The sequence below is a fragment of the Tasmannia lanceolata genome, unplaced genomic scaffold (assembly GCF_043159265.1).
Source record: "Tasmannia lanceolata isolate RefF3 unplaced genomic scaffold, GAP_Taslan_0.1 ptg000015l, whole genome shotgun sequence".
Lineage (NCBI taxonomy): Eukaryota > Viridiplantae > Streptophyta > Magnoliopsida > Canellales > Winteraceae > Tasmannia > Tasmannia lanceolata.
In genome coordinates this window covers 38,358,372-38,502,550 of record NW_027518692.1, presented here as the reverse complement: position 1 = coordinate 38,502,550, position 144,179 = coordinate 38,358,372, and the positions used below count along the sequence as shown (strand labels likewise).

Here is a 144,179-nt window from a genome sequence, read left to right as displayed (position 1 = left end):
ATCATGTTTTATCTGATTAGACAGACTTCATATCAATTGAATTGATTGTCACTACTTATTTGTCCTTCGCTGTTGCTCGTCTTTGTATTGTTGATGCTCTGTTTGTTTCCTCTAATGGCACTTGTTAAAGCTAAAAGTACTTATGGTGTGATGAATGCTAAGTAATAATTGATCCTAACCGTTCATTTCATAGGCCTTGCTTTGGATCATCTATGACCCAAAATTCACATCAATCTCCGATCTGAACATCCAATGATCTGTACCTTTTTCATTGAACATGGAAGTTTAAGAATTACATAGGTAGAACCCAGCCTGGTATTGGACATGTTTAAAGTCCTAACGTAATTGTTATATACTTGTGGGTATGGTTTCATTAGGTACTCGTGGGTTTCGGGCTACATGAATAAAAGAGGTGAAAGCTGCCAGAGAGTAGGCCACTAGGACAATGTATGCCAAGCATGGTGAAATATTACAGTCTTGAGTAGGGTCTGTGGCGTCTGCCTAGTTATAAAACTAGGTGGGACCGGGCTTGGTATGGGTAAGATTTAAAGGGCCTAGCCTAAGGCCTTCAATTAGCCGTGGAGCTTTTGGCGTATTCGGTAGGTACCCAAAACTGTACCGAATTGCTAATTTTGGGTGTCTGTATAAAAGTTGATGCATTTGAATCTTACCCCATGCCATACAGGGGAATGAAATGGCTGAGCTTTGGGTGAGGGGGATTAAGCTTGTGATCGAGTGGCTTTTGGGTTTGATGGGGAATTGAAGAGTGAGAAAAGAAAAGGGTTTGATGGGGAATTGAAGAGTGAAGAAAATAGCCGGGGGGGGGGGGTGTTAATTACAAGTTAGGGTGTAAAGACAATTTGGGAGTTCGTGAGTACTTCATCTCGAAGTATTTTTAGTGTTGTTTTCATTTTTTTTGTTTCTGCTTTTTATGTAAAGTTTTTGTTTTCTTCTTTTTTGAATTGTCAAGAGGTGTAAAATCTTAGCTTAAGGGAGTTAGGGTATGTTTGGCTACTTTGAAAAGAAGAAGAAAAAAAAAATCCTAATGCATTCTTTTTCTGTGAGAATATAATTTTATGAAGATTGTGAATTCATTTTTTGGGTAAAAGATTTTTAGAGTAACATAGGCAAAGGTATTAAGAGATGCTTTTGCCAAGAGTATGTAAGGGCCCGTTTGGATACCTCCCATTTTTATTTGGATTTGGTATTGAGTTTTGAATACAAATTGAATAGATCCGGCAGCTCATGGAGAGGGAGACAGGATGGAAGGGGGTACTTCCTAGTGGAGGGCAGAGGTTGAGGAGCAAAGAGGGTCAAGGAAACTGCCACATCTGTGGATTTCCAATTTCTTATTTCCACAACAAATTTAGAAATATGATTTTTTTCACTGTCAGCTGCTGAATTAGAAATCCAAGAATTTGATCCGATCCAAATTACAATGCAAAAAGGAATGAGAAATCCAAATCAAAATCTTCTCGGCATCCAAACGGGCCCAAAGTGAATTTTTAAATCATAAAATTATAAAAAAATTATGGAATCTTCATATATCAATGTGGATCCAATTTGATTACTGAAGATCGAAAGATAAAAATTCCACTCACATCTATTCATTTGGAATGCTGAGCTCTACAATGGTTTAGGTGGTTCATTATAATACAAGGCCGTGTGAGTTGGAGAGAGCTTGTGGATGCCTTGAGTACAAGATTTAGCTCCAATGCTATCGATAACTACTAGCTCCTTGACACAACTAAAATAAACCACTTGGGTGAAGGAATATCAGGAGAGATTTGAAGATTTAGTAGCAAGAACCACTGGGTTAACCGTAGATCGAGTTCTTTGCTGTTAGCCTTACTACTTATTAGTGGGGTCAAAGAAGAAATTTGGATTGCGGCGCAGAAGTTGAAGCCAACTATGATCAACAAGGCTCGGCCTTGCTTGACTATAGGAGGAGAATGTGGAAGCAATAGTGAAATGCAACAGGTGCAGCACCATGAAATAAGAGTTGACCACACATGGAAAGTCGCACGTTGCACTTGGGTTTATTAATCCAAATTAAAGTTTCAAAATCAAGATTGGGCTAAGGCTTTAAGGTGGCTTTTCATATTCCTTCGTACTCCAAAAGTCATGCACAAGAGCACAAAAGAGTGGGCCTTTCTTAGTGACTCTTTGTATTCCATTCATAGTGGCTCTTTGGTTTTCTCATGTTTAGTTGAATGTTTTTAGTTCTCTCATTAAGGGTGATTACATAAAATGAAGAGACTCTTGGCTAGCTTCTAATAAGAGAGAAAAAAGAGAAGGAAAATGTTCTACACCATTGTTGTGGTGTGTGAAAGGAAAGCCAACCAAAGGTGTGTCCCATATTTTTGGTGTGAGATTAAGATCTACACAAGAAGCCTCAAAGTGTTTTGTAGAGCCCGATTGCTTAACTAGAGAGACTCGAAGCTTTGCCTTTAAAGTGTTTGGTAGGTGCACACCAACACTTAGTTGCTGCTCCTGGAGACGGTTCGGTCGTCAGATCCTTGCACCGGAATAGGGCCGAATAACGTCTTAAGGGAAGCGTTCGAAGACGTACAACAGCTCTACATATATTGAGAATCATTTATATTCGGTTTGGTCTTTTCCATCTTTGTTAAAGTTCCTATTTTTGCAGTTTTCATTTTATAATTTCCCCTATTTGCACCAACAGAACCCCTCATCCTCAGACGATGGTGGTCGGAAGTTTCCATGGAAAAAATGAATCTTACATCTGAATGCCAGGACTCCCTTTACAATTATGGAATACGAAAGGAATCATCAAAATAGCTAGTGGAATAGGCCGCCCGATGTATATGGAGTCCCAAACCACATAGGCTTTGAGGCTAAACTATGCCCGTTTGTGTGTAGAAATAAAAAAGTCAAGTGCGCCTCCCAGAATCCATAACCGACTCCAAACGGACTGGTGAATCAAATGATAGAATACGAATGGCGACCTTCTCAGTGTAGAGCATGTAAGAACTTCAGCCATTCATCGGAAGCTTGTCCAAAGTGGCAAAGTGAAGGTCGAGCACAGAACGAAAGACATGAACGGAGGCCCAAATCCCACAGCACAAAACATGAAAACCACCCAGAGATGAAAGATCAGGAAGAAGGTGCCAATGATCAAGAAAAGGAAGCGGAACAAATATCTCTCCCAATCAGAATTCCTCTGCAGAATTGCTTCTATATCCAGCTTCAGGTTTAGAGAATGCTCAATCCGTTCCCAGTCGCACTCTGCCTGAAGAACTCATTCTCTGCCCTTGGCCACACACAAGACGAACACTCCGACAGTGATAAAGTACATATGAAGAAGAGGAATCGGGCTCAGATGACCATGTTAGCCAAGCTGTTGGAAGTTCAGTTCCAAATATCAGCCATGGAGATAATCAATCCCAAAGACCAACCATTGAGGAAAAACCCAACTGCGAAGAGGCGGGTCAGACCAGCCATGGAGAATGCCAACCATTACTGCCTACTACTCCTCTTCAAACTATAGCAACCCGGACGATACCACATGGCAGGAGGTTAGAAGAAAGAAACACTCACCCACTCCCCTTGGTAGAACAAACAGAGGGGAAGGTCCTTGAGGGTAGTAAGGCCCATCCTTAGAAAAATTGTTTTGTATGGTTTAGGTGGGAGTTCTCCTCCTCCTTTTTTGTTTCCCCTTCCTTTGGCTTTGTTCCTTGGAGAAGGGTGGTTTTATACTATCTTTTCTTATTCAATTAATCCGTAGGGATCCCCGCCAGACCCCAATTTACCCATGAACAAAAAAAGCTGACAGAGATTTAGGTCACTACACCCTTTGTCTTTTCCCTATATTTTTCACGGCCACAGTCTCTTCGACTCATATAATTTTCTTCTCCCACTTTATTTTCTTCATCACTTAGGCAACCTGGGTTCCATCCTTGGCTCCCAACTTATTGTCGGAGGCCACTCTGCTACACGGTTTTAGGCTATGTGAATGGCTCTCAATGTAAAAAATAAGCGTGAATCCGTTGATGGTTCTCTTTCCAAACCATCTTAATTTTATCCTTGTTTCTCTTTCCGGGGAAGATGCAATAGCATGGACCTGTCTTGAACTGATAATTAATTTGTACAGATATTGTGGCCAATGTTTGAACTGATCTTCAAAATCATTTTTCTCAACAAAATGTGCCTCTTATTTTCTAGATCAGACGGGCTATTGAATTACTTCACCACGAGACTACCACCATTGCTGTTTGTTTCACAAAGTTGAGGGTATGGGGCTAGCTAGCTCTCATCATATACCTCGTTCCCTTCATGTTCGTGCAGTGCTCTCAAACACCTTACTAATTTTCATTAACAAGAATGTATCGTGCAAGCTCATGACTCACATTCTGCAAAATTCACATCCTCCAAATGGATACATTACCATCCACCAATATAGCTTATTCATTGATGTTGCTAGAAGGGAGGGCGAGCCTTGGCACAACGGTAAGGTTGCTTCATTAAGACCTGGTGGTCAATGATAAGGCTGTGTACATCTAGCTCTCCCCAAGCCTCGTGCATTGGGCTGCCCTTTATTTGTTGGTTCTGATTTTCCATTTATTTGTTGTATTATTTTTGGCCTAGACTATCTCTGTTGTGTGCCTTCTCTTTTTCTCTTTTAATAAATTTCCGTCATTAAAAATATTAATGAAATGCAAATAGATTAGACCAAATGTGCGTGAATCGAGCCGAGAGTGGAAAACCTGCGTGTGTAATATTGTGCGCACATGCCTAATGAGACATTTTATATGACTTAACGAGGTCTTCAAAACGGAAGGGTGCCCTTGTAGAAATGGGGTGGAAGAGCGCTCCCATCATCTGCAAAGAGCACTCATGGGCGCCCTTTCATTCCAGTTCTACAAGGGCGCCCTTCAGTTTAGAATAACTCTTTTTAGAATGTCGAGTGGCCGCTTTTTAAGATGTTCCAAACCATTTATTTGATTTGATGAGTCACAACAGCCCCACTGTAAGTTACCCTCAAAATTACTGGACTTCACGGCGCACACATCATTTATATAAAATCTCCGCACGAGAGTTATGGATGAAGATTAGGATATTTTATATGATATATGCACATGAAGTCAAGAATTTTGCAGAAAGTACAGTGGGGCCCACCACAAGTATGATCCAAACCATTCATTTGATATGTCACAACATAACTGGGCCTCACCCTGCAAATCATCTCCATGAGATGAACCTAACCCTCAAATCTGTAGAGGTTTCTATAATGTGGAGTGCCTTTTTAGATTGGAGGGTTAGGATCATGCCATTGAGATGATTTACTTTGCACGTTATGACCCTTGAAATGAACGTTTTGGATCATAGTAAGAAGTGGGCTCCACTTTACTTTCTAAAAAATACTAGACCCCACACGCACTCATCATATAAAATATTGAGAAGGAGATTTTATATGATGTCAAATATTTTTCAGAAAGTCAGTGGGGCCCACTTCTTATTATGATCCAAACCGTTCATTTGATAGTCCGGAAAGTAAATAGTCCGTACCATGGTTTCAAATTAGTATTTTATTCCGAAATTTCGGTTAAATATTAAATAATTAACAAAAATCGAAATTTTTAGTGAATTTCCTGAAATTTCGGTCTAAATTTCGGAAAAAGCGAAATTTCGGTCGAAATAATGCAACGTTTTGGGTATCCCTAATTTCGGTTTTGGGGTTGGCCGAAACCCGAAATTTCGTTCAGAGACCCGAAATTTCGGTGAGAGAGAGAGAGAGAGAGAGAGAGAGAGAGAGAGAGCACTTTGCAAAGCTTTATTAAGCTCAATACATGAAGGTCATTTTATAATAAAACTTTAGTAGGACCTCCTCATAAATTATGGCAGACAAGAATTCACATGCTTTTTTCAGCTTTCTTAAGGGCACTTCACCCTTCCATCTTGTCCCGGATAGTTGTAATTGGTACACGTGGATGGCCCAGATGGCACCGGCCCCCCTCGTTGAGACACCCTGTCCGTCCGTGGTGGTTCCAACTTCCCCAGTCGGATGGCCAACACAGGGAGGAAGATGAGAGTGTAGCATAGCGCGAGTATCAGTAGCAATCTGAAGGAACCCATAATTTGTGTACAGAAGGAGATTTGATAGGTGTTTTTAGTACGGTTAATGCAGAAGTTCGGAAGTGCTGTGGGTTTTTTTTATAAGACGTAAAGGGCGGAGAGAGACCGAGAGTAGCATCTAATCCTAAGGGGAAGCCCCTTTTTTTGACTTTGAAAGGAGAAGAATAAAAACGGGAAATGATATATTAGCTCAACCTTATCTTGATATTTTCACTAAATCATCCTGTCTTTTAGTGTTTAAAGAGCTATCAAATATTTATTACAGTTCCCAAAAAGCTCTCCCAGGCCAATTTAAAAAAGAAAAGATAAGCTGGGTTTGTGTAATTATTTAAAACATGGTTGTGCTGATATCATTTCCGACAAAAAAATTCGAAGAAAAATATGGTTGACTAACCCTAACATAACAATGGTCTTGAAGATCAACAGCTAGGCAAGGTGATCTATGCCGTCTATTGCCCTTTGACCTTTTTTTATGAAGGGGTGAGATTAATCCTGGCGACCCACTTAATGCTCAGGGAATAATCTCACCGAAATAAAAAAATGCGTGAGGGAATCGTATATATGGCCCTTTATGATGTTACAATGACCATAATGGTGGTTGCCAAATGATATTCTATAAGGCTCTGTTCACTTGCGTTCTTGGGAAATCGAATCCCGGGAAAACACCCTTTTTTTTCCCCATAAAGCTAAAATGAGGGTGTTCACTTGTTTTCCTGGGAAAATAACATAGTCTAGGTGGAAAATGAAATAAATGGCAAATAATGACGTGGATATCTCTCTTTTCCCACAAGAGTGGGAAACCAAATCCCACTAATTTGGTGCGATTTGGTTTCCCAGGAAAAGAAACTCGTGTGTTGTGAAACAATAAGGCGAGAGAAAAAAAAAAATAACGGGCAAGAGGGACTCCTCCTGGCTCGTTTCAACGTGGGTTTTTTCCTCCTCGACCAGCGTGGGTTTCTTCCTCCTCGAGAAAAAAAAACTCGTGCCTCTTCTTCCTCGACCAGCGTGGGTTTCCTCCGCAGAATATCAAGTATGGGTTTCTTCTTCGTTTTTTTAATTAATATGAGTTAGGGTTCTTGGGGTTTTTTGGGTGGAAGAAGAAGATAATAGTGGGTTTAGAAATGGGTTTCTTGGCTGGAAAAAGAAGACAATAGTTGGGGTTTAGAAATGGGTTTCTTGGCTGAAAGAAGAAGATAATGGTTAGGGTTTAGAAATGGGTTTCATGGCTGGAAGAACAAGATCATGGGTTTGATTTCAGCTTTTTAGGGTTATTGTCTTTTGCCTTATTCTTAGCAAAGATGGCAGAAGGGAAGCCCAAAAAAAAATCTATGATTTCAGCTTATTCTCCATCGTAATGTAGCTAAGATGGCAGAAGGGAAGCCAAAAAATATAGAAGAGGAAGAAGACGATGGAGATTTCAGCTTTTTTTTTGCCCTTCTATTCTGCTATCACAAATAATTTTCATGGTAGATGGAGGTTTTGATTTCGATTGGCTCTGTGAAGAAGGTTATAAACCCAACCAATCGACACTGTAATTTGCTCTGTGAAGGAGGGTTTGATAAAACCCTCCTCAATCGACACTGTAATTTGTGGAGTAAACACTGATTCTTTGAAAACCTGTACAACAATTTTTTTGAATGGCATAAAGCTCAATTTTTTAAGGTGATTTAGCATAAAGCCCAATTTTTTTTGAATGGCATAAAGCCCAGTTTGTTCACATTACTGTAATGTTGTGAATGAAAAACTTATTACTGAAACCATTTTCCAATTAATTTGTCTGTACACAAAAAGGGTCAATTGATTCAGGAATTTTAAGATATGTACCTCTATTCGGGAATTTGTCTGTTGCCTTGGCATCCGTAAGATGACAGACATCAACCATTCTAAAATGGCCAAATTGGGATGGAGAACCATGACTCAGAGCTCGAACCTTTGGGCACAAGTTCTACAAAGTAAATAGTATGGTATAACAAGAGATATGTACCTCTGTTCAATGACCATTTAACCCTCTCATTGATCAGTTGTGGTTACCCATGTTTTACTATCCTCACTTTTGTTGGGATGGGGACGACTCATCCCCCACATGTATTACTTCAATCTAGCTCCACCCCATACAAACATGTAAAACACACACCAATCCAGGGTATCTGCCAATGTTTATGTTTATGTTTAAAATGATTTTTTATGTTTGTGTTTCCCACCAATGTTTAATTGGCAAGTGAACAGGCGCGGGAAACCATTTCCTGCACAGTTTTCCGAAATTTCCTGCGCAAGTGAACAGGCACGGGAAACCTTTTCCTGCACAGTTTCTCGGGATTTCTTTTCCTTTTGCCACATCAGATTCTCGGGAAACCTTTTCTTTTCCTTTTCCGGAAAAACAAGTGAACGGAGCCTAAGATCAAAGGTTTTGAGTGTATGGCCCAAAATTATCGTTTATTAAAAGTAACTTTCTGCCAAGTTGGTTTTCTAATACATGTGACAGTAGGATTGGACGATCTGGATTGCCTGTTATGATGGGCCCAAATGATCAGCAACAGATTTTTATACACATTTGATGATCTCGCCCGTCTGATTGATAGCCTTCAATCCAATATTTAAGATTTTCTAGTGTATGTTTTTATAAAGAAGGTTTTTCATAGGATCAACTACTATCTTTCACACGTAATTAATCATCTTTCTCTGAATTTTGATACCCATAACACTGAGAAGGGGGATTTGCTAGGGACCATGGCAGAAAGGCATTTCGCGGCCGGACTGTTGCATGCGAGAGCAGCCACGTAGGCTCAGGTTTTGTCTTATTCATTTAATTCATCTGAGGTGGCTGCACTCTCATGCAACAGCTGATCCGTAAAATGCCTTCTGGTACCTAGCAAATCCCGACTCAGAAATTATATGATGAAAGGGCATACAAACTCGTTCTCATCATCCCATTCTTGATATTTGATCCAACCGCAACTCACTTTCAGAAATCAGAGAACCTCTTGTCGGATCATATATCATGGGTGGCACTTATATCATACCACCTTTACACGTTTGCACGCATATTTGTCATATAATTTCTCCCATAATACTGTATTTTGATAATGGCACTGCAGTATATTTTTAAAATATTCTTATTTTAAAATATAAAAAATATGAAAAGGCAATTTAACTCGAAAGACAGTTGTCTTATGAAAATGTATTTTGATTATTCAAAAGACAATTATTTTAAATGGCAGGGTTACTTGTTTTTTTATATATATAAAAAGTGGCTTAGGGTCTCGTTTCGAATCAATCTTTTGAGGGTTTTCTAGCATCTTCCAGAATTTGGTTATACTGATTTTCATTTTCTTTTTTATGTTATATCTTGATTTTCTTTCACTAATTTTTATTGGATCTTTAATTGTGTAAAGCCATAAAAACTTAATAAAAAAGCATAGGATAAAGTGGGTAGTGCCATTATCTAAATTTTGCAGTCGGATATCACTCCCCATATAAAAGTTAGGGGAGTGATAAATCGACTCCCCATGTGTCTTTCTCTCTCCTCTAGGTTAGAGAGAGAAAGAGGAGAGAGATAGACACATGGGGAGTCAATTTATCCATTTGGGGAGTCGATTTATCACTGCCCAAAAGTTATTGTTTAGCTTTACATCCCAACGCATCCTTATAAAAAAAAAATATGGGTGATCTAAATTATTCGTTTGTTTGTCGTGCCCTAAAAATCCTCTACTTGAAGGCTCCAATAGTTTTTTTGGTAGGTAAGCTGGGATCGAACCTGCAACCTCAAGGTTGAGATACAAATCCTCAACCATTGAGCTCCCAACCACAAAATAAGAACACACGCCCGGTGGGGACTCCAACACACAATCGCCTGATTAGAAGTCAGAGGCCTTATCACCAATAGAATATTTACTCACAAAAAGAAAATAAAAAATAAAATAAAAACCATTGGTGTGCGTGGGGGTATATGTCTTTCAAATAAGTGGGAAAATGTGGCATGCGTTGGAATTTGAGAATTACTAGGGGTGAAACTCAGGTCGGGTTGGGTCGGGTTGAAGCCAACCCGAACCCAACCCAAAACTCTAAACTGACAACTAGAACCCGACCCGACTCTCAACCAGATGAAGATGAAGGCTAACCCGACCCAACCCAAAAAATTAATATCTCAATTCGAACCCAGCCAAATTTACCAATTTGGGTCGGGTTGACCCGATTATGGTGATATCTTACCTCTTTAGGTTTTTATGTTCTAAAAAACAAAACAATAAATTGTTTTTTTTCTTTTTTTGGTACAAATGTCAAGGTTTTGATGTGGTTGACCCGACCCGCAACTCGAACGTGACCCGACTCGTGTTCAACTTCCTCAACCAGAGCCCGAACCCGAGCCCACTCAAACACAACCTGACCCATGGTTTTTTCAGGTTAAACCTGACCTGGGTTGCACCCCTAAGAATCACAACTCTCTCTCTCTCTCTCTCACAAACACACACACACAGTCAATACTCAATAATAGATTAGAATTAGGACCAGTTTGGCAATAAATGAACAGTGGGGGAACGGAGTTTCTTCAAAGATCCAATAAACCAGCCGTAGATGGGGTCTCTCTTCCTCCCCGCAGTCTGAGCAAAGGTTGAACAAACCCGTCCTAATGGGGCTCTTAAGCTGGATTGAATCTACAGCACTCTCTCTTATGAACATTGCATTTATACTCCCGTAAAAGGAACATTTGCATTTTACGATTCGGCTCAATCCTCGGAAAAACAGCAAATTTCCACGTCACATTATTCGTTGTATTTGGAGAACTTTTGATCAGATTTGCTTGCCAGCTCATATGATAATCATTACAATCACTTGGGAATATGATGCGCTGACGTACAAAGGATTTGCTAAAATCTTCCCCGTACGGGTCCCGCGTCAAAAGTGGGCCGGACAGGGTGGACCCGCGGGTGCTCATAAAAACCCGTCCAGCCTCACATAAGAATTTAAAAAAAAATGAGAACTACTATGTGGATCGGAAGTCGCTTTTTACAATTAGCACGTAAGTTAAAAGATAACTTTTTAAGTATTCCAACGTAAAGTTGCAACTTGGGTTAGTTTTTACTCGACCCCGACCCGAAAATACCCTAACTCGGGTTTAGAAACATAGGTCTTGGGTCGGGTCGGTTTTCAGGTTGAAAATCCTGACCCAATCTTGGATTGGGTCGGGTTAGCAATGACTTTGCCCGATCTTGTGCTCCACAGAAAGAAATGGTTGAGAGAAAGCAAATATATTCTCTTGAGAAAGGTATTAAGTGCCAAATATCGCTTGATTATCATAAAATATCTTTGCTTTTTTTATGCTGATAGTATCTTGAGTATTATAAATTGACCCAACCTTGGACTCGGACATGGGGTACACAGGTTGGGCTTATGAATATTTTAGATCGCATTAAGCTAGGCCCTTTAAACCTGCCTCATAACAGGTCGAGTCCCACCTAGACAAGCCCACTGTTAGCTAGAACCATAACGGAATCTTGAGTTTTTTTTTTTTTCTATGAGAAAATGCAACCCAGCCAAGATAGGTTCCCTGGTAGGATAGGTTTCTGAAAAACATGGCCTGTCAGACCCGAGTTGCAACCCTACTCCAAGGGTCATAGGAGGGCATATATTTAGGGCCTGTTTGTTTTAGATTATGACGACTGATTGTGGAGCCCCCAACTAATTATTGGACTAAAATTTAGTGCAATTTTCGATCCAATAATCGGTTGGGGGATCCACAATCGGTTGTCATAATGTAATACCAACAGGGCCTTAAAATCAAGACTGTTAATCTTATAGAACATAATCAGATGACTTACATGGTCTTGGTCTCAAACCAAAAAACGATATCTCATGCAAAAAATCAAGGTCTACAAAAATCAACGGTTTAACATTTTTTTTACCAAAACCCTAAACGAGATCTGAACCAACCTTATTCAAGGGGTTATACTTATAAAATTAACGCGTTCTCTCAACTTTATTTGGCCAGTCTTATGATTGCTGTTTGGATCAACGAATCTAAATGAGAAGGTGGGCCGGCGGCTGAATTTCTTTAGTATTGCATGAATTTTCTAAATAAGTTTGGAAAGGTGAAATATTTCAAAAGGGAAATGATTTCGCTCCAATGTTTTGATAAATATGCGCCCGCTTGTTTGTCGTGTAGCATTTAAAGGGCTTTAAGAGCCTTTTGAGAACCGTAATATCCTCTGACATCCCTTTAAATACTACACGACAGACAAGTGAAGCGCATGTTTATCAAAACACTTGAGCGCAGAAATCATTTCCCATTTCTGAAATATACTACTATTTTTGCACAAAAAAATATATCTTGAACAAACTCTATTAAATTTTGCGTCCTTTGATTTATGATAAAATCCCTCTAAATTAAATATAAAAGAATCATTCCTCTCTAAATTGGAAGAAGAAAAAAATTTCTTTAAGAAAGATTTTCCATCAGAAATGTTTTTCCTTCAATCAAAACAGGGCCTTACTAAGAAGCATCGAGACTTCCATTATCCTTAATTTCCAAAAGGCACGTGAAACAAAAGTTAGAGGAAGAGGGGATGTATGGGAAAATGTAGTGGAGAGAGGGATAGATGCCAAAATTGTAGTGGAGACGGGATATATGCGTTTGGGATTGAAAATTCCAAAGGCTCTTCCTTTTGGCAGCTTTTACAAGTCTCTTTGAATGGTTCTCTCTCTCTCTCGTACAACCATAGAATTAGGAGAGTTGCTTACAAGCCTAAAACCCTGTTTTTTCCTACAAAAGTAGGCGTAGGGTTCGGTCGGGTTGAGGCAAACCCATACCTGACACGAGGAACCATTTAGTCAACCCGAACCTGACCCAACGATGTTCAACATGATCCAACCCGAGAAACCTTTTTTCCAACCTGAAGCCGACCTGATCCCACCTGAGTTTTTAAGCTTACAAAAATATTGATAAAAAATGTTGGGTTTCACTCGGGTCGGGTTGCCCAAGGCCCCAACCCGAACCCGATCCGATCTCAACCCAAGTTGGAAAAACTCAACCCCAACTCGAACTCACCCCAACCTGACTCGACTCTTTTTCGGGTTGAACACGAACCGAGTTGCACCCCTATACAAAAGACGAAGCTTGAGATTAAGGACGGGCGCAACAAGAGAAAATAAATTATGGTTTTATGAAAATTATGAAAATACCCCCATAGCAGACATAAATTATGGGATTTGCTACGCAATTTTGCGGAAAGTCATTTTTTGCGGCTGACTTTAGCATGAGAGAACAGCCACATATGTTCACTTTTTAACAGGCTTTGTCTTACTCATTTAATTTATCTGATGTGGCTGTCCTCATGCAAAAGTTAGCCGCGAAATGGCTTTCTGCAAAATTACCTAGCAAATCCTTAGAATTTTAGCCGAGTAGCTACCTAATTTGTCACGTCCGGAACCAAGGCCTAACTCAGAGACACACATCCACGAACGTCAGTCTACAGACATGGAAGGCATTCCAACAACTATGCCATTGAGGACTACAAATTCCTAGGGAAACGATCAAGATAAGGGAAAGAAACAACAATAAGGGAAAGAAACAACAAAATGGATTGAAAAAGGAAGAAACATCTCAAGAGGTTGAAGTTGATATTGACAAAGTCAATGAAAGGCGGAATTTTTGGGCATAAGAGATACCGATCGATTGAATATACAAAATGAAAAAGGTGGTAAAGATTTAGCAGCAATCGAAAGAGGAAAACTCATAATAGCTGGTAACTTAGAAACCAACGAAAATGAAAATGAGAAAAAGCTTGTACAGGAAGAAGGTAATATCTCCTAATTAGATTGGAATACCACCATAGGAAAAGAAAACATTGTAGAGGAATAAGGGAATATCTTCCAATACCAACCAAGGATGGTGGGGTAAAGTCAGTAGGGGAGCGATGCTCAACATAGTAGCCATACACCTGGGTTGCGTCGATATCCTTTTCTTACTAGGATAGTGGGAATGCACCTTCAGTTTTTTCTTAATTATTCTCTTTGGACTATAGCTTGATTAAGTGACAGATTTATTTATGTTTACCACTTTTTTTCATTCTTTTCTCACTTGAGCTTTGAATATCATAAGGTAGGAAATATGTCTGAGATTTGATTATGGACTAACGCATCTGATTTGCACACTTTCTTAAGTAGGAAATATGTCTGAGAACCCTATGTAGTGCATGATATCTGAAGATTTTTACTGAATTTCAAGTTTTCTCCTCGTCATCCGTTTTTGCTTCCTTTCCCAATCATACATGAATATATGCATTGCTCTCGTGTATAAACTATTCACCTTTACTATAGTTTTATGCTTGGTGTTTGATATTTGGGCTATATGGCCCTATGGACCATCGATTATACACTGAGATTCTGTGTAAATTTATAGGCATCAGGACAATTCGTCATCTTAATTTATTTATTGTACTAAATTTCACTATCATGTTTTATCTGATTAGACAGACTTCATATCAATTGAATTGATTGTCACTACTTATTTGTCCTTCCCTGTTGCTCGTCTTTGTATTGTTGTTGCTCTGTTTGTTTCCTCTAATGGCACTTGTTAAAGCTAAAAGTACTTATGGTGTGATGATTGCTAAGTAATAATTGATCCCAACCGTTCATTTCATAGGCCTTGCTTTGGATCATCTATGACCCAAAATTCACATCAATCTCCGATCTGAACATCCAAGGACCTGTACCTTTTTCATTGAACATGGAAGTTTAAGAATTACATAAGTAGAACCCAGCCTGGTATTGGACATGTTTAAAGTCCTAATGTAATTGTTATATACTTGTGGGTATGGTTTCATTTGGTCCTCGTGGGTTTCGGGCTACATGAATAAAAGAGGTGAAAGCTGCCAGCGAGTAGGCCACTAGGACAATGTATACCGAGCATGGTGAAATATTACAGTCTTGAGTAGGGTCTGCGGCGTCTGCCTAGGTATAGAACTAGGTGGGACCCGGCTTGGTATGGGTCAGATTTAAAGGGCCTAGCCTAAGGCCTTCAATTAGCCGTGGAGCTTTTGGCGTATTCGGTAGGTACCCAAAACTGTACCGAATTGCTAATTTTGGGTGTCTGTATAAAAGTTGATGCATTTGAATCTTACCCCATGCCATACAGGGGAATGAAATGGCTGAGCTTTGGGTGAGGGGGATTAAGCTTGTGATCGAGTGGCTTTTGGGTTTGATGGGGAATTGAAGAGTGAGAAAAGAAAAGGGTTTGATGGGGAATTGAAGAGTGAAGAAAATAGAGGGGGGGGGGGGGGGGGGGGGGTGGGGGTGTTAATTACAAGTTAGGGTGTAAAGACAATTTGGGAGTTCGTGAGTACTTCATCTCGAAGTATTTTTAGTGTTGTTTTCATTTTTTTTGTTTCTGCTTTTTATGTAAAGTTTTTGTTTTCTTCTTTTTTGAATTGTCAAGAGGTGTAAAATCTTAGCTTAAGGGAGTTAGGGTATGTTTGGCTACTTTGAAAAGAAGAAAAAAAAAAAAATCCTAATGCATTCTTTTTCTGTGAGAATATAATTTTAAGAAGATTGTGAATTCATTTTTTGGGTAAAAGGTTTTTAGAGTAACATAGGCAAAGGTATTAAGAGATGCTTTTGCCAAGAGTATGTAAGGGCCCGTTTGGATACCTCCCATTTTTATTTGGATTTGGTATTGAGCTTTGAATACAAATTGAATAGATTTGGCAGCTCATGCAGAGGGAGACAGGATGGAAGGGGGTACTTCCTAGTGGAGGGCAGAGGTTGAGGAGCAAAGAGGGTCAAGGAAACTTCCACATCTGTGGATTTCCAATTTCTTATTTCCACAGCAAATTTAGAAATATGATTTTTTTCACTGTTAGCTGCTGAATTAGAAATCCAAGAATTTGATCCGATCCAAATTACAATGCAAAAAGGAATGAGAAATCCAAATCAAAATCTTCTCGGCATCCAAACGGGCCCAAAGTGAATTTTTAAATCATAAAATTATAAAAAGATTATGGAATCTTCATATATCAATGTGGAAGAATGTGGATCCAATTTGATTACTGAAGAACAAAAGATAAAAATTCCACTCACATCTATTCATTTGGAATGCTGAGCTCTACAATGGTTTAGGTGGTTCACTATAATACAAGGCCGTGTGGGACAGAGCTTGTGGAAGCCTTGAGTACAAGATTTAGCTCCAATGCTTTCGATAACTACTAGCTCCTTGACACAACTAAAATAAACCACTTGGGTGAAGGAATATCAGGAGAGATTTGAAGATTTAGTAGCAAGAACCACTGGGTTAACCGTAGATCGAGTTCTTTGCTGTTAGCCTTACTACTTATTAGTGGGGTCAAAGAAGAAATTTGGATTGCGGCGCAGAAGTTGAAGCGAACTATGATCAACAAGGCTCGGCCTTGCTTGACTATAGGAGGAGAATGTGGGAGCAATAGTAAAATACAACAGGTGTAGCACCATGAAATAAGAGTTGACCACACATGGAAAGTCGCACGTTGCACTTGGGTTTATTAATCCAAATTAAAGTTTCAAAATCAAGATTGGGCTAAGGCTTTAAGGTGGCTTTTCATATTCCTTCGTACTCCAAAAGTCATGCACAAAAAGACAAAAGAGTGGGCCTTTCTTGGTGACTCTTTGTAATCCATTCATAGTGGCTCTTCGGTTTTCTCATGTTTAGTTGAATGTTTTTAGTTCTCTCATTAAGGGTGATTACATAAAATGAAGAGACTCTTGGCTAGCTTCTAATAAGAGAGAAAAAAGAGAAGGAAAAGGTTCTACACCATTGTTGTGGGGTGTGAAAGGAAAGCCAACCAAAGGTGTGTCCCATATTTTTGGTGTGAGATTAAGATCTACACAAGAAGCCTCAAAGTGTTTTGTAGAGCCCGATTTGCTTAACTAGAGAGACTCGAAGCTTTGCCTTTAAAGTATTTGATAGGTGCACACCAACACTTAGTTACTGCTCCTGGAGACGGTTCGGTCGTCAGATCCTTGCACCGGAATAGGGCCGAATAACGTCTTAAGGGAAGCGTTCGAAGACGTACAACAGCTCTACATATATTGAGAATCATTTATATTCGGTTTGGTCTTTTCCATCTTTCTTAAAGTTCCTATTTTTGCAGTTTTCATTTTATAATTTCCCCTATTTGCACCAACAATATTTGCACCAACAGAACCCACATAAAGGAAATCAAAATTTTCTTACCTCTTCTTATTCAAGTTCAGTTGCCCAGAGGGTTGTGCTCAAGTCCTAGAAGCAAATAGCCACTCCTATGGAGGAGGACCCCTCATCCTCAGACGATGGTGGTCGGAAGTTTCCATGGAAAAAATGAATCTTACATCTGAATGCCAGGACTCACTTTACAATTATGGAATACGAAAGGAATCATCAAAATAGCAAGTGGAATAGGCCGCCCGATGTATATGGAGTCCCAAACCACATAGGCTTTGAGGCTAAACTATGCCCGTTTGTGTGTAGAAATAAAAAAGTCAAGTGCGCCTCCCAGAATCCATAACTGACTCCAAACGGACTGGTGAATCAAATGATAGAATACGAATGGCGACCTTCTCAGTGTAGAGCATGTAAGAACTTCAGCCATTCATCGGAAGCTTGTCCAAAGTGGCAAAGTGAAGGTGGAGCACAGAAAACCAAAGACATGAACGGAGGCCCAAATCCCACAGCACAAAACATGAAAACCACCCAGAGATGAAAGATCAGGAAGAAGGTGCCAATGATCAAGAAAAGGAAGCGGAACAAATATCTCTCCCAATCAGAATTCCTCTGCAGAATTGCTTCTATATCCAGCTTCAGGTTTAGAGAATGCTCAATCCGTTCCCAGTCGCACTCCGCCTGAAGAACTCATTCTCTGCCCTTGGCCACACACAAGACGAACACTCCGACAGTGATAAAGAAAGTACATATGAAGAAGTAGAATCGGGCTCAGATGACCATGTTAGCCAAGCTGTTGGAAGTTCAGTTCCAAATATCAGCCATGGAGATAATCAATCCCAAAGACCAACCATTGAGGAAAAACCCAACTGCGAAGAGGCGGGTCAGACCAGCCATGGAGAATGCCAACCATTACTGCCTACTACTCCTCTTCAAACTATAGCAACCCGGACGATACCACATGGCAGGAGGTTAGAAGAAAGAAACACTCCCCCACTCCCCTTGGTAGAACAAACAGAGGGGAAGGTCCTTGAGGGTAGTAAGGCCCATCCTTAGAAAAATTGTTTTGTATGGTTTAGGTGGGAGTTCTCCTCCTCCTTTTTTGTTTCCCCTTCCTTTGGCTTTGTTCCTTGGAGAAGGGTGGTTTTATACTATCTGTTCTTATTCAATTAATCCGTAGGGTGGTTATATATTTGTCTTCTCCCACTTTATTTTCTTCATCACTTGGGCAACCTGGGTTCCATCCTTGTCTCCCAACTTCTTGTTGGAGGCCACTCTGCTACATGGTTTTAGGCTATGTGAATGGCTCTCAATGTAAAAAATAAGCGTGAATCCGTTGATGGTTCTCTTTCCAAACCATCTTAATTTTATCCTTCTTTCTCTTTCCGGGGAAGATGCAATAGCATGGACCTGTCTTGAACTGATAATTAATTTGTACAGATATTGTGGCCAATGTTTGAACTGATCTTCAAGATCATTTTTCTCAACAAAATGTACCTCTTATTTTCTAGATCAGACGGGCTATTGAATTACTTCACCACGAGACTACCACCATTGCTGTTTGTTTCACAAAGGTGAGGGTATGGGGCTAGCTAGCTCTCATCATATACCTCGTTCCCTTCATGTTCGTGCAGTGCTCTCAAACACCTTACTAATTTTCATTAACAAGAATGTATCGTGAAGCTCATGACTCACATTCTGCAAAATTCACATCCTCCAAATGGATACATTACCATCCACCAATATAGCTTATTCATTGATCTTGCTAGAAGGGAGAGCGAGCCTTGGCACAACGGTAAGGTTGCTTCATTAAGACCTGGTGGTCAAAGAATCAGCCTCTCTGCAAAGCAAAGCAGGAATAAGGCTGTGTACATCTAGCTCTCCCCAAGCCTCGTGCATTGGGCTGCGCTTTATTTGTTGGTTCTGATTTTCCATTTATTTGTTGTATTATTTTTGGCCTAGACTATCTCTGTTGTGAGCCTTCTCTTTTTCTCTTTTAATAAATTTCCGTCATTAAAAATATTAATGAAATGCAAATAGATTCGACCAAATGTGCGTGAATCGAGCCGAGAGTGGAAAACCTGCGTGTGTAATATTGTGCGCACATGCCTAATGAGACATTTTATATGACTTAACGAGGACTTCAAAACGGAAGGGTGCCCTTGTAGAAATGGGGTGGAAGGGCGCTCCCATCATCTGCAAAGAGCACTCATGGGCTCCCTTTCATTCCAGTTCTACAAGGGCGCCCTTCAGTTTAGAATAACTCTTTTTAGAATGTCGAGTGGCCGCTTTTTAAGATGTTCTAAACCATTCATTTGATTTGATGAGTCACAACGGTCCCACTGTAAGTTATCCTCAAAATTACTGGACTTCACGGCGCACACATCATTTATATAAAATCTCCGCACGAGAGTTATGGATGAATATTAGGATATTTTATATGATATATGCACATGAAGTCAAGAATTTTGCAGAAAGTGCAGTGGGGCCCACCACAAGTATGATCCAAACCATTCATTTGATATGTCACAACATAAATGGGCCTCACCCTGCAAATCATCTCCATGGGATGAACCTAACCCTCCAATCTGTAGAGGTTTCTATAATGTGGAGTGCTTTTTTAGACTGGAGGGTTAGGATCATGCATGGAGATGATTTGCTGAGCATGTTATGACCCATTAAATGAATGTTTTGGATTATCGTAAGAAGTGGGCTCCACTTTACTTTCTAAAAAATACTACACCCCACACACACTTCATCATATAAAATATTGAGAAGGAGATTTTATATGATGTCCAATATTTTACAGAAAGTACAATGGGCCCCACTTCTTAGTATGATCCAAATCGTTCATTTGATAGTCCGGAAAGTAATAGGTAGTAGTCATGGTTTCAAATTTCGGCTTTGGAATGCGTTTCAGTCCTCACCAAAACTGAAGTTTCGGCCGAAATTATGAAATTCCGGTCGAAATCCGACGAAAACAATAAATTAGTATTTTATTCGGTAAATTTGGGTAATTTCGGTTCGGTTAAATATTAAATAATTAACAAAAATCAATTTTTTTGGTGAATTTCCTGAAATATTGGTCCAAACTTCGGAAAAAGCGAAATTTCGGTTGAAATAATGCAACGTTTTGGGTATCCTAATTTCGGTTTCGGGGTTGGCAGAAACCCGAAATTTCGGGGGGAGAGAGAGAGAGAGAGAGAGAGAGAGAGAGAGAGAGCTTATTGCACCATCTTTACCCAGCGCAACAAAGGAAGGTCATTTAGCCATTCAGGAAAAAAACAAAAACAAATGACCTCCTCATAAATTATGGCAGACATGATGAGTTCACATGCGTTTTTCAGCTTTCTTAAGGGCACTTCACCCTTGGATCTTGTCCCGGATAGTGGTCATGGGTACACGTGGATGGCCCAGATGGCACCACCCCCCCTCGTTCGGACACCATGTCCTTCCAAGGTGGTTCCAACTTCCCCATTCGGATGGCCAACACAGGGAAGAAGATGAGAGTGCAGCATAGCGCGAGTATCAGTAGCAATTTGAAAGAACCCATAATTTGTGTTAATGGAGATTGATAGGTCTTTTTAGTACGGTTTATGCAGAAGTTAGGGAGGGCTATCGGTTTTTTTTTTATATAAGACGTAAAGGGCTGAGATTAATCCTGGCTACCCTCTCAGTGCTAACCGAATAATCTCCCAAAAAAGAAGGGGTGAAATCTAAGTATGAGGGAACAGTATATATTCGAAAAGGGAGTTTAATAAAAGCAAAGGGCATCACCAAGGGAATCTAAACCGTTGATTTTGTTTTAATCTATTATCTTAGGCAGATGACCGTTTACGATGTTATAATGACCATAATGGGTTGTTGACTCATGATATTCTATAAGATCAATGGTTTTGAGTGTAGGGCCCAAAAATTACTAAAAAAAACATTTTGCCTAGTTGGTTTTTTAATACATGTGATCATAGGATTGGACGATCTGGATTGTTTGTTATGATGGTCCCAAAGGATCAGTCACAGTAAAAGTAACATACACATTCGATGATCTTGGCCGTCTGATTGATAGCCTTTAATCTAGTAACAGTGCCAAAGTGCCATTACCTAAATTATTCATATGTAGGTCGTGCACTAAAAATCCTCTCGTTAGGATGACCATTACGCGATGTTATTCTACAAGATCAATTGTCATGATTTGACATGTATTCCCCCGTAGCACCTGAAATTACTTGGAAGGCTACAATGGAAGGCCAAACCCCAGCTTACCTATATAAAAAATAGGAATATTTACTCACAAAAAGAATAAAAAAAGGAGTAATGGTAGGGAGACCGAGAGTAGGAACAAACAGATACCCTTTTAGCCACTCCATTACAAAGGACGTAACCCATCCCTTTTTTTTTTTGAAATGGCAATAATTATATATAGCAAATTTAGGAGGCCGAGATGGATCACCCATATATACAATAGGAAGCAAGAAAGAAACATGAACGAAGAAAAAACAAAATACAGAGAAAACCCCTTATCAGGGAGGAAGGTGGTCGAACTACATAATAGAACTACCGGAGACACCACGCTTAGCTAGCGCATCCGCCTTATCATTTACCGATCTTCTAACATGTTGAAAGCCGATAGCGGACCCCGCAGTTAAGTCCTCAATCTCATAAAAAATGGAAAGAAATCTCCACGGAGGAGTCACCCCACCTTTCAGCCAACGAATCACATTTAACGAATCTCCCTTAACAATTGTCTGATCCATCAACCTTCTATCAATATTCAAAATGCCAAAATGTGCCGCCCTCACTTCCGCATCTGAGGAATCAGACACACCAATAGAGCCGTAGTATGCCCACATAACATCCCCCTTATCATTGTGACAAACCCTCCCACTCATGTCGGACCCGGATTGCCGGAAGTCGCACCATCGAAATTAACCTTATACATGTTTTGAGCAGGGGGCTTCCACCTATGCAAAATAAGATCTCTGCGCTCAACACTAAAGCACACCTCCCGCCAACATTCCCAAAGATCAAAAGTCGATACAAACTGGAAGGATGGGAGGCATCTCACCCAAGATATAACCAAGGTGATGATCTTCAAGTAAATCCAATGAGGATTCATGGCTTTCCCCTCAAAGACTCTAGAGTTCCTCTCCTTCCATATAGACCACCACGTAGCAAGTAAACAAAAATTCCACAAGGTTTTTCCTTTTTCCTTCCAAGGAACCCCTCCCCATTGGTGCAATAGCGACGGAATAGATTTTGGAAAAACCCAACAAATTCCAAATCTCATAAAGATGAATTGCCATATGATCCTAGTGAACGAACAATGCATAAACAAGTGATCCACAAGTTCCCCATCATGCAGACATAGTGGGCAATGATCAATAAGCCACATACCACGGTTTCTCAGAAAATTAATAGTTTGTATTCTATCACGACAAACCGCCCAACCAAAGATACAAACTCTAGGTGGGCAATGAAATTTCCATACCTTTGCCGAACATGAATGGTTAGAAATGGGCATAATACTTTTATAGAAAGATTTAATCGAGAAAGTCCCAGAAGGTTCCTCAATCCAAAGCCTTTTATCCTCCCCATTCCTTTTAATGTAACAACCCTCAAGAAGGGCCCGCAGGCTAGAGACCAATTCCACCTCCCACTCAAAAAATGATCTTCTAAACCCAGGGTTCCACACAAGAACACCCTCATTCCACTCAAAGCAATCGCTAACAAAGGCCTCCCTATTTGAAGCCATATTGAATAATCTCGGAAATCGACACTTAAAGGACACATCCTCACACCACACATCCTGCCAGAAAGATATTCTATCACCCCTATACACTCTAAATCTAACCTTTAACTTGAAAAGAGAAGATATTTTTAGAATGTCTCTCCAAACCGACAACCCTTTTTTTTGCAAACAATGCCAAGGATTCCCATCTCCCCATATCACATCTATACTTACTTCTAATGACCTTGACCCACCAACGATCATGCTCATCCCCAAATCTCCATAACCATTTACCCAAGAGCGCATGATTAAAATCTCTGATTCTCCTGATACCCAAACCACCCAACTTGATGGGGACGCAAACCTCCTCCCATTTGACCAAAGCAATTCCTCTCTTATCCTCATTCCCACCCCACAAAAATCTCCTCTGGATCTGTTCAATCCTAAGGGAGACACTAACAGGGCATTTAAATAAAGACATGAAGTATATAGGTATATTGGACAATACCGCCTTAACCAGCACAAGCCTACCACCACGAGAAACAAGATTTCTTTTCCATGTACGTAATCTTCTCTTGATCCTCTCAACAATAGGAACCCACAGATCTTTATTCGGTCTACCAACCCCTAACAGAAGGCCCAAATATGAGGAAGGCAACACGTCCAGCTGACATCCCAGAATCACAGCAATTTCGAGAGCCCTCTCCTCAGGAATATTCAAAGCAAAAATTTTAGACTTGTGGAAATTAGATTTTTGGCCTGAAATGAGCTCATAGCATCTCAAAATGGCTTTTAAGTTTCTCACTTGCCCAATCTCCGGTTCACAAAATAATAATGTATCATCAGCAAATTGCAAGTGGGAGACCTCCACCTCCTCCAAGCCGATCCTCTAAAAAGATCAAGGCCGCTTCCCATCTCCAGTAACCTACTAAGGATTTCCGCCACAATGATAAACAAGAAAGGGGATAAAGGATCCCCTTGTCTAAGCCCTCTAGACGACTTGAAGAAACCATTTGGATAAAGGATTGACACTTAAAGGACACATCCCCACACCACAATGTCTAAGCCCGCTTCCCATCGCCAGTATCCTCTAGACGACGTAACCCATCCCTTAGGTTTCGGAAAATAGTAAAAAATAATTTTTTTTTTGCACACATGACACTTTCTCATTGTTGGGGTCTCCCACTAGTCATACTCTTGGTCTCCATATCATTTTCCTATGGGATTTGCTACTGTCCATCGCACAAGAAATTTTGCTGATGGTCTGTTGCATGTTAGAGCAACCACCAAGGCTCACTTTTCAGCATATTTTGTCTTCATTCATGAGGTGGCTGCTCTGATATGCAACAGACCATCCGCTAAATGCCTTCTGCGATGGACACTAGCAAATCCCGTAAATAAAATAAAATTAATCCACTGGTGTGTGTGTGTGTGTGTGTTGGGGCTGTGGGCCCCTTAGTAAGTAGTCACTTTTCTTTTTTTTGCTTTTTTTTTCTTATTTTTTTCACTCCAACAAGTCAGTTGCAAGGCGCTCAAGACTTGTTTGGATGTGAGCTGAGCTTCCTAGACTGATTGGAAGGAGCATGACAAGTGCCATCTAATTGCATGGAATTTGGTTTGCAAACCAAAGAGAGGAGGTCTAGTGGGGAAGAAATTGAAGGAGATAAAGCATGTTCTATGTAAATGGCTTTGGAGGTTTGGGGAGGAGTTGAGTTTACGGAGAGAAGTTATGAACTACAGGTTTGAAATAAGCAGATGATTTCCATGAAAGCTAGAGAGTTGAAGGATCATGAAAATGGAGTTTGGAATAAATGGGAAAAATGTGGCATGCGTTGGAATTCATATGTAGCTCTCTCTCTCTCTCTCTCTCTCTCTCTCTCTGAACAATAGATTGGACATGGAACGAGATTGGTTTACATGGGCTCTCTCTTCCTCCACGCTCTCTGTGCGAAGATCAAACAAACTCGTCCTAGTGGGGTTCTTAAGCTGGATTGAAACTATGACCTCAAGGTTGGAGCACAAAGCCTTAACCAAGTCAGCTAGAGGCTCAATTCTCTGGTGGGTCTCTCTCCCTCTCCCTCTCCCTCTCCCTCATTCCGTCTTTTGACATCATATGTATTTATACTCCCGTAGAAAGGCTCAATCATCAGAAAAAGCAAATTTGCACGTCAACACACGAAATACTAGCAAAACAGTGAAATTGGCCAAAACCACGGTCATTTGGACTGTTGTCTTTGGGTTTTGCTAATGAGGGGGCCATTTGGATAAGTTTTAAAGATTATGACGAATCAGACGCTCATTTAGGAATATCGGCTGACGTAGATTAGACATGGTGCCAATACCGTAAGCAAGTGGCCCTAAATGGGGTAGGGATACCCTACGTCATAAAAAACAAATAATAATAAGCAAGTGGGTTTTGCTAACGAGGGCCCATTTGGAATAACTTTTGAAGAGTATGACGTATCAGAATCAGACATTAATTTGGGAATATGGTGAGCTCACATAAAAAATTAGAAATGATTTGCCCCTCTTTGACATAGGATGATCCTAACCCTCCCATTTGTCAAGGTTTAAAATGGACGGCACACCATAAGAAACCTCGATGGATCCGTTGGTTAGGATAGTCCTATGGTCAAGAATTTCTAGGCAAACATGTCAGGGCCCAACAAACGAATGGTTTATATCATCCAAACAATGCGGGGCCCATTGTATTTTGGGATTGCAAACTCATGGTCATCCACCATATAAATTATCAACAGCCATACTTTTTATAAGGTTTCATTGAAAGAGGAAAGTGTTCCTGAGCTAGAGCTCATATAAAAACACGTGTGGCCCACATTTTTTGGAGCATCCAAAGCATTCATTTGGCCTTCCATGGATAGGGTGTGTAACAAAAATCAGATTGATAAGATCATCCTAACCCAATCAAAGTTGGACGGGAAAATGGACAGACACTGTGTGTCCATGTTTTTGCCCATTTCCCCCCCTCCACAAATGGCAGGGTTAGGTTGATCCTATATGGCTGATTTTTTGTACACACCCTATCCATGGAAGGGTCTCCCAAATGAGTTCTTTGGATCACCCCAAAAATGTGGGGCCACATGTGTTTTTGAGCTCTAGCTCAGATAAGCTCAGGAACACTTTTCTCTCATTGAATTAGCCATAACAATATGTATACGAAAAGAGACTTGCTAGGCAATTTCCCACAAAGCAATTTCACGGCTCACTTTAGTCAGGAGTAGGGTTGCAACTAGGGTCGGGTTGGAGCTACAGGGTTGAGGCCATGCCCTAACGTAACTCGAAATAGCATTCCCTCAACCCTAACCCATCCCAACCCGAGCCTCGGGCTGAGGATGGTCAAACATAACCCAACCCGCCCCTAAATTTCTCGGGTTGAGGATGGTCAAACATAACCCAACCCGCCTCTAAATTTCTCAACCCTAAGTTAAATCGAGTTGGCTTTTCCCAACCCGACCCGAAGAAATGCCGACCCAACCCGTACAAAAATCGGGTTGAACCAACCCAAGTTGCACCCCTAGTCAGGAGAGAACAGCCACCTTAGATGAATTAAATGAATAAGACAAAATCTGCTACCAGATGTTGTTCTCTCCTGAAAAAGGTGAGCCATAAAATGGCTTTCTGCCAAATTGCCCAGCTACAGTACCCATATGGATATGAAAATTATATTTTAGGTGTAAATCCTGGCGAATGCGTCATTAGCTTAAAGTGTTATGGATATATAAGGATATATATTTGGATGATCTAAACCATTCAGTTTTTTTATTTTACTGTATATCAGCCCTAACATTTAATAGTGAATTTGGAATTGTAACCAAGCATCCTCCATTGGTTCTATACCTGGTTCATTACAAAGAAAAAATAAAAAATGGGACCCATCATATGTGGGATTATAGATGGAATCTTACTTCTAAGCAATACCAATCCCTTGTTCATGTTCTCTCTTTGCGGCCCTCACTATCTCGGTTATCGGTTGGGGGCTCTTTATCTAATAGAATCTCAAAAAAGAAAAAGAAAAAGAAAAAGAAAAAGGAAAATCAGCCCTGGACCAAAAATCTTCCATTTATCCTTACTTTCCAGAAGGCACGTGAAATAAAAGTTAATGGAAGAGGGGATCATTGGGAAAATGTAGTGGAGAGAGGGATAGATGCCAAAATTGTAGTGGAGACGGGATATATGCGTTTGGGATTGAAAATTCCAAAGGCACTTTCTTCTGGCAGCCTTTACAAGTCTCTTTGTATGGCTCTCTCTCTCTCTCTCTCTCTCTCTCTCTCGTACAACCATAGATTAGGAGAGTTGCTTAGAAGACGAAAACCCGATTTTTTTCCTACAAAAGTAAGGTTAGGATTGGTTCAGGATGAGGCCAACCCAAACCTAACCCGAGGAACCATTTACTCGACCCGACCCGACCCGAGGAACCCTTTTTTTCCAACCTGAACCCGACCCGAGTTTCAGCCCTATACAAAAGACGGGGGGCTTGAGATTAAGCACGGGCGCAACAAGAGAAATAAACTATGCTTTTATGAAAATCACGAAAATACCCACACAGCAGACCTAAATTATGGGATTTGCTATGCGATTTCGTGGTAAGGCATTTTGCGGCTGTCTTTTGAATGAGAGAAGAGCCACATATGTTCACTTTTTAACAACTTTTGTCTTACTAATTTAATTCAACTGATGTGGCTGTTCTAATGCAAAATTAAGCCACAAAATGGCTTTCCGCTAAATTGCCTAGCAAATCCCTAAAATTTTAGCGGAGTAGCTACCTAATTTGTCACGCCTCGAACCAGAACTTAACGTAGCGCTACGCGTCCATGAACCTCAATACATAGACATGCAAGGCATTCCAACAACTATGCAATATACAGAGCAGAACTAAATGAAATAATTTCACACATATACCTGTGTAAACATTCATAAATGGGAATCTGGAGTCTCTAAATAACTCAAAACATAAGTTCTAGAGTCCATCTTTCTCACTCCCTGATCCTACGAGATAAAATCTCCCACTGTTCGAGGAAGATGTCATCAAAGCAGTTGAACCGTTCAAATATTTATTGGTGGCAATCTGCTCTTATGGACATGTTAGTGATTAAAAAGTATATTAAGAAAACGATGTGAGTGTCATGGATCAGAGACATTTATTGTTGAGATTCACCAATGAAAGCGACTTCCTGAAAGTATGGATGATGGATCATATGTACATCAATGAATACTAGTTCAGATTCACAAAGTCGAATCCTATGCTCAAGATCGAACACGAATCCTTGCTCTATCCATGCTGAATTAACTTACTAGGTATTCCCTTAGGGCGCGTTTGGATACCTCTTGGATTTGGATTTGGATTTTTCATGATATTGGGGAATTCTAGTCATTTTACCCTGTATGAGGTTATTTTGATCATTTTTATGTCATAGGGGTATTTTAGTAATTTTGCATGACTCGGGGTATTTTGTCATTTTTACTTGGTATAAGGGTATTTCGGTCATTTTGCCTGACTCGGGGCTTTTCTAGTCATTATACCTAATACGATGTATTTTGATAAGTTTTTAATGTCATGTGGGTACTTAAGTCATTTAACACTTTTTTGGTATATTTTGGTCATTTTAACCCCTTACGGGTCAAATTTAGATTTATAAATAACCTCTCGCAGAAAGGATTTATAAATCCAAAAAATTACACTAACAAGAGGAATTTGTAAATCTTGTGGATTTCACCCAAATCCAAATCCAGATGTCATAAAGGCTTGCCAAACGCCGAATTTGGATTTAAAAATCCAAATTCACCTCCAAATCCAAATCCAAGGGGTATCCAAATGGGCCCTTAATTTTTTATAATTCTGATTTACTTTTTTCAATAGGAAGATGATATGAACTCCGTTTAGAGATCTGAAGCTCACACCCAAAACAGAGTATCAGAAAAGAGAAATGGAGAGAAAATGGAAGAAGAAGAAGTGAGAGAAAGAATATTGTTTGTTATTATCTGCCCTCATTGGCTGTGACCCCACCTTTAAAAGGGCTGTCACAGACCGTTTAAGTACAGCTGCCGATTTCTTATAACAACTACAAACATTCTCTTTTCATATGTAGAGACAAAAGATGGAAAATTAACTAAGTCAGACTGGAGTAATCCTAATTACGCATGTAATCCTTCAACCACTTGGGTTTATTGGTAATCCTCCTTTCTCTCACTTGTTGTCCCTGTTTCTGCTGGCTTCCCTCATTCACTTTCCCTTCCTGTACACGTGCTTCATTTCCCTCTTGTGTCTGTGTGCTATCAGAAGAATGCTTGAAAATGTTTTAAAAATGTCCAATCCTTCGATTCATGGAATTAGAGTAGATGGAGCTAGATTATGTATCGAAATAAACTTGCTAGAAAAACATCCTGATCGAATTTGGCTTGTTATATCTAAGGAGTATAGCATAGCATATGGCAGAAAATAATCTATGAAAATATGCCAAGACTTGTCACAAACTTGGTCATGACATTAAGGACTACAAATTCCTGGGGAAACGATCGACAATGGTGGCCAAAATCAAAGAAAGGGAAAGTTAGAAGAAATAATCAAGGGAAAGAAACAACAAAATGGATTAAAAAATGATCTGCTTCCAAGTAAGAAACGTCTCAAGAGGCTGAAGTTGATATTGACAAAGTCAATCAAGGCATGGCAACTACGTATCAATTGTGAGAGTAAAATCACCTTAGGATACTTTTTAAACCCCAATGCTTATGAGGAAAAGAATATCTCCCAATCAGATTTCTGGAATTAAGGTTCTTTAGGCAACTGTTCAAAACCTAGTGCCTTTGTGGAAACCTCAAACTCGGTTGGGAAAGAAAACAATAACATAGCGAATTTATTATGGAAAATAATCATTCGAAATCAACTCAAAACCAGCAAAATGGAGTAATTATGGGCAACATATACATGCATTCGTTTGGGGAGAGTACCAGTTCCAACCAACGATGCTGGGGTAAAGTCAATAGGGGAGCGATGCTCAACATAGTATCCATACACCTGGGTTGCGTCGATATCCTTTTCTTACTAGGGTAGTGGGAATGCACCTTAGCCTCTCGTTGGAAAATTTTGTTTGACTATGGCTGCTAATGCTATTGGGGTACCCCTATGTAAGTCCACAGCCATCGTGAATACTTTTGGATAAAAATGGATCCTCAAACTGTGACGGAAGAATGTAACGAGCAATCCAGTAGACAAGTAATCTACGATGTTCTATCACAGTACCATTCTCTTAAAGTGTCGTGAGTGGAGAAGTCCCACTCGAGCGTTGATTAATCTAATGGTAAAAGAAAAAAAAACAGGGAATATGACGGTGGGTGCATTAAAAGAAATGAAGCAACTAAGGTCCATGCTATTAAAACCAATCAACCTCTTGTTGTTGAGGAAGAGGAAGGCTAAAAAACGAGTGGGAATGAAAATAAAGAAATCACTAAAGAGAAAAAAAGGGAGTTCTTTTTTGGAAACAAAGACAAACAACCAAGAACTAAATCTCCCAACAAACAAGAATAGCTCTAAAAAGTTAATTAACAATCATAGTATATAAATTGGGGACATCATATTAAAAAAATAAAATGGAAAACTTAAAAGATTTGCTACAACGGAATACAAAATTCTAAGAGAATTAATGGACATGGAAGAATCGAACAAGGAATCGGAAAAAGTGATAAAGACCTTAGTAACCAAAGATGAAAATGCTAAATTGGTTAGCGAAGTTAAAACCCGCTCCGGTAGAGTCGTTAGAAATAAAAACTTGGGACTAATTATGAATGGTCTAATCTGAAATCCTAGAGGAATCAAGAAGGAGCCAACTGTTACGTGCCTAATTGGCCGTAACACAAATAAACAAGAAAAAGATAGAAATAGAGAAGGGAAAGAGGTTGATTCGAGGCAACCGGACCTCCTAGCGGCTTGATTCGAGAGGAACTGTGACTCTCCAAAACAAAGTCTCCTTTGCTGTTGTAAAAATCTTCTCTTCTTATCATTGAATTGCTACTACATAAATACAAGGAAGAGGGAGTGCCACATCACAATCACATTTACCCACTAACAAGACACATCATAAGTAACTAACTCCCACCACCCTAAACACATTAGCCACAACTAATGGCCATTACACCAAAACACATACCCACTACTATGCACTAACTAACCCCACATACATCCTAAGAAAATACACATAACACCAACCCCTCCTCGTACATTAAAAAAGATGATTAAAATGCATATCTCTGTTTTGTAGCAATCATGGAACCTTTTGCTAACCCTAATGAATTAACTAATTTCTCTTGTAAATTAGGTTTGGAAAACAGTCTAGTGAATGAAAATTTCCCTAGAATTTGGATTTTCTATAAAAATTCCCTTAAAATTAACCACTTGAGGTCTTGCAATCAGGTAATAACTTTCACTATTAATTATATTAATTTAACCTTCTCTGCTATGTTACTATTGTTTATGCTAGTTGCTCTATTGTTGAAAGGAGAACATTGTGGACATATCTTGAGGATAATAACAACTAAAGTGATTTACCTAGATTAGTTGGTGGGGATTTCAATACTATATCGATACAGCCTCTATGATTTTTATCTTCTTACCTGTGTCCTTGGTATTGTCTATTTTCGCCCCCTGGGTATGCCAGTTTTCCATGTTTTCTACAACCTTCATTTTAATTGTGTTTTCTATTTCTGAACCCATTTCTGTTTGACTTGGGATGAACTTAGCACAGAGAAATTTGGGGTGGTTGGACATCTATTCGAAGAGTGGCTGAAATCTTTGCATCTCATGCGTGGGGAGGGCTTCCAGTCATATTCCACGCTTTGGTAGACAAGGCTAGCTGAGGTTTGGATCCGAACACTACTTGGAAGGTTTTTGTCTGCATTTACCTCAACACAAACCATGGCATAACTCAATCTTGTCGTTTGTATAGTTGGGGAGTCCATATAGAGAGGTCGTCCAAGTAGGCTAGCAATCTTGCTAAGGCATTTGGAACTCCAGAGAATCTTACCAATATCAGAATCGTAGAGAGTTTCAATCTGAAATTCTATGAGGCCCTAGATGGCAACCCATGAGGGGGGTGAATTGGGTTTTCAAAAACTTGTGCCCTTGTTCAATCCAATTTTAAAAACAAGAACAAAATAACAAACTTACAAAGCAACGGAAGCTAAAAACCACAAGCATACACTAGAGAGAGAGAGAGAGAGAGAGAGAGAGAGAACAAACTTACAAAGCAACGGAAGCTAAAAACCACAAGCATACACGAGAGAGAGAGAGAGAGAGAGAGAGAGAGAGAGAGAGAGAGCACCGTATATTTTTTAGTCGTTCGGTCCAAGTATCCTTCCCAAGGTCTACTCCACTCCCCCGAGATCTTCTAAGGCTTCACTACCCAATTCCCTTTACAGTGGAATCAAACCAAAGTTACAATCCCAGATAGCTCCGCGTCTCACACTCACTCTATGGAGATGGCTCGCCCTTTTACAATGATGAAAGAAAGAAAGGAAAATCCCTCACAAGGGTTTACAATGAACAAGAAAGATATACAATGAAAATCCAATGTCTAAATCTCACTTTTGAGTTCAAAGTGGCAGTAATAGGATTTACAACTTAAAAGAGTGTTCAAATTAGCTTAGGAGTGATTTGGATAAGTTTAAATGAGTATTAAAACTCCTGTACTTAGTGGGGATCAAAACTAGCCGTTTGAGAGCATAAGCGTAATTTTCAAGCCCAAAAACCAACTAGACGTTATACACACAAAGATTATATTTTGCTGAACCAGATGTAGGGATGCAACTCGAGTCGGGTTTTACCCGACCTGCAACCACCCGACCCGAAAATAGCCTGGGTTGGGTTCAGGTTTCATGGGTTTCGGGTCGAGCCGGGTTGAGCATTCAAAAGCCCGCATGAATGTCGGGTTGAGCCGGGTTTGAAGGGGCCCGACGCGACCCGACCAGAGTTACATAAGTTATAGTATGTACATTTTTTTCTATTGTTAGTTAAAGGTTAAAAGTGAAAACCCACGCACCTACTGTTACTTTATGTGAGTCTAATTTCTGCTTCTATGAGTTGAGTTGATTCAAGTGTTTGATTCAGCATTGTTTGATTGTAACTACAACATTGTTTAATTACAACATTGTTTGATTTAAGTGTGATGTGAGTGTAATTACATCATTGTTTGATTCAAGTGTAATGTGAGTGTAATTTCTGCTTCTATGAGTTGAGTTGCCTTGCCAAACAAGAATTTTCCTTAAAAAATTGTGTCAACGTGAAAAAACCCGAACCGACCCGAGATTTATCATGGGTAGGGCCGGGTTTGGGAATCGTGGGTTTTCCGAAAAAAAACCCGACCCGAGATATTTCTCGAGTAGGGTTGGGTTCTCCAAAACCCGACCCGCCCGACCCGAGTTGCAGCCCAAACCAGATGTCTGGTTCGGACCAGAAGCCATCTGGCATTCCAGATGATTGATCAGACGTTTGGCCCATCATCTGAGGTCTTATTTCTTCCATACTTTTTGGCATTTTGTGCATAGTCTATATATCCTATTTGGGACCTATTTTGGGGTGTCTTTGAGTGCCTTTTATGCTCTGTATGGTTGCCAGGTTTTTTTTGTTCCCGGGAGTTATGTGGGAGAAAAAAATACCCTGGGAGATAGGTGGTAAAAAAAAAGTCCTGGAAGTATCCTGGTAAAATAAAAATCCCATGTTTGGTTATGTGGGAGAAAAAAATACCCTGGGAGATATGGTGGGAAAAAAAAAAACCTTTGTTTGGTTGCTTGAACTGTTGGGTAGAAAAAAATTCTTCTCAACGTTATTTTTGGTTCTTGAGTTTATTTTTGTTCCTGGGGTTATCTTGGGATAGGATGAAAAGGCAATCATTACAAAAGTGGGATTAAAAAATTCACCCTACAAGTAATCATTACAAGAGTAGGATTAAAATAAACCTAGTGCTAAAAGGCAACCAAACATGGGATGGGACCAAAATTTAACTTACTCTCCCACAAAACTCCCAGGAACAAAAAAAACCCGGCAACCAAACAGAGCATTAAGAATCCTAGGTGAGATTTGGACTTATACAATCTAATATGAGCTTGAAATATACTAAGTCTTCAAATGATCTTCAAGCATTCAAGTCCACTTGACTCCATGGATCATTCCTCCAAACCTTTGGCTCCCATAAGATCTTCATGGATGGTTCAAGCCTTCATCTACTTTTTGGCTTCACAAGATCTCCACGCTAGGTTCAAGCCATGGTCCATGCTTTCCTTGACTTTCACCAACAAAGATAAAGTCTACAACTTGGAATAATCAAACACATTAGATACAAAAACCACTTAAAACCACTTGTGTTTGGAATCATCAAAACAAGATGGGAATAAACCAAGGTGTGGACCATTGGGCTTACACAATCTTTCCAAGGCACATTCAGGGAACCATTTTTTGAGGAGAAGTGGTCTGCCTCCGTCCAAATTTGATGTGGATTCAGCAACTTGAAGGAGAAGAAGCCATTAGCAAGAGCATACCTTTGAAAATCCCTTCTTAGGAAGTAGGGTTTCTTCCTAATGAGGTATCCAACCAAGCGGTGAGACCATTTTTTCATTTGATTCTTCCATATCTTCATCTGCAATGAGGGCAGCGGCTTCTTCCTCTTCTAGGATTTTTGGTTCGTACAAGTCTAAATGGGTAGTCTGTTTGGAAAAAAGCTTGCTCTAGTTTCCCAAACCCGTCTGGTTTTCTTCTTTTGGTGGGTCAGCTTTGCGGAGAAGGACAAGATTGAAGCTTGGTTTGGAGGGTCTTGATTTTCAAGGGATACCAGAGAGGTTTGGACTAACCGGAAGGGATGGGAATTCCTCAGCCCTAGCCGGGGGGTCCATCCAGATCAGTGAGGCATTTCCTCAAACAGTTGGGAGGCTGTCTTGCTGCACTATTCCAATTAGCTTTTCTCAGGTTGATTGCAAAAGCTAAAAAGATTGGTATAGAAAGGAAGCCGTTCAGATTGCAAAAGCTACTACAAAGGATTTCTTTGAAGAAGAGTCTGCCTTCAACATATAGATAGGGATATGCCCTCTCCTTCGACTTAAGTTCAGCTTTTATATGCCTGTCCTCTTTTAGGATGGGCAATTCGAAGCTTAGGTCTTGGGTATGACTAATTCCATGGATGGATGCATTATTATCGGAACATCAATGATTTACCAATCTTGCTATTGTCTACCACTACCCTCTTATTTGTTTATTATCACATACAATTTTATTTCTATAGTCATCTTTATTTTTCTTTTAGTTTCCTTAACATTTAAAATTACTTTTACCCCGGGTTATCCCACTAGTTAACAATATATTAAGGGAAATGTTATCTGCACTACCGTATTTTGATGAGGACGCTCCTCACTTTATTAAAAGTACGGTATAGCCCGCACCATAGGATAATCCAAACCGTCCATTAGATGGGCCACAGCGTAAATAGGTTGTGCCCAAAAAGCATTTCCATAGGTTAATCCTAACCCTCCGATCAGAATGTTAGAGGGTTGATCCTAACCCTCTATAGATCAGAGGGTTAGGATTAACCTATGGAAATGATTTTTGGGGCACAACCTATTTAGGCTGTGGCCCATCTAATGGAAGGTTTGGATCATCCTATGGTGCGGGCCATACCGTACTTTTAATTAAGTGAGGAGCGCCCTCATAAAAAATAATCAATCGTCAATATAACCAAATGGTTGAGGTCCCTTAAATTGGATGGCTAGGATTGTTTGATCAGTGTGGCCTCTGTTTGATGGCCTATCACAATTGGGCCCACTACAATACAATCCCATCTAATATAGTGTTGCTCCACATTTGAGTTATATGGGGCTACGTATGCTGGGCCCTACTGTAGATGGGTCCTAATTTATTAATTAAATGGCTAACATTGTGTATTCCTTGTCTTTTTTATGATTATAAGTGTAGCATCTACTGCTCTAAGTTTCTTAGGTTTTTCTGTAATATCTACGGAGCTCGGGGTTAATTTTGGAGCAGGTCATATAATGTAGTGGGCCCACGCGTCCCGCTTCGGGGATGGCGGGGAATCCCCGCCCCCATCCCGATGGGAATATCTAATCCTCATCCCCGCCCCATCCTCTATTTGTTTTGGATTTTGAGAACCGATTGTGTGTCCAAAACAAAACAGATTATTGGACTTAAATTATAAAAGAGGATTCACTAGCCTAAAGAAATGTTTACTGTTCAAAAAAACAAACAATAAAATAGTACTAAAATAAGATGGTACTCAATATAATGGCTTTGCATATTGAAACAGGGCGGGGCGGGGCCAGCTCCATTCCCTTCACTGCTCCGGGGAATTTTTTAAATCTCCACCACTGTTCCCGCCCTGGGGTGGGGTGGGGGCGAATCCCCGTCTTCTCGGGTAAAATTTCCAAAATCTCAAACCATCAGATCGATACACGGTATTATGGTATGATCCTTGTTTACCGAAGGCATTGGCCATAGTAACTCATGGCCACCGTCATCATTGTGTGGCATCCGATAATTTGATATGAGCAGCAAAATACATTTGGCAAATGCACAATTATAGAAAAATCCCAATGCAATAGACCACAAATCCCACACAAAAGAAACAAAGAAAAATAAAAACAAGAAACCCAGTAAAATACGTATATCAGAGAGGTGGGCTCCTTTTGAAGCCCACTCAATCTTTTTTTAGCTAAAGACATGATGGTCTTTTTATTCTAAAATTTTAAAAAGACTCCTCTCATACATACATCCCCTTGCTCCACGGAGTATATTTGTATAAAATTTTGAACACTCATGGTTGTGAAGGATTCACGTACGTTTTTGAGACTTTTGGAGGGCACTTCACCCTTCCATCATGTCCCGGATAGTTGTAATTGGTACACGTGGATGGCCCAGATGGTGCCACTGCCCCTCTCGGTTGAGAAATCCCGTCCGTCGATGGCGGTTCGACCGACAGGATGGCAGTTCGAGACATCCTGTCCGTGGATGGCGGTTGAGACATCCTGTCCGTCGTTGGTGGTTCGAGCTTCCCCAATCGGAGGGCCAACACAGGGAAGAAGATGAGAGTGAAGCATATCATTAGCAATTTGAAGGAAACCATCTTTTGTGGAGACAAGTATTTGATAGGTAATATGGTCTATATGGCGAAGGTGGGGATTACGGGCCAGAGAGCCTATTTATAGACTTAAAAAGATCCATTTGCTAGGAACTTTTGCATAAAGATATTTCGCGGCTGGCTGTTGCATTTGAAAGCAGCCACATAGGCTCACTTCTCAGCTGATATTGTTTTATTCATTCAATTCATTGCATGTTCTAGAAGATCAAGCCGAGATTAATCTCATCAATTTTTTTTTTTTCATTTCAGTCCGCGTGATATTAACGCCAGAGTTTTCTAACAAGGCTTGCAATTAACGCGGACTGAAGAAGAGAATATAGCAAGAGTTTTAATATGGTGTCGCTGTGTAGGACCCACAAGAGAATCTAAACCGTTGATATTTTCATCTATTATCTTAGGCAAGGGATGTCCCTTGCCTCATGATATTCTGTAAGATAAACGCTTTGGCGTGTAGCGCCCAAAAATTGTCATTTTCCATTGATTGTATAAAGTAACTCTCTGCTTAGTTGGTTCTCTTATACTGATTTATTATATGCTGTAAGCCCTTACAGTCCCGTATTTTTCAAAAAACATACTGTACGGACCACATCATTGGATGATCCAAACCGTCCATAAGATGGAACACAACGTAAATAGGTTGTTCCCCAAAAATCATTTACATAGGATAATCCCAGCCCTCCGAATGGGGTTATCAAACTCTCAAAAGGGGGTTATCAACCCTCTTTAACAATTTTTCGTAAGTGTGTCCCCCGTTTGGCAATTCTCGTATTTTCATGTCCCCCACCGGCAATTTTTCCATATTAAAAAACAAGAAGGATTACTATAAGTATCAAAACATGGTTGTGGAACTTGTGTTGATATCATTTCCCTTTGGGTGTTCGAAAGAGTTTCTTTCACTTAATTTTTATTGGGTATTTACTTGTGTAGAGGCACCATAAAAAGTAATTAAAAAAGTGTATATAAAGTGAGTAGTGGCATTATCAAATTTTGGCAACTCGGATATCAATCCTCATATGAAAAGGGGAGTGATAAATCGACTCCCCAAATTGATAAATCGACTCTGCATGTGTCTTTCTCTCTCCTCTAGGTTAGAGAGAGAGAAAGAGGATAGAGATGGACACATGGGGAGTCGATTTATCCATTTGGGGAGTCAATTTATCACTGGCCTATGAAAATTATTGTTTTGGTTTATATCCCAAAGCATCGTTAAAAGAAACGAAAAATGGGATAGTCCGTGATTGGCCGTGCCATAAAAATCATCTCCGTAGGATGACCCTTACATAGTAATTTTCTACAAGATCAACCGTCTTGATTTTACATATATTCTCCCTGTAGGACCCTAAATTGCTTCTAAGCTCCAATAGAACATTTACTCACAGAAAAAATAAAAATGACATAAAAATCATCTAGGAAGAAAAAATGATAACTACTATCCAGAAGCCACTTTTAACGATTACTTAATTAGTAGTAAAAGGTAATTTTGGGGTTGGGCCAGTTGCTCATTGAGGCTTTGTTTCTCAACCTTGAGGTCACAGGTTTGATCCCAACTTATCTACCAAAATGGATAATTTTAGAGCGGCGTGCATAAAAGATCATAACAATTGATCTTGTAGAACATCATGAGATGACCCGTATGTGATTGGTCGCACAAAAGACAGGATGACTTGGGGGTTTTGCTTGCAATTTGGGTGTAACATTAGCAAAACTCCTTGTTTGGTTGCCAAGATAGCATTGAAATCCTTAGACTCTCGGGGAGGTCTTCTGCTGAGATGACACCCTAACCCTAACCCAACCCATCTAACCCGAAATCGAGTCAGGTTGGGTTTGGGTTCACCTAGGGCCAAATAGAAAACACAGTAACTCAGATAAAATCAAGATGAAATTAGAGGATAGATGTCAGGTTCGTGTCGGGTCCGGTTGCCAAGGCATCAGTCCTAACCCAACCCAAAATTAAATTGGGTTGACTTTTCCCAACCCAACCCAAAGCAAAGAAATGCCAACCCAACCGGGTCGAGCACGGCCAAGTTTCTCACCCCTAGTAGTGTAGTGGGTGTATGCGTTTGTAATAAATGAAAAAAAAGACAAGGCTCTCTATCTCTCTCTCTCTCTCTCTCTCTCTGGAATTCGAGAATAACAAGCTCTCTCTCTCTCTCTTACAAGGCAAACGAACGCTGGTAAAAAAAAAAGGGAGTTTCCACCCCCAAAAAGATGAAAGAATCCTGCATGCCGTGGATTGATTCTCACTTCCTCCCGTTGTCTCTACAAAGATCCAGGAAACCAGTCTTAGTGGGGTTCTCTCTCTTACTCCCGCTTCAAAGATGTTTTGTTTTATAGGGAAGAAGATCAAACGAATAACTCTTGAAGAGATAGGATAGAATAATAAAGGAAGGAGAATAAAGCTACAGTCTCGGAATTTTCTAACAAGTGGTTGTTTCGAATCAGCTTTAAGCCTTTTGTGAATGCGGCTTAGATTTCTCCAAGAAACTTGTTTTTTAATATCAGTCGTTCACAAAAAAAAAAGTGAAAGGCATATTTTCCGTCCAGGGGGGGTCCCAATAAAGCCCCTGATTCAATACCCGATTTACATGAGGCGTCATAATTCTTTTCTTTTATGATCTTTCTTTTTTTTAAGAAAAAGACTGTGGCCAACTGTTTCCAGAAAACAAAGAAGAGAGAATTCGAATCGAAAGCCATGAAAAGTCAAAAGGCACTTTGATAATGACTAAATCATTATCAATTACACATTTGATTACTTGGGACACCCAGGGCCATTGTGCCTTGGCAAGCAGCCCCATTAAATTCTTCTGAGAAGAAGTACATCAGCCCCTTGCAGTCATTGATACACTGCTGCTGGGTGTCCCTAGTAATTCGAAAGGGGTTGATATATCACTTCCCTTTTTTATTTTTTTTGGGGAAAAATACACTTAGTCCCCGTGTGGTTTCTGACACATTTAACTTAACCCCTAATGTGGGCCCATACCCGAATCCAAACACTACAAAAAACACAGTGGGCCCACATTGTTTGGTGGTCCAAAGCGTTCATTTAATGGGCCTTGACATAGATAGGGTGTGCCTAAAAAATCAGCTCCATCAGATCACCCTAACCCTTCAATATGTGGACGAACCGTCAACTGAGGGGGTATACCTTACACAAATTGAAACCGCAGGGGGTCTACTTGTAGCTTTTTAAACATCAGGGGTTAAGTTGAATGTGTCAGAAACCACATGGGTACTTTTATACACCCATGCATAGCATGGCCCAAGAATGTTGATGATTTTAACAAGATGTTATATGTTGTTTGTACGTGAAGTCATTAAGTTCGTTTGGAGTAGACACATTCCGACTAAATTGAGCTTCTTTGCATGGAAGCTAATTCATGAAGGCATCTCAGTGGACGCCTTTATTCAGAAAATTGGAATTCTGCTTGCCAGCCGCTGCTCTTGCAGCATTAATAAAAAAAAGTGCAAGCTTTAATCACCCTTTTGTGGAGAACAATCCGGCTCGTGACATTTAGAACGTCTTTGAAAGTTTTTTCAATATCAGTGGGATGCAATTGGAATCTATCCATTCCAGAATATTCAGATGGTTTAGATCAGGGAGGAAAAAGACTCAAACCCATGAAACCATCGTCTTTCTTCCTTACGTTGTATCGTGGGAAATTTGGCTAGAGTAAGTCCAATATTTTTTAAAAAAAACTAGAGGGCCTACTTCATAGGATGGTCCAAACTGTTCATTTGTTGGGTCACAGCATAAATGGGTTCAAACATCTAAATATCTCCATAGGATGATCCTAAGTCTCCGATCTATAGAGGTTTCTATAACGAGCAATCACATTGTAGATTGAAGGGATAGAATCATCCCATGGAGATGATTTATGGCAAATGAACAATTTGGATCATCCCATAAAGTGGGCCCGCAATACTTTTTGAAAAATACTGGACTTTAGGCGCACCCAGCATACAAAATCTCCTAATTACTTATGTGGGATTTGCTAGCCAACTTCAGTGTTAGCCGTTTCTCAGCTGACTTTTGCATGAGAGAACAGCCACCTCAAATGAATAAATGAATGAGACAAAATCTGCTAAAAAGTTAGCTCATGCAAAAGTCACCCGCGAAATGGCTTTTAGCGAAATTGCCAAACAAATCCCTACTTATGTAGCTGCTTATTTGGAATTTGGTTTTGGGAAAACTACTAAAACCCCCTAAATCAATACTTAACTACCAATAGCATCGTTTTGTGCCATATTTAGCTTTTAATTTTTCTCTCTCCCCATTTGACCCTTAATTATATTATGCTTGGTTAAACGATACGTACAAATCTCTCTCTCTCACACACACACACAAAACCATGATTGCTGTTTGGATCAACGAATCTAATTCTAATAAGTAAATGAGACAGAGGTGAGGCTTGCAAAGTTTCTTTTATAAAGAAGTGTAGCGGACTTCCATTTCATCTCAACTTTCCAAAAGATGCGTGAAATTAAAGCTAATGGAAGAGGGGATATATGCGTTTGGCATAGATGCCAAATTGTAATGGAGACGGGGACAGACCACATCACATATGCGTTTGGTATTGAAATTTTCAAAGGCTCTTCCTTTACGTCACTTCCTTTACGTCACTTCCTTTACTTCACTTGAGAACCAGTTCTCCTTGTGCAACCATAGAATAGGAACAAAAAGACAAGGAAGAGAGCCTGAATCACCATGAAATACCAAAATCACTTTGATTTTTTTTGAAATGGCAAAATTATATATAGCAAATTTAGGAGGCCGAGATGGACCACCCATATCTACAATAGGAAGCAAGAAAGAAACAGGAACGAAGAAAAAACAAAATACAGAGAAAACCCCTTCTCAGGGAGGAAGGTGATCGAACCACATAATAGAACCACCGGAGACACCACGCTTAGCTAGCGCATCCGCCTTATCATTTGCCGATCTTCTAACATGTTGAAACCCGATAGCGGACCCCGTAGTTAAGTCCTCAATCTCATCAAAAATGGAAAGAAATCTCCACGGAGGAGCCACCCCACCTTTCAGCCAACGAATCACATTTAACGAATCTCCCTCAACAATTGTCTGATCCATCAACCTTCTATCAATATTCAAAATACCAAAATGTGCCGCCCTCACTTCCGCATCTGAGGAATCAGACACACCAATAGAGCCGTAGTATGCCCACATAACATCCCCCTTATCATTGTGACAAACCCCTCCCACTCCTGCCGGACCCGGATTGCCGGAACTCGCACTATCAAAATTAACTTTATACATGTTTTGAGCAGGGGGCTTCCACCTTTGCAAAATAAGATCTCTGCGCTCAACACTAAAGCACACCTCCCGCCAACCTTCCCAAAGATCAAAAGCCAATACAAACCGGAAGGATGGGAGGCATCTCACCCAAAATATAACCAAGGTGATGATCTTCAAGTAAATCCAATGAGGATTCATGGCTTTCCCATCAAAGACTCTAGAGTTCCTCTCCTTCCATATAGACCACCACGTAGCTAGTAAACAAAAATTCCACAAGGTTTTTCCTTTTTCCTTTCAGGGAACCCCTCTCCATTGGTGCAATAGCGACGGAATAGATACACATACCACGGTTTCTCAGAAAATTAATAGTTTGTATTCTATCATGACAAACCGCCCAACCAAAGATACAAACTCTAGGTGGGCAATGAAATTTTCATACCTTTGCCGAACATGAAGGGTTAGAAATGGGCATAATACTTTTATAGAAAGATTTAACCGAGAAAGTCCCATAAGGTTTCTCAATCCAAAGCCTTTTATCCTCCCCATTCCTTTTAATGTAACAACCCTCAAGAAGGGCCCGCAGGCTAGAGACCAATTCCACCTCCCACTCAAAAAATGTTCTTCTAAACCCAGGGTTCCACACAAGAACACCCTCATTCCACTCAAAGCAATCGCTAACAAAGGCATCCCTATTTGAAGCCATATTGAATAATCTCGGAAATCGACACTTAATGCTATGTTCTCTCGTCGGGAAAGGAAAGGAAAGAGAAGTGAAGGGAAGGAAACTAATGTGGCAGAAAGAAAAGTGAAGGAAAAGAAACTTGACAGAAACCTGTCAGATGAGCGTTTCGTTGCACAGAAACCTGACACCAACCTCAGAGAAACTAACAGAAACTACAGAAATATGCGTTTCGTTGCAGGAAAACTCAATAGAAACCTATTAAATAGAAACTGTGACAAACTGATATGCAGAATGATGCCAACATAGAATCTAGTCTAAAATAAGTGGGTCTAACCCTCTGAAGTCAATCAAAATAAGAAAACCATGACAAACAGAAGTTGAACAATAACAATGCCAATCAAATTGTCACAAATATAGAGCTGCCAAGATATAAATCAGGCAACCAACATAGACTTGACAAAAAAATGTCACAAATATAGAGTTGCCAAGAAGAAGCAGACCGTAATATCGCATAACAAAAAGACCAAGCCAAGTCCTTACATCTATAAGTCCAAGCCAACTAACAAAAATAGTACATAAACATGTTCACCAAAAAGAACAGACAAGCCAACCAGAAAAAAGATCATGTCCAAATGAAGTCCACATCCAGAACCATCCAACAACCACATGTTTATGTACGTCCACATCCACATCCACATCCACATCCACATCCACAATCACTCAGAATTCAAGGTTTTCCATCTTTCTCCACATGTAGCGCTCCCTCCTTTCTACTGTGTACTTCATAAAAGCACTAACCTCCGTAGGGTTACGGTTTCGATACTCATAAGCCCTCTCCAAGATTTCCTCCTCGAATCCTTTAAAACTGCAGGGCACAAAAGTAACCAAAAAATAAATGTGTAAATCAACAGCAAATGTATTCCTGCAAAGATCTAAAGCTCATATAGAGCTTTTTTGAACCAAAGATATGTGGATCTACAGAGGAGAAACAAAAATCCGAAACCCTAACCCAGTAATAGAATACCAAAATAGAATGGGAAAAAAACAAAAAATGAAATCCTAACCCAGTAAATCCAAATCCCTACCCAAACCCCTTATCCGAAACCCTATCCAAACCCCATAAATCCAGCAAAAAAAAAATCAAACAGATATTAGAGATAGAGATAGAGAGAGAGAGAGAGGGAGACTTACAGGAAGGTGATAGTCGTCGACAATGGATGTCTTGCGAGGGAGAGAGAGAGAGAGAGAGAGTCGTCGAGAATGGAGGTCTTGAGAGAGAGTCTGAGCGAGAAAAGAGAGAGAGAGAGTGTCGATCGTCGGGTGAAAGTCTCGGAAAAGAGGGGCTTTCCGATATATGAGGTAGGAAAAGGGCTTTCCGTGAAATCGCGGAAACCCCTTTTCCCCGTAATTTTTTATAAATTTCCACGTCAGGGAAAAAAGTTTCCGCAGAAACTAAAAGAACACGCTTTCTACGGTTTTCCACAGAAACAGAGCGGACTTTCCGCAGAAAAGAGGGGGAAGGAAACTAAAAGAACACATCATAAAGGACACATCCCCACACCACACATCCTGCCAGAATGATATTCTGTCACCCCTATACACTCTAAATCTAACCTTTAACTTGAAAAGATAAGACATTTTTAGAATGTCTCTCCAAACCGACAACCCTTTTTTTGCAAACAAGTCCAAGGATTCCCATCTCCCCATATCACATCCATACTTACTTCTACTGACCTTGACCCACCAACGATCATGCTCATCCCCAAATCTCCATAACCATTTACCCAAGAGCGCATGATTAAAATCTCTAATTCTCTACCAAAATCACTTTGATTCGCTTTTGTCTTCATGGAAAACACTTTTAAGAAAATAACGAAGATGGTGAGATTGACGATGATTTGGTCAATCTCAAATAGAACTTTGGCTTTTGTAGGGATTCATGCCCCCTTCTTTATCTCTTGTGACTCTGTCAAGAGAAAAGCTCTCGTCAAAGACACTACAACTAAAAAAGGTTTTTACCGGCGGTTTACTAACAGCTTGTGTTAGTATTACGATAGAACGCATCTAAATATGTAGTAGCTGAATGTTTTAGTGGCGGTCCTTATCGCCCCTACTTAAACCGCCTCTATATATTATCCTACACCAGCGGTCATGACCACCTCTAATTAGCTGGATGAAATGTCAAAATTTGGTCATATTCCGACGGTAAAAATGACTCCGCTGAAAGTTGGAAGGATATAGGGTGGTCACTGAACATTAGGCTTAAATATCAAAGGGATGTTTTACGAATCCACAAAAAACAAGTAAATCCAACACTTTCTCTAAAAAGAAAAAGAAAGCTTTCTTTGATTTCGGAAAATAAATGTAAATTGTGCAACCCATGCACGTAGGTTTATAAATAAATGAAAAATGGTCAATGGGGGACACCAAAATACGAGAATTGCCAACGGGGGACACACTTTTGAAAAATTGTTAGAGAGGGACGAAATCGGGGTTATCAAGTCTCTAAAAGGGGGTATCAACCCTCTAAATGGGGCTATCAAACTCTTAAAAGGGGGTTATCAACCCTCTTTAACAATTTTTCAAAAGTGTGTCCCCCGTTGGCAATTCTCGTATTTTCATGTCCCCCATTGGCAATTTTTCAATAAAAAAACTATAACTTTCTTACTCTAAATAAAATTCCCAACCCCCAGGCGTATTAAACTATTAAACTCCTAACAACATCCATAATAAACTCAACTACCTAAATATACCATGACTTCCTTTGATATGACAACAGCCATGAGATCTTGTATGGTTGAAGAGGCATCCGGCCAAAAAAACCACCTTGGGAAGAGATTCAACCAAACAATCTTAGGTTCTAAATTAACATATTAATTTCTAGTGCTTTTGTAGTTTCTATAGCCAATAATGTTTATTTTTATTGGGGATTTGCTAGGGAACATTGCAGAAGGCATTCTGCGGCCGGGCTGTTGCATGTGAGAGCAGCCACACAGGCTCAAATTTTGTCTTATTCATTTATTCATCTGAGGTGGCTGCTCTCTCATGCAACAGACCCATCATGAAATGCCTTCTGCAATGGTCCCTAGCAAATCCCTTTTTATTGGGTAATGATAGCGCAATGGTCCCTAGCAAATCCCTTTTTATTGGGTAATGATAGCGGGCAACCTTGTCTTGTTTTACACTTTTAAATAGTCATTGACAATTCGTTAAACAATATACAAACAATGTAAGTTCTCCCTTTTATCAAAACATGGTAGTGCGGATATCAGCGAAAAACTATTTACTTCCACAACTTTGGCCAAAACAATCAATGTAAGCAATGGATATTGTTATTTAATGTAAGCAATAGATCCAAGTTATTTAATCATTTGTGGAAGCAATCTCCACCTGTTCCCCCCATTTCTCCAAATTCCAAATTCTTGATGACATTTTGCGCTAAATTCTCAAAATCAAGTGGAGTCTCTCCAAGGGATTATGTTTTCCTGCTTCACTTACATTGAATTTGGAGAATGAGAAGTGTTGAAATTTGGAGTCTCTCCAAGGGATTATTTTTTCCTGCATTGAAATTTCCTGCTTCACTCAATACCTTGCCACAACCATGGTTATAGATTGGAGTTCAGATCTTTGTATGCCATAATAAAAGAAAAAAGGAATTTATCCGATCAGATGTTAATTCAATTTTATACCTCATAAAGCTTGAAAGATTGGATGTTCAATGACCTTAATTCCCCTGAAAATTTGGCTTATAATATGCTCAAATTTCATAAAGGGAACAATGGCAATTAAACAAAGGTGAGTGATATATCAGCCCCTTTTTATTACTAGGGACACCAAGATTTGTGTATCAGTGACTGCAGAGGGCTGATGCACTTCATGTCAGAAGGATTCAATGAGCCTAATTGCCACGTAGACTGCTGCTGGGTGTCCCGAGTAATCAAAAGGGGAGGATATATCACTTTATACCAGGTTAATTGCCATTGTTCCTTGTATAAATATAGTCATAGTTTAGAAGTAATTCTTCAACAAAGGATAAGAATGCACAAATAACAGTGCATCTAACAATGTTCCCAGTTAGGAATTCAATACAAATTGTTCATAAAAAGAATAAAATTAAATCAATAACCCAAGGAAGCATCAACTTCTGAATTTACAATCCATTATTCAATGGACAGAAACCAAAGATTACAAAGATAAGTCAGCCACTTGGCTGGGGAATCTTGGATAATCAAAGATTAGCTAGTAGATCCGGACACCTTCATGATCGCCAAACATGAAGGAAAGATAAATAAGCCTCACCCACCCTATCTTGGATCTCAACAAAAAAACGAGCAAGATACGAGAGGGAACCCTATACATCTTATCACATTAAGGGTCCTATACATGTCTTATCGATCACCTCTTTATTAAGGTCCATATTTTCAAGGAACTTAATTCCTTGATGCACAGCTTGCACTCCAGCTTCATTGGCATCGACTACTCATATTGGACATGCAATTACCCATCTCACTCCTCCCCATTCATCTTTAAGAACTCTCAAATGGCAGAGACCGAGACATGGCCGGTTGACCACACCTCCCCGACTTTCTTCCTACTCATATGGGTACGCACGAAGATGTCCACACGGCTCGGCATTTTTTCCCATGGTTTTGAACTGTCCTCATATCAAAAATGCCAGCAAGTCACTTTCAATACTTAGAAAGTAAATTAACGTAAAAAGTTGATGAAATTACCTCGTCCTCTGCCACTCTTGCATAGCTCTGTGAGCCAGCAGTGTGTACGATTGTTTGTTGTGCTCGGTTGGTCTTATTGGTTACGCAACGATCCTGCAGTGTGAAAACAATAAACATAAATAAGCCTGCAATATTTTGAAGGAAAGAATAATAAGTCTAGATAATATTGAATATTACCTGCACTTGAGGAGATCTCCAATAACCGCAGAGTATTTGATACTGCTCTGCGATCACTCTACCCTCTGGTGGTGGTCATCAAAATTCGGCTTTACAAATTCAGCAATGCCCAAATGATTAAACATTGACATTCTTATTAAAAAAACTAACCAAATCTGGAACATAGATATCCTTGGGTGGAGTTTCAAATTGATCAGCATCAATGCTATCAGAGGCCGCATCCCACTTGGCACGTCTTCAACCTTGAAGATACTTTATATCTCGTTTTAGTTCATTGTTCTCACTCCTTAGAATATTATTCTCATTCCTACCGTGTCAATTTTAGCCCTTAACTCAACTTTCAGGACTTCGTAACCAAGTTTCTATGTGAAGAAAAATCTAACATTATTTAATGTTCCTTTAAGTGAGAGGGTAAGTCATAATAGCAATCCAAAAATCATATATTTCCTATAACCACAAACAAACAGGCACTCAAGAGGCCTCTTCCTTCGCAGGTTCATGAACTTCTTCTTAATCTCCATGTTCATAATCTCATCTGTGATCTTCTCTTTTCCTACAAAATAAAAAAGAAAATTGTCATGAAATACTCTAGATTTACTCATAAAAACAACTCCATCTAATCTTTTGTTGGTTTTTTTTAAACCCTCTTCCTGTATTTTGTCAAAATATGAAACATTGAGATCAAAGATTTCGAGAAGGAAGAAGTTACATACCTGATTCTAAGCTAGGAATGAAGAAGTAGCTTTTCAAAACACTACTATTTCTTCTCTTGAAAACACATTAAGTTTTATAGCCAAACATTAGGGTTGCAACTTGGGTCGGCCGAGAATGAATTCTCCAACCCTAAACCTAACCTTAACAAGACTCTCAATCCAGGACTCGCAATCCGAGGATGGACAACCCAATCCGACCCGGATTTAATTATCCCAACCGGAACCCAACCCAATTTCCCTATTGTTAAGGAAATATTTCAAGATGGCAGCCTGTGAGATTCCCAATCTCTCTAAATGGCTGTGTAAGAGAGATGAGGAAGCCCCAATTAAGATAATATCATCCACATAGAGTAATAAAATGATAACACCAAGGGCCGACCGTCGAATAAACATAGAAGGATCAGACGAGCTGCAGAAGAAACCAAGCTCAAAAAAGAAAATCCGCAAAACGAGAGTACCAAACACGCGGAGCTTGACGGAGTCCATATAGAGCCCGATGGAGACGACATATATGATTTGGTCGAGTGGGATCAACAAAACCAGGAGGCTGACACATGTAGACAACTTCTTTAAGGGAACCAAGAAGAAAGGCATTTTTAACATCCAATTGGCGGAGATCCCATCCAAGAGAATGATCCAAACAAAGGACCGTTCTAATAGTACAAGGTTTGACCACTGGACTAAAGGTTTCATTAAAATTGACACCAGGAGTTTGGTGACACTCAAGTGCGACAAGGCGAGCTTTATAACGATCAATAGTCCCATCAGATTTCTTCTTCAATTTATAAACCCATCTGCATCCCATGGGTATAGATCCAGTCATCGGGGGAACAAGTGACCAAGTACCATTTTTTACCAAAGCATCAAATTCATCACGCATGGCACTACCCAAGATGGATTTGTAGAAGCTTGTTTGTAAGAAGTAGGTTCTACCTCATCAATGGTGGACACAAAACAAGAGGGAATGGGATAACGGGAGGAGAAAAATGGTTTTGGTTTGAGGTGGCCGGTTTTTGAACGGGTGACCATGGAATGGCGCGGTTGAGGCAAATCAGTAGTGAGTGAACCATTGTTAGGTAAGGAAAATGATAGAGGGGGCTCGGAGCTAGCAGCATCGGTGTGGAGATGTTGGGATAAGCTGGATGGGCTTTGAAGAGTGACTGGAGGTTGGCTCGGTTCGATAGGATGCAACACTGGAGTAGTAGAGATTGGTTTTGGTTCAATTTGTTGAGTAACAGAAGGTTCTTTGTTGGTCGTTGTAGCCGGTAATAGCAGCGCTTGACATGAGGGTGGAGCAACCGGGATAGAGGCGGGTAAAGATGTTTGAATGAGCGAACGAGATTCCTCGTCAAGATGGTTGGGGGAGGTAGCACCTGCAAAAGGGAAGTGATGTTCATCAAACACAACATGACGAGATATATAAGTGCGGCCCGTGCTTAGATCGAGGCATAAATAGCCCTTGTAACTAGTAGGATATCTGATGAACATGCAAGCCTTAGTGCGAGGATCCAATTTGTCTTTCGCGTACCCGCCTAAATATGGATAACATGTGCAACCAAAAATGCGAAGTAAGTCATATGTAGGAGGCCAGTTATATAGAACTTCATATGGAGATTTCTTTCCAAGGCCAACACTGGGAAGACGATTGATGATGTGGATAGATGTACGAAATGCATCTAACCAATATAACTTCGGGACATGAGCTGTGAACTTCATAGATAGACCCATCTCTTTGATATGACGGTGCTTGTGTTCGGCAAGACCGTTTTGCTGAGGGGTCCCGGGACAAGAGATCCGTTGAAATATGCCACGAGATTTCAAAAAATTAGTGAAGGCACGAGCAGTAAATTCATGACCTCCATCGCACTGTAAACCTTTAACTTTCATAGCAAACTGAGTTTCAACCATATTAACAAAGGATATAAAGCATTCCATAGTTTCATTTTTTCGAGTCAATGGAAACAACCATGAGAATCGGGAGAAATCATCAACCAACAAGAAATAGTATTTATGGCCAGTGCGAGCCTCTACAGGAGCGGGACCCCAAGGATCAGCATGAACGAGTTCAAAAGGAGAGGCAGTAACCGTAGTAGAAGAAGCAAATGACAATTTATGTGATTTACCCTCTAAACAACTTGAACAAATTTTATTAAATCGTCTATTACCAATGTATGGAATACATTTATTTTTCTGAAGATAACTCAAAACTTTAGAATTAGAATGTCCAAGCCGTGCATGCCATCCATCCATGCTAGTTTTGGCGCCAAGAAAACAGTAGCCGAAGTCCGATGATTGGATGGGGAATAGTTCACCTCTACTCGGTCCCGCGAAGAGAAGTTTCTTTGTCCGCTGATCCTTAATACAAAAACCAGAAACGCTAAATTTGAATATGCAATCATTATCACGAACGAATTGAGCCACATATAATAATTTTTTCTTAATCTGAGGTACATGTAACACATTCTTCAATTTAAACACATGTGATGGAGTAAGTAGAGTTGTGTTACCCGTGCCGGATATCGGTAAACCCGTACCATTTCCGATCATGATTTGATCCATGCCGCGATATTCAAAACGATTTGAAAGACTTTGTCCATCAGCGGTGAGGTGATTTGTCCCGCCAGTGTCGGGGTACCACGCCGTATCCTCCATGCTCATGGCTGCGAAGGAGGATGGAACATCATCAGCCTGGTAGGCGCGGTCCCATCACCTATAGCAATCAAGGGCAGTATGACCACGTTTCCCACATATTTGACAAATATCAATATTGAATGGTTGTCCTTGTCCACCACATGGATTATAACGCCCACCATGATTGTTTCGATATCCATGAGGTGGGCGCTGGAAAAACTCACCACGTGGGTTCGAATTACGCGTAGACAAAGATCCGACAGATCCAAGATGAGTATTGTGGTTACGATCACTAGAGGACATGAAAGCAACGGAGTCAACAAAACTTGTTTTCTTTTTGCCATGGATTCAAGACGAATCTCTTGGGTCATCAGCATCTCAGATAGTTCATAAAAGGAGGGAAGACCTTCTGATCGATTAAGCACCGAAGTGACAAAACTTTTATACTCAAACGTAAGACCATTAAGTGTAGACATCACCAAATCTTTGGAAGATACGGGATGCTGGGCAGATGTCAAGCATCAGAAATGCTTTTGACTTTGGCATGATAATCGACCATCAAGGTCTTGTCTTTATCAAGGTGGATAAGCTGCTCCTTTAAATTCAGCACTCTGGCTTTCAACGTGGAAGCGAACAACCGTGATAGGGACTCCCATGCGTCTTTGGCGGTCTCCAAACCAATGACTTGAGAGAGTGCTTCTTCACTCAGAGTGCCATTGATCCAACTCAAGACAAGTTGATCTGTGCGTTTCCAATCCGTGTAATCAGGATTGGGAGTAGGAAGACCATCTTTCCCTTTGACTAATTTTGCTGGTGCGGAATAAGATCCATCCACAAAACGATTGAGATCTTGAGAATGGAGAGCTGGAACCAATTGGGATTTCCACAACAAGTAGTTTGTTCGATTAAGTCGAACGGACACCAACCCTGAGACCGAAGAGATAGAGATGATGGACGAACTCTTCGATGCCATTTGCAGCAAATAAAGCGTATTGCAAAGAGTGACTTGAGGACCTTTGAAAAAAAATCACCCTTGTAGCTCTGATACCATGAAAAAAACCAGAAAGTATTTAATTTGGAAGAGAACTCCTCATTGCTGAATCAAGGCATGGGAGATATCTTTTATAGTCAAAACTTTACAAGACTATACAAGGCAATACTAATCTGTCACTAGCCAGGTTAGGGAAAAGTCTAACTGTGGTAGATACAAAGATGGAAAATTTCTAACTATAATAAATACAATACAAGGCAGCTGGTCAAGGCAGCCAGTTAATTGATGCTTATTGCCATACGGAGAGCTTTTCAATCTCCCACATTCTAAACATGCACATCCAATGCCAAAATGAAAAGATTCCCCAATCTCTCATATTTGCATAAGCCATTTAGAGAGCTTGGGAATCTCACAGGCTGCCATCTTGAAATATTTCGTTAACACCTATAAAGGGTGTTGTATTTGCATTGCAGTTCATCAGCGACTCAACTAAGAATACATACATTAGGGAAAGAATTCTACTCAACATTAAAAAGATGCAAACCCAACTCAGCTAAGAGCATGTCATCAACACTAATGCAAAACCCACTGAGAATGAAGTTCAACAGTCTCTCCACACTCCATGTGATGTGTTCAGCTTTCCTCCAACCTAGTTTTAAACAAAGTGAAGAGTGCCCTTATCAAGTTATGTTAGTGCAAAGCCGCACGAGGTTGGCACGTTGGTTGGCGTCCTGGGTTTGCTCCCCATAGACGTGAGTTCAAATCCCCCAGGCTCACCTTGCATGCATCCGTAGGGATTAGTCCTGCGCTAAATGCGCGGGGATACCCTATGTCATAAAAAAAGACATGGTAGTGCAGATATGTTCACTTAAAATATAACTGCATCACACCAATATATCTATACCACAGATATGCTGATACCGTATATTGATATATTTCCTGACATTTATAAGCTTGTCCTATTATTATCTAGGTCCAGTTCGCTTTGGATTTTCAGAATTGATTTTGCTTCTAAAACTGATTATTGGACTCAAAATTTAGTTCAATTTGGGTCCACTAATGTTCATTTTGGATTTTTAGAATTGATTTGGAGTTCAAAACTGATTATTGGACCCAAAACCGTGTTTAATTTTGAACCCAATAATAACTAGTTTTGGGCTCGAAATCAATTCTCAAAATCCAAAACAAAAAGGGGCCAAATCAGTTTTGGGCTCAAAATTGATTCTCAAAATCTGAAACTAACAAGGCCTTAACTGCAAAAATTACCATTACAAATGACTTGCTTGGTTGAGGTGACTCAGGATCCAATCACATCGCCTCCATGAAGTAGGAATTGCTAATCAATTTTGATCAGAAATATCGTCTTCAATGGGATGAACCCATTCAAGAATAAGACAAAAGAAGGAAAGGCCCTAATCCAAAATAAATCCGTCTATCCAAAATAAATCCGTCTATCGATACATTTTTATCCAATTAACTTGTTGCTCAACTCATTGACACCTCTACTTATTTCTTCCTTGAAGTTAGGGGTGTCAATGGATCCACTTCGGGTCGGATCCACCTATGTCACAGTCACGATCCATTCAAATTCCTTATCGGTCGGGTCGGAGTAAGATTGTTCTTCAGATCCTACTTTCCACGTCATGATCACGATCCATTTTAATTCGGGCCGTCCATCGGAGTGTCCTATTATGTCCCACTAAACTAAGTAAACAATTAATTTTTTAAAAAAGAGATAGAATGACAATCCACTATTAGTGTGTCTCTATGCATTTTCTTCAACTAAATTAAAAATTTATCTATGTTTAATCTATGTGTATAATCATGCTTGTAAACAATAAAACTAATCAAAATTACATACACAAATATAATGTATAATTATTATCAAAGAATATGATGCATAAAGAACAAAACCCGTCCCTCTTTTCCTTCGTCAAAGTATGAAATGAAACGACTGAAATGAGTGAAATCGCATTCCCATCCGATTCATTAAGTGATAGAGAGGTTTTGACCAAAATATCCTTCATAGAACGGTTAACATTAACAAAATTTGGAGGGTATTTTTGTAAACCATTTCGGATCGTGACTATCCAATGGGCATCTGTGGCGTGCCCATACACAATCTAAAAAATTTTGGATCCCATATTTGATGATCCGAAATATGCCCATGGATCCCATTCATTAACGTTCGGATTCAGACGATCCATCGAACCGTCTGGATCCATTGACAACCCTACTTGAAGTGTAGGTTTTTTATTCCTTGCATGATGCTGCAAAGCGGATGCAAATTAGCAATCAAGAAATAGATTCTCTCGGCCTCTATACAAACAATACTATTAGGGCACATTTGGCCATCATGATTTTTATTCATGATAAATTGGTGTCTCAAAGCAGAGATGAGGGTGAACCTGCTAAAAATCAGGTAACAAAAATCAGGAAACTAGTGTCTTCAAGTGATGAAAAATGGCTAAAAATCACGAAATAAAACACTCTACTCAAAATAGGATCGACTTTTTCCTAACCTTTAGCCATTTCTTAGGCTTATCTCAATCGTGCCCTCAAATCTCTCTCCTTCTCTCACTGCCCTACCCTTCTCTCACCACTTGGAGACACCAATTTATCATATAAAAAAAATCCTGCTGCCAGACATAGCCTTAGTATGTTACTGAAGTAGTGACCAAAATGAACCTGTAACAGTATATAGTTTTGGAGGAGTGATCAATTGAAGGGCGCCCTTGCAAAAACCAGCTAAAAGGGCGCCCCATTGGTCAAACCCACCAAAGTGCATTAATAACATGAACAAGAATGTATGAAAAAGGCGCAGGCATATAGAACAATAAACGCACTTCTTTAAAAAGGACCAATGCCCTTGTAGTTGATTTTTTGCAAGGGCGCCCTTCAGTCTATTTGTTGCAAACATATGTAGTGAGTGTAGTTTAAAAACTCAAAAGACTCAAAAACTATAGGGTCCTCATGTCACTTCCTCGAAAACACTTTAGTTTGATAGCCAAATAGACCTTATCTCTTGCGTGTGAGAAGAGGTCATTTCTCTACGTTATTCATTAGACCAATTGGTTCAAGTAGCACGAAATACAATGTTATGGTAGTATAACTAAGATACGGAGTGCAGAGAAACCTAAACTCTACATTTGGTATTGTTTGCAATGGTGACATAACCAGGTGTAGAAGACTCATTTAACAAAGAGAGGTACGTTGAGTGAGCTGTGTTGATAAGATGCCGAAAATGCCCTTTGCCCCCTTATCTTTTCAATTATTTTGCCAGGGGTAAAGGTCATTTTCGAGATTAGGATTTTTTTTCTTTTTCAAAACCTACTTGGTTGTTGCTTCTCACGGTCACAAGCTCAAGCTCCCGGGACTTCACCTACGTCTAGGTATACTCCTAATCTCTCTTTCCATCAATCTCACTACGAATGATTTTCTTTTTGTTTCTTAAATGCTATAGAATTGGAATCGGCTAGGATTTAGATTGAGTTCGTGTCATGTGTGTAGAACTTAGGGGTGCAACTCGGGTCGGGTTGGGTCGGGTTGAGGCCAACCCAACCCAACCCGAGGAACCCTTTTTCCAATCCAACCCGATTTCCAACCCGGCTAGGTTCAACCCTACCCAACCCGATTTTCAATTAATGCACATTTTTTTGTGGGCCCCACTTTTTTTTTTTGCTCACATTCATACACAGGCATCCACCATATAAAAACTCTTTGTAACTGAACTGAAGGATAAATTTATGTTGAAATTTAAGCACATTTCTAGCTTCAATGGGAAATGTGTTCAGCTGAAATCAGGTTTTAAGCACATATCGGAATTGGAAATCGGGTTTCGGGGGTTGGCTTGCCCGACACCCCAACTCGATTTCCAATTTAGGTTGATTTTTCCCAACCAAACCCAACCTGATTTTAAAAAAAACCCAACCCAACCCAACCCATATTCGGGTTCGGGTTGAACCCGACCCGAGTTGCACCCCTAGTAGAACTGGAATGTATAGCTTAACAGCCCCTAATTTGGAGCTTCTATGATTGAAAAGTCCCTGATTTGGAACTTCCAGATATACCAACTCACTCATTGGAAAATCTATTTGGGTTAAGACTTTTTTTCTAGGTTTATCTGTTACGTGCTTGTATGGTCCCACATAGGGATGGTCACGTTAGAAATTAGCACGTATGTGCATTTTCTTTGTGTCCGGATCGGGTTCGTATGAATTTCTGGGTTTGTGAGTTGCTTTTCCTTTCCCTTTTTCAAGCAGTTCTGGTTTGTCTGGTATATTTGGATTTATTGTTTGTGAAATTTACCAACTATCCTATGTTTTCAAGTCCTGGTTGTTATAGACTGGGACATAACTTTTCTTAGGCATAAGAAAGGCAGATGTATGATGAGTAAATATTGTTCAAACATACGAGTTTTGATATGATGAAAGGTCTTATAGTCCATTATTTTTCAAAAAGTACCCTACGTCCCACACCACAGGAAGATCCAAACCGTCCATAAGATGGGACACAACCCACAAAAATTATTTCCATTGGTTAATTCTAACCATTCAATCTCTAGAGGGTTAGGATCAACCCTCTAATGTGCGGTCTGGTCACATATACTGAGGTGACGGAGAACCCCAATCAAACCCAAATGTGACAATGCTGAACATAAGTTTGACCCATTGTGTGCCCCCCTAGAGCAAATTCTTGGCTCTGTCCCTGGGCATAGAAGAAATAGTGGAGCAAAGTAATGAAGAAAAATGTCACTGAGAGCTAAAGCCACCTGGGAAGCCTCTTGAATTTTTTTTTATCAACTGTTAATATTCTTCTCATGTGACAGTCAAGGGTTATAGAGAAAAGAAAAAGTGAAATAGGAAGAGAGGAGTGGCTCCTTCCTTCGTAAAAGGAATTTGATGACGGAAGGAGAAAAGTGAGGAGAGAGAGATTTGAAATCGGGTAGAGTAGATCTAATCTTGAGGTGTAATCTTTTTTCTCTTATTTTTATAAATTAACAATCAAATAAATCTAATATAACTAAGATCTTGGTTAACAAGAGAAATTAAAATTTTATATATAAGTACGGGCTCATGACAGTATTTTTCAAAAAGTTTTGTATAGGCCACCCCACATAATGATCCAAACCGTCCATTTGATGGGCCACGAAGTAAATAGGTTGTGTCCCCAAAATTCATTTCCTTAGGATGATCTCAACCCCCTGATCTACAGAGGTTCCAATAATATGCAGTTCCTCTATACATTGGAGGGCTAGGATCATCTTATGGAAATGAATTTTTGGGCACAACCTATTCTATGTGGTGGACGGTACAGTACTTTAAAAAAAAATACTGGATATATGGGCTTACTGCTTACACCATGTAAAAACTCTACTCGCACGTACAGTCACAAAATAAAAATTAAAAACCAATAAAATAGAAAAGACAAAGGAGAGAGGGTGGAATTATCAATTTAAGAACATTAAAGTTCTGGTCATGTTTTTCATATAGAACTAAAACCTAGCCCTCAAAATCATATACCCCCTTCCTCCTCCCACTCGCGCCCTCTCGAGTCTCGACTTCTAGCAACGGCAGGATTTCAGGTATATTCTTTTTCGTTTTCTTTTCTGAAAAATATAATGGAAAACGTTTCGATTATCTCTCGGTCGTATCAACCGAAACGTTTCGATTATCCTTTGATTTGTAGATTGGAGAAATGTTTGGTGCCATTGATAACATTTCGTATCGACTGTGTCTGTAAGGAGGAAGAAATGGCTACTGCTGGACCCACATTTAATGGCAATTTGAAGGTCAGTTTGTTTTCTTCTTCTTTTCCCTTTATTTGAAGCTGATTTTCTTTCTTTTTTTCATCCAGTTCATCTATGGTACATTTTTCATCTACTTCTAACTAGGGTACAATATGTTAGTTCATCTTGGGTAGTCATTAGAAAATCCTGTATTTTCTTATGTGAATTTTGAGTGAAGGAAGAGCAAAGAGAGGAGAACAGAGAAGGTAAAAAATTTGTGTGATGGATAAGTGTGTGTCTTCTGATGTTTATATGTTCCTTCTCATGAATAGGGAAAGTGGTGATTTTGACTTAGAGAATAAACAGGTCTTGTCAACTCTCACTGCAATTGAGATTATGAGGTTGATCCAAACCTACCTGCAAGGATTGCATTTTCTTTGGAGCTTGTGGGGGAAAGCACAAGCTGTTTGTAAATTTGTACCAAATATTTTTTTTTGCTTTCTGCAAATGTTTAATTAACTCGATAAAAGAGAACAATGGAATGGTACAGGTCCTTTGTGTGCGTCGTGCTTAGTGAAGACTAGAAACCTATCGATTAGTATTTATTTATGTTTTTTGAATGGTAATTAGTGCTTGTTTTGTTTTAAAGTGAATGCTGTTACTGTTTTACTGGTTTAATTCATAGGTTGGTGTTGGACATTGTTAGAAGAGCTTGGGTATATTTCATTGTAAAGCATGCATACCTTACAAAGTTACTAGATCATCGCCGTCTCTTACCTGCCATTTGATAATCCATTAAGCGGATTTCATTAATAGAGTAGTGCAAATGTTGACTGATTATTGCATCGATTTCACTATTCACTGCAAATTGAGAAGCACGAGTCATGATTTTGGTAGACTATCAAATTCTCTGAAGTATTTCTCTCAGTTAATGCAATGAATCGTTGAAATGTGTACCTTGTTTGACGTTAGACTATTGGTGTGGCGTGGCCGAAAGGAAAAGAAAAATAGTCAAAGTTACTCCAATTCAAGACTAAGAATATGAGCAAACGACGAATCCACACCCAAAAGAAGGAATCACTTCATTATCAATATCAAAAACTACCATTAAGAAAAAGGAAAAAAAAAGAGAAAAAAATCAGTATAAAAAATTGCCTTACATGATACTCTAGAGGCCTCCATATAGGGCTTTGTTGTCCATTCTCAACTCAACTCAACTAAGCCTTTGTCCCAAACTAGTCGGGGTCGGCTAATGAATCCTTTAGAAATTTTCATGAACCTTTTTTGTCCATTAGACTCAATTATTGTTAATGCTAGCTATCAGATTTTTGACTAGAAGAAGAAAAAAATATCCTTGATTTCATCAAAGTTTTTCAAAGTCAATGGTTGCTATTTATACGATCTTTTGAAAGTAAGATCCTTGAGAGATTCTCAAAGTCAGTTATTGCTAGCTAGTGGGGATGACCATATTATTGCTAGATATAGTATGTGTGTCAGAATGTGTTCTTATAGTATCTCGAAAGGAGGTATGATAGTCGTTCTTTTTGTCATGAAATTACACCCGAAATTCGACTTGGGAAAGTAACTCTTGGTCACATGATTTGCTAGATCATTGGATTAACATCACAGATCTTCAATAGTCCGATTTACCACTTCTGTCTGTTCGTCGATGATGAGCATTGTTATACTGAAGCTTTGTATCAAATTTTCTTCAAAGTTTCCTCCAAAAATAGCTAAGAACTTTTTTTGAAAGGCTAAAATAGCTAAGAACTTTATGTTCCGGTCAGATGTGATGGTCCTTAGTGCTCCATGTAGGTGTACTTTCTCCTTGGAGAACAGGTTAGCAATGCAGAATGCATTGAAAGGCTTCTAGCATGAATGATTTGGAATGAAATTTGCAATCTTGGAGAACCCATGAACCATCATCAAGATGGAATTCATTGCCTGCTGAGTCCTAAAAATTCCTAGTAGGAAGTCCATCAAGATGTCCTAACAAGATCCAGAAGGAACAAGCCACATTGTGTACAACCCTGTGTTATGTGTAATGTGCGTGACCTTGGAGGTTGGCATGCTGAAACTTTTGCCTATCATATGTGACATCGGCTCCTAACTGAGGCCATCAGTACATTTCCTGCACCAATGCGGCGGAGTTGCCTCTACAAAAGTGTCCTCTAAGGTTACCACCATGTAGCCCAAGATGATGTGACATCGTAAAGAACAACATGGCATACATAACTGATTACCTTTAAAAAGATAACAATCCTGTTCGTAAAAATATGTTAGAGAGAGTTGCATAAAAAAGAAAATTTTAGAGAGGACATTATTAGTGACCAAGGGTATTATAATGCTTGTACATCTCATTCATACATATTGATATACGCACACAAACACACATTTTTTAATGTTTTAGAATCATAAATTAATCAAAGACAAGTCCCAAGAATTGTGAAGGCTCTTCTATCACTTTCTCTCATTCCTTTATCATTCCCTCTTGAAACTTTTTACATGGTATAGAGCGGGAAGTCAAGATCCGCGGACACTCCTTGATAAAAAGGAATGCTTTCGTATATGATATGGAGCGTGTGTCAGAATGCGTTTATATAGGATCTAAAAAGAAAATCTGCTAGTTGATCTATTTACATGCATATTCAACTTGGGAAAGTGCCTGGTGTGTCAGAATCGTCACATGATTTGCTTGATCATCGAATTAACATCGCAGATCTTCAATAGTCAATAGTCTGATTCATCACTTCCACCTGTCCGTCGATGATAAGCATTGTTACGCTAAAGCTTTGTATCAAATCGTCTTCAAAGTTTCCTCCAAAAATAGTTAAGAACATTGTGTTCTTAGTACTACATGTAGGTGCACTACCTCCTTGGAGAACATGTTTGGCAATGTGGGATGCGTCGAAAGTCTTCTAGCATGGAATGAAATGTGCCATCTTTGAGAACCCATCAGCCACCATAAAGATGGAATTCACCACTTGATGTGTCCTCAAAAGTCCCGGCAGAAAGTCAACCAAGATGTCCTACCAAGATCCAAAAGGCATTTAAAAAAAATAACCAAGATCCAAAAGGAACAAGCCACATTATGTACTACTACATGCTATGTGCCTGACCATAGAGGTTTGTCATGCTGACTCTATTGCCTATCATGTGTGAAATCGTGTCCTAACTGAGGCAATTAGTGTCTTTCCTCTACTAATGTGATGGAGTTGCCTTTGCAAAGGTGTCCTCCACACCTACCACGATGTAGCCCAAGATGATGTGATACGGCAAAGAAGACCATGGCATACATAACTGATTACTTTGAAAAAGATAACAACTCTGTTTGTAAAAACAGTTAAGAGAGAACATTGATAGTGACCAAGGGCATTGTGCACACATTATGTTATGTTTTAGAATCAGAAATTAATTTAAGACAAGTCACAAGAATTGTGAAGGCTCGCCTATTTCTCTCTCATTCCTTCATCCTTTTTTCTCTCTTGAACATTTTACATGGTATAGAGCGGGAAGTCAAGATCCGCAGACACTTTTTCTCTTTGGATCTCCTAAAGGAGGTATTTCTTCATTCTACTCCTCCTTAGATCAGATTTGTGATCTTCTCTCTTCCTTTTCAATAAGAAACAACCTTCCCTTTGTCATTTCTTATCATCTCATTGTATTCTCCATTTCACCTATTATTCCTCGCTTTCTTCCCTTCTTTCAAAACGCTTCAAAAATCTTCACTTTTAAGCCGTTTCTCATCCCCACGAATTGTTAAAAACCCTCTCCCTCCTTTTTAAAGTTTTAATCAACTTCCTCCATGCTAACTTAAACCTAATTTAATTGAGGTGCATGTTAGCAACTCACATAAGTTATTCCTTTTCATTTTTGGCTTTCTTTCTTTATTTTTATTTCACTTAATTACTCTTGTTTTCTCATAGGTCCGTTACTCTTTTATTTTCTTTTAACTTAAGTCCTTCACTTAAGTTGGTGCATTTTGGCACCCAAGTACCCAACTCTAGGCATTAAGTGCATGTTATCACCTTTCTCCAACACCTGTCCAGAGAATTTTTATATGGTTAATGACCGTGCATGCAAGTGCAACAAAAATAAAAATAAAAATACAGTCAATCCCATATAATTTAGTGATCTAGACCCAAAAATCTTCTCCATAGGAATTTCCTAATCCTCTGATTTTTGGTGATTTAAAATGGCCAGGTGCCGTATAGAAACCTTCCCATATTGGAGGGTTAGGATCCTGTTTTGGAGAAAATGATGATTTATATCACCCAAATATGTGGCACCCACTATTTTTTTGTTGCACGTACATGGACGACTGCCCACCATATGAAAACTCCTCTGCAAAAGCCCATGGAAATCGAGACCTAAACCCATGATTTTGCAAAACCTAAATCCTCTCTAGCTCCTAATCAAGGCCATTCTAGCCCTGCTCCTCCCTACTAATTCATTTCCTCCTCTTCCATTTGATCCTACTTTCTTTCACTTTTGTGCACTTTTCCTTCTCTCTTCCATACTCTTCTCTTTTGTGTTCATTATTATTTTATTTTTTTGAATGGTTTGTATTCATTGTTTATCTCTTCTTCTAATCTCATTCTCCCAACTTAATCCAGTAGAAATCCCATCTCAATCTCTATTTGTCCATTCATGTGAACCCCTTCCATTTATTTTCGGATTATCTTATCATCTTGCATTTTTTTTAATGGTTCTTATCATCTTGCAGTACTTTTCTATTATTTTGAAATCTCATATTCCTTTTCATTCCAACATCTTTTCTTTCTTATCATTGTTCTGCATCGCTTTCTCTTTCATCCTTTCTTTCTTATCATTGTTCTGCTTCTCTTTCTCTTCCATCCACCAACTTCTACATCTCTTTTACAACATCTGTCTTGTAGATAGCATTTTTAACTCCTGTTCCACTCATCTTTTCTTACCCTTTCCTAATTGGTGAACAAGAAACTCACCAACGACAATTACCTTCTCTTAAAAGATCAGATCTAATCTATTGTTCGTGCCCAAGGGATTCTTCCTTATCCAGAGGGACATATCATACATCCTGATGCTGGCAGTTGCTGTCTTGGCAACTCCAGTTCGGTATGCATTAGGGGTAGTTTAGGGGACAACGAGGGATGCATTCTATTTTTTCTCGAGGCTGATTGCCATGCAACATGACATGCTTGTTGACTCATTGAGGCCAAATATAAGGATAAGTTCATAACCTTACTATTACTGTCTATACTCCTTATCATTCACGTCAAAAAATATATGTGGACTTTCAGAATGTATTTTTGAATTTGTTCAGTTCTGTGTCATAAGATGTTATGCTTTGAATTCATTTCATGGGGACACCTAATACTGGAGATTTTATTTATTGAAGTAAAAACTCATTAATAATGCAAACTTTTCCCCATGTGAACTTTGTTCTTCATCAGTGTTTACATTTTATTCCTATGATGTAACTTTTTTATTATTATTTTGTGTTTGCAGAAAGCGCTTGCTGGCCTGAGACGTATCAATTTGGAGGGTCTGCGATGGCGAGTATTTGACGCAAAAGGCCAGGTTGAAATGCATTTCTGTTGCTCCATGATTGGAACTTTTTGGTTCAGATTTAAAATTGTGAAGTAATATCCTGAACCCCGAGACAACTAGTATAATAACAGTCTTTTCTTCTAGGTCCTTGGAAGGTTGGCATCTCAAATATCTACTGTGATTCAAGGCAAGGATAAACCAACATACACACCATATCGGGAAGATGGGGATATGTGTGTTGTGCTTAATGCCAAAGATATTTGTGTCACAGGGAGAAAACTAACCGATAAATTTTATCGCTGGCATACTGGGTAAGTGCATTGCTTATCGTTGTTGGCTCTTTTGGCGGAACTGAGATAAATGTTCTACATCTTACTATTGTCTTGGCTTACAGGTATGTTGGTCACCTTAAGGAAAGGAATCTAAAAGACCAGTTAGCAAAGGATCCTACGGAAGTCATTCGCAAAGCTGTCCTACGCATGCTACCGCGAAATAAATTACGGGATGTGAGTGGTATTTCTATTTCCTTTTTGTAACTAAAACTCCAGAACTGAATACTGTAGGAGAATATATTGGATAAGCAGTTAAATCTTTCTTTGCAGAGGTTTTGTGGAATGAGTCTTTATCCACTCTGATTAATGTTCAATGGCATTGTTGTTATTCATGAGTTATAGAACAGTTTATGCTAGCTAATATACAAAAAGATCCTATCCTATCTCCTTTACTTTTATCAATTGGCTATGCAGGAAAACTGTTTCTTCTGTATCTATCTTTGGTGGGAAGACCTAATTTGCGTTTTCCAACTCTGAACCAAACTAGTTCCTTTTCCATCATATCCTATGATGTAAATTCTCCATTGTCATTTATATGATGAGCTTAAACTAATGCCTCTGTTAACACCTTTTATTGAAATTGACTTGTCATTTCTTGGTAGAGATCCTGATGGATCTAGTTTCTTATTCCAGCCTCCTTAGATCATTTTTTATCTTTAAAACTTTTGATTTTCTTAAAGGCTAATTCATCACACTGTAGCACTGGTTTATTTTTTTATTTTTTATTTTTCATGACATAGGGTGTCCCCACCCCATTTAAGGTGGGACTAATCCCTACAGATGCACGCAATCACCTGTAAACCACGTGCATTGGGTAAGCCCAGGGTGATTCGAATTCGATTCTATGGGGAGCAAACCCACGACGCCAGCCGACTTGCCAACCCGTACGGGTTTGTAACACTGGCGTAACTTGTAAGGAATTGGCATTTCAGTATTTGATTGCTTTGTGTCTACACATATCGACACTTGTAAATGTACCTTGTAAATGTATGGTTACAAATGTCAGACTTAATGTGGGTGAATCAACACGGTTTTGTACCATGTCAAGTGAAATATTGTTTATTATTGAATATAATGTTAACCCTGTTCTTTATCATTATTTCTTGTTTTATTATTAACACTTCTTTAACTAAAATTTGTTTTTAGCCTCCTCCGCCAAACCTAAATGAAACATTCTTTCAATATTATATTCATTCTATGCTATTGGTCTCTCTTTTTCATTTCATATTGGAGACTGAAGGTAACTAGATTAGATTGATGAATGCACTGTTGTTATTTGATCTAGTAATGTTCTTTGAGACTTTTAGTTGCCTGATCCTAAGATTTATTAGTTTGTTAACGCGGCACGATGCGGTCGAGTACTCATTTGACGCGGTCATAACTCGGGAGAGTCAAAGGAGTTTTTATTAACTTTGAAAGGCAAAACGCGGAACGCGGCCAAGGCAAAAGGGAGTCGAATCGTGGGAGTCCACGATGATGTGGGGGAGTTTTGAAACTATGTTATGTGCATGTCCCCGTTTCTAGATTTTTATGGGATGCTGTGTAAGACACCTCGTACCAGTGTCGACCCTAAACACACATTATAATTAGTAATTTTATATGTATGTACGTGTATGGGCTATCCCCGTTTGTAGTTTTTTCGGGTTGCCGTGTCAGGTACCTCGTATCCGTGTCGATACTTGGTACACGAGTCTTTGTCTACAGATTATAGTTTCAAACCTCAGCTGATTAGTTCGCAGTTTGTATTGGTTCTTCTAATTTTCCATCAGACTCATTTTTGTTCGTTGTTCAATTTGCGAATTCTATTCCATGTCTCGGTCAGTTTTCTAATCTACGTATCATTTTCATTCTGAATTTCCCATTTTTTATGCTGACTTTTACTACTAGAATAGGGAGAAGAACAGTAAATTTAACTGAGCAATTTTGTTAATGAATTATCTTACGCATTGTACTATTTACTCATTGTGAAGCTAGTGAACTCCATACTAATCATGACTTTAGATATGAAACTCAGGGTGAACCAAACATCTTTGAACCAGAGATGATTTTGCAAACTGAACTAGTGTGACTTTGATGCAAACCGAATGACCTTAAGCACACATTTATAGTCAGAATCTTCTACTCGATGTGCTTGTACTTGTAACTTCTATCCGTCCTAAATGTTGATATTCTAAGTTGAACACTGTTTCTGTAGCCTGCTGCAGTACCTGGAATGGTTTGTTGCTCCTTCTCGGCCGTAGATGTGGCCTGCATTTGTTGAATTGGTGATTGGGAAATACTTATGGTGTTTCCTTGTAAATGGATACCCATTATCCCACAAAAGTTAAAAGTAGCAATGAAATCTAGGTTGGTTCTCATTGGGAACTCGAGTAGGGAGTTTTTATGGGGTTTTCCATAACAAAATGTGAAAGTGAGACCCTCTTTGCCAGGTGCAATTGTTAAGCTATAGACCATCAATAATTGTCCTCATCATATGAACATTTTTTTTAACCACCGCACATGAGCCATCTGTGCATTGGGGCCCATATGAGGTGGTGGATCATGTGGCAGGCATCCACCAATTTGGTTTCTGGGGCAGGCTACTATCTTTTTCGCTTTTAAGCTAATATAGGCGCATTCACGTGTGAGTTATTTTCTCTAGTCTGTAAGTATGCACGTTTCATTATTATGGGTTAGCCACCTTTAAAAAAAATTATTATGAGTTACCCTCATGTTTTGTCATAGGTCTCATTAAACACACGTATTAGGAGCCATGAAGGTTCCCAAATTGCACTTGTAGAAGACTGAGACATTCCCCATTCTGAGTTTACTTCCACATTTTCAGCCACTCTTCCTACTTCAGGCACAACCAAGGTTTTAAATTTCGGTTTCGGAACCCATTTCGGTAGGGCCTGAAATCCCGTAACTATAAAAAACAGAATATTTTATTCTGTACTGAATTTCGGTCGAAATTGCTGAAATTTCGGGGCCTTTGAGGATTGGAGGGCTGTTGAGGAATGAAGAAGGGATAGTGATTTTGGCTTTCAGAGGACCATTTGGTGTGGCAGACTCAACCGAGGCGGAAGTTCGTGCTATTATCAAGGAATAAAATCGATCCAAGATGTGGACTTCAACAAGCTAGTAATTGAAGGAGATTCTCTTAACGTCATAAGGTGGTTAAGAGGAGCTCATGTTCCTCTATGGAGATTTGCAGCTCTCTTTGGCGAGATTCAGGATAGATTGGGATCGGTGTCGGTTTCGTTTCCCCATGTGAGAAGATCTGCCAAGTGGGGAGGCGGATAGATTGGCAAGAGATGGTGTATCTAGGGAGAGTTTAGAATTGTTTGATTTCCTCCCTCCTTAGAGAGTATTTTCTATCATGTATTTTTAGCGTTGTTTTTTCTTTTGTCTATAATCTTGGGACCTCTGTTGTTAAAATCTTATGATTTACGATTTGAATCTTACGATTCAAATCGATTCATGGGTTGAACGATTCAAATCGGATGAAAATCGGAATTGAATCACTCCCCAAAATGTGGGACCTTCTCAATCTCGATTTTCAGAACCTTGCTTGGGACCTTCTCAGTCTCGATTTTTTAATGAATTCACTTTTACCATTTAAAAAAAAAAGAATTAGCATCAAAATCAAGAACCGGAATCAGAATCGTTGCCAAACGCACCCTTATATTTTTGTTTCATGATGTTTTCTCTAATAGTCAATTATACTAGAAGTACTCAGGAAGGTATTATATAATAGATAGACTCTTAAGAGAAGATACTGGTAATCGTGCATTACTTGGACATGCGACTAACGAGATCACATTTAACAAAAAACTGTCCAATCTAAGTGCTGGTGATGTCTACGACAATAGTCTTCCTTGTTGCAGCCCCAAGCCCTCCAAGTAAGGATCCTACAGATGTACGACATCTGCTTCTGAAAGAAGAGTGGAAATAGTCCCTTTACAGTGCTGCCCAGATGATGTCAACAATGAAACTTCGTGTGGGTTGGCACATTTTGCTTAAAACAAGTCCTTATCCTGCAGATTTACATGAGTTGGCAATTTTAGTGGAATTGGATGTGAATGGAGGACTTGACACTCTAGAATTGGATAAGGATTGACCTATCTTCTTAGTAAAAATGATCTACTATCTAATAGAGGAGGTAAGAGAGAATTGTAAATAATCATACATGGGGGTTTTTCAACTAGTCTGAAATTGCAAATTTTTGTGAGGTTGAAACTAGGAAGAAAGGATCGGCAGGTGTAATATGCTTGTAGATCAAGCTTGTGATTCTTTTCCCTTTGTGAGGTTCAATTTTTATGCTATTCTTTATTTTTTTTTAAATGATAAATCTTTTGGTAAGAGACAATTGTAAATAATCATACATGGGGTTTTTCAACTAGTCTGAAATTGCAAATTTTTGTGAGGTTGAAACTAGGAAGAAAGGATCGGCAGGTGTAATATGCTTGTAGATCAAGCTTGTGATTCTTTTCCCTTTGTGAGGTTCAATCTTTATGCTATTCTTTATTTTTATTTGAAATGATAAATCTTTTGGTATTTCTTTATTTTGACATTCAAGGGAGGTACTTTTGATGTTTCAACACATCAAATATGATTTCTGTTTTTATTTGGGTGAGGCCATCGTATTTGGTATCAGAGCAAGTTTCTTTCTAGGGCTTGTGTTAAAATTCATGGCTACGAGGAATCAGGCTCGTTGTGGGCCCAATGTCATTTGTGAACAAACTGCCCAACATATGCTACACACGATGACTTTCAAGCTATGCTGTGGTGAGTAAAAATCATGAATTTTCGGATGGATGTGATGGATTTAAGCATACAAAGTTTTGATGTGGGAACTAACTATACTAATCCATCAATCAACTAGAAGGTTGACTTGGTGGAAATCTAGATCCTACTCAATTGGAAGGCGACATTGGAGCTCTAGATGTTGTGAGCCAACCAAATTAGCATGGTAAATATTTTGGGAACCAAACTTAACATGTCAGAATAGCTTTCAATGTAGAAGGGTTCAACTTTACCTGGCATTTTTCTGAATAAAAAACATTATGAAGAATTTTTGGACGAATGATTCGAAGTTTTGTGGTCCAATTTAGATGAATGCTACAATGAGCCAGTCTATGATGAGTATGACAATGAACTTTGAGGATGAGAACTACATTGATTGTAGTCTTGATAATTTTGCCACTTATGTTCAATATTGGAATTTATGGCTTGGGGCAACAAGATCAAGTTGGTAAGGATCAAAATATCCCTTCATCATATTTCTATCGATCTCTATGATCGATGATCATAGAGGGGTCCCCATGAGAGTCTCCTCATGCTTTCGAGTATCCATGTGAAGAGCACTGTTGGTTGGATCTATAACAATAGTCCTTGAATGCAAGCATTGGAATTTTTTAATGTATTTCTCAAGACTGGACTTTTGAAGACATAATCTTGTGACTTTCCATCAAGAATTTTTGAAGTATATGGACAGATGATTTGTGAACAAATGTATGAATCTCCACTTGAAACTTGAATACAATTTCGTAGGGTTATCAATATGATGAACTCAAATTCTCTCTAACTCAGGGGAATGGATGCAGCCCCAAAGCCCTCCAAACAATGCCATGGATGGGTCCCATATCTACTTCTAAATTAGTACGAAAAAGAGGCATAAATAGCCCTTTACTATGTTGCTCAGATTATGCAAGCATGTGAAGATTTTTGTTAGTTGGTGTATTTTGCTTAAATGGAAAACTCATCCTGTAGTTTTGCTAGGGTTTTGACACGTTTGTCAGAATGGAAGCCTATCTTCTATAGTTGCCTGAGTTGGCCATGTTGGTGGAATAGTTGACGAATTGACAATTTTTTTGGCATTGAATAGAAATTGCAATAAGGTGCTGCTTTTCTATCAGTCTTAGTGTGATTGTTTTTAAGAGTTTTGTTTTATACTGGCTTCTTTGTCAAGTTTGTGATTGCTTTTACCTCACAAATAGGTTGTGGTTGTTTTTACTTCATGAGATCAGTCCTCGTACTTCTCAAATTTTGGTATAATGATTGAGGAGTTGACTGATTTGTTGGAATCGGATAGAAATCGACTTATTTTCATAGGCAAAATGAGTATTGTTATGAAAATCTTACTATTTACTATTCAAGTCATATGACCCAAATAAAATATTATGGATTTCAATTTGAATCCCATGATTGAATCTATATTTGTATGAATATTGCGTTTTTTATTAGATCGTATTATTCGTCCATAAATCTTACGGTTCATATGATTTGATTCAAGTGGTTTATCCTAATCAGGTTTTGTACAAATGAAACTTCGGGGGGGGGCAGGATTGTGAATTATTATGAGATTGAAAGTAGGAAAGAAAAGGCTTGTGGATCAGGCTTGTGATTGTTTTTTCTTTGGATAGGAGGCTACATATTTTTCTCTTTTGCATATACTCAGTTTCAGATCCAAAATCAAGATGTGGATACCATTAGATCACTCTGGTCTCTTTTGACTCACATTCAGATGAGGGCCTAGGACTGGGTCAACTTCAAAGTTGTTTCAGTACCCAATCATGTTTTTCAAGTTTGGACGGCTTATGAATGGCTAATTTCTTTACATGAAGGATACTTTTGAATTTGTATGGTTTTATCAAATCCAAATTACCGTTACCTTGAGAGCCCGTTTGAGTTTTAATCAATTTGGCTAGTTATACTAAGTACTTAAGTTAGTTTTCAAACTCCAAAAACTTGATATAAGTTCTTGAGAAGCTCTCAGCATGATACTTTCATTCATAAATTTCTTGTCTTGTATAAACTGACAATTGGTGCTCAAAAAAGCCATTGCACGCTATTTGCCAAAAGAAATCTCCATGCGATGTGATTATTTACAGCAACCATCATTTCACATTCGATGCAGGATCGTGATCGAAAGCTGAGGATATTTACCAGCAGTGAGCATCCGTTCAGCGATCGCCCTCTCGAACCTTATGTCATGCCGCCTCGTCAAGTTCGGGAGATGCGACCTCGTGCTAGGCGTGCCCTCATTCGAGCTCAAAAGAAAGCAGAACAGCGTGGCACTGATACAAGCAGAAAAAAGAAGGGAGAAAAAACTGAAATGAGCACCTAAGAAGAGCTATATATAGCTTCTGTGAGGCATATTGAAGCGAAATTTTCTAATTAGAAGGTGAAAGGGTAAGATTATGAGTTCAGAATACAAATGAGAAGTGAATTGTTGGTTTTCATTAATCTGGCAAGAGTTGAGAAGTGAATTGTTGGTTTTCATTAAGCAGGCAAGAGTTCTGGTTATTTCTCTCTCTATATAGCTTGCAGGTTTGTAGTTTAGGAAGGAATTTCATTAAAACTATGTGATGCCATGTCAGGATTGATTCAGACCGTCCATTTGTCATTATCTATTTTCTAGATAAGATATGGAAGTTTAAAAATACAGGTAGGGGCCACTTCTTCAATGATCTAAACCATTCATTAGTTGGTCCCACTCATAAATTGGCATTGGAGGGCTAGGATTGCCCCTTGTTGTGGATTTTAGTCTCACTTGTAGGGCCCAGCAGATGAGTGGTTTGGATCACCAAGCTATGAGATTCCTGGTACTTTTGAATATGTGTTCACTGTATTTGCACTTAGTCTGCCTATCTTTCCCAACCTTCGGAGGAACCACTTATCTTTATATTGTACCAAACAGTGGACGAGACAATATATGAATAAACTTATCCAAGCAAATACCCAAATTTTAGGTGAGTTTTATCTGTTGATTGTTTGCCCGCGTTATTTAAACGTCCGATCTGTGCTGTTTTTCACAGAAAATTACTAAATTAGAGAAAGGCGTTGGGCAAATCCAACCACTTTTGAGCAGCTTTTGGAGTCTATTTGCCTAAGATAGACGGTTTAGATCATCGAAAATGTGGGGCCCACTAAAATTTGCCCACTTCACATCTACGTGGTTTTATGTGGGACCCAATTCATGAAGATGATCTAAACCGTTCATTTGTTGGGCCACAACATGAATAGGCTGTATCTCGTAAACCATCTCCATAGGATGATCCTAACCCTCCGATCATAAAGGTTTCTATAGTGTGGAGTTCCTCAGTAGATCGGAGGGGTAGGTTCGTCCTATGGAGATGATTTATGGGGTAAACCTATTTGCGTTTCGGCCCAACAAATGAACGGTTTGGATCATCTGATGGATATGATACACGGGGTACAACCTATTTGCGCCTTGGCCAAACATATGAACGGCTTGGATCATATAATGGGAAAATAGAAAGTATATCTAAATAGAAAGTTTGAATTTATAACCGAGACTTTATTTTACTTCATGAACAAGAAATAGGAAAGTTTCTATTTTCGATTCTAACTGTACAACTGCCCATAATGTGACTCAGCAACTTTAATAGTTTCTATTTCCGATTTGATCTCCCCATTATAAATGCAGAGACACCTGTTTGTTGTCTTCAGATTGTAAGAGGGAAAACCCAATTTCAAAAACAAAAGCCCATAGAAACCCTAACCCTAAAACTCTCTGCTATCTTGTGTGTGTCATGGAGAGACCCAATTTTAAAAAGAAGGGGAAGAAAAGCTCAAGATTTGTGAAGAAGAAAATAGAGTCTTTGAAGAAAGACATCCAACAATTCTCCAAAGATTTTGGTGTCGATATATGTTTGGTAGCTATGGATCCCTCCAATTCTTGTTCTTCTTCTTCTTCTCCAAAGTTCATAACATGGCCTGAAGATAAGAACACTGTGGATTCAATCATTGAAAAGTTCGAAAAGCGTATTGTGGAAGAAGAATTGAATTCTGATTTGGGCAACAAAGAGGATTTGAAATCTGATTTGGGCAACAAAAATGAGGTGAAATCTGATTTGAGCGACAGAGATGAATTGATATCTGATTTGGGGCAGTTGATATCTGATTTGGGTAGTAAAGGGAATGGAGAATTGGATGTGGATGAACTGTTTTACAAGATTTCGGGTCATCGGAGTATTGAAGGTCTGAGAATTGATGAGTTGGAAGAGATTAAACGCAGAGTTGAATGGACGATTGATCGCGTTTTGAAGATTGTAAGTTTGAAAGAAGAAAAAGAGACACAGTGAGGTCGATATTCGCTCTCCTTTGTTTTAATAATGGATTTCTATTTCTTATTTTGTGATTTTCTAATTGGGTTTTAATGGTTTTGCCCTAAGTTGTGATTTAGGGCAAAAAATATGTAAGAATATCAGGGTTGGTTTTGTGTTTCTAATGTTGTTTCTTCATTAATGGTATCTATTTTCCAACATTTCCACTACTTTATGTTTTTGTTTTCCTAAAAATTATTGCATCTCATCATCCTCTTGTATATCTTTTGTAGAGTTGTTTTTAGGGGAAAACCAAGCAAGAGAGGGGGGGGAGGGGGGTGGTTGTCGACATGTCATTTTCCCTCTAATTATGTTGAACTGAGTTGTTAAAGATTTAGAAGAGTCTTACCATTGTTTGAATGAATCCCTAATGGGTCATCTTAATAACTTTCTTAGAAGTAAATGAGAGCTACTAGGCAGGCAATTACTGTAGGGATCAATGCCAAACAAACAGTTTTGGGGTCACAACAAGAGAATTGTATGCGCAATTAGGATGGTTGATCTTGTAGAACATCATACCAGGTAGTCTTGATGTAAAGAAAAGAATTTTCAGTAACTTTACTTGAATACAATGATCCCTATTCAGTGCTTTTTTAGAGCACTTAAAGGGATAAATATAGAAGATAGAGATAAGCTTAGGGAGAAATAAAGATAAGAATGATCTTGATCAAACCTAACTACCTAATATAGTCTAGTTGCCTAATCTACTACTTGGATATTCCAACGGTCAAACATCTCATCCCAAATGGACATACCTTTCGTCAGGCAAAGAACTCCCTTGCGTGAATCCTGTCTTAGAAACATCGATTCTGTGACTTTTAAAGAAACTTGATGGTTCGAATTAACCTGTTATGGGCCCAGATTGTGTTACTCTATTTAGGAGGTAAGCTCAATTTCTAAGAAAGAAAACCTGCTCTGAATTCAATAAAAGATGAGAAAGAAGATCCTTCTTAGTCTTGAAAAGGAGGGCTAGAAGGAGGATTGGGAACAGGGAAGAAGATTTCCACTGCATCAGTCACAGCATAGAGTGATTCATCTAACAAACTGAGCCGAGCATCCAATCGTCGTTTTTCTATGTGGTTGTTTTTGTTAGTCACTGGACCCAACTTCCAAAGTCAACTTACATGAGAAAGGCTAGTGCATAAACGCCCTTATTAGTATAGTAGCGTTTAGGGGGACTCCTCTTAGCCCTTATTTGCATGTCATAATATTGGGCTTTAAAGAAGTCATTCCATGCTTCAAAACCTTTAAGATGCTTATGGGATTACATTGATGGATCTGTTAAATGTTGAAGTTCATAGGTCCATTAGTATGTTCAAAGAAATGCTTTGCATGTCATAATACTGGGCTTTAAAGAAGTCATTCCGTGCTTCAAAACCTTTAAGATGCTTATGGGATTACATTGATGGATCTGTTAAATGTTGAAGTTCATAGGTCCATTATTATGTTCAAAGAAATGCTTGATTGGTAAGAGTGTAAATTTATTGATTATGCTATGGATTATAAATTTCACAAAACCTATGATTGTTGTGGGGTTGATGACTGTGTCCACTCCCAATAATATATTGAATCACTAGGTCACCCTGTGACATAGAGCTGGATATAAAAAGGGGAAATGATATCAGCATTCAGCACCACCATGTTTTGATATTTTTATTAACCCATATTCTCTTTTAGTATTTAAAGGTCTGTCAAAATGTTATTACTTTTCCCAAAAAGCTCTCACGAGCCAATTAAAAAAGAAAAGACAAGCTGGGTTTGTGCAAATATTAAAGAATGGTTGTGCTGATATCATTTCCCTAAAAAAATTCAACATAAATTTTATTTGTTATTGTTTATATTAATAAGCTGAAGCCAGTATATGAAGTAATGTCTCACTTTGAAATTTTTGCAAATGGTACTTGTACAGCTGTACTTGTGAATTATGGAAAATGTGGGGTTAGTGTTTTAGCAGGCATAGTTTTTTCTCAACTCCTCTCTTGCTTGCGACCTGAATTTGAGGTTTTAAAGACAAATATGCTTAGCAATGATAATATCAAGTTATCAACGATGTCTCCATAGTATTGTCGATTTGTCGTATCTTCTTATTGAGGACATGCACAGGACCAAACATTCTTCTTCCATTCGCTTTTACAACAGATCTTTCTACTCTTATTTCTGATGATAGAGGTGGAAGGCTACATAGGGCATGGTTGTGGACATGGTCAAGGTAGGGATAGAAGTGGATCACATTTGACGACAGCGAGCACGGGCACGACCATGGTTAGTATTAGAGTTATCACTGACTCTAGCACACAGCCGAAGGGATCTGGCTGGCCCATATATTGGCAGACCCACGTGTGCCTACTATGTTTCACTAGGAGAAGTCATCTTCAACAACTCACGAGAAATTTTTTTGTTCTTTTAGGAGTTTTGGGTATTAATAGGAAACTATACAAATGTAGTTTGCATTGGTTGTTATTAGGAAATGTTGTAATTTTAGTTAAAAGGTTTTCATTCCTGTTAAAAAGGGTAGTTGTATTAGAAATAGGTTTATTTTGATATCTATATAAAGCAGAGGTGTATATAGGGTTTATATGAAGAAAAGAGAAAATAATTCCCCCCTTTTGAAAAGAGCGCATACAAATTAGAGAAATAATTCATGTCAGGTTAAATGGAGTTCAAGGTTTTTGCCTTTGTGTCATAGTTGTTGGCTTTTGTAAGTAGAGTAGAATCAATAAATCAAGTTTTATGTTTTCTCATCTTTCTAATCTTTCTTCGTAATCTTCATCTTCTTCTACTTGTTTTGGAGCATGTGTTGATACATTCGAGTATCCACACTTTTATATTTTCCGTATATGCAAAACTTCTGAGTTTGATCAATTTTCAATGCATAGAAACTCTACAAGGTTTGCTCTTTGGGGGAAGTTACTACTCAAATTCATTCATGAATTAGATACTCTACGTGTGGTTAGTTGTGAATATGCATATTTGAAGAAGATAGTAGGTGACGCAAGTTTCTTAATCTCGAGAAAACTGAGCCACTCTAATTTCGAGCTTTGGAAGTTGTGTATGGAGTCATATCCATGGTTTTAAATTTTGGCCGAAACATTTCGTTTTGGCCGAAATATTTCGATTTCGGTTGGTACAGAAATTAAATCCGCTTGGATTTGGAAATTTCGAGTTTTCACTTGAAATTTTTGGATTTCACACAGAATTTCAGAATTTCGTTAATGTTTCGATTGAAATATGCAAAACATGCAAGTTTTCAGATATAAAAAGGCAAAGTTTCAGTCGAAATGCAACATTTCGACAAAATCCTTGACACAAATCAACTCCACTTGTAGAAATTATAAGAACAACTAGATTCCTTTAAGATATTTCTAAAAAATGGCAATATAAAAAAAAACCAGTGGTGGAAAATCATACCTATTTGAAAACCTTGGTCATATCTTCAAGGGCAAAAATTGTGAGGTAACGTATAGGACAAATACGGTTTCTCGAAAAGACCCACCACAACTAAATGGAATGCTAAGGCAGGGAAGTGATATATGACCTAAAGTGGTCAGTAGATGAGGACATGTGTATCCATATCCAAGATGTAAAAACTTTAAAAGAAGCGTCCGATGTATTTTATGGGTTGTTTTCGAAAAGAAGAACTTATCTCCAAATCTTAAAGGAGATTGGGAGCTTTGAACAAGAGAAACTTGTTGTTTCAAAGTTGTTTCAAAGTACTTTATTCGCATGAAGTAAACATGTCATATGCCAATTGGATCTTAAAAAATCAAAGCTAAGGAGACTTTTGGTGGATTGACTAGAATATGGAGCATATTTGCCTGCCATTGCTGGTTGTGTGATGCAACCATCTAGGGATGAGTTAGAATGCCTACTCGTTGATCATGAGATGGTGCTCACTAAAACAACAAACTTGAAGATTGAGGAGAAAGTGGAGGATGAGTTAGAATGCCTACTCGTTGATCATGAGATGGTGCTCACTAAAACAACAAACTTGAAGATTGAGGAGAAAGTGGAGGATGAGTTAGAATGCCTACTCGTTAATCATGAGATGGTGCTCACTAAAACAACAAACTTGAAGATTGAGGAGAAAGTGGAGGCTTTCTTCTCAAAGGATGGTAATCTAACCATAAATCAAACAGTTAGAAGGATTCTGAAAGTGGGGCAGTTACCAACAATTTCAAGAACGATGACAAAAAGACACAAGGACACTTCCAAGTGTTTTTTTTGTTGTGAAAAAGGGGTCAATTTGCATAGAATTGTAGAACAAAGCTTGTCCCCATGGAGGGAAACTCAACTAGTAACGGGTGGTCAAGATGACGGAAGCTATAGCTTTAGGATCTTGCCCTAGTGTTTTCATGCTGGAAAGATTGACTCGGGATTGGATCTTAAATTTTGGTTATTTGAACCACATGACGGTCTATGAGAAGAAACTTCTAAACATGCTTTCGTAATATGTGAATTGAGTTGTAATGACATCTGACAATTCACAACACTTGGCGAAGCACGTGGGCGACACGAAAATTGCCACAAGCTTTGGCAAGGACCACATACTCAGTGAGTGGATCATGTACCTGTCACGGTGAATAATTTGTTGGATGTTTTATAGAGGATGGCTATAGGAAGATATTGTACTCTTTGGACCCAATGATGGAAAAGTATTCAACATTCCATGCAGATGATACCGCTATGATAGAAGCAAAGAAGGTTTCATATGTGTATGTGATGCTAAGTTGTAAAATTCGGTTCGTTCTCCGTTTCTTTTTGGTGATTGGAACAGAACGTTTTGATCATTTCATTCGAATTTCGTTTGAAACTTTTCGTTTGGCTATGACGAGGGAAAGGTCTTTTTAATAGTTAAAAATATGAAAAAAAAATCCCAAAAAATTAGAAATTGTTAGAAAAATATAAGAAACAATTAAATGACCCAAATATGTAAAAGATCCAATATTTAGTTAAAGGAAAACCACTATCAACTAAAATGCCTTTGTTGACCTATGTGTTGACCAATGCTTGACAAGACGAAAAAAAATTAGAGATCAAATTATGAGATATTTTTACGAGACTTTTGGGATTTAATAAAAGCTTGGACATGATAGAATTTATGAATTTTTAAAATTGGAAAAATACCCCATCATTTGGAAGTTAAAATTTTGACCCGGCCCAATTTTTTAAATTTTGTATTAGAACTGGAAAGTCAACTTTTTATCCTTTTAGAATTTGGTCTTGATACTGCTTTTAATGAATCGAAATTGGGGCTATTTCCTTATTTACATATAAATCTTAAGTAAATGGACATTAAAAATAGTAAAGACACCAGAATGAAAATTTTCGCCCATTTCGTGTGAAACGAAACGATATTTTAGAACTTAGATGTGATGTCAAATGATATAGGATATGTGGAGAGGACCAGGCGAAGTGAGGCTCCGGACCTTTGGCATGCGAGGATAGTGCATGTTGGTTAAAACAAGCTCCACGTGATGGTGAAGCGTGGGCTTGTGAAGGGACTTCATTAAATGGAGTTTCGATCGAACACTGTGGGTGCAGGTTGACAATTTGGGAAGGCAGAAGTGATTACCATATCAGGATTTTTTGGCGAAAGAACCTTTGGAACTGGTTCGTAAGGATGTGTTCTGGAATTTAGTCAGTGAAGCATCTGTCGGCAAGTGCTTGCACTATATGCTCAGTTTCATTGATGACTTTTTGAGGTACATATGGGGGTACCATATTGGGAGTCAGATTTTTTGGCAAAGGAACCTTTGGAACTGGTTCACAAGGATGTGTTCGGGACAGTGAAGCATCTGTCGGCAAGTGCTTGCACTTGCACTATATGCTCACTTTCATTGATGACTTTTTGAGGTACATGTGGGTGTACTTATTTGAAAGAGAAGTCAAAAGTTTTTGAGAAATTTAAGAAGTTTCGTCCATAATAGAGCCATTGGTTGGAAGCAAGATTAGTTGCTTGCTATAATGGCAGAGTAAATATATTGTAGGAATTTCAAGATGTGTCATAGTATGATGCATGCGAATAATGTGCATCCTCATCTCTGGGCAGATTGTTTGCCAGCAGCGATTTACCTGATCAACCATATGCTGTAGCCTCAATTGAAGTTTGTGTCTTCATATAGTAAGCTACATGGAGACAAACTACTAGTTAAACATCTAAGGGTCTTTGGGCGTATCTTTGTGTTTCTCATGAAAAACTTGTGGGTAAATTTTGAAAAGATTGTGCTAAGATATCTTTTTGTGGGACACGATGTCTAGAAAAGGGAATGAAGGTTCTACAATCCATCCATTGGAACATACCATCTCTCCTGAGCAGTACTCTTTGATAAAGTATCGTCGTGGTGGTTAATTGATAATGTAGTATTTCTCGATTCTTAGGAATTTGAGGACGAGGATTAAAGTTGTCTTGAGGAGGAAGAGTTGCAGAAAGGTATCATAGATTGGTCAATTAGGGATTGAGCCAAGTTCTACCGAAACATTGGTTGATGAAAGAAAATTGCCAGAGGGCAATGTTCCTCAACCTGAGGAGGTTCAAAGATCCCCCGCATGACCAGAGACAACTAGAAAGTCTAGTGTTAAAACCGTAGTTGTAAATTTTGTTTTGTTTCGGCCGAAATGGCCAAAACATTCCAGTTTCGTTCGAAAACCAGAACGAAATGCCCAAAATATCGTTTTGTTCCGGATTTCATCTAGTTTTGGTAATTTCGGACGAATAAGTAAATGTCTTTTCTATTTTTATTGTCCATTTACTTAAGATTTACATGTAAATAATGGAATACCGCCAATTTGGATCTATTAAAAATTGTTTCAAGACCCAAATCTAAAAGGATAGAAAGTTAACTTTCCCGTTCTAGTACAAATTCGAAAAAATGGGTCGGATCAAAATCTTAACTTCCAAACGGTGGGATATTTTTCCAATTTTAAAAATTTATAAATTCTATCATGTCCAGACATTATTAAATCCCAAAAGTACGGTAAAAATATCTCATAATTTGGTCTCCAAAAATTTTTCTTCTTCTCAGGCAATTGTCAACACACTGGTCAATAGTCAACACGTGCATTTTAGCTGACTGATAGTGATTTTCCTTTGAGTAAATGTTTGATCTTTTACATATTTGGTTCATTTAGTTGTTTCTTATATTTTTCTATCAATTTCTGATTTTTTTGGGATTTTTCCATATTTTTTACTATTTTTTCCGGAACGAAAAGTTTCAAACGGAATCTGACCGAAATGGCCGAAAAATTTCGTTCTGGTAGCCAAAATGACATGGCCACCAAAATGGAATTTACAACTTAAATTTTTTTTTTTTTTTGTAAGGATGTACAGACAAGGAGAAACATCATTAATAGTTGGAGGAAGTAACCAGAACAAGCATTGAGAAAATCCAAAAGACAATCCGTGCCTAATCCAAAGTATGCAAACTCAGCTTATTTTGAGATCATAAAGAGGAAGGAAATCTGTAGCATAATAAAGCCCAAGGTGTGAAAGAGCCAACTTCTTTTAAAGCTGCTCAAGGTTTCTAGGAGTAAAAAACCACCATGTGAGGAACTTACTACCTTGAACAAGAACAAGACGTGGAAATCAGTATTGTGTGACCGGTGTTAAACCAATGGCATGCAAATGGGTGTACAAGGTGAAAGGAAGACCAGGATATATTGTTTATTGTGATAAGCCACATTTAGTAGAGTTTGAATTTGTCTGCAATATAGAATTTTCTTTGATGAGGTGTTCAGTCCGGTAGCGAAGAACATTTTTCTACAACTCAACTCAACTCAACTCAACTAAGCCTTTGTCTCAAACTAGTTGGGGTCGGCTAATGAATCATTTAGAAAATTTTCATGAAGAAGGTGAAAGAATCTACCCGGCTCAAATTGACTAAGTCTAATCATGACACTAGTTGGGTTCGTCTACATGAATCATTTTCTTCCATCTCTCCTATCCAAGGTCATGTTCTCTATTATGTTCCTACCCATCAAGTCTTTCCTCACTGTTTCTACCCAATTTGTTTCGGTTTGTCCATACCTCTTTGTACTGCATCAACTTCGCACGAGTTACTTATCACTGGAGCATCCAAAGGCATACGTTGGATATGCCCAAATTATCTTAAGCGGTGCTCTTTCATCTTCTCCTCAGTTGGTGCCGCCCCCACCTTTTTACGGATGTCTTCATTTTTAGTTCTATCTAACCTTGTGTGGCCGCTCGTCCATCTAAGCATTCGCATCCCCACTAGAGTCATCTTATGCACTTGCTGCTTCGTGGTGGCCCAACATTCTGAGTTGTATAGCATGGCTTGCCTCACAGCTGTCTTATAGAACTTTCCCTTCAACTTGGAGTTATTTTGTACATGTGCTAATTAGCCTAATTTCTCTCACAACGAGTAAATAATGGAAGCACTGGCAGATAGATGTCAAAATTGTGTTCCTACATAGTGGAATTGATGTCAAAATTGTGTTCTTACTTGTAGAGCAGACACAGATTTGATGACCAGAATAGGCCAAATTATGTAAGTCGCAAAAGACATTATATCGATTGCAGACATTTCCACAATAGATTTTTCTTTTCCGAAGCTCTCAGTGTTCAGAGGAAAACTTGACGTTATGAGCAAAGAGTCAGAGGTGAGGAGGGGGTGTTAAGAGTCATCGCTTACTCGAGCACACACCAAAGGGGTTGGTCTGGGGCACATATTGGTGGACCCATGTGGGACCCACAATGATTCACCAACAACTCAAGTGAGAAGGGTTTGTTTCTTTGGAAGTTTGGGTATTAATAGAAAACTATACGAATGTAGTTTGCTTCAGTTGTTATTACGAAACATAAGAGTTTTAGTTAAATGGATTTAGAGGCCTAGTTGTTACAGACATAAGTATCTTTTGATTAAAAGATAGGCATGCACAAGGTTTGGATGAAGAGAAAAGAAAATATTTTCAAAAAGGACAGACATGAATTAACGAAAGAATTCAAGCGACGTGATGAATAGAGTTCAAGGTTTTATGTTTTTCCTTTGTGTATTTGATTTTTGGCTTTAGTAATCAATAAAGTAAGCTTTATACTTTCTATTTATTCTTCTCCTTTCTCCGATGATAGAAAATGAATTAATGTCCAATTTAGTGGCTTGGACCAAGTCAAAAGTCATGGTTGTTGTCTGGAGTAAATACTTAAAATCTCATACTGACAACTGCACTTAACCTTAATGTGGAGACAAAACAAAAATAGATCCACATCAAAAGAAATTACATTATCTTGGCAAGCACAAAATTACATGCAAGTATAGAGGTCTGACGTACAACAAATGAAATTTCCTTTTCTTTTATTGGGTATAAATGAAAATAATGAAAACAGAGAACCTGTTCTCTAATTGCTGGCAATTTCTAGTTCTAGTGCTTTACTCTGTTCCATCTGTGCAAGTTCAGGCTCCAAATCAGGGTGGCTACACCCTTGCAGAACTTAAATTTTAAATTCCTGCTTTTCAATGATTGAGAAATCAAATGGGATTCATTTTTATTGCTCAAGAAATTATGTTAATGTGACCAAGAGCATCCTTCAGATGAAACATGAATGAGGTTGACTTTGCTTATATAACATAACACTAACGGTTTAAGAAGTTGAATATTTGTCTCAGGCTTAATGAAGGCCAATTCTTAGTCAGGTTGCAACTGGGTTGAGTACTCGATGAGTTTTTCGAGTTTAGAAAGCTTATTTCTAGGCTGATGTTTCGAATTTGAGTACCAAATTGAGTTTTTCAAGTGCTACATTGAGCTTTTCAGGTTTCAGGAACGCTGAGGTACTTTTTACTCTCTTTTTTTCACTATGATCCCTAGAATCTTTGAAATCGACGTCAAAGGGTTAGTCTTTAGAAATCGTTCCCAATGCAGGTGAAGGCAAAAACTCCGATTGGGAGTCAGAGGATCATAAGTACCCGCCTTGTCAATTGGAGTTTAATCTACTTTGTTGGTTTCCTAGTACTTGATTAAGTTCTTATCGCAATGCCCAAGACTGGAAAGGTTTAATAAAACAACAAAATGCCGACCACTGTGATGAGACTTTATTCCTTAACTTCTTTGGTTGAAACATGTGAGAATCGGTGCGCCGTAAGTGCTTCGAGCTTGGGAGTCTTTGTTGCCTACTTATTGTGAATTACAGTTAGAAAAGAGTCTCTTGAACATTTCATGATAAATTTGTGTTGATTTAAATGAAGAACTAGATATGGCAGGTTGCACGATTATTTACTATTACCATCTTTTCTTGTTGATGCAGAACTGGGATCGAGAACTGAGGACATTTTTACTGGAACATGGCAGCACCCATCCGTTCTGGTTTATTGACTGGCTTACCCCTTTAAGCTCCTGTTCTTCCTTCTATGTTTGTAAGCTTTTCTAAACATTGGCTCTTCTTGTTGTTCCTGTTATGTTTGTAGGTTTTTTTGAACAATGGCTATTTTTTGTTCTTCATGTTCTGTTTGTAAGTTTTTCTCAACAATGGATCGTCCTGTTCTTCCTGTAATGTTTGTAAGTTTTTTTCCGAAAAAGGACGACTCTTCAATCATTTGAATCTATAAATGAGGAAAGGCATATTCAATCGAGACTTCACACATTAGGAGAAGATTTGGGTATCAACACAATAGAAATTAGTAGGAAGCTCTGTTAAGTCTGTACAGACTTTTATCAGTGATTTGAAAGTATTTTTTTGTCTCTTCTTGGTTGAAATGATTCAAATGATCAAAGATGATGAGAAGTGTCTTTATGGATATCTTTGGGCCATCGATTCTTTGCACACCTTAATATGAGTGCCATGTGTATGGTAACGTAACCGTAGCAGTTATGAGCAATTCCAGTTCAAGTTGGTAAGGTAGATTCGAGCCGATCCACACCAATTTGCTGTCCTTGCAAGGTTTGCCATTGCGGTACACATTTGTGAAATACCTCGAGCAAGACAGTCCATGCTAACGATCAAGAGTCACCATGGTCTCTCGCTCCCTCCATCCTTTGCAAGTTGATCCGCCGCATTGTTTGCAGATCGCCTCATGTGCGAGAACTTTGGATTTATGATTTTGCACAGACCCCAAATTTCTGTGATAATATTAGCCAGATCCGTGGGCCTAATGCTTTGCAACTAGCCCACGACAAGACATTTCATGAATCTCCTCCTATAATCAAAGGACGATGTTGCCTACCTTTCACAAACCATTTTAACCCCCAAAGGAGAGCTCTTGCTTGAGCTTCATTCGAGCCACATTTCCCAACTGGTCTGGAGAAGAAGATCTTGCAAGCAGAGTTATATTGCAAAATACACCGTCAATCTCGGTATGACCCAGGTTACCTTTGGCGCTCCCATCAAAATTAAATTTAATCCACCCGATCGGTGGTGGGATCCATTTCATTGTTATCTTAGCCTTTGTCTCTCTTTCTCAAATGATCTTCCTCCAATGTCTTAGGATATTCCCCATGGAGTACGCCGCCAATGTGGAATTGTTCATGGCGACACTTCTACATCTCTTTTATTTGTTTTTTTTTCTGATTACTACTACTGCACCCTGTTTTAAGTTTTATCCATGTTAATACTTAGTTTTTTATATGAAAGTAAATATTTTATTATAATTATATTTTAAAAATTGATTAAAATATCCTGATGAATCCACAATTCTTTTTTTTTTTTTGGAGGCTAACTGAATCTGACACTCAATACCCATGTCAGATTCTGACACTCTTACCCGAACTGATGCAACATAAGAGTGCATGTTGATTTTTGGCCATTTTTGATGATCAAGACCATATCATATTCTTATTAGATTCACGCTTTCGTCTGACATTATATTGGACGGGCACAGGGACCTAGGTCGGCATTGGTTGCATCCAGTTGCTGGAGAGGTCGCTGGACGGTGTTACATTGAAAATTTATGCCTTAAGATTAGTAGGCCATGAATAAAGAAATTAGACCCTAGGTTCATAAGCTGTTATTTCTTAGATTATCTTAAGAGATTCAAGGGCTTTATGTATTATTGTTTTACATAAAGCCTGCCACTGCGTCATGCATCAATGTTGCTTCTTTATTTTATTTTTTTACCACAAATTTTAGGGACCCAATTTTCCAATGATCCACAGAAATATGAGCAACCAAAAGTACAGGTAGGGTCCATGTTTGATTGTTTTCAATGATCTAAACCGTTTATCTATTAAGCTGTGGTCTGGATGGGCCATCCATAAATATTTGCTCTCATTTGACAATTCTAACCCTCCAATATCCCTTCCATCCCTTTAATGGCCACAGATTGAAGGCCTAAAATTGCCCAATGGCAGTGAATTTATATATGTGGCCCATCCATAAAGAGGCACAAGACATAAACGGTTCGGATCATTGAAAAAAATGGAGCCCACTAAAATTTTGGCCTCTTATATTTTTCATTAACCCTATAAGAAGCCCTAAACTATTAACATATAAATTGGGCTTCCAAAAAAGAGGAGATTCTTTATGGTGTGTGGGTGTATAAGCTAGTATTTTTCAATAAAGTACTGTTCAATACACTTCATAGGATGATCCAAACCGTCCATTTGTTGTGACGTGACATAAATATGTGGTGCCCAAAAAATCATTACCATAGGAAGATCCTAGCCGTCCGATCTATAGAGGGACTCCATGTGAGGGAAACCTTTATTGATCGGAGGGTTAGGATCATCCCATGGAAATGATTTTTTAGGCACAACCTATTTACATCGTGGTCCAACAGATGGATGTTTTGGTTCATCCTATGAAGTGAGCAGTACACCCTCCTGTTCTTGTCAAAAAATACTAGAAATCTTCCGTCCCTTCTCTTCCGTGTGCTAACCTCCTCTACTGACTAGTTTGAAACTCAGGTCGGGCAGGTCGGTTTTTCCCGAACCCTACGCTACACGAGAAACTTGAGTCGGGTCGGGCTGGTTCTTTTAAAAAATTCCCAAATCCGACCCTGTCCAAGATAGTTTCTCGGGTTGGGCCAGGTCAAGTCAAGTTTTTCTACATTCTAGATACATGCATCAAAATTTATGTTTCATTGGTTGAATTTATGGTGTGACCTATTCCAATCCAATGGCTGAACTTATATATTTGGAACATATCTTGGTAAACGGTTTTTTCTACAAAGACCTCCCAAATATGATAAAAATCAACACTAGGCGTGTATGCTCATGCACTATACCCACATTAAAATGAAGTTTCATCTTCAGTATTAAATCTACTTGCGTTAAGAATTGCGAGGACTCAAGAAATTATTGTCGTTACATTGACTAATAATGATTAATTTAGATGATCATCATGAAGGAAGTGAAAGACACAAAAATTGGAGTTGCAACACCGGGTCGGTTACATCGTGGTTCAACAGATGGACGTTTTGGATCATCCTATGAAGTGAGCCGTACACCCTCCAGTTCTTATAAAAAATTACTAGAAATCTTATGTTCCTGCTCTTCCCTTTGCTAGCCTCCTCTACTGACTAGTTTGAATCTCAGGTCGGGTGGATCAGTTTTTCCCGATACCTACGCTACCTGAGAAACTATCTTGGGTCAAGTCAGGTTGGTTCTTTAAAAAAAAAAGCCCAAGATTCCCAAATCCGACCCTGCCCAAGATAGTTTCTCGGGTCAGGTAAGGTTGAGTCTAGTTTTTCAACATTCTAGATACATACATCATAATTTATGTTTCATTGGTTGAATTTATGGTGTGATCTATTCCAATCCTATGGTTGAACTTATACATTTGGAACATATCTTGGTAAACGGTTTTCTCTACAAAGACCTCCCAAATATGATAAAAAATCAACACTAGGTTTGTATGCACATGCATGATACCCACATTAAAATGAAGTTTCATCTTCGGTATTAAATCTACTTGAGTTAAGAATCGCGAGGACTCGAGAAATTATTGTTGTTACATGGACAAATAATGAGATGATCATCATGAAGGAAGTGAAAGACACAAAAATTGGAGTTGCAACACCAGGTCGGTTACATCGTAGTCCAACAGATGGATGTTTTGGATCATCCTATGAAGTGAGCCATACACCCTCCGGTTCTTATAAAAAAATACTAGAAATTTTCTGTGCTAGCCTCCTCTACTGACTAGTTTGAAACTCAGGTTGGGTGGGTCGGTTTTTCCCGATACCTACGCTACCTGAGAAACTATCTTGGATCGGGTCGGATTGGTTCTTTTAAAAATAAAAACCCCAAGATTCCCAAATCCGACGCTGCCCAAGATAGTTTCTCGGGTCAGGTAAGGTTGAGTCTAGTTTTTCAACATTCTAGATACATCCATCATAATTTATGTTTCATTGGTTGAATTTATGGTGTGATCTATTCCAATCCTATGGTTGAACTTATACATTTTGAACATATCTTGGTAAACGGTTTTCTCTACAAAGACCTTCCAAATATGATAAAAAATCAACACTAGGTTTGTATGCACATGCATGATACCCACATTAAAATGAAGTTTCATCTTCGGTATTAAATCTACTTGAGTTAAGAATCGCGAGGACTCGAGAAATTATTGTTGTTACATGGACAAATAATGAGATGATCATCATGAAGGAAGTGAAAGACACAAAAATTGGAGTTGCAACACCAGGTCGGTTACATCGTAGTCCAACAGATGGATGTTTTGGATCATCCTATGAAGTGAGCCATACACCCTCCGGTTCTTATAAAAAAATACTAGAAATTTTCTGTGCTAGCCTCCTCTACTGACTAGTTTGAAACTCAGGTCGGGTGGGTCGGTTTTTCCCGATACCTACGCTACCTGAGAAACTATCTTGGATCGGGTCGGATTGGTTCTTTTAAAAATAAAAACCCCAAGATTCCCAAATCCGACGCTGCCCAAGATAGTTTCTCGGGTCAGGTAAGGTTGAGTCTAGTTTTTCAACATTCTAGATACATCCATCATAATTTATGTTTCATTGGTTGAATTTATGGTGTGATCTATTCCAATCCTATGGTTGAACTTATACATTTGGAACATATCTTGGTAAACGGTTTTCTCTACAAAGACCTCCCAAATATGATAAAAAATCAACACTAGGTTTGTATGCACATGCATGATACCCACATTAAAATGAAGTTTCATCTTCGGTATTAAATCTACTTGAGTTAAGAATCGCGAGGACTCGAGAAATTATTGTTGTTACATGGACAAATAATGAGATGATCATCATGAAGGAAGTGAAAGACACAAAAATTGGAGTTGCAACACCAGGTCGGTTACATCGTAGTCCAACAGATGGACGTTTTGGATCATCCTATGAAATGAGCCATACACCCTCCGGTTCTTATAAAAAAATACTAGAAATTTTCTGTGCTAGCCTCCTCTACTGACTAGTTTGAAACTCAGGTCGGGTGGGTCGGTTTTTCCCGATACCTACGCTACCTGAGAAACTATCTTGGATCGGGTCGGATTGGTTCTTTTAAAAATAAAAACCCCAAGATTCCCAAATCCGACGCTGCCCAAGATAGTTTCTCGGGTCAGGTAAGGTTGAGTCTAGTTTTTCAACATTCTAGATACATCCATCATAATTTATGTTTCATTGGTTGAATTTATGGTGTGATCTATTCCAATCCTATGGTTGAACTTATACATTTGGAACATATCTTGGTAAACGGTTTTCTCTACAAAGACCTCCCAAATATGATAAAAATATCAACACTAGGCGTGCATGTACATGCACGATACCCACATTAAAATGAAGTTTCATCTTCGGTGTTAAATCTACTTGCGTTAAGAATCGCTAAGACCCAAGGAATTATTGTTTTTACATTCACTAATATTGATTAATTTAGATGATCATCATGACGGAAGTGAAAGACACAAAAATTGGAGTTGCAACTCGGGTCAGCGTGTCAGAATGTCTAGACCCTACCCTAGAAAAGATCTCAGGTCGGGTTAGTATATTTTTTTAAAAGCCCGAGATTCCTAATCCCGGCCCATGGTTTTTTCAGGTCGGGTACCCAAGTTGAAACTCTAACTACTCTGGTGGCCGAGGAAGAAAAGGGAGGGAATATATCGTTTTCCTCATTTAAAACCAACTTTCTTTTAACTTTCTCGAGAAGGAAAAAGAAAGTTTCCATGTCTGAGCTTAACCGTACAGGTGCCCATAAAGTGACAAACTTTTAACTTTACTACCAACCACTCAGAATTTCTATTTCTGACTCTATCTTCCCACTATAAATACAGACCTACCTCTCTGCTATCTTCATGTAGTAAGCAGAGAACCCCCAAACCCTAACCCTAACTCTCTGCAATTTCAATCTTATGGAGAAACCTAACCCAGAAAAGAAGGGCAAAAGCCCTAATCCTATGCTTGTAAAGAAGCAAATGAAGGCTTTGAAGAAAGAGGCCCAACGAATGTCAAAAGAGTTTGGAGTAGATGCATGTTTCATTCATGTCGATGATTATTCGTCATCTTCTTCTCCACAGATCGTATTGTGGCCTGAAAATCAGGACATTGTATGCTCGATGATTGAAAGGTTCAAAAGCTTACCTGAAGAAGAGAGGAAGAAATGTATAATTGGTCCAGCAGATTTTCTCCAGGAGAAAATCAACAATTTGAGATCTGAGAAAGAAAAATTAGAGAAGGATAAAATCCTTCGCATGATGAACGCTAATCCAAATCTTGACGGTCTTAGAGCTACTGAGTTGAAAGATAAGATACGCAGGATCGATTCGAAGTTGATGGATATAGAGCAGGTTCGAGCGTTGAATATGAAGGGGAGTGTGAAAGAAGGAGAGAAAGAAATGCCGTGAGGTTGATATCCCTAATCCTTTGTTTCAATAATGGCATTTAATTTCTTGTTTTGTGGTTCTCTAATTAGGTTTTAAAGGCTTTGCCCTAAGTTGTGACTTAGGTCAAAAGAAATGTAAGAATGTTGATGTTGGTTGTGTGCTTGTAGTCTTGTTTCTTCGTTGATGGTGTCGCTTAATATCACTGTTGGTCTCTTTGAGTGTTCTATGAAAATGTTGTTTCTCCAGTTTCCACCTGATTGAACACTGTGTTGGAAATATGTTTCCATAAAGTGGCCCAATTGACTTGCCTAATTTAATTAGGGAAGTCTTACAAGTTTTCTAAATGGGTTTTTAGGCTAACTAAAGATAAACTCTCAGGGTCCTAAATTAGTAAGAGTATTAGTGCAATTGGGAAACTAACCCATTCTCTCAAGCTTAAATACAATAGTTGCTTATGGGGAGCACTATTACATCAAGTTCTTTGGGTTTAGGGTTTTCTATAAGTGGTCTCAGATCTACCAAGAATGGACAGTGATTCCATTGATCTAAGCATAAGGCTTGGATAGATCTGAAGGCTACATTAGAACCAAGTTCGTCATCGAGCATCTTCAACCGTCGGATCAAGCGCATCGTCAGTGCTTCAATCTGATCATCATGGTGGACGTAATGATCTTTCTGCCTTAAGGTTAATTAATAAAATTTCTAATAGTTGGTATCATAGTTAACCTCCGATCTGTGATGATCAATCGGAACATGATGCTTTGATTGAGATAATTAATATGTTTTTTTTTTTTGGATTTAATGTATTCTTTCCATTGGATCTTGATCATTGAGTAACAACAACTAATTCGATGTATCAAGAACCTAGTATTGATTCCAAAATGATGGATTGGCTGTCAAAATCTCTGATGTGGGGTTGGTATTAGAATACCTTGGATCTAAAAATCCTAAGGGGCCATTTGGATACGCGGATTTTAGAATCCAGGTTTTTAGTTTGAAAACAGTGTAAAAGAGGGTTCATGATCAAGCTGATGTATGCTGTCCTGACAACGTTTCTTGGCTTTTAAGTGAGAAATTCAGGTTTTAAAAATCCCTGCCGCATCCTGAGATTTCTAAAACCTAGAAATATGAGAGGATCTGCTACTCTCTTGCTGACGGAAAGAAGGGCGAGAAGTCAAAAACAACGGTTGGTCCGCTTCTTCTCTTGTCTCTTAGCTACAATTTTGAAGAAATCCCAGATTCTAAAATCCGGGTATCCAGGATCTGCTACTCTCTTGTTGCCGGAAAGAAGGGCGAGAAGTCAAAAACGACAGCTGGTCCGCTTCTTCTCTGTCTCTTAGCTACAATTTTGAAGAAATCCCAAATTCTAAAATCCAGGTATCCAAACGGGCCCTAAAGAATATAAAAAATCAAGGGGTATGGAATGATTTTCTTTTGGGTGTGGGCTACGGAGCCGTGGTTGTGTCGTCGGATATCAGCCACCCATGTCGGCCTTAATGCCGCCGGTGTCTGTAACCTCGGGTGACCACCATGTAGCAGAGGCTCCACCTTAGAAAATCATGGAGGAAAGGATTTAATTGAAAGGGGTTTCAAGATTTGTGCTATGGTTGCCGGCGTTGCCGTTTATCTCTACTTTTCTGTTCTTGTTTGGGTTTCGGAGAAAAGGGGATACATAAGTAATTTCTAACTAGCATGCTTTTAATGATTAAAAACAAAAAACCGGGGGCAAAAATGGAGAGGGCTTAGCTAGCCATTACTGTCATCTAGTCGTTGAAGTAACTTTTAAGGTCATATTTTATCAAGGGAAATGATATCTGCGCCAAGGTGTTTCGATAAACAAGCGCTCCACTTGTTTGTCGTGTAGTATTTAAAGGGATTTCAGAGGATATTACGGTTCTCAAAAAGCTCTTTAAACCCTTTAATTACTACACGACAAACAAGTGGAGCGCATGTTTATTGAAACACTTGGCGCAGATATCATTTCCCTATATTAAAGGCAATGTTATTAAAGACCACTTTTGCAATAGCATGTATGGCTGCATGTGTGGTTATCTGGGTAGAATCCGATTGGGTGCAAAACCTAGTTACTGAGCCCGGGATCCAGTTCTTGGCCCAAAACCAGTTTGAAGGCCCAGAGTCAATTCTTTGGGCCCAATTCGTCTGGCCCAGAATCGATTCTTTGGAACCATAATCAAATTTTGGGACCAGAATTAGTTCTTGAAACCAGAATTGGTTTTTGGCATTAAAATCGATTTCTGGACATGAGAATAAATTGTTTGAGGCCCAAATAATATTTTAAGGCCGGGTATGGATTTTTAAAGCCAAAAATTATTTTTAGGAGCTCAAGATCGATTTTTAAAGATGTTGAAGTCGATCCTAGGATTAGCTCTAGTACACCATTAACTTGGATCCTTGTTTTAAGCCAGATAAAGTTCTCCACTGGTCAACCAAGGATTCTATCTGAGGTTAAGGTTACAACACTATGCGTTGTAATGTTATTTTGGGACCTAAGGTGATATAGTGTCGACGGTTTTGCAAGGCCAACTTGTAGATTTGTCTTATTTTGTCGTGTATGGTTTTTTAAGATAGAAAAATCAGCCTACGTTTATTTATTTCTTCTCTCCTTATATAAAAGATTACAACCAGTGTTATTCCCCAACAATATAGGAAGAGTCCCACTAAAATTCCTAAAAGATAAACTCTAAGAAGATAAATATTCAACTAACATCGACCAAATCAAATCTCTCATACTTATCTAGAACCCACACAACTCTAACGCTACCCCAACTACTTTATTCAAGAGTGGACAAGTAACACAATTATAGTTCATTTGTTTGACATCAACCTTGTATATGATGAAGCTATTCTCTTGTGTGTTCATTAAGATTAATACATCCTTCTAAACCTGTGCGAATCATATGTTGTTTGTGTGCTTATAGTCTCGTGGTGTCGCTTTTCAAAGAAAAAAACATATCAGTGTTGGTCCGAGTGTTCTATGGAAATGATGTTTCCATATTCCAGCAAGAAGATAATTGTGTTTTCTCAATGATGAATCACCAAGATCCGTTACCGTTGCTTATATTGTGATGAACACCTATAGTTGAGGGCATTATTGAGGATTGTAACAGCACTAGAGAGCTAACTAAAAATTATAAAACAAACTGAGTAGTGACATTTTCAAAATCTATTAGTGCATTTATCAGTACCCTTTATTTTTTTTCCTAGCTTTTTAGCCGCTTCGTATCCTCTCCTCCCCGTGCTATCTCAAATCTCTCCATCTTCCACGCTCTTTGGCCCTCGATCTCAAACCACTTGATAATAAACTAGAATTCCATGAGACAAGAGTTCATTGCCGCCAACCTTGCATTTAACGCGAGAAAAAAATACACCCACACATCATCATGAGATGTTAGGATTGGATATTTGGCATGATTTTTGGGATACAAGGGATTCAAAGCAAGGTGTATCGAGTAAATAGTTTGTCCAATTAAAGGTAGGCTTTCCCTGGGCCTTCGAGAATTTCTGGAAGGGCTCCCTCTAATCATGGGTAAAGCCCTACATTCAAAAAAACAAAAATAAAAACGTAGGGCAGTTACCACAGTGTGGGGCACCTCATTGTATTACTGTGGAGGTCTGTCTTGAAGAACTCTTCCGACATGATATGGGTGGAAGGGGTGGCCCACCTTTAGCAAAAGTACAACTGGGGCTCGCTTGTTAAAAGATGCAAACCATTCATCTGCTATGCCTTGCAATGGATGAGTCATACATCAATAATTGTTTTGCCATCCTTTTAATTACAACAAATTTGATGGCCCCACTTTTCCCATATGATCCGTAGGAATAAGAGCAACCAAAAGTGTGAGTAGGGTCCATGTCTTCAATTACCTAAACCGTTTATCTATTAAGCCTTGGTATGGATGGGCCATGCATAAAGATTTGCTCTCATTTGACGATTCTAACCCTCCAATATCTGCTCCAACAATATAATCGCCACAAATTGAAGGGCTAAAATCGTCCAATGAGTGTGAATCTCACTATATCTTTGAAAAAACCTTAGCCACTAAAATTTTGGCCTCTCACATTTTCCATCCACCTCATATAAGAACTCCTAAACGAATAACAAATAACCTGATATAAGAAACCCTAAACGAAGAACAAATTATTTGTTATTTGCTATGCTCTGTTTGGTTGCTTGTTTTGGGGGGATTGTAGGAGTTTCAAATGCATGAGATCTTTCAGAGATCTCCCCAAAGCATGTTTGCTTGTCATTTACACCTTTGACCACTAGACAACTTCTAGACATCATTATTGGTTTTTATCCTAGGTGGCGCCTATGTGGCGGAGATGCCCCCCCCCTCTCCATAATCTTCTCTCCTTTTTTCACCAAAATGGAGAAATTTGTCAGGGGAATTAGGAGAAATTCTTGTCTTATTCTTTTTTTCTCTTACTTTTTTCTCTCTTCCACCTATATTTTGATAATGACACCCTACATCTTCCGCTAATTTCCTCGCGCAACCAAACACTACTCGCAAATCTCCCTCCTAATATTCTCCCCATCTTTCATTCTCTTCCATTCTTGTCTAATTCTCTTTTGACTTATTTTTCTCATATTCTCTCAGCCATCTACAAGCAACCAAACAGAGATGTGGATGGAAAATGTGAGAGGCTAAAATTTTAGTGGCCCCACAATAACATTTCCCTTAATTTATTAGCCACTTTATTTAAATTCCTTCACAAGAAAACAGAAAGTTTCTATTTCCAAGTCTATCCGTACAGGTGCCAATAAAGTGACTCAACAATAAAGCCCATCTTCCCACTATAAGATTGTTAAATTGACACACACGACACACCTCTCTGTTATATCTTCTGGTAGTGAGGAGAAAACCCCAAATTTTAAAAACCTGGAGAAACCCTAACCCTATGGATAATTCGAAAATGGAAAGCAGAAACCCTAACACCAGGTTTGTGAAGAAGCAAATGGAGAATCTGAAGAAAGAGGTCCAACAACTCTCAAAAGACTTTGGAGTGGATGCATGTTTCGTTCATGTCAATGATTCTTCTTCATCTTCTCCTCCAAAGATTGTAACATGGCCTGAAAATCAGGACACAGTTCGCTCAATGATTGAAAGGTACAGAAGCTTACCTGAAAAAGAGAGGAAGAAATGTACTGTAGGAGAAACCGATTTCCTTGTTTTGTGAATTTTCTAATTAGGTTTTAAAGGTTTTGCCCTAAGTTGTGACTTAGGTGAAAAAATATGTAAGTGTTGGTGTTGTTTGTGTGCTAATAGTCTTATTTCTTCTTTTAGAATTCTATGGAAATGATGTTTCCAGTTGCACTCTCTTTTATATGGTGTGTGGCTGCATAGTCCAGTGTTCTTTGGAAAAAGTAGTGTACAACCTACTTCATAGGATGATCCAAACCGTCCATTTGTTAGGCCACCACATAAATAGGTGGTCCGTAGGATGATCCTAGCCCTTCGATCTGTAGATGATCGGAAGGCTAGGATCATCCCATGGAAATGATTTTTCGGACACAACATATTTACATTGTGGCCCAATAAATGGACGGTTTCGATCATCCTATAAAGTGGTCCGTCCATAACTTTTTGACAAAACACTGGAAATATTCCGCCCTCTAGGCCACCTCCTCTAATGTATTTAGGACGAGTGGGGGTGGCCGAGGTGGAAAAAGTAAGTAATATAATATATCATTTCCCTTTTTTATGACCGACTTTATTTAACCTTCTCAAAAAAGGGGGAAATGGGAATAATGGGATTATGGGACTGAGCAACTTCACCTATTTCTCAGAGTTTCTATTTTTTATTCTATATTCCCACTACCCTCTCTGTTATATTCAGGTTGTACGTAGAAAAAAAAAGACCCTAGAGAAACCCTAATCCTACCTCTCTGCAATCTTGTGTGTTATGGAGAAACCTAATTCTTCTTCTCCTCCTCACCCATTCACAGTTGACTTAGTGATTGGGTATTGATGAGTTGTTGGATAGTTTACACAGTATCAAAGATTATATAAAGCGGGTTCACTCGTTAAAGATGAAGGGTAAGGGGACTTCGAAAGAAGAAACTCCATTGAAGATGAAGGGGAAGGGGAGTTTGAAAGAAGAAACTACGTTCTGTGATTTCCTCTCTCCCATCAATTTATAATGGCATTCCATTTCTTGTTTTTGGATTTTCTAAGTAGGTTTTAAAGGTTTTGCCCTAAGCCGTCTCTTAGGTAAAAAAAAATGTAAGAATATAAGTGTTGGTTGTGTGCTTTTAATCTTTTTTCTTCATTAATGATAAGAAGAAGAAAAAATCAGTGTTGGGGTCTCTAAGTATTCTATGACAAAAATTATTAGTGTTGGTTGTGTGCTTCAAATCTTGTTTCTTCGTTGATGGACATAACATATTTACATTGTGGCCCAGTAAATGGACGGTTTGGATCATCCTATAAAGTGGGCTGTCCAGAAAATTTTGAAAAACACTCGGAATTTTCCACCCTCTTCTCTTCCCTGGGCCGCCGCCTCTAATGTATTTATGATAAGTGCGGATGGCCGAGTGGAAAAATAACGAATATAATATATATTATTTCCCTTATTTAACGTTCTCAAAAAAGGAAAAAGTGTGAATAATGAGACGGAGCATCTTCACCTACTACTCAAAGATTTTATTTTGATTCTATCTTCCCACTAACCTCTTTGTTATAATCAGGGTATCAGTAGGAAAAAAGAGAGAGCCTAGAGAAACCCTAACCCTATCTCTCTGCATTCTTGTGTGTTATGGAGAGACCTAATTCTTCCTCTTCTCCTCCTGCATTCACTGTTGACTCTGTGATTGCAAGGTACCGAAGCATTCCGGAAGAAGAGAGGAAGAAGAGGACTTTCGGCGTCCCTGATTTTCTCAAGGATAAGATCAACAAGTCGCGATCTGATTTGGCCAAGTTGAAATCTGAGAATGAAAAATTGGACAAGGATAATCTCCTTCACAAGATGGGCAGTCCAAATCTTGACGGTCTCGGAATTGATGAGTTGTTGCATATTTTACACAGTATCGAAGATGATATAGAGCAGGTTCGCTCGTTAAAGATGAAGGGGAATGGGAGTTTGAAAGAAGAAACTCCATTGAAGATGAAGAGGAAGGGGAGTTTTAAAGAAGAAACTCCATTGAAGATGAAGAAGAAGGGGAGTTTGAAGAAAGGAAATCTGTTGAAAATGAAGAAGAAGGGGAGTTTGAAGGAAGAAACTCCGTTGAAGAGGAAGAGGAAGGGGAGTTTTAAAGAAGAAACTCCATTGAAGATGAAGAAGAAGGGGAGTTTGAAGCAAGAAACTCCGTTGAAGATGAAGGGAAAGGGGAGTTTGAAGAAAGAAACTCCGTTGAAGATGAAGGGGAAGGGGAGTTTGAAAGAAGAAGCTCTGTGAGGTCGATTTCTGCACTCCTTTCTTTCAATATATAATGGCATTCCATTTCTTATTCTATTATTTTCTAAGTAGGTTTTAAAGCTTTTGCCCTAAGTTGCCACTTAGGTCAAAAAATATGTAAGAATGTAAGTGTTGGTCGTGTGCTTTTAATCTTTTTTTTTCTTCATTAATGATCAGAAAAAAATATTAGTGTTGGTCTCTAATTATTCTATGAAAAAAAATAAAAATAGTAGTGTTGTTTGTGTGCTTCTAATCTTGTTTCTTCATTGATGGTGTCGCTTTTTTAAAGAAAAAATATGTCAGTGTTGGTCTCTTTGAGTGTTTTATGGAAATGATATTTCCAGTTTCCACCCTCTTTTATAGCAGAGATTTTATATGTTGTAAACCCTTATAGTCCCTTATTTTTCAAAAAGTCCTGTACGGACCACATCATAGAATGATCCAAACCATCCATAGGATGATCCTAGCCCCCCGATCTATATAGGTTTCCATAATATGCAGTTCCTCTATAGATTGGAGGGTTGGGATCCTTCTATAGAAATGATTTTTTGGGCACAACATATTTACGTTGTGGCCCATCACTTGGACAGTTTGGATCATCCTATAGTGTGGTCCATACAGTACTTGTTTTGAAAAATAAGGGACTATAAGAGCTTACACCATATGAAAACTCTTTATAGCTTTTCATTACTTTAAGTTTGTGTTCTCCTGAAAATCACTGCATCTCATCACCCTCCACTTCTAAGTCTTTTGTAAAGTAAAATACATTAGGCTTACGTGTGAAATGTAACCCTAATGTATCATCTCCCTCTCATAAGATGTTACATGTGAAATGTCAAGAATACCCCAAACCAGGTATTTAAATTACACCATTTCTTCTAACAGTTATGTATGTTTCAAGTACATTAATACTATCCACACTCGTACGGTCATACCTCTCAACAAAGATTCAAGAGCTCACTACGTGAGAAACTGTACGCAATAAGGGCTTCGAGCTTGGGAGAGTCTCTTTTGCCTTTGTGAATTTCAGATCTAAAAGAGTATTAAACATTTCATGATTAATTTGTGTCGATTTAAATGAAGAACTTACAGGATTATTTACTGCTACCATCTTTTCTTGTTGATTCAGGACTGGGATCGAGAACTGAGGACAACCCATCCGTTCTAGTTTATTGATTGGTTGACCCTATAGGCTTTTGTTCTTCGTGTTATGTTTGTAAGCTTTTCCGAATAATGGTTCTTGTTCTTCCTGTTATGTTTGTATGTTCTTATGAACAATGGCTCTTCTTATCCTTCCCGTTATATTTGTTGGTTCTTCTAAACAATGGCTCTTCTTGTTATGTATGTTCGTAAGTTCCTCTGAATACTGGCTCTTATTGTTATGTTTGTAAGTTTTTCTGAATAATGGCTCTTCTTGTTCTTCCTATTAGTTATATAAAATTTTCTTAACAATTGCTCTTCAATCATCTAAACCTATAAATGAGGAAAGGCATATTCGAGTGAGATTTCCTGTATTGGGAGATGATTATGATGCAAGCCTCTCCTAGGCTTCTTGGACTAAGGATCGGGAGAGTGACAAACAGACACTCAATTGCTTAATAACTCGGATGCAAGAAAACAAATTTACGCAAGCTCAGTAAAATGAGTGTATATCCCTCGATATTGGTCGGAATGGCTTAATTCCAAAGCCAAAATTTAAAGGACTCAAAGATCTACAACTTTGCTGACAAAAGTTTTTTCAGATTATCATCATAGGGTGCTCGAAAAATTACTTGAAGTGGAAGAATGCGAATGAACATAATTCTAGAAACAGAGTGGGTTATGATAGGGAAAGATAACATCTTCAATGGCTACTCTTCAAAGCTTCCAAGGAAGGTGGGTAACATCAATTCTTCTAGATTGATGGTTGAAACTCTTCAATGATGCAAATGATAGGGAAAGCTCCTAGTCTTCAAGGAAGGAGTGAAATTCTTCTAGGTTCCAATGATGAACTCTTCAAGGTTCAAAGGAAATGCTCTAGGCAATTTTTATTCAATAATCAACTTCTAAAGTTCGTTACAGATGTTTGCTGGACTTTTATAGAGAAAATACAATAGAAAAGACGTTCAAGCTAGCCCACTAACTATTTTAGGGACTTTCAAAACCCATAAATGACTTAGAAACTCAAGCACATTGACTAGTCAAAGTCCTACATACACAGTCTACTAAAATAGTTATAACTTTCCAACCACTTGGCCACAGAGACGGGTACAAGAGAGGCGAGGGGGGGCATATGCCCCCCTAAGAAATCTTTAAAAAAAAAAGTCCTTTATGGCAAAATAACTTTTATACCCTTTGCCCCTTTTATATTTCAAATTTTCTATTAAAGGGACAAATGCCCTTTTTGTCTTTTTTTCAAAACCGGATTTACTAAACCCAAATCAGTTTCTATTTTTTAGGGATAGTTGCAAAAAATCAGTGATTTTGTTTTATAGAAATCGATTTACAATCGTTATTGCCTTGTACATAGTGTAGTAAATCAAAATCAGTTTCTATATTTTAGGAAAAGTTGTTAAAAATCAGTGCCTTAGTTTTATAGAAATCCATTTGCAAAGAAGTTGCAAAATTCTTGCCTTGCCTAGGGTATCTTGTTCTTCAAGCCTTCAAGCCTTCTCAACCTTCAGTCTTATGAGCCTCTATAGATTGGAGGGCTGAGATAGTGGGATCATCCTAACAACCTTTGTTTGCCCCCCCCGAGCCAAATTCCTAGCTCTGTCCCTGCTTGGCCAAATGAAGACCACAAATATTAGTTGGAAAGATAATTCAAATATATACAACTTCTTAGTTAACCATTCTCCCTGATTCATCCTTCTAAAGGTCCAAAATTGAGCTTCAAAAATGACCAAAATCATTATGGCGAGAATTGCAACTGGATCAAGCCCGAATTGGCGTGTCCATGATCTTGGGCTGGAGCTGGCCTTTATGCTTGGTAGATTCAAGTTGGGCTTGAATGCGGGATGATCTTCTTAAAGCCGTTGGATGGTCTAGCTTGTGTTCATGTCTGGATGGTCTAGCTTGTCTCTCACATGGATAGGGGCTGCATCAATTTAGATATCAACACAGTAGAAATCAGAAGGAAACTATGTTAAGTTTGTACAAAGTTTTATCAGTGATTTGAAATGAGTTTTTTTTTCCTTGTTAGTTGTAATGATTCACATGACCATAGATGATAAAAAAGGGTACGCTTTATGATATATTTAGGCCATTGATTCTATGCACGCCTTAATACGCCTACCGTGTTTATGTGTATGACTATGTTACGTTACATTGATACTTCTTAATATGTGAAGTATTCCAAGTATCAGTACCAGACACATCTCAGATTTCAATACTAAAGGATTTAGGACTGATGGCGACACTTTTAGGTCTCTTTTATTTGTTTGGACCAATTACCAATGGGGGACAAACATTAGGCAAAATTATCAACAGGACCCATGCTTTTCAAAAATTATCAATGGGGGACAAAAGAGGTCTTGCCAGTAAAAGTTGGACAAAAATGCCCTTTGGCATTTACAACACGTTTTGACCTTGGTTTTTCCTTCTTCCCTCTTCCCTCTTCTTTTAATTTTTCATTATCACCTCTCTTTTTTTTTACCCTACCAGTCATCTTCCTCCTTGTTCAACCACCATTGTTGTTGGCAAATCTTGAAAACTTGAATGTTGAGTTCTTACCATCTATCTCTTTGTATTTATGTTTTGTTTTTCTTTTCTTTTTAGGGTTTTGTACTAATTTTCATTCCTCTGTTTCTGATTTATCTTGTTTAGGGTTTAAGCTATTTTTTTTAGGGTGAGTTCTGGAGATAATGCATGGATGGCTTCACTCACTTTTTTTGGAAGACAAGTGGTTGTATAAGAAAAAGTTCATGTAATACATGAATGGATGGCTACACATTTTTTGATTTACTTATTATTTTTTTTTGTAATACACAAATTGGGATGTAATACATGAAGCACATTTAATGAAAACAACATTCATTTCTTTTGTTATTTCTATCATGAGCAGAATTGTAGTGCCATTAGAAGAGTTGCTATAGGCTGGGGGTTTTGTAGCAGAAGGGGTTTATCAACTCTCTGTAAGGGAGTTAGCAACTCTCAAAAGTAGGGTTACCAATTTCCAAATGGGCTTATCAACTGCCTGGAAATTGGCCGAGAGTACTGGAGTTTTCGAAGAGGGTTTTCAAGTCTCTAGGAATGGGGTTATCTAGTATAAAAAATGGGGTTACCAATTTCCGAATGGGCTTATCAAGTGCTTGAAAATTAGCCGAGAGTACTGGAATTTTAGAAGAGGATTTTCAAGTCTCTAGGAATGGGGTTATCTAGTATAAAAAATGGGGTTACTAATTTCCGAATGGGGTTACTAATTTCCGAATGGGGTGATCAAGTCTCTCAAAATTGGCCAAGGGTACTAGAGTTTTGGAAGGGGATTTTCAAGTCTCTGGGATTGGGGTTATCTAGTATAAAAAATGAGGTTACCAATTTCTAAATGAGCTTATCAAGTCCTTGGAAATTGGCCGAAGGTACTGGAGTTTTGGAAGGGGGTTTTCAAGTCTCTAGAATTTGGGTTATCAAGTATCAAAATGGGGTTACCAATTTCCGAATGGGCTTATCAAGTCCCTGAAAATTGGCCGAGGGCACTAAAGTTTTGGAAAGGGGTTTTCAAGTATTTGGGATTGGGGTTATCTAGTATCAAAATGGGGTTACCAATTTACGAATGGGCTTATCAAGTCCCTTAAAATTGCCCAAGGGTACTGGAGTTTTGAAAGGGGGTTTTCAAGTCTCTCGAGTTGGGGTTATCCAGTATCAAAATGGGGTTACCAAATTCCGAATGGGCTTATCAAGTCCCTTATGAACACGTTTTAACTTCCCGTTTTTTTTCACTCGTTCATTTTCACGTTTTTTTTCTTTCTACCGTACGATTCATCTTCCTCATCCTCCATTGAAAGGGAGAATGAGAAATGCAAAACCTTAAAACAAATGAAAAACAAAACCTAGATATTGAGAGATAGATGGGAATGAACTTACGTTTCAAATTTTTGAGTTTTCCCACCTCCAATGGTGGCTAAATGATGGAGAAGATGACTGGTAAGGTAAAAAAAACAAAGTTGAAAATGAAAAAGTAGAAAAAAAGAGGGAAAGGAAAGAGAAGAGGGAAAAGTGGGAAAGCAAAACGTGTTGCTTAAAAAAATGGCATTTTTGTCCAGCTTTTAATGACAAGACATCTTTTGTCCCTCTTTGATAATTTCTGAAAAGCATGGGTCCTGTTGATAATTCCACCTAATTTTTGTCCCCCACTGGTAATTGTCCCTATTTGTTTTTATGAATACTAGTTACCACCTCAATACTTCTGCTTCTTTATTATTTGTTTTTATGAATAATACCACCTCAATACTTAGGATTGATGGGGACACTTCTAGGTCTCTCTTATTTGTTTGGGCAATGATATTTTCACTCCCACTACAGTAAGCATTCACTCCCCCTACTTAACCTATTAAAATTTTTAGTATGTTATTTATTATCATTAAAATTTAAAAAGAGAAAACGGTTCCTACACATATGTGTAGAGAGTTCTCTACACACTAGCTTAAAATACAGTGGGGACCCACTTTGTTTGGGTGATCCAAGCCATCCATTTTAAAGGCCCTCACATAGATAGGCTGTCTACAAAAAATCAGATCCATAGGATCATCTCAACCCTACGATTTGTGGAGGTAAAATGGATGTCTTTAAACCTTCACAAATTAGTCCATTTTTTGCCTCCACAGTTCGAATGGTTAGGATGATCCTATGGATCTGATTTTTTGTGGACACCCTATCTATGTGAGGACCTTAAAAATGAATGGTTTGGATCACCCAAATAATGTGGCCCCTACTATATTTTAAGCTAGTGTGTAGATAACTTATCTACACATGTGTGTAGGAACCGTTTTCTCATTTAAAAATTTATTAAAATATTTTGGTGAACCCATGAATCTCTCTTTTTTACTAAGGTTGGCCGAATGGGACACTCCTGGCCTATTAACCTGAAACTAGCCGGGATTTAGAGCTTTCTTATCATTCCGTTCTTGGATCGAAAAGAGATACAGACACTCGGACCTGTACTGATGCAACATAAGCATACGGTGATTTTTGGCCATTTTCAATGATCAAGATCGTATCATATTTGTTGTTCAATCCATTGTTTCAAGAAATCCTTTGGAAGATTGTTAGTTGGATTGGAACCGGTGATTTTTGGCCATTTTCAATGATCAAGACCATATCATATTGTTATTCAATCTCTTAGTTGAAGAAATCCTTTGGAAGTTTCTTAGTTGGACTGGAACCGGTCCCTCGGCCATCACTATTAAGGGAGGAGTCAATGGACCCTGACGGTCTGATGGATCCTTTGAATCCAATCTAATTAAAATTGATGGGACGCTAATTTTAATCTGATGGATTCTTTATGGATCCATACTTCAAGATCCGATAACGATCCAAAAAATTATGGACCTGTCCTAAGATATGGCTAGTGTCTAGCGAATTACAAGACGGAAATGATAAATCCACCCCTTTTCATCACTAGGGACAACCACAGCAGCAGTATATCAATGACTGCAGAGGGGCCGATGTACTTCACGCCAGAAGGATTCAACGGATTTTGAGGCGCATTTATCATTTCCCATACAAAAAATGCCTAACATTTTAATATGATGTAGTAAAATAATTATAGGAGAAACCCAATACGCTAAAGCCGGGGGCGCTACATTGTATTATAATCAGGTCATACTCTAGTGATGCCTCCTAATATATGATCACGATGAATAGTTGACAATCCAACGGATTCAGACGATATTTTAAAGAGATGAAAGAGTATAAAATTGGAGTGCTACACAACTATGGGAAAATGAAATACTTGAGGTTCGATGTGTGTATGTGAAGTCCAGTACTTTTCAGAAAGTACAGCAGGGCACACTTCTAGGATGATCCAAACCGTTAATTTGATGGGACGCCACGTGAATAGAGGGTACCCACTAAATCAACTCCATAGGATGATCTTAACCCTTTGAACTGAAAAGGGACTGCACATTATAAAAACTGCAATAGATCGGAGGTTCAGGATCATCGTATGGAGATGACTTATGGGGTACGGCTGATTTACATTGTGGCCTTTTGAATGAACGGTTTGGATCATCATAAGAAGTGGGCTTCACTGTACTTTCTGAAAAACACTGGACTCCACTCGCACACATGATGAGAAATCTCCATCTAAAAAGCTTATTGTTTGGCTTGAAATACCTATTTTGTAATCATTTGGTTTCCCTAGCTTGATTGTGGCCTTTTTTGGCCTGTTGTGTGATTTTTTTTAGTATATTACTAGTTTGGAGGAAAAAAAAGTGTGCCTAGTAAATAAATGAATGAATTTAGCGGCCGTTTGGATATGCGTATTGTAGAATCTTGGATTTTCTCATAATTGTAGATGAGAGACGAGAGAAGAAAGAGACCAGCGTCGTTTTCTTATTTCTCACCCTTCTTTCTAACAGAAAGAGAGCAGGAGATTGTCCCATGTTTCCAGGTTTTAGAAATCTCAGGATGGGGGAGAGATTTCTAAAACCTGGATTTCTTACTTAAAAAACGGCCCTTATTGTTTCTCATAAAAAAAATCCGTGAAAGAGAAAGCCATAATCACAGTCAAACGTATATTGTTTATTTTGATATGGGGATTGATTGCACTTTTAGCCAAAACTAGGAAGCGATATGGAGAGATGAGACGACATTCGTACAATCAATATAAATACTGTAGAAGAAAAGATCATTGGCATTTGTGGGATCAAATTTCCCTACAAAATCGAAGAAAAATTGGTATGAAGGCATTTTTCATCACCATCAAACAAAGGGCTGGGATAATTTGATCAGTGTGGGGACCAGAGCATATAGGCCAGACTCATGATAACCAATGTCCATATGTGGAACACCAATCTCAATAGAAATGGGAGTTGGTCCGTGCTGCACAACAATCCATTGGAGAGAGAGAGTATGTGTGTATTCTATGGCCATGTTTGGCACCGGTGACCTCTCTCTCTCTCTCTCTCTCTCTCTCTCTCTCTCTCTCTCTATGGCCATGTTCGGCCACAATGACTATTTTTTCCACGAAATATTAGCCTATCATGTGGTGAGAGAGGGCTAGGGAGGCTGGGAGATGAAAATACTACAGATCGCATGACTGAGGAAAGGGTAAGAAGTAACTAAAACACAAGAAATTATATGGTGTAGGGCCTTACAACAATGAGATAGTATATGGTGTAAGGCCTTACAACAATACTGTAGGGGTACCGCCCATGATATTTGATCCAACAGCAGCTCACTTTTTGAGCTTTTTGAGGAGTTGTTGTTGGATCAAATGTCAAGGGTGGTACTTCCACCGTACAAAGGCCTTATTGTTGTAGAGAAACACCATACAATAACGCCTTTGTATGGTAAAAGTACCACCCTTGACATTTTATCCAACAGCGCTCCTAAAAAACGGAAGTACCCCTACCGTATTGTTGTAAGGCCTTACACCATATAAAATCTCCTAAAACACAATGGAAATACATGAAGAGAAGTGATATATTCAACCCTTTTTTAACTTGCCCCCTCTAGTGCATTTATGACTTCTCTTTTACACTAGAGGATGTTGTCTCAAGTATAAAAAAAAAGCGGCGAATATATCATTACCCAAAAATAAAATGTATTTTGATTAGAGCTTTTCTTTTCCTTGTTTTTCAGCCTTCTTCTCGCCTGTCCCGTACCTGCCCACTCTACTCTGTGGCCCCCACCCTCCTTAGTTCTCACCACTTAAAAACTAAAATTCAATGGAAAAAAATTTCATAGCTGCCAGACTTGGCCTACATGTGAAAAGCATCACAGGAAGTCGGTATAAGATATGTAATAAGCCACATTAAAATTGAATAAGAAACATATAATAAGAGATTTTTATAATAAGTTGGAAAATTAAGTTTAGGCTATGTCTGGCAGCAATGAAAAATACTTCTATCGAATATAAGCTTCTCAAGTTGTGAGAGTCGGACAAGGAGGGACGGCAAGAGAACATAGAGGGCATGATTGAGAAGAGGGTCAGAAGTGGCCTAAAAATAAGGAAAAGAATAACTTTACTAAAATAAAGGGCTTTTTTCTTTCCTTATTTTCAGCCACTTGCAACCATCTCCTCATTCATGCCCTCTCAATTCTCTGCCTCTCCCACTCTCCCTATCCCTCTCTCACCACTTGGTAATCTAATACTCGATGAAAACAAATCAATGTTACCAAACATGGCTTTAAGATATATCAAAACTAGGACTATGAAAGCGCATACAACTAATCAACATACCCAGAAAGCAATCAGGAAATTGAAAAAAATATTAGACTCTAGCCAACAAACCAACCAAGTTAAACTAAAACAGCAATCATAAGAAACTCCAATAGTGGCAATAAATAGAGTATCATTTGATTTAGAAAGTAGTTAAACCTGAATTTCAGAATAATAGCAACTTCGCTTTCGATTTCACTTTTCTTCTTGTTGCTCTGTCTTCAGACCATACCGACGGTTGAACTTGGCAACCTGGCCTAAACTCTGGGCCATCTGACGCCTTGCTCGGAAATGATACACTTTACCAGTATGGTGTATTTTGGTCATCATAACCTGAATCAATCTACCACTCTGTGTTACATATGAAATCCAATGCATCTGGGGGTGAAACCCTTTCCTCATCTTCAATCTGGACAATAAGTAACAGGAAATTATCAAAGGAAAAAAAATCCAAAAACAGCTAGAAGGGAAATAAAAGCAGTTTCAGTCAGCATGCAAACTAGGTTCATCAATGGATAAGACCCGAGTCAAAAACTAAAGAACATATGTAGACTATAACAATGTACACCTTTCTCCAACAGTGCAATCAATGAATGGAGTGGCTTGATTCGCTTTGCAAAACAAAAAAAAATAGAAATTATAGGTAAAACCACTTCCACCCAGTTTTCGGTGCAAGCAATCTAAACCAAAGTTGCAAGAACAAGAAAAGGATGCAGGACACAGCTCATTTTACAATGCTTCTCATATCAGTAATTCAATTGGGTGGAACAGATTCAGGAAAAGGAAGCAGAACAACCTTTCAACAAGTCACTTGATTCGTGCTCGAGATCAAAGTTATTCTGTGAAAGGGTTTACTGGTGAGGGTGACTGAAGTATGAACAACCATATGATCTTGCTCAGATGGTTGTCACAAGTACAGACCCCAGCAGCAGGGTAGCTGCCTTACATAATCAGTTAAGGTAGTGGGCACGTCTGGTGTTGGGGGTAAAAACAAGCAGCCCACGAGCTGGTGACACGTGGCAGTAAATCCACAATCGCTCGACTGCCTCGAAGAACTCTTAACCAAGAGGTCCCAGCCGAGTGGCCACATGCGTCGCCTCAAGGCACCACCGCCACTCCCACCTAGAGGCGAGCCCTCCAGCCACCCACTTACCAACCATCTACAGCCGACTGCCTCTGCACAACAGGTCCGAAGGCCAAGTTTCACCGAGGTCCTCGCAGCGTTCATTCAAGGACGATCACTCCTGCAACAACGTGGTTGCACGCCCACTATTCACGGGACTGTACGACCTCCCCACTTTAACCGTTTGTCCATGAGCGCAAGTCACAGGCCAAGGTAGCCTTCTCTTCGTCAAAGCCGGGCAAAAGAGCAGGACCCACGACATCTTAGCCGTCCGTCCGTTCAGCCAGATTTGAGCCACAACATCTAGTTCCACAATATTTTTTTTTATTAGTTATTCAAAAGGGACACTAATCATTTAGCAATATTTTATTTATTAGTTATTTGATTATGTGAAATAGGCTCAGAAAAGGAAGAAGTGAATATATCAAAAAAAAAAAAAAAAAAGGGGGCTCCCACTCCCACTCTCACTCACTGATTTCATGTATTACTATCTTTAACGTGATTTCCACTCAAATTTAACGCCATGACAGAATTTTTTTTTTTTTTTTGGAATGGTAATGTCATGACAGATTATCTACAACAAACTAATATAGAAACAATAGAGAGAGTCAATTCATAAATTGATCACCTAAGTAAAGAGCATGTGCATCAGTGAGAAAAAAAAAATCCGTCTACATCCATATAACCCAACTAATGGCCAGAGATTAAATAAAACCCGGTTTCACTCAAACTCAAGCTTAATTTAATTGCAAGTTACAACTCCCACAAACAACTAAAGAAACAACAGCTCATTCAGTAGAAAACAAGAGTTGGATGCCGTCCACGAAGCAATTAAATATCTACTATGAAAATGCAGGAAAACAAGGTAAACTATTCAGACGCAGCTGCAGCGTGAGGAAAAAGGCGAAGATCACCATCTTCAACCCGTCGAAGAAGAACATCGTCTCCTTTCCATAAAAATCCTTGAATCCAAAAGGAAAAAAGATTAAAAAAAAACTGATACTCATAATTTGTATTCCATGAAAGATCTGATTTTTACATACACAGGTTCATCTTTATAGAAAACAAAATAAATCCTACTCAAACTCTATCTCAAACTAGGATAAACTCATCTTTTTTTTTAAATGATTAAAGATAGATTAGGATAAACATCATCTCTAAACTCTATCTCATGCTAACCAATTAAAGAGATAAAAAAAACAATAATAACGTCATGCATCCAGATCCCCCACTTGAATGAAACTCGTCCTCGAGTTTAGCTCTTGGTACTCTCCCATAAAGCAAGTTGACGTCATATACCCAAAACTTACTCCAATGTGTAGGACTTGTATTCATGTCAATATCTTCGCATAAACATCCATCTTGATAATACTTTTTAAATGGAATACGATGTCGTTGTGAAAACGTCCGATTCCAACCACATAGATTTAAAAATTACATAACGTTGTTGTGGATCTTCCTTTCTTGTTGGCATGCGTGAGAAATCCCATATAATTAACAGTGGATCATCCCGTAGAAAATCTGATTCATGATTGCCATATGCTGCTTCGTCACTCTGCTTGTGGGAAGTTTTCCTTAGGCGAATCTGAATTCTCACACGAACTCCATCGAGTGATTCGAGCTCTTCAAATGCGTTGAATGGCATTTGCAGAATACTTGGTGCACAAGTAATTAACTTGGGTGATCTTTTGGCAAAACCAACTCTAAATTTTGATGGTAGAACTAATGTACCACTTATATTTTCTTCTGGCCCGGTACATAAGTCATGCCTTTTGGATGGTAAGACATGTGGCTTTCCTTTTGGCACGATCCTTGGCCTTTTGGGCTTTCTCACATCTCAATCTAGCTTTGATCTTCAAGGACTCTCAATAAGTTACCGGTAGCCGAAGGGTGGTTGTCCCAATCTGTATTGCTCATGTTCCATCATTTTCAACATGGATTTGGCACTAAGGCCTACAGTCGCTCTAGCACACTTAATCATTTCTGTGTCACTCAGCCAGTATTTTTCTTGACAATCTTCAATGGCATCGATCCATGCAAGCCCGCGGCTTCGCAATCGCCATATCCAAAGAAAGGTGGGATGAATTGTAGATCCATTGGAGGTTAAGAGAAACATGAAGGAAAACTACTTAAACAATGGAAAAGGTCGTTGGAAATTTAGAAAAAACAAGGGAAAGAGTTGAAAGTGTTGAAAGGGTGAGTGAAACTATTGGAAAAGGGCCTAAAATGGGTTTAAATAAATGAAACTCTCAATTGCAGAGATAGAAAATACTATGGTAATTATGGAGGAAGGTATTAAGTGAGGTTTATTTTCTAAAAGAGGAAGGTCTTGAATATGGTTTCATGAAGCTATTTTGGTAGTTAAGGAAACTAGGCTCTATGAAGCTGGTGGTCTAGCACACTTAATCATTTCTGTGTACTCAGCTAGTATTTTTCTTGACAATCTTCAATGGCATCGATCCATGCAAGTGCACGGCTTCGCAATCACCATATCCAAAGAAAGGTGGGATGAATTGTAGATCCATAGGAGGTTAAGGGAAACAGGAAGGAAAACTACAGAAAACAATGGAAAAGGTCGTTGGAAATTTAGAAAAAAAACGAGGGAAAGAGTTGGAAGTGTTGAAAGGGTGAGTGAAATTAGTGGAAAAGGGCCTAAAATGGGTTGAATTTAATGAAAATCTCAATTGCAGAGATAGAAAATACTATGGTAATTATGGAGGAAGGTATTAAGTGGGGTTGATGTTCTAGAAGAGGAAGGTCTTGAATATGGTTTCATGAAGCTGTTTTGGTAGTTAAGGAAACTAGGCTCTAAGAACCTGGTAGAAGTGGAAGGCCTTGAATATGGTTTCATGAAGCTGTTTTGGTAGTTAAGGAAACTAGACTCTAAGAACCTGGCGAAAGAGAGAAGGGGGTTAAAATCGTGAGGTTGATAAGAAGTGGGCTGTAGGGTTTTGTTATAAAAAAAAAGGAAGGGTTCTAGGTTGGTAAAACAAGGTGTGGGGAAGGGGTTAATCGGCTAGACGCTAGGTTGAGAAATAATGGGGATGGCCAGCTGAGATTTGCTTAGAAATAATTAAAAAGGTAAATTCGGGAGGCAGGAGAAGGGGCTCTCGGGTAGGTTTTGGGAGATGATTACGAAGGCGGAGGAGAAGGGGCTCTTGGGTAGGTTTTGGGAGATGACTACGAAGGCGGGGTTTTGGGTCTTGCAAAGTGATTTGCAGGTGATGTTTTAAAAGGCAGCAAGGTGGCTGGAGGTGCAGGGAAACAGGAGGTCTCGGTTGACTGGAAAAGGACATCTATCGGTTGAGGATTTGGAATGGATTTTGTGAAGATGTTTGCAGGTAGAATCAAAAATCTTTGCGGCAAAGAAACGGTGGAGAATTAGGACATTTCGGGTAGATTGCTATAATGGCCAAAATGAACCAGAAGGTTGGTATTTTCTTTTGAATTAGTTTTTTTAGGCTGAAAGGCTTGTGTTTAGACAGGGGTGAAGAGTTGATTTAAAGAGAGGTTTTGGGGATGGGTTTATGAAGCTTGGGTGGCTAAAAATCAGGAAGTGTTTTGGAGGGGAAACGGCTAAAACTAAGGAAGAGAGAGCTAACCTGAAACAAGAAGCTGGACTGTTTGTGCGGCAAATTCACATCAGAAATCCAAGCATCGGTTGATGGGGGTTTGCAAGATGATCAATCCAAGGTGAAACCTTTCTCTATGCCACTTGACGCGGCGTAATCGTGCAGAAAAAGGAGAAGATCATAGTTTTCAACCCGTTGAAGAAGAACACCGCCTCCTTTTCAAGAAAATCCTTGAATCCACAAGGGAAAAAGATTCAAAAAACTGAAGCTTATAATTTTCATTCCATCAACAATCTGGTTTTTACATACACAGGTTCATATTTATAGAAAACAAACTAGAACCCTACTCAAACTAGGATAAACTCTATCTTTAAAAAACTAATTAAAGAGATTAGATAAACATCATCCCTAAACTGTATCTCATGCTAACTAACTAAAGGGATCAAAAACAATAAAAACGTCCCACATCATATTCAAACTTTGATTTACAGGAAAGCATGAGCATAATGCTACAAAGAGTACTTATGAGTAGGACTGTCAATCGGGATGGGCAATTTCGAAGCCCGCCCGTTCGGCCCGCTAAAAGCCCGCCCATAATTAAAATGAGAACAAGCCAAACCAAGCTTGGTCAAAAGTTGAAGCCCGAACTCTAATTTGGGCTGATCAAGGGTCGTTCAGCCCGTTATAGGCCCGGGCCCGATAATATATTTACTATATAATTTTCAGGATTTTTCATGCCCTTAAAAATAACAGTAGATATTAATTAAATAGGTACTTAAACAATATTCTTTGTTACTCTTTATGATATTAAATGGATTTCTAGTTCAACACTTAAACAGGAATACATTCAACAGGTTTTTTTTGGATGGAATGTTCAACAGGTTTTTGGTTGTTAACTTGTCTTTGAGCTGGTACCTAGTCTCCTTACTCTGTGCTTGCCTTATAGTCTTTTCTCGTGCAGAAAATAAGAGGTGATGGGCAAGCCCGAACTCGGCTCAAAGCCCGTTGTGGAGTTTGGGCGAGCAAATTTTCTAATTTAGTCAAGCCCGAACTCGGCTCGTAGCCCGTTGTATAGACATGGGCTGAGCTTGAGCACCTCAGGCCCACCCAAGCTCGGCCCAATTGACAGTCCTACTTATGAGGTTGTTCTAGAGCCCCTTAATTGAACATTACAAAAGTACTAGACCTCCAAACATCGAATAAACGCACTATCTGTTACAGATTCCAAAAGTCACAATTTCCATTAAACAAATAAAAAACAACAAAGTTTCAACAATAAAGCTCATGATGCCAACATTCCTTCAGCAAATCAGCATCAATAAAAGTGTGGGACTAATTCTACTACACAAGTCTAGATAATAAATAATCACACAAATAGAACAAAATAGAATCAAAAAATAATATTTTTACAAATTCAGCAGAAAATCAGCTCGCAGATTTCCGATTTCCAGAGATGAAGAGAGAGGCATTCATCTTGTACAATCGAATTATGAATAAAACCCTAACTCGTTTGACTGTTCCCATTCTCAAAACCATAAAAGTATTTTTACAAATTCAGCAGAAAATCAGCTCGCAGATTTCCGATTTCCAGAGATGAAGAGAGAGGCATTCATCTTGTACAATCGAATTATGAATAAAACCCTAACTCGTTTGACTGTTCCCATTCTCAAAACCATAAAAGTCTTAACAAAAAAAAACAGGCATCACATTGATGCTTGAAATGAATGTTTATCAGCAAGAGTTTGTGGCATCTGAACCGGCGCAAAGCGAGATAAAGAGAAGGTAAATCATCACTAAAGACTGACAGTCTTCAGGCAGGGAGAAAATCATAGAAAGAGAGAAGGAAAAATTCATACCGTTGTTAGGGAAAGCCTGAAACAGGAAAAAATAGTTACATGTAGTTAAGGAAAGAAAGGAAAAGAAACTGGCATGGAAAAATGTAAAAGAAAGGAAAAGAAACATAATAAAAAATATATGAAATGGGTATTCGGTTACCAAGAAACCTATGATTTGTGGACATGGACACGAGTGTCGCGTGTCAACACAGACACGGAGTGTCGGACACGGCAAAGTCCCAAATTTTAGAAACGGGGACATGGCTAAAATACAAAGTATATATAATCATGATTTGTAGATACGGATTCGTGTGTTGAGTTTCGACACAAATACAAGTTGTCTAATACAAGTTGTCTGACATGAAAACATCTAAACATTTAGAAATTGTGACACATAGATACATATATAATTACTGATTACTATCATAATTTGTAACAATATAAATATAATGTTCATTTAAAAAAATAAATGTTAGAATTAATCAATTATAATCTAAAAATATATAAGATATTCAAATAATAACACAATAATCTTAAAAAAAAAATGAGATGATCAAATAATAACGCAGTAATCAATTTAATATAGTTCTCTTCCATCCCCAATATACAACGAGAAAAGGAGACCAATATGATACAATGAATATAGTATTGGAATAAGAGTTTGTTTATGATTTTAGATTTATAGGAAGAAGATTTTAAAATGAAAGAAGACTTAATAATTTTTTTTAAAAAAAGGTAAACACAATATTCAACAATAAAACTGAATGTCACACTTGACACGGTACAAAAATGTGTTCCCATACCCACATTAAGTCTTACAGGACACGTGTGTCGGCAATAAATTTAAAGTGTCGGCTGAATCATAGCAGGAAACCCTACAAAAACTAAACAAAAAATATAAAATGATGTGTTCAGTTCCGTAGAAACTCAACATTAACTTTACTAACTTAGTACAACATCATCTCGAAACGAATGTGGTAACATAGGCATTCTCAGTAGATAGATGCATAAACGTAGATATAGATACATAAAAGATACTTGAAGGGGTGCAAGTAAAACAAGAAAAATCAAGATTTAAAGCCTCAAACATGATTAAAATTCCTAAACATTCATCAGCAACAACATAACAAGAAAAAAAGAAAATGACATGGTGAAACAAGCAAAAGGCCCCAAATGTCATCAACATTCAACGCCCCAAAAATGATTCAAAGCTCCCAAGCTATCATTATAAATTACCAGAAATAGGTCTACAAATGAATGAACAAATCCCTCATCAAAAAATGAATACCCTGACCCAAAGAAAAAACTGACAACAGAGCACTGATCCATGAACCATTTCTAAAAACCCTGTGAAGAAAACCCTTAAAATCTTCACCAAAAACCCTGATCGATGAACGATTTCCAAGACCTGAAAAGCTCACCACAGAGATTTTACGAAAACCCTACGAAGAAAACCCAAAAAAGCTAAACCAAAACACGAAACCTCCCAAACCATAAAACCTCAGCACAGATTTTTGGAAAACGTTATGAAGAAAACCAAAAAAAAAAAAAACAAGCTTAACCGAAAACCTAGTCCATGAACGAATTCTTACACCCGAAAACCTTCAAGAGCAGAAAACCGATTTTTAAAACCCGGCCATCAACAAAACCTTAAAACCTATTTCTAAAACCCTAACACGAAAACAAAAAACCAATAACAGAAACCCAAAAACCCTTGACCTTTGTCGAAAAAGGGGGAGAGAGAAAGAGAGAGAACCTGGTTTTGAGGAGGCGAAGAGATGGGAGATTGAGAGTCGGGCCGAGCGAATGGTTCACTGCTTGAGGCTAGATTCACCCCCTTTAACGTTTTTCTTTGCCTTTAAAAACTTAACGAATAACGTTAAGCGGGGATTTTATCCCTCGCGGGGGGGGGAGGATATCATTTCCTGTTTTTTAACTGGTGAGATATAATACGGTGTAAGTCCTTATAGCTCCGTATTTTTCAGAATGTATTGTACGCTGGCAATTTCACCCGTTAAAACGGGGACCGCCCCGCTCCCGAACGGGACGGGGATTCCCCTGTTTGGATCGGGGCGGGGCGGCGCGGGCAGGGACATGGACTTGAAAATTTCCCGAAGCGGCGACGGGACGGGGATGGAGATGGACCCGCCCCGCCCTGCCCCGACCCGTTTTAATATGCAAGCCATTATTAATATCCTCTTATTTTAGTATTATTTTAGTGTTTTTTAAGTTAACAGTAAATATTTTTTTATGCTAGTGATATTGGCACTACCAGATTTTGATAAGTGCACAAACACGGCTTGTCTTTTTCTTTTTTGGGGTGTTAAAAAGTTTTTTTTGAGGTGAGGTTTTTTGTGTGAGGCGGGGATGGGGATTAGGTAATCCCCGCCCATTCCCCTCCATCCCCGAAGCGAGGACGGGGAATGCAACATCCGGCCCCGCCCCGTTGCCAGCCCTATGTACGGACCACACTATAGAATGATCCAAAACCTTAATAGGCCACAACAGAAATAGTTTGTACCCCCAAAACTCTTTTCCATACGATGATCCCTCCGAATCCGCTCTCCGTTTGGTTGCCAGTAAAAATTTTATCTCAGTGAGTTTTTAATCCAAACAATGAAGTCAACAGGATTTCCAAGTTTTTTTTTCCTAAAATTCCGGCCAAAATTTAGGGGTGTCGTTACCAAATATGGGAAGGGAGGAGAAAGAGGGAAGAGAGAGGACATCATTTCCTAGGAAAAAAAAAGAGGGGACAAGGAGTTCATGTCACCACAGAAGCAATCATAGTGGGGTTAAAAAAAAAATTCTAGTGCTAAAAGGCAACCAAACATGGGACGGGATGAAAATTTTACTAGAAACTTCCTAGGACAAAAATTTTACTGGCAACCAAACGGAGCTGCGCAGTTCCTCTATAGGTCGGAGGCTTGGGATCATCCTATAGAAATGATTTTTGGAGTAGAACCATGGATTTCCATCATTTATTACAAAATGATTTACGACCCATTCTTTTGATTCAAGATCCGAGCTGCTCTATGTGAACCAAATTACATTGTGGCCCATCACATCGATGGTTTGGATCATCCTATAGACTATAAGGGCTTACACCATATAAAAACTCGAGTTTTTTGGACCGTAGAGATTTTATATAGTGTAGGCCCTGTATTTTTCAAAAAGTACTATACGGACCACACTATAAGTTGATCCAAACCGTCCATGTGATGGGCCGTAACGTAAATAGGTTGCGCCAAAAAACATTTCTATAGGATGATCCCAACCCTCCAAACTAAAGTGGAAAGGTGTATTATGGAAACATCTATATACCGGAGGGCTACGATCATCCTATGGAAATGACTTTTGGGGCACAGCCTATGTAAGTTGGGTTACATCACATGGACGGTTTGGATCATGCTTTAGTGTGGTCGATACAATACTATTTTGAAAAATAGGGGACTAGAAGAACTTGCTCCATTTAAAATCTCCCGTAATAATAATAATAACCTGTACAATATCAAAATATGTTGGTGGTAATATCATTTCCCAAATTATTTGCTAGCGAGACCATTGGAGAATTTTACAACTGCTTTGAGTCAATTTTATCAAAACATGTGTAAAATTCCTTTCCCCCCAATTCACCTTAACAAAGGGAAGTGATATTTACGCCTCTTTTGATCACTAGGGACACCCAATGCCAGTGTATCAACGACTAAAGAGAAAAGTAAGAATGGGGGTAATAATTTTGAGAAATTACGGATTTAGGGTACTTTTTAAATAAATCAACACAGGTGATTCTTCAAAAACGGATGGAAAAAGGGGTCTAATGTACTTGATGTCAGGAAAGTCCAGTGGGCTTGATTGCCCCGTACACGGGTGATGGCTGTCCCTGGTGATCAAAATGGGCGTAAATATCATTTCCCTTTCCCTGTCATTCATAGAAATCTCACGTCACTTGTGATGAAGTGGAGTCAATCAATTTGTTTGGGCTCCTTTTAGGTCCTCCTCTCGGTTTCTCTAGCATTACTCTTTTGTCAATGGCACAATTTATGTTTTCATGTATTTAACCATTTTATTACTAAGCTTTTAACCAACAATCAGTTAAACTCTAATGTTTCCCAACCTTTTTTTTGTGGAATCATGTTTTGCCAACTATGCTCACAATATGCTCACGACTAGCCACAAAAATTTTCTAGGGAATATCTTTTCATGGTTGCCAAACACGGCCATCTAGGGTTGTGAGCATAGATAACCAATAGAAAAGAATAGGCAGATTTTTTAGGCCAAATTTGTGGGGTAAATTTTTTTGGAATAATAGGTTTGATCTCTTAACGGCCGGACAAGACCAAAACCGACCAGAGTACCTCCGCTACCACTTGCAATAGGGTTTTTGCCAAATGTGATGCTCTGAGGTTCCCAAACCTTCCCTTTAAGACTAAAAGCCCTTGGGGGCCTTTGTTCAATTTTTTTTCTCTTTAGGGTGTGCTCCTCCTTCTCTCCTAGGCTAGGTGTACATCATTCTCGTGTCTGCTATCTCAACTCAATTCAACAAAGCCTTTTGTCCCAAACTAGTTGGGGTCGGCTAAATGAATCCTTTAGAAAAATTTCATGAAGAATGTGAAAGGAATCTATCCGGCTCTAATCCTAGCTCTAGTTTGGTTCTCCTATGTGGATCATTTTCTTCCATTCTATCATGTCCAAGGTCATGTTCTCTATTATGTTCCTAGCTATCAAGTCTTTCCTCACTGTTTCTACCCAAGTTGTCTCCGGTCTGCCCCCACCTCTTTTTACTCCATCAATTTGGCACGAGTTGCCTCTTCTCACCGGAGCATCCAAAGGCCTACGTTGGATATGTCCAAACCATCTTAAGCGGTGCTCTCTCATCTTCTCCTCAATTGGTGTCACCCCCATCTTTTTACGAATGTCTTCATTTTTAATTCTATCTAACATTTTGTGGCCGCACATCCATCTAAGCATTCGCATCTTCGCTACACTCATCTTATGCACATGCTGCTTCTTGGTGGCCCAACATGCTGAGCCATACAGCATGGCCGACCTCACAGCTGTCTTATAAAACTTTCCCTTCAACTTGGTAGGGATTTTATGGTCGCACAAAACTCCTGAGGGAAGCTTCCACTTCAACCAACCTGCTCTTATTCTTTGGTTAACATCCTCTTCAATCTCTCCTTCCTTATGTAGTCATAAAAGAGTGGCAAAGTTTACGGGCGGCTGCCAACCTGACGCCAACCCTCCTCCTTTATCCTAGCTTGGGACAGGCTACGAAAGACACAAGCGGAGTTTCCGAGTTAATATATTTTGAGGTCGGCCCTGGGACTGCATTCCTTTCCAAGTTAGCAAAAAAGTGTCTTGATAAACCAAAAAAAAAGGGGAAATGATAAATGCGCCCCTTTTCATCACTTGGGACACCCAGCTATAGTGTATCTATGACTGCAAAGGCACGATGTACTTCACGTTCGAATGAATGAAGTGACCTGATTGCCACATACAATGGCCAATTCCTCAGAAAAAATGGTGGGTGATTCTTCCACAATGGAATCTGATGAGTGAGATTTCGAGTAAGTGTTTACAGAATCTTCTTCTGTCCGAATAAATGATTCATCGAAATAATGAGTCACCCGTTCCATTGATATGGACACATCTGAGATCACCAAATCCTCGGGAGTTCCTCTATTCAATCATTTTCCTTCTTCTTATTGCTAGATATCTCATTCGTACACATCTTCTCTTTGTTTCCCAAGCCTCTAGTGAATGACTGACAGAGTTAGAAAGATAAGACTAGTGAAATAGTGGCATTGAGTTTCTCGACCCTTTGCCTTAGGAATAGTCAGTTTTATTTCTCGATGGGGGCAAGGAAGGGATATAACTCAGCGGTAGAGTGTCACCTTGACGTGGTGGAAGTCATCAGTTTGAGCTTGATTATCCCTAAACCCTAATGTGAGTTTTTCTATTTTTACTTGCTCCCCCGTCGTGATCGAATGAGAACGGATAAGGGGATTGACGTGAGAGGGTAGGGATGGCTATATTGCTGGGAGCGAACTCCAGGCTAATATGAAGCGCATGGATACAAGTTATGCCTTGGAATGAAAGACAATTCCGAATCAGCTTTGTCTACGAACAAGAAGGCTATAAGTAATGCAACTATGAATCTCATGGAGAGTTCAATCCTGGCTCAGGATGAACACTGTCGGCATGCTTAACACATGCAAGTCGGACGGGAAGTGGTGTTTCCAGTGGCAGCCGAGTGAGTAACGCGTAAGAACCTGCCCTTAGGAGGGGAACAACAACTGAAAATATTAAATGAATATAATATAATAAAATCAAAGAAGAGATCTAGCTCATTTCTTTTCTCTTTTGTAGTAGAATGCCTAGGGATTTCCATCTCGGGATTTAGGGTATATTCTACTCGGTTGGCGTTGGTGTATTCTTTTCATTAAGATCGGGGTATAGAATCGTTGTTTCTATTGATTTGATATGAATACAAAAACAGAATGCATCGACAAATTAGACTCTCTCCTTGTCCCAGATTTATACTTTCTCGGTTCCTTCTTCCATAACCCGAGCTCGAAGAAGGAAGAGATAAGAGGGCCCTATGGAGAATGTGGTCAGAATCCATAATAGAGTCCGACCACAACGACCGAATTGATTATCTTCATGCATAAGGATAATAGATTACCTAGTAGAAAAGATTTCAAAATCATCACAAACCTCCCTTTTTTCTTTTCTTCTTTTCTATTGCAATTTCTCAATTATTATATGATGATTAGAAACAGATAGACTATAAATGACATCTCTTATGTCAATGATACCATCTTCTTCGATTGAATGACATCCCTTCTGTCAATGACACCAAAGGGATCTTAAATGAATGGAATTGGGATATGATGGAATATAATGAAATAGAGCCACTTTGAGGTTCCCTATGAAATGAGGCATGGAACGGAGCCACCACGAAGAAGTTCCGGGAGTTACGAAGGAAGCTCTGGGGATCGCCTTTGGTAGAGTTATTACATTGAAGTGCTAGTGTGGGTCAATCCACTTTGACCCGTTTTTATAGTTTACACACTTTTGTATTATCTCTTCTTACTCCCATATTTATGCTAATGCACTTCCCAATGATACGTAAGCAAGGTATTTCAGGTCCTTTGTAGAGAAGATAGATTATAGATATTTGTAATCGATCATATATCATTTCAGGGAAGACCAATAGTATTTCATTGCTACAAACATGGATTATTGGAAAGAATAATCCATGGTATTTAGATATTTCCCTTCAACTAATTCTGAATCATTGTATTCTTTATTTGATACGAATAGTTGAAGTGGATTCTCCGAAGAGAAGATGGAATATGGGAGTATGTGACTTGACCTATTGATTGGGTTGTGCAGATATATAATTTTATCTGCCACGTTGGAATTCACAAACAAATGTGAATTGTGGTATAGTGGATATCTTGTTGCTGGATATCTCGTTCGTACACATCACCAAATGGTCTTATCAACTGCATTAATTGTACGTGGCAATCATGTCACTTCATTCCTTCAAACATGAAGTACATCGCCCCTTTGCAGTCATAGATACACTATAGCTGGGTGTCCCAAGTGATGAAAAGGGGCGCATTTATCATTTCCCAAAAAAAAAAAAAAAAGAGCACGAATTCCTTTAGATTTGTAAAATTTTGATGGATCTCTAGCAACTATTGCATGTGAATAATATATGGATAAAAGCAACTTAATTACCAAACTAGTATGTAGTATGCGGGTCGATTTGCATATAATTTGCATAACATAAAGAAGATTACGCATTAATAAAAGAAAAGGAAGTAGCCCTACGTCTCCATTAAAGGTGAAATTTAAATAATGAGAGAAGCCATCACAGCTCTTGAAACACAATCCTCAATTGCTGTCACCGCAGTGCGCACCCCCCCCCCCCCCCCCCCCCCCGCTACAAAAAAACAAAAACAGAAACAAAAAAAATCCCGATGCAGAGAGGGGAGATTTAGGATTAGGATTTTTGTTTGGTTGCAAGTATTTAGCTCGTAGATTAGTGGTGTAAGTAGTCAACTAGGAGACAAGCATAGGCTTTACCTAGAACTTGCATCATAGAATAGTGGTAAGCAGTGTTTGGTTGTCAACCTTGGTACAGGGTGTCATTACCAATATAGGGAGAATGAGAGAGAAAAAGCATCATTCCCAAGAAATCCATTCAAAATTTCACCTATGGATTTCATAGGGAGAGGACAAGGGTGACACATCAGCACATATGTAATGATTAATGAGGAGACATCCATGGTAGTCTCCTGGGATGTCTACACTATATGAGATACCAAACAATGCTGACATGGCATTCAAATGCCAGGCAAAACCACCTAGCTATCCGGGCATTTGTGCAACCGAACACAGATCTGTTTTTGGGGGAGTTGATGGCCAGTAAAACAGGAAAACAAGCGTAAAGTTCTGAAAACCTATTTCGATAGTAATCACTTAAATTTTCAGATCAAATTTGAAGAGATTATAAATGCATTGGGCCATGCTAGAAAAACCTCCAACATATATAAGCCCTTGCTGCTTTCCAAGTGCACAGAATTCAGAAGTTCTAATGCTGTACAAATATCCCAATAATCGACGAACAAAGCCCATAAAGAAAGCAGTTGCATCTTATTACTACCATGACAAGCCAAGAGAAAATAAACGGTATCTTACATGAGTTCAGTGGCCAACAAGAAAATGTACAGATATAGGATGAGAAGCCACCACCATAGCTGTAGAGCATTTGCAATTACATTAGAAACACCAGAATTCAATCTGCTAGAAGAACTAAACTATAGAGGCCTCCATGGTAGAGCATGGCTATTTCATCTTTGATCATCCTGCCAAAAAAATGGAGTTAGTAAATAAGCAATGCCAAGGCAATAGCCATCAAAGGGATAAAAAAGAGATCGCGGGAAGAAAACAAGAACCACCATCTGGTCTCATAAATCTGGTGTAGCATGAGAAATCATTTAACTTTCTCAGTTCACTTGTCCATCAGATCACAAAATATACAGATCCAGAAATGCAAAGGGTCCACTATAACGTATAAACAGGCTGATGATTGTGAATTTCAGCAGTGGAGGAATTTGGGCAGGAAATTTGCGCTCTATGAACAATTGGATAGAACTTAACATTCAAACTCAAATAAGCTCAGTGCTTGCATTGGACCCAATCGAACACAACATCCAGAGAGTTTTGACTTTTGAGCTATAAGATAGAGGTGAAATTGGAAGAGTAGAATTCACAAGAAGAACCGACTAGAAGTTTGAACTCAAAATTCCAAACACCACAAGAGGTCTGTTTCTAGAAATGAATTTCTTAATAGCATAAAAATGTGTAAAAACAAATTGAGGACGAAAACAGAAAATGTCATTCATAGAAATAGTTGCTCTCGATCTTGAGAAGTATATTCAAAACAAGATATAGATCACAAAAAATGGATATTTGGATGAAAGTTTATGCGACTTCAAAAGGTTTCCATATTGACTAGTTCTCTATTTTATTATAATACGTGCACGGTGCACCAATCAATTTTGATTCCAAGGGGTCCAACTTCGAGGAATCCATTGAAGGTGTTGCGGAAATTCTTTCTAAAAAATCAGGTACTTTAGATAAAGATATTCTTCAAAAATTTTGGATTTTCTATTCAGGATCATTTACACTTTCCGCTCATGAATCTGACTCAAATGCATTGCAATCTCAACAGTGACATTATCTCTGTTCATATGTGACTTCAAAAAATTCCTTCAATTCAGTATCTAACATTGAATTTTAATGAACTTGCAAAAAAACTCTTCAACAGTTAATGGATCATGTAACATCTTGTTAGGGGTAAAATCGGCATCCTGCTTTGAGATCATGACACGTGTCGCCAGATCATCGAACAACCCACATGGTATCATCATTCACCTTTTCCAGAGACCATACCCACGATCTCGTCAGCCACATCACGTCACCACCAGTGGCCGTTAGGGCTCAGACCACATGAGCACGCTCTCCAATCGTCTCCCACCAGTTGGCGCATATACGGTATATAGTCATGATCACTTCTTGGCTAGTCCCAGGAGGACACGTAGGACATACACCGGGCCAAGGAATGTCTCCCTAAAAAAAAGGAACACTCCCCACTCAAGTCAGATGGAGGGGGATCTCCTACTTCTTCCTCAAGCTAGTTCACCACTCCTTTTCTCCGCCAATTGCCACCACAAATCACCATATCGCCACCCTCTGGTAAAATGTTCTAAACCATAGTTAGTTAGCTCTGATCTTTTGATCCTCGCTGGTTTTATCCTGTGGTGCATATTTATGAATTGAGCGTCGGCGTGCCTCCCAGAGCCACAACTCCAGGACCCCTAATGCTTTCTCTGTGAGCGCAGGTCTATAGGCGGTGAATCTACTAGCTGCATGATCACAAGGACGGAAATCCGCGTCATCACATCTCCTTCAACTGAGCTAACATGGGTTCCTTTTATTTTTCACCTTTCATTATGCTTTCTTTACCCTCATAATAAGATCTGATCCAGCATCCCTAGGCCTACGTTCTTTCATTATATGATGGACATATCTTCTTCTTTTTTATTTTAGTATTTTATTACATTTTATTTAGAAAAGATGTGAGGGAATTCCACATCATCTATGACCTATTATCCATTACCCAAAGCCCACTACCCATCACCTAACATTTTTAAATTCCATTACATCCTCTTAGCCACTACCATGGCCACCACTTAAAAATTCTGAAACCCAATTAATTTAAAAGCTAAAAATCTCATTAGTTGCTCCCATGGCCCGCCAATTATCTCACTTAACTCTTCTTAAGTCCCTTGTCTTTTACGCTATTGGATAGCTCCTTGGGCCCACAACTTACCCAACAAACCCTACCATATAAATCGCTCAACCCTTCTTTACTCTTCTTATGTTTGTTGTTTGGGTGCGTACCCGGTACGCACCAAAAGAGTACCCAAGAGCACATGCACCCGATATGCACCCAACACGCGTGCGTGGGCCTCCGGAGAGTACCCGTGCTTCTTAGGCTATAAATAGGCACCCAACAATCAATAAAAGACTAAAATAACCCTAATAAGCAATAAATGATAAAAATAACCTAAATATTTTAAACAATCCCCAAAATATCCCTATGAACAATAAAAGATCCCTACGGGCCCCTGAGTATGGCCCCGCCTAAAATAAACCCGCAACGGACGTCTACAATTCCCATCAGAGAGAGCATTTCCATATACCACTAAAGTTTACACTCAAGATTGACCAATCAATTAAAAGATTCCACATCAGCAATGAAGATGAAAGCTTAACAATGGAATCAAATTCAATTTCCAAAACCATAGTAAACAAAATATATTTACTAAGGTAATTAAATGCGCTGAGATTTTTAGCTCTCAAAATATTCATCTCAAGAGCATTCCAAGTCGGTCAAACACAAGAGGCACAAATAAGATGTTGGTTTCAAATAGATCAGACTTATTGAAGACAAAAATTATTCCAAAGGGTTCACATTGAGTTAAATATATTTTCTAATTGTCTTTCGTAATAACGCAGAACTCCCAATCTTTGGCACCCCCTTACCCAGAGATAAAATAATAATATGTTGAAAGGTTCAACATCAAGGGAGGTCAAAACACAAATGTATATCGCCAATCCTCGCAATCGATGGTTCGATTTCTAATATGAGCTACATAAGCTTATTCTATGATGGAATACCACCTCAAAGCATCTTAAAAGAGCTTTCAAATGGAAAGATTGTTTTTGAGGGTTCAAAATCAGGTTCATCCCCTTCAAAACCTTCACAAAGCCCGAGCTTATGCACCATATCTATCAACCTACTTAATAACTTCGTGAATTGCGGCAATTTTTTTTTAATGGGCAAATTGTGGCAATTGTCCAAAGGTAAGAGGACGGATCATCTCCCTATCTCAAACAAAATCTCAAAACTCCCCCGTGTCATCGCGGACTCCCCAAGTAGTATCACTCAAGTAATGGTCATGTCAACCTCACACTCTACCGCATTGTACCGAGTCAACTAGGATTTGCTTTGGTCGCATCTTGAACCGCATCCGCACTTTGAAACACTACTCAAACCTATATTAACTCTTGAAGAAAACTTTTCAAAGAGCACTTTACTAAGATAAAAAACAATTTTGAAGAGACGCATTCTTTCATCCAACTTTCCATTTTCACCAAAGCCTATCTTCATCCATGTAATCAAACATCTTCTCCATATCTATCTTCTACATATGCCTCGTCTCTTCATGAATCAATAGAATAATGTGCAACCAATACCCAATCTAGTATTTACCTCCCCCTAATAAAAGCACCATATGGGCGCGGAGTGCGGATCTTGAATCAATACACTATGCACAACGCACATTCAATTCATAAGTGTGCATTCCCTATGCATAAAACAATTGGATCCAAATGTAAACTGCTCCTAGTGTCGAGCTTCTTTGAAACATGACATCAAACATGCAAAATTTTGCCTTAAACAACTTTTATTTCAGTGAAACACCAAATTATTATGATTTACAACTTGCTCTAGTAACAAATGTTGGAGGTCTTGTGATTGCCGGCCTATGACTAGTTTCCATAGAGAATCAATTGTGTAACCTCTATTACTTTTGCTAGCACAATGCATAAAAACAACCAAAACCAGGATACAAGAAGAATAATAAATATAACTAGAATTATTGAGTTATTGTTTCTGCTAACATGTAAAAGGGTTGTTGCATCCCAGTCATAGAACACGGAACAAAACATGGATGTATCTCGAGTACAAGAGAAAAAGAACTTGGAACAAAACATGGATGATGTATCTCGAGTACAAGAGAAAAATAAAAAAGGAAAACGAATAAGTTGATGGAAAGGAAATGCAAAGGCGTATAACCAAGCTTTTCTTAAATGAATGATAGCTTTTCTTAATTGAATGACAGAAAGAAAACTCACCTCATATAATGATAATAGATTCAATGTTGCCTGAAAGGAGGCTGGAGGCACCCTCCCACTCCAACCGTTCAAACCATGTTTTATGTCCATAAAACATGGTAGTGCCAATATCAGTAGCCAATTGATACTTGTTAGGGAGTTCTCAATTAAGGTTACCATTTTTCAAAAGTTTCCAATTAGAGTTACGTATTTTTTTTTAAATAAAGATAGATTTCATTCAAAAACAGAAGCCATTACAATTTACGAAGGGGGGCAGTGATTGCCCAACAAAAAAATATTCTAATTTGAGTTACAATAATTGGCACACATATATGTGCGGTCACCCCACCACCGGTTGACGTCATCAAACTCAACTTTGATTGTAGGTCTAAAGGAAGTCCTGGATGTCCTGGGGCATCCAAGGTCTCTTTAGAAATTACTTGGGTGGAGTTCTCAAATGTTTTTTTGGGCTTGTGCTATGATGTTTCCAAATGAAGCGGAACCCACGGTCCGCTTAAAGAGATTGTGGATCATAAGGACTGTTTTACTAGTCCCTGCATGATAGAAGGTGACTCCATTTTAATGTTATCACTTCAGCTGAGGGATTATTTGAGGGTCCATGGTGCCTTGCTCCCATCATCCTTGAAATGGTTTTTCTTTGCAAATAGAAAAAAGAAAAATAAATGCACAAGCATATGGAAAAGGAAATACAAAAGCATAACCCGGCTTTAAATAAGGGATGGAAAGGAAAGGAAATTTATCTCATAAAGAAAGGATAAAAAAGACATCAGAGGTGTGACATGAATGTGCATTTTTCTATGCACAATGCACATTCATGTCATAAATGTTCATTTCCTATGCACAAACAATCTGGATCCAAATGTAAACTGCTCCAAGTGTCAAGCTTCTTAGAAATATAACATTGAACACTTTAAATTTTGACTTAAGACTGCTTGTACTTAGGTGAAACACCAAATTTATTAGGATTTACTTGAAACTCGCTCTAGTGAAAAATTGGAAATCTTGGGATTGGCTACGACTGATTTCCATAAAGAATTAATTGTGTAATCCTCTATTTCTCGTGTTAGCACAATGCATAAAAACAACCAGAATCATGAAAAAATACAGCAAGAATTTAAACATAACTAGAATTAATTGTGCTTTTTATTCTAATAAGATATGTAATGGAAAGGAACGGGAAGGAAACATACCTCACACTAACAACTCCTAAAAAGAGGTTGGAGGTGTGACAGGACGCTTTCGTCCTCCCACTCCAACGCTTGAAACCATGCTTCTTCTCCTTCAATCTTTTCAAGTTCAGGTGCACCTTGGGGCCCTACCGGAAGCCTCTTCAAATTCAGACAATCGGATACATGAATAGATCGCAAGGAAGGAAAATCAAGCAATACATGAGACCCTCCTCTATTGTGGCGGTAGAAGAGACTCCTAAGCTTTGGGAGTTCCCTTAATTCTATAGCCTTTAATCGAGGGAGCAGTCCCTCATCGACCACTCCCAATTCCTGCTCTTCTTCCGATGAACTTATTATCTCTTCCATTTCACCACACACAGCAACACAGAGATCTTCCAACTGTTGGAGGCCTCGTGCTAAGTTCCAAGACAGGAGATTCTTAAACCTGGGGCAATATTCGATGGTTAGTGCTCGTAGGTTTTGGAATGTTAAAGGTGGTGGCAATGATGATATGGAGGAGAAATTCTGTCTCGTGTTCGCCACCATCACCTCCTCGTCTGATATTATTTTCTCCATGTTTGAGCAGTCACGAATATCAAGTTCCTCCAATTGTCGAAGGTTCTGTGCAAGAACAGGGAAGAAGAGATATCTCAAGCTATGACAATCCCTCACATTGACTGCCTTTAGGCTACGGAGAGTTCCAGTTGGCGGTATCTCCCCCTTCCACAAACTTGATAGTTTGGGCAGATATCCCAATTCCATTATTTTCAACGTAGAGAGAGGTGGTGTAGGAATAGGATGGCCCTCTTCTCTTATCACCTCTTCGTAGTGACATACCTGCTCCAACTCTTCACAAAGTTTTACAGAGAGTTTCTCCAAGCTTTGCAATCCTTGAAGAAGATCATGTGCTAGGATATTTTTTAATTTCCTACAACGGACAATGTTTAGCCCTATCAGGTTCCCAAAGAATCTAGGAGAGGGGCCATTACAGATTTTCTCTAATTTCTCCATCCCAATGAGGTCCAACTGTTGCAATCTTCCAAATGCATTCGGTGGAAACCGATGAGATTCTTCCATCGTATTGATGAAATGTTCCATTATATTGCAATCGTAGATATTGAGGCGCCTCACGCTATTGAAACTGCCTTCATCATCTAGGAGGTGTCCAATATTGGAGACGCCCCGGCAAACCCTCAAGACAATGTGCTCGCTTCTTTCTAATAACAACTTGACCCACTTAGATAAAGGGTATGAGAATATCTTAATGGATGTACACTTCTCGTAGTGACTAAATGAGTACTTATCCTCCGACACGGAGATGCAGAATTTCTTTAGTTTCTTCCAAGGGTCGGGGAACTCTAGAGACAAACAATTGGCGTCTTTAACATGGATGTATAGAATAGTTAAGTGATGCAAAGATGCCACCTCATCAAAGCAAGCTTTACTTCCACCTTCGCTGCTACCTCGTACCTCCCACCCATCGAAGCCATCTCCCATGTACAATTCTTCTAATTTAGACAATCTCGATATGACATTTGGAGCTACCATTGTGAGATCCTTATTCCCCGTCAAGTCCAAAACCTTTAGATTGGATAATTGCCCTATTTCTATTGGCAATTCTTTGATTTTATTTTTTCTTAGGCTAAGCACTTCAAGTTTCTCCAACCCTCTAAGCAAGGTCAAGCCGTCTAAAAACCAGCATCCATCTAAGCATAAGGTCCTGAGGTTTGTTAAGTATGGCAATGATGGCAGCAATGATGAAATCCTCGTATTACTTAGATCCAAGACAACAAGAGATTTCATTCCTTCTATGAAATTGTCTGGGATTTCTTCCAAACCATTCCTTCGCTGTAGAAATAAGGTTAAGAGATGAGGGCAATTCGGTAGCTTAGGAAGCACACTAATTGAAGTTTCCATAAGTGAAAGCCGCTTACATTCATTGAACTTCTCAGGAGACTCTTTCAATTCCACTCCAACTTTAAATAGAAACCCATGCTCTTTTCTTGATGCGATCGATATGGCCACGTCTCTAACAACGTCATGCATTTTTACACAACCTTCTTTGTCACCATCCAACAACAAGCAAGAATCCTTAAGTTTGCCAACCAATGTATCTATTCTATCCCATGCTTCCTCAAAATTGTTGACATCCTTGAAAACCCCCTCCCCCATCATATATCTCATCAATACACATACTTCAATGTTATGATCTTCCGGAAAGACACCACAAAATAAGAAGCACAGCTTCGCTTCCTCACTTTCTATGTTGTTGTAACTCAGCTCAACACTAGAGTACAATTCTTTAGCCACACCTTCTACATTTTTCGAAGAGGACGCCTTTAATTCTCGCAGTGCATTAGCCCAAACCGATGGCCTCTTGCCTTTTAGTGCCCTAGCAACCGTGATAATTGCCAGAGGCAAACCCTTGCATTCTTTAGCTACTTCCCTTGCTAAACTCTGCAATTCATCAGTGTCATCAACATCACCTGTTTTCTCTTTGAACAAATTCCATGAATCTTGTTCAGATAGAAGTCGAACTTCGATCAATTTCTGGCTATCCATCAGACGACATACATCAATTCTTCGTGACGTCATTATGATTTGGCTGCCTCCAGAGGGAATTCCTACCTTGTTTAAGTCCAATCTTTCCCAGAGATCATCCAAGATTATGAGAATTTTCTTTTCTTCCTTCAATCTATTACACAGCCGACCCGCTCTTAGATCTAAACTCTCTTCTCTAAGTTCCATGCCTAATTTTTCAGCAAGTTCACCTTGGATCTTTTTCAAGTCTTGGTTTTGAGAGACTGTCAACTTTATAACCGTATCGAAGAGTTTTTCTCTCCTAACCAGCTTTCCCACTTCTTCCACTAAGGTCGTCTTGCCAATGCCTCCCATACCATATACCCCGATGACTTTGATTCTCTCGTCTTTTACTGCCTTGATGACCTGCTCCATAGCCGATTTTGCGGATTCGAAAGCCTTATATTCTTCAGTGGGCAAGGATGAAAAGCTTAGACAAGGGCGGGGAGTTGATACATGAGTAAAATTCCCTCTTTTTAGTAGATCATCAACATCAGCCATCTTCTTCCTTGCTTCTTTACCTAGAGAATAGCGCGAGCTCAAATTTGGACACCACCCCTTGAAACATCTCTTGCTCTCCATCACTTCATCATCCAATCTCTTCACGACTGCTTGAGTGTCACCTACTTGTTGTACCCATAATTGCACTTCACCGTTGATTTCGTCTCCTCTCCTACGTGCATCCTCCATTAATCTTTGCACAACATCTCTCCTCAACCCCAAATTTTCAACTTGGTTTTTAAGATTTTCAACTCTCCTTTTATAGTGAACAAGATAATCAATGCGGCGCTTAAGAGGAGCGAATGAAATCTTCACAATTTCTATGATAATTGTAGGCAAAGCATTCATGATGAACAGTACAAAGAAGAAACAAAAAATATGAGAAATGTGCGTGTACCTGCCTTCTCTTTCTTCTTCTTGCAAGAGATATCCTTTCTAATTGCAGGCTTTGCAACAAGGCAACAACAAGACTACAAAATATAAAAAGAGAAAACTACCTATAACTTTCAAGGAATTAAAAACCAAACCAAGGAAGAGAGACTTAGGGGCATGATCTTAAAATAAAAGGACCTATCATTTTAATACGAGGCGCAAGGAAGACTTTGAAAGACAATAATGTATCGTGGGCAAGGTTGTAAATTTCGGTTTCGGGCGTAATTTCGGACCCAGCCGAAACTGGAATTTTCAGCCGAAATCCCGAAATTCGGTAAAGACGCATGAGATGGGGATTTTTTGGGCCGAAAAGGAATAAAAAATTATTATTTTTATCGCCGAAATTTCTGAAATTTCGACCAATTTCGGGTTTCGGTTTCGGTCTTGAGTGACAAAATTTAAAACCTTGATCGTGGGCCGTAGCAGTGTGCAAACACGACTATTAGTATTACTATCTTAGGAGGTATGATCCTTTATTGTTGACAAAAAAGCAGGGAGAATGATATAGGCACAACCATGTTTTGATAACTTATCCTATATGCTTAACCAGCTGTTACAATTCCCATAAAGCAGCCTTTGACAGCTAGTTAAAGCAAATGGGACAAGTTTAGCTCGTGCCTATTATCAAAACGTGGTCGGCCACCATGTTCTATATCATGTGCCAAAAGCAAACATGGCATTATTGCAGACCTTTTTTTATTCCTTTTTCTGGTGTAAGGGTATTTTGATCATTCGCCTGAGAGCCAAAATCAACGGGTCTCTTCATTGTCCCAATCATAAGTGCCCTTTCTTTGACCCATCTTCCTAACCTAACTTTTTTTTCTCCTCCTGTGGATTTCACATGTATCGAATCTTTCAAGGAGGGATGCTTCGCTAGGGCCCACAGTGTCTACTAAGGCATAGTGGGTCCCACCTTAAATTGATCGGAACCCTCCATCTAATATGCCTTGTTCTGAATCTCCTACGACCCAGAAATCATGAAAATCATGCAATCCACATCCAATAATCTGTATTTTCTTTTCTTTGAACCTAAATGCTCGATCAAGGTCTTGCAGGAGAAAGTGACGGATCTCTGCTTTGATAACTACACCCTGCTTTAAATAAGATTAAATTAAAATAATCTTATTCACAAATAAAAACTAATTTTATATGTTGTATGTGCTTAAAGTCCAACACTTTCCATAAGCACCCCCACTTCGTATCATGATCCAAACCGTTCAAAGAAGGGCCCACCAAATAAGCATACCCGATAGCCCAAATACGAGATTTTATATGTTGTGAGCACTTAAAAAAGTCCAATATTTTCAAAAAGTACGGTGGGCCCACTTCTTAGGATGATTCAAACCACTGAAAACATGACTCACAAGATAAATAGGCTGTACGCCGTAGATCATCTCCATCGGATGATCCTAACCCTCCAATCTGTTTAGGTTTCTATAATGTGCATTCCCTCTACAAATGAAGGGTCAGGATCGTCTATGTAGATGATTTAAAAAATTATGCATCATCCTAAGATGGCCCAGCAAATGAACTGTTTGGATCATCCTAAGAAGTAGGTTCTACGGTACTTTTTAAAAAATTAACGGACTTCACGTGAGCACATCGACACTTGACAGAAAAGATGGTGGAGAGAGAGAGAGAGTTGTTCCCATCGCCTATCACAGCTATTATCAAAAGCTGATATACAGATGAGAGATTTCAAAAAAAAAGGTGAAACAAATTGAGTAGTGCCATTATTAAAATATGGGTGCACTGTATTACCATGCTTCCTAGTTTCTATTGTACTTTCAGGGCATGTTTGGCTACCGTGAATTCTTTTTCCAAGAAATATTAGCCTACCCAATGGTGAGAAAGGGTGGAGAGGGAGAGACATGTGACAGAGAGAGAAAAGGAAGGACAACGGAAGGCTGAAAACAAGGAAATAAAGAACTCCAAACAAAAAATGATTTATTTTTTCCCTATTTTTTTAGTCATTAACTCATTACTCACCTACTGCTCATCCATGCCCTCTCAAATCTCTCCTTCTACCCCACGCTCCACACCCTTCTCTCACCACTTGATAAACTAATTTTTCATGGAAAAAATATTCATTGTTGCCAAACATAGCCTTAAAGGTTGTCATGATTGATTTATCTGGTGATTTCTCAATCTCAATCAAATCTTTGCTCCACACCCTTCTCTCACCACTTGATAAACTAATTTTTCATGGAAAAAATATTCATTGTTGCCAAACATAGCCTTAAAGGTTGTCATGATTGATTTATCTGGTGATTTCTCAATCTCAAAAAAAATCTTTCTCTCATTGTAGCATTGTCTAGTGTCTGGTCCCATGTCCTCCAAGGTAGCTAGAGTGTGGGCAATCCAGGCTCCTCCTAGAGTGTGCACCTTCATATGGGTGGCGATTCACGAGAGGATTCAAACATTGGACTTTCTCCGTACAAGGAAGATTCTCATTATTGATCATCGTGCTTTTTGTCTAGACGCGGGCAAATCATTTACTCATACATTGCAAATTTGCTAGGAAGATTTGGAGTATAGTGTTGAGTAGATTCAGAATTTGTTGGGTCTTCCTTGCGAAGCTCGTTGATCTCCTTCAGATCTGGTCATCCGCACCGTGGAAGAAAAATTATCATGGAACATATCTTTCCTAGCTACTATATGGGTTCCATGGAAGGAATGAAAGGCGAGAGTATTTAAACATATTTCTACAAGTTCAACTCTCTTTTTGTTAAGGTGAGTGCCTTGACAATCTCATGGGTAAAGCCTCTCCCACTGTTTAGGTTCATATTTGCCTATGACCTATGGGAAAGGTGGAGTGAGGTTTGTATTAGTGTGGAGATCAAGCAAAAAATAGTCCAAGAATGGCCCGGTTATCTGAAGCTCAATTTTGATGGCTCTAGCCTATGGAACTCCGGCCCGGCCGGTGTTGGTAGGGTCATGAGAAAAGAAATTGGGAGGCTATTTGGGCCTTTGCAGGCCCCAATGAGTTGGGGTATGCTAAGGAAGCAGAGGGGCGTGCATTTTACCAAGGTCTAAAGTTGTTGGCTAGAAATCAACAAGATAATGTGGTAGTTGAAGGGTACTCATTGAGTGTCATCAGTTGGTTACAAAGATCTAAAACCTGCCTTGGAGATGTAGTAGATGACATCTTAGTTGGTTTAATGCCCAAAATACATTATCCTCTGAAAGTCTTCATTGTAGCACAATGAGGCCCAATGTTATGTATTGTGCAACATTCCACCCTAATTCCTCCAGATTTGCAAGATTTTGATGGGTCTCTAGCAACAATTACAAGTGATTAATCGACGGCTGGAATAAAGTTGGGAGGCCTTGGAGTAGATAAAAGCAACTTGATTACAAGGCAATCTATGAGGGATGGAGTGCCCATGTACATATAATTATTACATCATAAGTAGCCCTACCACCCCAGTTAAAGAGAAATTTAAATATGAGAGCTCCTAAAACCCAATCCTCGGATGTTGTCACCCTGACAAGCGATTTTTGACACCCCCACCTTGAATCCCAATGGAGAGAGAGAGAGAGAGAGAGAGAGAGAGAGAGACTAGGGTTTAGGTTTAGTACTCTAATGTTTAGCGTTAAAGGTTTAGATTCTAGTTGAAGAAATGCTCTTTGGGGTCGTGGATGGCCCGCACAACAGGAAAACAAGCACAAATTTCTGGAAACCTATTTCAATAGGGGAAATGATTTCTGCACTCAAGTGTTTTGAGAAACACGTGCTCCACTTGTTTGTCGTGTAGTATTTAAAGGGATGTCAGAGGATATTACGGTTCTCAAAAAGCTCTTAAAACCCTTTAAATACTACATGACAAACAAGTGGAGCGCGTGTTTATCAAAACACTGCAGCGCAGAAATCATTTCCCTTTCAATAGCAATCACTAAATTTTTCTGATCATTTTTGAAGAAATTATAAATGCTTACCTCCGAGACACCTTTTTCTGGTTGTCGCTGGATATGTGATTGCAATGTTGAAAACCTATTGCATTAGGCCATGCTACCACATATAAGCAGGTGCTGCTTTCGAATCTAACAGAATTCAGAAGTTATAGGACTATACAAACACCCTAATAATCAATGAATAACAGCTCATAAAGAAAGCAGTAGCATCTTATTACTATTAAGACAAGACGAGAGAAAATAGACAGTGTCTTACACGAGTTCAGTGGCCAACCACAAAATGTACAGATACAGGACGAGAAGCCACCGCCGAGAAGCCACCGCCATAGCTGTAGAGCATTTGCAATTACATTAGAAACACCAGAATTCAATCTCTTAGATGGGCTAAACAGTAGAGGCCTCCCCATGGTAGAGCATGGCTATTTTATCTTTGATCATCCTGTCGAAAAAAAAGGAGATATACTGAAGAAGCGACGCCAAGGCCATAACCATCGAGGGGATAAAAAACCATCTATTCTCACAAATCCGGTGTAGCATGAATTCGCTACTCAATCCGCTAGTCAATCAGATCACCGAATATACATATCCAGAAATGCAAAGGGCCCACAATAATAATAGAACACAGATCCAGAAATACAAAGGGACCACAATAATGATAGAACCCACAGGGAAAAAAGAAGAAAAGAGTACAAAAAATGGGGAAAATAATGAGCTAATTTGAGGAAACTCAGCCTCCAATGTACTAACAGTACTAAATGTGATTATTGACTGCCGAATAGCCATACGACATCTACAACTTACAGATATATAGCAAAATAGGAAACAGAAATCTGCAAAACATAAAAAATAAATTAGGGAAACCTACTGCAATATGGAAATAACCAAAATATGGAAAAAGAAGGGAAATGTTATCAGCACTACTGTATTTTGATGATCACACTCCTCACTTTATTAAAAGTACAGTATGGCCCGCGCCATAGGATGATCCAAACCGTCCATTAGATGGGCCACAGCCTAAATAGGTTGTGTCCCAAAAATCATTTCCATGGGTTGATCCTAACCCTCCGATCTGAATGTTAGAGTGTTGATCCTAACCCTCTATAGATCGGAGGGTTAGGATCAACCTATGGAAATTATTTTTGGAGCACAACCTATTTAGGTTGTGGCCCATCTAATGGACGGTTTGGATCATCCCATGGTGCGGGCCATACCGTACTATTAATAAAGTGAGGAGTGCGATCATCAAAATATGGTGGTCAAAATACGGTAGTGCTGATAACATTTCCCAAAAAGAATTGTAACATTTCCCCGCCCTTAATTTCAACCTTCTCCTCAAAGTTGATTAGTAATAAACTCCAGAAATTTATGCCGGAGGGAGTGGTAAGCCTCCCACATGGCACATCTTCAGCTGGTATATGTATATGTCTCCACTGCACGAGAACCTCCATTGTTTGTCTCTTGTAGGGTTCCAAGATCATTTTAGGCATGATCTTTGCCTCTTCTAGGGTTCCTATTTAGGCATGATCTCGCTGCAAATGATTCTGCTTGAGAAACTAGGCACCAATAAAACAACAGCATAAAACCCTAATCTTTTCAACCACAGAGAATGATAGCAAAACAGAAAAAAAAGGCGTTGAACTGGGTTTTTCGAGCATACATTGAAACCCTAGCCGAGGTTGACAAGAGAGACGAAGGTTGAAACCCACGTAGAGAGGACGATGGTTGAAACCCTAGTACGATCTCTTTTTGTGTTTATCGATGCTCGAGAAGACGGGATTTTTCATTCTGTTGTTTTGCTCGACTTCGACTTCGACTATCGTCGGGGGCCCACGAAACACCAGCCAAGGGGAGCGTTATTAATTAAACGTGAGCAGGTAAGTTGCCTGGTAACGTTACCAGGAACCTCTCTCTCTCTCTCTCTCTCTCTCTCTCTCTCTCTCTCTCTCTCTCTCTCTCTCTCATATGTAATATGTAATATATATATATATATATATATATATATAGAGGAATAAGATTGTACGCTCGACCGTACCTAAAGTTAGGTACGGTAGAGTGCCAAATCACATGGGTCCCACATTTTTGGTGAGCATCTAAACCATTCATTTGCAAGGCCCCATCATAGATAGGGTGCATACCAAAAATCAGCTCCATAGGATCATCCTAACCCATCCATTTGTGGAGGCCAAAATGGACAGACAGTGTTTGTCCACAAATCTGCCCATTTTGGCCTCCAGTTTTGGAGGGGTTAGGATGATTCAATGGTGCTGATTTTTGGTATGCACCCTATCTATGATGGGGCCTTGCAAATGAATGGTTTAGATGCCCACCAAAAATGGGGGACCCATGTGATTTGGCACTCTACCGTACGTCGAGCGTACAATCCTTTTCCTCATATATATATATATATATATATATATATATATATATATATATATATATATATATATATATATATATATATATATATATATATTACATATGAGCTCCCCCCTAGTGGAGACTCCATCTCCCTCACTCCTCTTTTTCTTCTTCTTCCTTATCCATAATAACACAACCAATTCCTCTTTTCATGTCCAAGTTCTAGAAATTCAAGACATCAGCAATCCCATATGACTGGTATCCGATGAAAAGAAGGCCACTTTCCTATTACCTTTGACTGACTAGTCGTTGGCGGTCGCCTCCAACAATTCTTTATTCTCGCCAATGCTCACCACTTCTTTACTATCAATTTAAAAAATCTTATGTGAAGCCTCACGGTTCCAAACAAAATTACCAAAAAATCCTTGACCCAAACCTTGATCTTAAGCTTCAACTTAACCATGAATTGGAAGCCTTCCAACCCTCCACATGTAATTTAGTACACCGCTTCTCCACATCTTCCATGAACCCCGACACTTCCAACCACAAATTCTCAAAATGGTTTTGAACACAACACTCATTCTATTGATTGAACAACTGACACACAATGATCAAAACGAACACATTTCAAAAACGGGTGATGATTTTTTCACCCCCCCCCCTGCAGTCCTTGCACACCCCCCTTATAACATGATTTGACATAAAGTTGCCCACTTTTCACGTCAAATCAGGTTAAAAAGGGGGGTGTGCACGTAATGCAGGTGGGGGTGAAAATATCATCTCCCTTCAAAAAGTGTTCTCAATTTTTGTATGAGATGAATCAATCCAACCTACAAATCAGCCGGTTTGGTTGGTTGTTAGACCATGTATAACAGTTTCCCCAGTGGCCCAGTGAAAGATCATGAATTCCTTAACTGGGATTAATCATCCCAGTGAAAGCAGTAGAGAAACTCGAACACCAAGGTGAAATTATGGGCATAAGAGATTATATATGTGAAGCAAATATTACTCAACTCAACTAAGCCTTTGTCCCAAACTAATTGGGGTCGGCTAATGAATCCTTTAGAAAATATTCATGAAGAAGGTGAATGGATCTACCCGGCTCAAATTGACTAAGTCTAATCATGACACTAGTTGGGTTTGTCTACATGGATCATTTTCTTCCACAAAATATGAATCCACAAAATCCCAAACTAAAGATTCTCCATGTTCGTATAAGTGGAAGCTGAAAAGCAACGCTTTATAGCCAATACATATTAACATGGGTACCAAATACAGTTATACACAAAGGTGCTAATGTCCAATGCATGCATCCAAGTAATACTGCAGTTTTGAAAGTGCCTTTGGAAAGTTGCCAATGGACTCCTAAAACAGCTCCAAAAGTAAACACTCCTAATGGTAAGTAGGCATCCAAGGAAACAAAAATCCATCAAAGTCAGCAAAAACATCAAAAGCAACACTTTGGTTCCCCGTTGGTGGTCAGGTACCTTGAACCATCCCTATTGAAGTACACAACGGGACCTACAACAAACAATGGGATAACCCCATATCATCTCTATCCGGTCCATCGATTGGCGGTGAGAAGGGTTGACAATGCCATCCCATGGAGCCCTAGAATACAATCACCCATGGAGGCCTAGACCTTTTTACAATCTTTTGTAAATACAATCAACAATTATCAACTACAAGCTTGGCACAAAAGGTAGAAGAGTTAATTTGTTGAAGATGCACTCAAACATGCCCAATCAGTCAGACATAATGACAAGTCATGCACAATTCACTAAATCTCATGCAACAAAGCAAAACATGAATGAAGCTTACAATAGTGGTGGTGGTAGCAAAACATGTTGGTGGTAGCAAAACATGTTGGTGGATCGCATTCCAAAAACAAATAGTGGAGGTGGTAGCAGGTGGGTGGGTTTGCGGGTTCCATGCTCCAAAATATCGATCGCATCAAATACACATCGATAGTTGAGTACAGAGACCCCTTGTTTGGGTACTAAGAGAAATTTGCGTGAATTGGTCATGTATTGGGTTATGTTGCATCAGTACGGGTATGAATGTCGGATTCGGCAGACCTCAAAAAGAAAGATTCGTGGATTTGCGGGTATGAATGTCGGATTCAGAAGAATCCATGTAACAGAGGTATTGGGCATACCAGTTATATGCTAGATGTATCTGCCACATTAATTGATATCAATCAACACAAGCGTCATATCCGGACATTCTCAAGTGCTTTCTACGCACCAGTTATATGCTAGATGTATCTGCCACATTAATTGATATCGATAAACACAAGCGTCATATCCGGACATTCTCAAGTGCTTTCTACGCACTCTTTTAGTTGCAAATGACAAATCTTTTTTCAACTATTGCTTGTTTCAAAGGGATTTTGAGGGATTTAGGGTCATATGACCCAAAAGAACCACAAGAAACACGATTTGAAGCAGGAATCAATGAAATGAATTCGGTTTCAAGAAATTTAGGGACTGTTTCATAGAACGTAAAATCGTTGTTTCTTATGTACTTTTTGATGGATTATTTCCCATACATCAAAAACATCAATATGCATCTTTTTCACAATAGATATTTGGTGTTATTTACGCAATTTTGCAAGTTTCATTAAGTTTTTTTTATCTTTTATCATTCTGTTTTCAGCATCCTTGCATCATTTACGGCTGCTTGTTGAATGCATTGCCTAATTTATGTACAGATACCTAGATCTATCAAGGTGTGCATGCTTTCAATTTATTTTCTTCGTTTTATTCGTTGTTCTTTTGTTTGTGGTTGATATTTATTTTTCTATTTTCGTAATATTACACCTTTAATGACAAAAGAATTCAGGCAAACCTTCGCATGCTTGGACCCCCACACACACACACACACCCTCGCACCCACGCGTCTACGATCCTCATCAGAATGGTCGCAGGCAACCATTAATGAAGAAGCCGGTCGCAGACGAGAAAGAGCAGGACAAAAAATCCATCTCCCATGCCGTCCATTTCCACCAAATCTACAATAACAGAAGCAACTTCCACTTCAGAAAAACCAGCCCAGAAGACCCATCTTTCTTCATGTGAGGTTTGAAAACAGATCTAAAGTCATGAAAACCAAGGGATTTAGGGCATAGAGAGTAAGAGAGAAAGCAACGATTTAGTGCATGAAACCAAGTGATTTAGGGCATCCAGACCCTAATCTTAGAATCTGTTCATAAATTAGGGCATCAAGAGTCGAAACCCTAATCTTTTTTACCAATGTACTCCTTAAGGCCACCGATGAAAGGAAGATTCCCTCATGGAGAAGGAGTAAGGCCTAGGGCTCTTTCCTTAGGTCCAAGGTATATTCCCTCTCCGAGACAAGGAAAAACAAAAGCCTTGCATTTCACCTCTATATTATTGCAGGTAGGGTCATCTTACCGCCGTGTTGTTCGTCACTCTTGAACAGGTCTGAAATCTGCTCAAGCATTTCTGAAGAAGAAAAGCGGAAACTCCTGCAGAGTGTGAGAGATGGATAGAGAAATGAAGAGGCTGAGAGCGACAGAGCATGATGAGAGAGAGAGGAGGAGGAATCGAAGAATAGCACCTCTTCGGGCGGTAACAAAACCGCCTGAAATTCCAGCAAAAATTCCGTCAGAGGTCTCCCTTTAGGCCCATTAAGTTGAACGAAACACCGGAATCAGTGGAGACAGAATCAAATGCTGATTCTAATTCCCGATTCCGGCAATCTAAACGTGCTCTAAGCGATCAAGGACTGATATTACTGTCCACCAATATTCCAAGATCACTTGCTGTCAATGGTTCATATCATTTGTTCTATATCAATGGTTCAGTCATTACTCTTACTCTTTGAATTAACAATATTACACCATAATTTTTTATTCGGAAAATGTATGGTATAATGATACATTCCAGAAAATTTCTTTAAAGCTGAAAAATAGGCAGGCTTCCATTCTTCAGATTTTCCCTATATTATTTTATTGCCTAATAATTCAATAAGGCCCTGTTTGGATTGCATGAATTTGCTGGAAATTTTGGAAAGGCCAAATATTTCTAAATCAGTGTTGCATGGATTCGGATTCGCATGTAGGGATCCGACACGGATTCGAGGTGTCTGATTCGACAAACCCTCGAAAGTAGGATTCAGATTCGGTGATTTTTAAATAAAATAAATTTTTCAAATTTTAAAATTTATATATATATATATATATATATATATATATATATATGTGTGTGTGTGTGTGTGTGTGTGTGTGTGTGTGTGTGTGTATTCATGAAAATTTTGAGGGTAGGGTTGAGGCGAGTTTTGTATTAAGAGAGTTAAAGGAGGAAGGGGGTCGATGTTCGAGGTGCTAGGGTTTTTATTAAAAGAGTACGGGTTGTGCTTTCATATAAAAAAATATAAGAAGAAAACACTTTTAAAGGGAAAATATACGGGATTCTCATTTCAAAAGAGACAACGATGAATCGGATTCGCCCGAAAAAAAAAACAGGATTCGTGCGGGACAGCTCTACGACAAGAATCCAAGTGCGTCCCACATGAATCCATGTCCAATTCGGATGCGGAGACGTGTCGACACGGATTCGGCATAGGGGGGCAAAGAATCCATGCAACATAGTTCTAAATTCTCCTCTTTTATTTTGCATGCGAAAAAGATAGCTTAAGCCAACCCTATTCAAATCTTTATTCAGAGACTTTCAATTTATCACGGCATCCCACTAAATTAATCATAATTATATAATTTCCCTCTAAATTGTAGAAAGAAAAACTTTCTCAAGAAATTTTTTTTGCCGGACATTTTTCTTGCAATCCGAACAAGACCCAAGTGTTCAGTCCTTTATTTTGATTAGATAATCCACAAGGCATACACCTCTTGTTAGGCACTTTTGTGTGTGTGTGTGTGTTTTTTTTTTTTGAATGGTCATTCATCAGAACGAGATGGTCAAAGAAATACAGAATGTACAATAGAAGAAAAAGATACAAAAGACATAGAAAAACAATTGAGGAGGGAGGAAATCATATTTGCTCCAAGGCTTCCAAATGAACACCCCTTCTAGCAAGATGGTCAACCGCCCCATTGGCCGATCTCCCAACATGGCGAAAAGAAATACCAGAGGACCCAACAATATCTCTTATTTCATTTAAATAATCTGCAAGAGGCCAAGGAAACGAATGAGAGCCAGAAAGACAGCGTATCACGTTGATAGAGTCTCCTTCAACCATTATACGCTCGAAGTTTTCCCCTTCCAATAGTTTAATCCCTTGGTGAACCGCTCTAACTTCCGCCTCGTTAGAATCAGTAATACCCAAAGGACCCCACAAAACACCATTTAATCTCACCCTTCTCATCCCATAACAATCCTCCAATGCCGGTCTGACCCGGGTTAACAAGACTAGAGCCATCGAAAATCAATTTCATAAAACCACACTCCGGTGGTTCCCAAGATAGAGAAATGGGAGAAACTATATGGGAACTACAACACACTTCTCTCCAACCGTACCATAGATCATAGCTGGAAACAAACTTGAAGGAAGGGATTTTGCCCAAGAGATAGAAAGCGCCATCACTTTAGATGCAAGAAAAGAAGCACTCTTAGCCGATCCCTTGAAAATTCTAGCATTTCTTTCCTTCAAAAGCACCCAAATCAACGCTAAAAACGATATAAGTCACAGGATTTTGCACTTATTTCTCCACAAAGAGGAAAACTAACTATCAGAAACCTAAGGAATGTCCTCAAGAAAAACCCAAGGGGTATCAAACCTCTTAAACACACTTCCCCAGACCTCCCCTGCCACCTTGCAATGGAAAAAAGGTGGTTGACCAATTCAGCATCCTCAACACAAAGAGCACAGTGATCAAATAATTAAAATTCGCCTCCCCCTTAAGAATTCCAGAATTCCACCGTCTGGGTACGTTTTTGAAGGATATCCAAAATACGAACCAAAATCAACCCGACAAATCTAAGGAACATGCGGATAGCCCAATATGAAGACTCATAGCAGATTCAAACAAACAAGAATTACGTTATGAAATGATTGGCTTCGGTTTATAAACTCAAAGGATCCTTTCACCTTTTTTAATAAATAATGACTATTGATAAAGAAAAGAATAATGCAAAAGAACGAAAGGAGGAGATTTTCCCAAAAAGAAAAAGAAAAAAATTTAAGAATAATTATATCATGGGTAAAGATTGCACAAATCATATCATAACATGTGTGTGTTAAGGCAAAGAAAAAATCATCTGAATGTAAATAATAAGGTAATTGTACCTATATTGAGCGATCCATTTCCAGATAACAACGGCAGTTTAGTGAATTTCTGAGATGAATGGTGAGTCAATTTCACCTCCCTCTTCAACCTGCTTGCTCTGACACTGCAGTAACATTTGCAGACAACCGTCATGAAGGTTCCACTTCACTGAAAGTTTGAATGTGCTCACAATTCCACGCATGTGATATAACACGGCAGAGAGGCAGAAAAATCGTAATCTCCCATGTAATCCAATAATATAAGTCAGATTTCCAAGCACTAAAACCACAAAACAATGGACCTGGGTGAAATGAACTATGGAATTGTAACAGAACATAAATCAGCTGAAGAGCCACACCAATCCACAGCCAGATGGTACCAGTAAAGATGCACCAAATCCATGAATCTCAATGCACAGGATAGAGACATTCAGACCACATAAACAAACTATTTTCCCAAAAAAACAACAACATGGTATTGTGTGATACTCACCACAAGAAAATATCTTGGAAGCAAAAATCTAATGATGAGGCTTCAAAAGGCAGAGAGCAAGGTAAATAATGCTCAATAATGCTCAAGTTATAGCCCGCCAAACTACAAGTTTTCTTAACGAAGCCACAACTTAAAACTGCATGCATGGAAAGCATATTTTCATAAGCTCTGTATGTATTCCACTGAGTTAAGGAGAGAATCATTGCAACCTCTTCAATCTTCATACATTAAGTAAATGGATTGACCTCAAGGAAGGTCTCCATGACTGGCTTACTACAAAGTACAAACTAATTCGATGTCGAATAAAGACTGGGAAAATATCACCAAGAAAGAGAGAGAAGAAAACAAAAATATGTTCTGTAAAGATCTTGAAGCTTCTCTAAGTCCTAAAATTGGGGCATAAAGATTGGCCAATGAACCAAT

At 38.9% G+C, this 144,179-nt stretch overlaps 5 protein-coding genes and 4 long non-coding RNA genes across 10 annotated transcripts in view; 5 read left to right on the top strand and 4 right to left on the bottom strand.

The window, feature by feature from the left end:
- The first annotated feature begins 1,748 nt into the window (after positions 1-1,748).
- LOC143847233 (uncharacterized) lies at positions 1,749-4,079 on the top strand. Its single transcript, XR_013234981.1, has 2 exons — positions 1,749-2,608; positions 2,687-4,079. It is a non-coding gene; the product is annotated as an uncharacterized LOC143847233 (long non-coding RNA).
- A 43,073-nt stretch (positions 4,080-47,152) lies between these two features.
- On the bottom strand, positions 47,153-48,820 carry LOC143847260 (uncharacterized). The gene is made up of 4 exons (XR_013234984.1): positions 48,695-48,820; positions 47,982-48,534; positions 47,805-47,897; positions 47,153-47,725 (listed from the first exon to the last, which is right to left on the bottom strand). It is a non-coding gene; the product is annotated as an uncharacterized LOC143847260 (long non-coding RNA).
- An 8,943-nt stretch (positions 48,821-57,763) lies between these two features.
- Positions 57,764-71,195, top strand: LOC143845448 (Ribosomal protein L13 family protein). 2 transcript variants are annotated; one of them, XM_077353794.1, is made up of 6 exons: positions 57,764-57,900; positions 58,005-58,107; positions 63,535-63,606; positions 63,721-63,887; positions 63,971-64,082; positions 70,807-71,195. In XM_077353794.1, exons 2-6 carry the CDS (start codon positions 58,069-58,071, stop codon positions 71,014-71,016), a joined length of 600 nt encoding a protein of 199 aa, XP_077209909.1. In that variant the 5' UTR covers positions 57,764-57,900; positions 58,005-58,068; the 3' UTR covers positions 71,017-71,195. The 2 variants fall into 2 exon arrangements, with proteins under 2 accessions (XP_077209909.1, XP_077209910.1); XM_077353795.1 differs by having other exon boundaries at positions 57,800-57,900; positions 58,060-58,107.
- Positions 71,196-72,243: 1,048 nt separating this feature from the next.
- On the top strand, positions 72,244-83,598 carry LOC143845673 (uncharacterized). The gene is made up of 2 exons (XR_013234488.1): positions 72,244-72,998; positions 83,274-83,598. It is a non-coding gene; the product is annotated as an uncharacterized LOC143845673 (long non-coding RNA).
- A 5,687-nt stretch (positions 83,599-89,285) lies between these two features.
- On the top strand, positions 89,286-89,777 carry LOC143891985 (uncharacterized). The gene has a single exon (XM_077396466.1). It carries the CDS (start codon positions 89,286-89,288, stop codon positions 89,775-89,777), a length of 492 nt encoding a protein of 163 aa, XP_077252581.1.
- Positions 89,778-94,601: 4,824 nt separating this feature from the next.
- LOC143846634 (uncharacterized) lies at positions 94,602-98,577 on the top strand. Its single transcript, XM_077355127.1, has 3 exons — positions 94,602-94,885; positions 96,596-97,173; positions 98,302-98,577. Exons 1-2 carry the CDS (start codon positions 94,677-94,679, stop codon positions 97,170-97,172), a joined length of 786 nt encoding a protein of 261 aa, XP_077211242.1. The 5' UTR covers positions 94,602-94,676; the 3' UTR covers position 97,173; positions 98,302-98,577.
- Positions 98,578-106,613: 8,036 nt separating this feature from the next.
- Positions 106,614-114,914, bottom strand: LOC143846279 (Ribosomal protein L31). The gene is made up of 2 exons (XM_077354714.1): positions 114,820-114,914; positions 106,614-106,942 (listed from the first exon to the last, which is right to left on the bottom strand). The coding sequence occupies exon 2, from the start codon at positions 106,933-106,935 to the stop codon at positions 106,729-106,731; it is 207 nt and encodes a 68-aa protein (XP_077210829.1). The 5' UTR covers positions 106,936-106,942; positions 114,820-114,914; the 3' UTR covers positions 106,614-106,728.
- A 6,797-nt stretch (positions 114,915-121,711) lies between these two features.
- On the bottom strand, positions 121,712-131,241 carry LOC143847127 (putative disease resistance protein At4g27220). The gene is made up of 3 exons (XM_077355818.1): positions 127,253-131,241; positions 126,063-126,144; positions 121,712-121,942 (listed from the first exon to the last, which is right to left on the bottom strand). The coding sequence occupies exon 1, from the start codon at positions 130,658-130,660 to the stop codon at positions 127,259-127,261; it is 3,402 nt and encodes a 1,133-aa protein (XP_077211933.1). The 5' UTR covers positions 130,661-131,241; the 3' UTR covers positions 121,712-121,942; positions 126,063-126,144; positions 127,253-127,258.
- A 3,728-nt stretch (positions 131,242-134,969) lies between these two features.
- Positions 134,970-144,179, bottom strand: part of LOC143847128 (uncharacterized) — an 11,407-nt gene continuing 2,197 nt past the window's right edge. The window contains exons 2-3 of the long non-coding RNA XR_013234946.1: positions 143,285-143,388; positions 134,970-135,098 (exon numbers count right to left, since the gene is read on the bottom strand). This is a non-coding gene — a long non-coding RNA (uncharacterized LOC143847128). The remainder of the gene's footprint in view (positions 135,099-143,284; positions 143,389-144,179) is intronic.

What these genes read in the sequence shown, in the direction of transcription:
- LOC143845448 (XM_077353794.1), top strand. Translation starts at nt 58,069, where the DNA reads ATGGCTACTGCTGGACCCACATTTAATGGCAATTTGAAG. An exon ending in TATTTGACGCAAAAGGCCAG is followed by an intron (nt 63,607 to 63,720) that starts GTTGAAATGCAT and finishes CTTTTCTTCTAG; the next exon opens with GTCCTTGGAAGGTTGGCATC. An exon ending in TTTTATCGCTGGCATACTGG is followed by an intron (nt 63,888 to 63,970) that starts GTAAGTGCATTG and finishes CTTGGCTTACAG; the next exon opens with GTATGTTGGTCACCTTAAGG.
- LOC143891985 (XM_077396466.1), top strand. Translation starts at nt 89,286, where the DNA reads ATGGAGAAACCTAACCCAGAAAAGAAGGGCAAAAGCCCTAATCCTATG.
- LOC143846634 (XM_077355127.1), top strand. Translation starts at nt 94,677, where the DNA reads ATGGATAATTCGAAAATGGAAAGCAGAAACCCTAACACCAGGTTTGTG. An exon ending in GTTCGCTCAATGATTGAAAG is followed by an intron (nt 94,886 to 96,595) that starts GTACAGAAGCTT and finishes TGTGATTGCAAG; the next exon opens with GTACCGAAGCATTCCGGAAG.
- LOC143846279 (XM_077354714.1), bottom strand. Translation starts at nt 106,935, where the DNA reads ATGAGGAAAGGGTTTCACCCCCAGATGCATTGGATTTCATATGTAACA.
- LOC143847127 (XM_077355818.1), bottom strand. Translation starts at nt 130,660, where the DNA reads ATGAATGCTTTGCCTACAATTATCATAGAAATTGTGAAGATTTCATTC.